Raw genomic sequence first — 124,245 nt, forward strand, 5'->3', positions numbered from 1 at the left:
TGGTCCACGAGATGCATAATACATATATAACTAACTAACGTATGTTAATCCTAATTTATGATCAAGCTACTTATCTTGCAGCACTAATATGATCATTTCGAGGTGCCGCCGATTTCTTTTCATGATCGGCACTAGCTAGAGAGAGAAATTGATTAACCGAGAGTTTGTGAGAAAACAAAGGTGAGAGAGAAAGAGAGAAAACATGAGGGATGCTGTGAGAGGAATGAGGCAGTCAGCTATTAGCGTGGTGAACATGGGACACGCACGGTGTTGGACTGGGTATCTTGTGTTCGGCTGCTGCACTTACGGAGGTTTATGGTTTTTCTAAATAAGACACGAAATGGAAGATATTTATAGAGAGATTTAGGAGACTAGGGTGCCGACGAGTTCGAGTTTGAGTTCGAGTTAGACTCAATCGCAATCATTTAATAATAGAATTTAAAAATATGATCTAGTAGTTTATTCAATGTAGGATTGACAGTGACTGAGACTGCATAGGGGACTTCAATTAGTGATAATTTTTAAATTGAAATAAATTTCTAATAGTCGATCTTTAAATTCTAAAAGGAGTCTAACTCCTTCAATAAATAATAAATGGGATTTAACCTAGTTACTGAGTCTAATTAAAATTCCTAATTAATCTCAATAATTTATCGCTTGTAGACTTATCCAATATGGCCCATTAAATATAATTTAGGTCTAATAAAAATTATCAATATTCCAACCTTAGAATAATTGGGTTAAATTGTTACACATTTAAACCTATTTTGAATTGTATGTAATATAAGCTTTCTCCATATTTCCTTATAAGCATTGCTTTGACCGACTTTCCTCATATTTTTACGCTGATAAACCTCCTTAGAATCATCATAAAATAAGTACTAGAACACAAGCTTTCTCCATAATTATACGTATTAGATTTTGCCATCCCTAATCACATCAATTGATATAATGTATTTTAATTTACTTCTCATATAAGTGATGTCCTGCAGCAAGTCTGGCTAGAAGGAACCAGTCCAATGAGCAAATGGTTGTGTTCAACAGTTAATTTTCAAGAGTTATGGCAAAAGTTCATCAAAAGATTAAAGAAGGAAGAGCTAAATCTGGTTGCTATTATTTTGAGGAAGATATGGGATAGAAGAAATGCTTTTATTTTTACAAATAAGTTTGGTTGTCCAAAGAAAATTATGACAGTAGCAACTACAACTCTAGAAGAATTAATGCATGCTCAGGGTCTGCCAAGTGAAAGGGAGGCTAACTCATAAGTTGCAAGAAATAGTGTCAAGTGGTTTAAACCTGGTTTGGATGTGATGAAGACAAATTGGAATGCAGCAATGGACAATAAAAATAGAAAAGTGAGCATTGTAAGAAATTCTGAAGGAGATCCTATGCTTTCCCTATGTTTGAGATACAATTTTCTTATTATTGATGATGTTGATGAAGCTTATATATTCTCTAAGAAGGGCTATGGAGTTATGCACTGAGATGGGCTTCTCCCGGGTTGTTTTTTAGGTGATGCTAAGACCATCATTCAAGCTACTAATGGAGTTGAAGAGGATTGGATCAAACATGGACAGATTCTTGAAGATAACAGATGTATGCTTCATGGAAATCCTAGTTCGAATGTGAGTTTTGTTCATAGGGAAGCAAATGCAGTAGCTCATAGTTTAGCAAAATTTGTTTTACCATGTGAAAATGAGAGAATTTGGATGGAAGATTGTAAGGGGGGAAAATAAAAAACCCCATATAGGCCCAGCCACCAGGCCTAGCCCACCAAGATTAGAGACAATGGGACATGGGGGTCAGGGGAGTTATGGGGGACAGAGCGCCAAGGGGGTCAAAAGGGTCATCGGAGACAACACGCCAAGGGGGGTCAGAAGGGTCATGGGGGACAATGGCGCATGAGATGTCAGGGAGGGGGTGCACATAGGAAAATGGATTCAGATAAATAGAGGGAAAGGTTCTCCTTCTCCTGGTTGACTTCTTCTTCATCTTCAGTTCTCATTCTTCTTTTTTGTCCTCTCCTTCAACCAGAGAACAGAGAGAGCTCCAGCGAATGCTTTTCTCCAGTAAATTTACATTCAACATCACCATTGTACAGAGAGATATGAGAGACTATGAGAGACTGTAAATAAGAATATTATAGTAGATTTCTCCTCCCCAAATGTCCATAGACGTAGACATTATGCCAAACCATATAAATATGTGTTCATCTATTTATTTCTTTGCACTTATGTTTTCTATTCACCGCCATGGACGTACGCGCATCCGCCTTACAGCGACATCGGAAGACTACCGGGGGCTCCAAACAACACCGAACGAGGCCCAAGTCGTCCCAATGGGCCGATAATGACTCTTTCTCCCCTTCCGGCCTATTAAGCGATTTTTATCGCATTAATAGTGGCGTCGTCTGTGGGATCTGATTTCCTCTCTTCGTCGGAGGTGGGAGAAAGACGATTTTTCGGCACAATGAGTGAGTCACCAAACGGACAAATGACACCCTCCCAGATGAGTATTCTCAATTTCTTTTAATGTTTACATTTATGAAAAATGGGCAGACGGTGAATAGCACACCGACTAGGTCGCCCATCTTCCAAACTCTAAGAGTTTGATTTATGCACAGCTCCTGAGACACTGGACTCAATGTGGGGACACCCAGAGACGGGCACGTCTACTATGCACACATGCACAATAGACCCGCACGTCCCCCCGCACATCCCCACGCATGGCACAAACAGTGCACCTAGTCGCACTGCAACCCGTGGTGGCATAGTTGGAGGTGGTGTCAATGCCGTCTGAGCCGCCCGAGGTGGTTGCCAACCACCCCACTCCCACGGCGTGGTTCCACACGAACCACGCCCGCAGCGCCCCCGATGGTGCCACGGCTCAACCCGGATGCGGCGTCGGCGGCAACCATGATCAATGTAGGCACCGTCTTATTCTTCTAGGCCGGTCTCTGGCCACCCCAGTGGTGTCCCCAACACCAGCTGCTAGCACGCGGTGACCAATGGCCATGCACCCATGCACATGACGAAGAGCTCACGAGCTCCAGCTACGAGCAAGGTTGCCCACCCGATGGTCGCTACGTGAACTGCCGGCTCTCTCTGTCCACAGGGGCGGTTTGCTGCCCACTCCGTGTGTACCTCGGTGTGTACAAGAGGGTGCTACGGCGGCACTGTGCCCACATGTAGGTCATCGGCTCTGGAACATAGCTCGGTACTCGGGAGCATTGCAACATCTCCTCAACCTGGAAACCACTCAACTCACACTATCGCTTGGCCACCGCATGGACACCCAGCTCGGACACAAAGCCCAGACACCATCACCCCTCGAACGCCACAGCTTGGACATCCAACTTGGGGCCACTAGACAGCTCACCAACGACAAGGGACTCAGCAGCTTGCCACCACGGAAACTCTCTTCAGCTCAAGCGGTTCCCCATTACATGAGACGTGAACATCACTACATGGGACTCGGACACCATGTACAGCTCGGGAACTCAGCCACTGAGCCCTCCTCCACGGTCCACCATCGGAGCTCCTCAGCTTGGTAGCTGACCTATGCTGGCCCAAAAGTCACTAGCTCGAATGACAAGGTGAGCATGGATAAACATAGCTCGGGAAACCAACATGCATGGACTCCTCACATGCACGGCTCTAGAAGACTTGGCATGAACGGCTCGGAATTGTCCGCAGCGTGCATGGCTCGGAGACCACCAACTCAGAAGACACAGCTCGGGAAACCAACATTGCATGGACTCCTCACATGCACAACTCGGGAAGACTTGGCATACATGGCTCGGGATTGTCCATAGCATGCATGGCTCAGAGACCACCAACTCGAAAGACACAACTCGGGAAACCAATATGGATGGACTCCTCACATGCACGGCTCAAGAAAACTTGGCATGCATGGCTCGGAATTGTCCGCAGCATGCACGACTCGGAAGACATGGCTCAGAAGACACAGCTCGGGAAACCAACATGCATGGACTCCTCACATCTCAGGAATCCTGAACCGTGCACCTCCTTCAGGTGCCATGCATTGCTCAGTTATGTGGGACTCAACAATTCGTCATTTGAACAACTTGGACAACGCCTCGCCTACACAGGGCTCGGCATAATTCTGTTCAGACCAACGAGAAGACTCGGCATGCTTCCAAAAAAAAAGAGAGAGAACAAAAGAAAAAATGAGAGGCAAAGCGACAGACAGCTGCGGACAATTTTCGGCCAAGCAAGAACTGACTACAGCAACTAGAAACTTCTCGGTATTATCTCACAAGATTCGTGTGAATTTATTTCTACTAACAAAATTACTTCTTATAGTGTGAAAACACCGGCCATGTGGCCCTGCGCTTCTGCGAAGCAATTTGGCACGGACTAGTGCCCCCGTTCAATGAGCCCAATCCTTACACTTGCAAGAAGACGAGTCCATTGCTGCGAGGTAAGGTCCCAAATTTCCGGACTTGGCACCGACCCCCCGTCCAACAAAGCTGAGTCTTTACACTCTCAAGAAAACGGGTCCCTTGACTCGATAAGTCGAGTCCTTATACTCGTAAGAAGGCGAGCCCCTTGATCCGCTGCAGGGTAAGGATCCGAGTCCTAGGATCTAGTCCCAACACCCCGTCCAACAAAGATGAGTACATTCTCAAGAAGACGGGTCTCTTAACTCGAAAAAAGATGAGTCCCTACACTCGCAAGAAGACGGGTCTCTTGACTCGTTGCAGGGTAAGGTCCCAAGTCTCCAGACTTGGCATCGACCCCCCGTCCAACAAAGCCGAGTCCATACACTAGCAAGAAGACGGGTATCTTGACTCGATAAAAGCCAAGTATACTCGCAAGAGGACTGGTCCATTGACTCAAGAAAAGTCAAGTACACTAGCAAGAAGACGGGTCCCTTAACTCGATAAGTAGAGTCCTTACACTCGCAAGAAGGTGGGCCCCTTGATCTGCTACGGGGTAAGGTTCCGAGTCCCAGGATGTGGTCCCAACCCCCCATCCAACAAAGCCAAGTACACTTGCAAGAAGACGGGTCCCTTGACTAGCTGCGGGATAAGGTCTCAAGTCTCCGAACTTGGCACCGACCCCCGTCCAACAAAACCGAGTCCATAAACTAGCAAGAAGACAGATCCCTTGACTAGATAAAAGTCGAGTACACTCGCAAGAAGACAGGCCCATTGACTCGAGAAAAGTAGAGTACACTCGCAAGAAGACAGGCCCATTGACTCAAGAAAAGTCGAGTACACTCGCAAGAAGACAGGTCCCTTGACTCGATAAGTCAAGTACTTACACTCGCAAGAAGGCAGACCCTTTGATCCGCTGCGGGGTAACGTTCCGAGTCCCAATATCTGGTCCCAACCCCCTGTCTAACAAAGCCGAGTACACTCGCAAGAAGACGAGTCCCTTGACTCGTTAAGCTGAGTCCTTACACTTGCAAGAAGACGGGTCCCTTAACTCAAGCCACAACCGCCTTGCACACGTTACGTTTAGGATGAGCCGCCGACTCAACAAGCACCTGAGGTGGACCCAGGGGGTCTACGGGCCCTCTGACGACTTTGCGTGGATTACCTCACACAAACTCCAACACTAAAAACAAAATAAAGGCTTCAAACGAACATACACTATACGAATAAACAACAAACATCCGAGCTACGCGCTCGCCTCATACGCGGTCGAGCCAGCCTCCCGCCTCATCCGAGCTCCGCGCTCGCACCATACGTGGTCGAGCCCATCCCCCGCATTAGTCGAGCTCCATGCTCGTACCAAACGTGGTCCAGCCCAAGTTGTCTACCCACACTCTACGTAATCGAGCTCATATCTGAAACCTGAATTCGAAAATATTCACTATTTGCGCTAGAGGAACAAATGAACGAGGACCGACCTCCAGAATTTACTTCCCTACGTATGAATGGGGACAAATGAACGAGCAGATCAAGTCGACAACATTTTTCCTTTGAAGATTTTCAAGGTCTTCTTTTGGAAACAAATCGCCCTTAAGAATCATGAGGTACTGTAAAAAGGGAAAATAAATAAGCCCATACGGGCCCAGCCATCAGGCCTAGCCCACCAGGATTAGAGACAATGGGAGATGGGGGTCAGGTGAGTCAAGGGGGACAGGGCGCCAAGGGGTCAGAAGGGTCATGGGAGATAGCACGCCAAGGGGGTTTAGAAGGGTCATGGGGGACAGCACGCCAAAGGGGTTAAAAGGTCATGGGGGACAAGGGTGCATGAGATGTCAGGAAGGGGGGCGCATGCAAGAAAAGGGATTCAGATAAATAGAGGGAAAGGTTCTCCTTTTTCGGGTCGGCTTTTTCTTCGTCTTCAGTTCTCCTTCTTCTTCTTCGTCCTCTCCTTCAACCAAAGAACAAAAAGAGCTCCAACGAATACCTTTCTCCAGTAAATTTACATTCAACATCACCATTGTATAGAGAGATATGAGAAACTGTAAACAAGAATATTATAATAGATTTCTCCTTTTCAAAAAATGCCCATGGACGTAGGTATAATGCAGAACCATGTAAATTTATGTGTTCATCTCTTTATTTATTTGCATTTATGTTTTCCACTCACCGTCATGGACGTATGCACCTTCGTCTTACAGCCACATCGGAACACTTTCAGGGCTCCAAACAACACCGAATGAGGCCCAAGTCGCACTAGTAGGCCGGAAATGACTCTCTCCCCTTCCAACATGTTGAGCGATTTTTACCTCATCAACAAAGATGTTCCACAGTCAATTGTGAGTCTAATTTTGATAGATAAAGTTTGTAATGGTTGATAATCAATGAAGTGGTCTATGCTGATTTCAAAAAAAAAAAAAAAACATAAAGAAGAACTACAAATTATGCTACATTAACCGGTGATTGATATTTATAGATTCATGATAAAATAAAGCATTGCTCTAGACTAGATAGAGCATAAAAGGGTACCCATACCCAAAGAGAAGTGTTTTAAAAGCTTTTTTTCTGAAAAAGCAGAATAATGCAAAGCTGGTGTATGCATCACATATCAGCAATCAACAAACAGTTAAGAGAGTATTATAAGGACAAATTAAGGTCCGCTAGTTGTCTGCCTAGGCAGCTGGCTCGAGATAAGCATTTCATTAGCAATCTAAATTGAACTACAAAACATCTGTTCCAGGAAACTGAAAGGGAAGAACAGTTGGCATCAACCAAAACAGCATCGAGGTAGCCTACCAAAATTTTAAGAACACTACAAAAATTACATCAATTGGACCAAAAATATGAGAAGAAAAAAAAAAACAAGCTATTCCATCCACTTGTCCCCTTGGAAGGGCCAAAGAAACACCCTTTCCTCGCAACAAGGAGTTGATTCATCAACAAAGACACTTTCCGGCCAAAACTTGAATGCTCGATGCCTTTCAAAATTAATACCTAAGAGCCTGAGTCTGAAGATTTTGGTTGTCTTCTAATAGACGGTCATATTCAAGAAGTAGATCTGACGCTTGTTTTTGAAGGGCTGCGACATGGCTTTCGGCCATTTCAACCCTCTTATCTTTATTTTGAGATTCTAGCTTCAGCTTTTTCAAATTCTCTGATAGAGTTGCAATTTCTCCTTGCAGCAGCTTTATCTCCTTTGAAGATTTCTCTTCATTTTCTTTGAGCTGCATCTTTTCTTTTTGAAGCCTTTCAACTTCCCCTTTTGAAGCTCCCACACTACTCCTCAACGCACTAAGCTTTTGGAGATAATGGTGTACACGGTCAATTATGAATCCAAGAAAAAGGGTAAAACCTGCAAATTAAGTAAAGGCTTTCAGAAACACAGGTGGGACAGATCTTAAAGGAAACTAAAGAAGACCATATAATTAGCAGCTGCTTCAGATATTACTAGTCTTTCAGCAATCACAATGCATCACATCACCATAAGAGAAGCAATGCTTAATAGTTGAAGGAAAAGTACAATTAACTTAAATGCTCACTGCACTTTGGAAAACTAAGAACAATGTGCTTCAAAACATGATCACACTGAAATTGTTGAGCATACAACACGGGAGAAGCTTGAATTGGAGAATAGCAGAACAGTGGCTTCTAACCACAATTCATTACGTTTAAGAAATTATATTAAAAGATGAAATGAAGCTGGATTATTTCATAGCCCAGCCTAGGGTAAAAGAAAATACTCTGCATCATTCAACCACCAGAGAAGCTTTGATATTTATCCATCCTTTGGTGGGGTGATAGACTACAGCCTGTGTGCTTATACCATTAAACTCTTATCTTTGGTTGTATTGCCATAATGACTCTGTTAACTTGTGATGAATTGCTGTTGGCAGTTTATCTTGGGTTAAGAAACAATTGATGGATAACCTTATAAGTCGCTTTATGAATGCTCAAACTGGTTAACTGAACTGAGCTGGAGTTTGTGATGCAGGACTAGATATATGCTATCCTTGGTGCTATTGAATTTGCTGATAATTTTCTGAGAACGAGATTCATTCAAGCCCTAGCTTCATGTTAAATGTAATAGTATAGATTTGATGTTTTAACTTGTATTTCGACACCGAAATTCCAAATGCAGTTTAGCTTCATGTTTGTTAGGTTTTTGTGTTGGCATAAATTCAGTAGTCAAAATGTGCGATACTGTTTGATAAGCTAGAGGAGATTTGAAGTGATTATCCAAGTGTTTAGCCATATATATAAGAGTTGTTTCGGGGATAAGAATCGAGCACCAGCAAAGAGATAAGAGTTATCTGCATTTCAAACCCAATATAAGCTTGTCAGCAACCCATCATGACAGGACTCTTGCAGTGTTATCTGTTGCACGAATTTAGAGTTTCAAATTGACTCTATGAAGACATGATAAGGCAGGAGATATCCACTTACTCTATATGACCTACAGTTTTTGAGAGGGTTACTGGACCATACGCACGTGTGCCCAGAAGTTAAGAAGCTGAAAAAGTAGAGAAAATCCTCCTCTGTGCCTACGAGTATGCAAAACTTCTTGGACCGAAAAACTAATCTTTATGCTTCTATTGCTTGGTGATATTTCTGAAGAGTGCTCAGCCACTGGAGATTCTAGGGGAAAAATACAAGTTTGAAGATTGTCAGAGGTTTTGGCTAGTACTGTGGTAGGGACAAAACTACCAATTTGTCTTGTCACGTAAAGGATTCATGTTACAAAAGATTTGTAAGAAACTTACTTGTATTGATCTTCAAATAGTGGAATTGGTTTGTTCTGAGAAGGCTACCTGAAGTGGTTTTACATTTAAAAAGTTCTTTAAAGGGTTTTCTTTGGTCACCAAATCTTTGCCTTGTTTTTTATTTGTTTTATTTTGTCACTTACTATGTCATCAACATTGATTTGAGCAACAAGAAAAGCCTCATTGTATCTTCTAATAAACAAAGTTCTAATAGCCTGACCTCTTGAAAAACCATGGTCCACAGGATAGGCAGTGAGTCTATCATACCAAGTTTTAGGAGCTTGCTTTAACCTGTAAAGAGCTTTGTTTAATCTGAACATATGATCAGGATATATGGGATCAATGAACCCCTTAGGTTGTTCAACATAAACTTCCCTTTGTAAATATCCATTAAGGAATTCACTCTTAACATGCATTTGGTACAGCTTGAACTTCAAATGATATTCAATGGCTAAGAGGACTCCTATGGATTCAAGTCTTCCAACAGGTGCAAAGGTTTCATCAAATTCTACTCCTACTTGAGAGGTTCCTATTTGTTCCGGTTGCTTTCTCTTTCAATCATAGAAGAGAACTCCTTCTCCCCTCTATATTTTACCTATGTTTTACATAAAACTCATATCTTATTGAGAAAAATATTGATGAAGAATATTATCAAAATCCCCTGCAACCCATCCTCAACTTCTTTAAGGAAATGATATTTCATCCAAGTCCATGTAAATGTATTTATGTAGACACAACTATGTATGTAAATGCCAAGACATGTATATGCTCTCTCTCTCTCTCTCTCTCTCTCTCTCTATATATATATATATATGTGTGTGTGTGTGTGTGTGTGTGTGAGAAGTGCTATAGTTACAAAAAAATCCCACAAAAGTAAATCCACAAACTAACTTGGCTTGATTTGATAGGTTAGATTATAAAATTATTTTTATTATAAAGTAGATCTAACGTATCATATGAAGTCATGTCAGTTTGTGGGTTTAATTTTGTAGAATCTCTTTGTGGCTGTAGCACTTCTCTCTCACTCTCTCTCTCTCTCTCTCTCTCTCTCTCTATATATATATATATATAGATATGTAAGTGTGTGTCTATGTGTGTTTGTGCATATATATGGGTAAACATAAATTAAAGTCCGAATGAGTTCACAATTCACCATCGAATACTTTATTCTAATGCATTTTTCCATTTGTATACAAATCATTCAAGACAATCTATTCTATTGGCTATGCTTATCAATCACAGATTTTGTGTTGAATTTGGTCAAAGAGTTGAACTAGAAAAACTCAGGTCTTTGTCACTAGCCTTTCTGCTCTGGGTTAATGCAAGTGAAAGGTCTTTGCACAAGAAGGTTACAACAAATGCTCTAAAGGGCTAAATTGTGCCAAATGAGAAGATACATATAATTTATGACCATTCAAATTACGGTCAGTGTTTACAAATTCTTTAAGCAATTGATTCCAGTCACTTATGGGTAATTGATACAAGACACAATCATTGCCTCACTTCCTCATTCTTCATTTCTTGTCTATTCCCATGATACCAAAAGTAAAGATCGTCTTAATATTAACTTTAGTCTAGAGATTTTCTACACATGGAACTGCATAACAAAACTTAAAGCTAATATATTTATGCTTTTTTTTTTTTTTTATAACCAAAGCTAATATGTTTATGCTTTTAAAATACCACAGTAATTGAAAGAACCAGGTGAAAAAGGCCACTTTTTTTGGTCAGGCTCAAGACAAGCCATAATACTAGCAATCAAATGATCTATCAATGAATATTACTAATGATCAGCCTACATATTTTTCCAGGGAAAAACATTCAGGACCTTTGTGATATGTTCGCTAGGAGTAAGACTCTCAGTTTGATGGATTATCACATACTGATCAATTTAAAAGATCTAAAACACAAGTCAAAAATACTCAGACAAATGATTTTTCTTCTACAAGAAAACTCAGCAGTAATAGCGTTGAACATGCTGTCACTGGTCATGGCCTAGGATTCTTTACTTAAATTCTAGATGCATAAATGGTAGATTACTTTCCTGTATCTTTTGCAATTCTGGAGAAAAAACTCTTTTTGTCTTTCGAAGGAAAACTAGTAACTCTGAATGCTTAGTGGGTTTGACTCATCAGGAACCAGTAGTTTGAAACAGCATACACAACTTAAATAAATTTTAATAGGTTGAAATCTAGGCGGTACTACATAGAGGTGAGATGTCCACCATCAGAAGGTTGAAGATGATCGTGCTTATTCAGCTTTCTGCAAAAATGCCACCTCATTCAATTCAAAAAGGCCCCTAGCATCCCTGTTCAGCCACACATATGTGTTCATTCTACAGCATCCGGGACCACATCCTATGGTAAAATTTCATTTCATTTCTCATTGTCTCGGTCCACATCAGGTTTTTTAAAGAGCTAAGCTATTATCTTTTTTCAACCATTTTCTCAAAATAGTTTAAACATCCTACACAATTCCCCTAAATCTTCAGTTCAGAAACAACTGAGAAGCACAATCTGAAAATAAATTTAAATTTCTATGCCTCATTTTATAGGGGACCTGGGTGGAAGGTGGAAGACAGGCGGGCAGTGTACTTCTCTTCATGCTATCAAATCTATTAGTGGGGAACCTCAGTCGTTTTGATTTAAAACCATGTTACTTTGCAAGATTAAATTTTACAAAATGAATAAGAATAATCAAAACTTGAAATCTAAGTGGTGAAATCTTCCCAAAAAAAAAAGAACAAGATATTGACAAGAAAAAGAATGCAAAAGAAGGAAGAGAAGAAGCATACCCATGAGAGAAGCCTCAAGCAAATGCGTCCTCCATAGAACCTGATCCATGGGTGACATGGTACCAAGCTTTGCACCCTTATTCTGGATCTTAACAATGCTCATAAGGCTTGATAGGAAAATCACAGACATAGTACCAGCTATGGTTTTCATTGTAGGAGGACCTTTCCCCATCTTCAGCTGATCCAAAATCTTTATGACAAGATCTCTCAATGGCCCAACTTTGACCAATAGAAGGAATGCCACAGCAGCCTCGGCGAACAAAACCAAGAACAACAACTGAATCATTTCTCTTCTTGAACTGAGATATACAAACCTTGCCGGTACTTTGAAAAGGAGTAGGGTTTTCCCCCAATGCCAATTTACAGAAACCCACTCCAAGAAATGAAGCTTCAAAGATCTCTAGACTTGTCCAGAAATAGAAAGGAAAAAACCGAGGCCCATTTCTGATTTCTATTGCAACAAGAAGAACACCATATCTGATCTTAACAAAAAGTTGAACAGCTAACGCAAAGCCTTAACTTTCCTAAATAGGTTTAGACTTAACAAGGAAATAAATGAAACCCACCATGCAAAACCTGGTTTTATCCCCAAGAAATGAAGATTTAAGGACATGCAAACCTGGTTTTATCCCCAAGAAATGAAGATTTAAGGACACAGATCCGTGAATGCATCCATATGTAGAAAGAAGTTTTTTTGCAGAGACCCAGTAGTTTGGTAATTTGAGTTTGGTGATTAGGTGGGGTGAAATATGCAAATGGGCTTACTTTTTGCAAGAGAAAAAGTTTTAGGGGCGAAAAGAATAGAAAATAGCTGGGCATCAAAGTCATAAAGTACACTTGAAGAGAAAAATTAATAGAGAAGCAATTAGAATGGGAGGCGTAAAAGGGAGGATTCAGTAGTGGAACTGTGGAAGACTGGAACAGTGGAACTGGAAGGCATTAGGATTTAGGCCTTAGGGGCACAGAGCCGTATGTTATCACGTGCATAGCATAGCGGCGAATGATAACTCATGCAAGGTTTTTGAACTTGGGTTGGTACCAGTGGGGCAGATGATTGAAGTCTACTGGTGTCGGAAGAGAGAACTTCCTTTTCAAATTATTTTTCAGACTAGTAATTATATTTGTAATTTTACTGTGTATAAGTCTCAAGGTTGTTTGAATTCAGAATTGTTATCGATTTATTTCATATAATTATTATAATTTTTTTAAATTTTTAAATAAAATATAATAAATAATTCAACTTTTTCAAATATTAAAATAAAAATAATATTAAAAGTTATCTTTAAGTAATATTTTTTTCAACTTTCACTCATATCTCATCTCATCTCAACTCAACTCATTCTTCAAATCCTCCCTTAGAGCACTCTCATTGGATTAGCTAAAAGTTAAATTCAATAAATATTTAACTATTAGAGAGTAAAATATACTCATATTAGATTAGCTAAATTCCAAATATTTAAAATTTAACTACAGTGATTTTTAAAAGTTTTTTCAAATTTGAAGGTTACTGTACATACATCAAATATATATTTTATTAATTATTTCTCTCTCCTTTTTTTTTCATTACATATTTTATCACAATTGATATATTAATTTGAGTTAGTGATATATTAATTTAATAAGAATATGATTATTAATTAATATATAATAGATAGAATAGTAAAATATGATAAAATAAAATAAATTAATAATTAAAAAAATTAAATATTTTTAAAATTATTAGTTATTTATTACTATATAATAAATAAGTATAATTTAATGTAGAGATTTAATGTGAATAACAAAAATCAAATTCATCTTATATTATTTTATTATTATATAATAAAAAAAATAGCTATTCCAATATAGAGATTTATGTTAATAGAATAGCCAAAAGTCAAATTTCTCTTATATTCATAAAAAATGTCCTTTAACTTTGGCTAATCCAATGAGAGTGCTCTTAGTATTATTTTTTCAATTTTGGTATATAGTCACTTTTGTGTGCTCTTTGCGCACTCTACTAATGTGGCGGAACTCAACATTTATTTTATATTAAAAAAAAGTAACGCAACCAATTAAATCAGTAGAGTGCGTAAAAAATACACAAAAATGGTTGTAGATAGAGTTTTTATTATTTTTTATTGTTTCTCTTATATTTATTATTGTAGAAAGAACAATATTTTCACTACGAAGTATTACTTGTTTTTTATTTTACATTTTAAATTATAATTTTTTGCAAATTATATCTTAAGCTATTACATATTTTGATTTATATCATTCATTTAGACACAAGTTGGGAAATATTTAGATATGATTATTAATATGAATGAGAATTTTAAGGTTCATGTTTATCTTAACAGTTAGATGTTAGTTAAAGATATAGATTGAAAAAATAAATAATTTAGGATATAAAATAATGTTTTTTCTAATGAAAGTATAAAATAAAAAGTTAGTGATAAATTATAGATAAAAATCGAAATTTAATCGTAATAAATCATATTTTATTTTAGTTTTTAGAGGATCCGATCCCCCGTGTGGGTATTGTTTGGGCTTGGAACTTGGGCTTTTAAATTCCTAGTGGAGCTCTTGGATGTGTTTTAATTACATTTTTTTAGAAAATGTTAGATATACTTAAATGTTATTTATCACCATTTCAATGGTCGTTCTCTTATTTTTGTATCAAATGATTGAAATATATGTAAAGAATAAAATAAATTTTCCAATCAATCTCGCATTAAAGGACGATGAGTAACACTTCTTAGAAAAATTAGAAAAGTGTGTGAGGATTCAGAACGTGATGAAGTGCACTTGACTATTAATATGAGAATAAGAGTCGGTTTGATTACACAAAATTAAACTGTCTTATCTCATATAATTATTACAATTTTATCAAATTCTCACATAAAATATAATAAACAATTCAATCTTTTTAAATTTTAAAATAAAAATAATATTAAATATTTATATTATAACAATATTTTATTTAATTTTCAACAAAATATTTCATCTCTTCTCACCTAAACTGCGTAATAAAAAGATGTAGAGACGCTTTAAAAATGTAGATGTATGTTCTAGAGTGACATGCATTTCATTACTTGTTTGTCTCTTTTTTTTTTTCTTTTTTTTCTTTTTTTTTTGTGGTGAGTTATATCTTCATTTGCTTCTTAAACTCGTCTCAATTCATCTCAATTTATCATTGTAATTTTTTCAAATTTCAATATAAAATATAATAAATAATTCAACTTGTTCAAATTCTAAAATAATAATAATATTAAAAAATAATATTTTATCATCTCAACTCAACTCAATTCAACATCCAAATACAGCTATATACTCTCTCAAATGTCTCGTGAAACCTTGGCCTTTTTACTTGTGGAAAAAAAAAAAAAAATAGTGCCTCGTCTTTTAGTTTTTACAATTAAAACAAATCAAAATAAACCATAACGTTTCATCATTCATAGAAAAATAGTTCCAATAATGAAATATTGTCTTTCATATTAGAGAAATGATATTCATAATTTTAAGATATATAATTTTCATGTGTTTTTCTTGAAAAATGTAGATAAATTTGATATTTACATGAAAATATTATTTTTTTTAATAGTATATCTCACTTTTTCTTAAAGATAAAACGGAAGACTTATATACTTTAATAATATATCTAACATTAGTACTCTTCATATGAAACATCACTGTTTAATATTTTAAAATTTTGAAAAGTAAAATGATAATATGACAATCAAATATGCTTATTAAAAGTGCATACTCATATATATTTTTTTGTCTTAAGGGTTGAGGATGTTTAAAAGATAATTAAAAAAAAAAACTTATTTATACTAATCTACACATTTGATGGACATATAGTAGTCATCCTGGCATTATCCTTTAGAAAATAAGGGAGGAAAACAACCCGAATGACGAGACTGAGCTTAATTCTTTGGGCTCGGTCAAATTCTTGTATGGGCTGGGCTTTGGGTTGAGGCTTGTTTTATTTTTGTGAGCTAGTTATTCATGTAAACGACATGCCTATGATCTTTAACGAACATACGAATTATTTTTTTTCAAATTTTGATATCTTATTTAAGTTTGTTTTATCACGCATTATAAATGAAAAGACATTTTAAGATGTGTACAACATAGGTCACTGTAAATTACTATTAAAAGATAATGATAAATTAATATATATATATATATATATATATAATGCAAGAAACTTATTTCTTCTTTAGATTTAGATACAATGTTCAATGAATTTCCTATCCTAACAAGAAAAAAAGAGAAATGGATATGAACTTAGAGCCATTCAACTTGTTTAAACTCGACGACGGATTTGACAGGTGAGATTTTTTTTTTTTTTTCATCAACAAATAGGAAAATAAACAAATTGCTTAGAATGTAAAGGGGAAGTGCAATCTAGTTCTTGACCTAGAAGGACCATCTTCGAAGTTCAAACTTGTACTAATATCTAGCAACTTTTATGTGGTTGGAGAGCCTGAATTGATTGGCAACCAACTTGGAGGTATGAACGTATGATAGATGTATAAGTATACAAATGTCAAGTCATTTTCTTCTTCATCATCTTGACTAATATCTAAAATCTAAGTTCATACCTAAATTGCATTGACATACTTATAAAACTCCTAGTTTTACATGTGCTATTTGTTGACTTGACTTGTCTTTTTTGTCTAAACTTGAAGTCACAGCTTGGCTTGCAAAACAATTTAGGATTTAAAAACATTGGAATAAATGGTGTTTGTGTATATTATATCCTTTATAGATTGCCGAATTTAAATAACATTCTCCTACTTATGGAACACTTTTAAAACTTCAAAACTTATGTATTATTAATTGAAAAGTGTTATGGTTCATAAAAGTAAATTTATAAATTGACGTGGTTTCATGTGATACGTTAGATCTACTTTATAATAAAAATAGTTTTACAATATTATATACCGCAGTAAGTTCCATTATTTTATAAATTTATTTTTATACAATCTTTTTATGGCTAAACATTTATCTTATTAATTTATATTTTCGACTATTCAAAGGTTGCAGATCAGTGGCATCTAAGCTTTTACATTGAGATATAGGAATATAAAATATTTGTGATGTGTAAAGATATTTTTATTTTATTGATTGAGAATTGGAAGCCTGTCGGTACGTAAATGTGGATGGGTGGTGCAAAGCCAGTCTCATAAAATTTACGTTTCATTTTGAATCCCATGCAGAAATTCTCACTAAAAAAAAACTGTCGGCAGTTGCATCGATGTGTGTCCGTACTACTAAATAAGATGGAATGTTTTGAAGTTCTGACTGCCTAATTTCTATTTATTTGATGCGTAAATATGCGGAAAATTAAATAAATATACATTTTTATATTAAATAAAATAAAATAATTTTTTTATATATTAAATTAAATAATATATTTTTAACGAATATATTTGGTTTTTATATCAATGCATAGCATAAATAAGTTATAACCATGGAGGTAAGCGCTTAGCAGAATGTTTCCCAGACAAAACAGAGGAGGACCCGTATTTAGACGGAAGAAGACAAACGCTGCTTTACCGTCGCCCTCCAATGGATGCCGAAGTCAGCCGCCTTTAACAGTAACGGCGTTAAGGAAGAAGACCAGCCACCAAAGGATCGCTTTTCTTAGACGAATCATTTAAGGAAACCCGGGTGATTGCCATTGTTTGGTTTCGTTTCTTCCACGGCAGTCTCGAGCTTTGAATTGTATAGTCAATTTCGGAGCCCACTGGACGCAGCAAAAGGTTATCTTAAACGGTAGTGATGGTTGAGACTCCGAGAGAGAGAGAGAGAGAGAGTCGTTTCAAACGAGGAAGAAAGAGCTTTTACAGAGAGAAGATGCAGAGAATGTTCAAACATGACCGGTGACGCCTGTTAACTGGTTGATAAACCTCTCTTCAAAATCCTCTCTTTCTCTTTAGTTTTCTTGCTGGGTCAGTTTTGTTGTCTCTCTCAATAATTGTGGAGGGATTGATCCTAATAGCTAAAACTTCTTGAAGAATTTTGCCTTTCATTCCAAGCTTGGTGGACAGAGCAATGACTGTAAGCTTATACTCTTCTTTTCATCTCTATATTGCTTTCTGCTTGGTTGTTTATTTGAAAGGAAATTTTTGTGTTTTCATGAGGCTCTGATGATATTAGCTCTAAGATTGTATTTTCTTATTTGGTTCCACCTTTGCATGAGTTGTCATCCAATCGAGCATATGCAATTCTTTTTCTATAACGTGATGCTGCTATTGTGTGGAAATGGAACTTGTGAAAAATTATCTTATTTCGTTCTCTTTTGATGAGCAATGCTGCTATTTTTGTATAGTTTTGGTTACGAATCAAGAAGCACTAACAAAATGGGGGGATTCAGTTTATCTGGGTCTGTTTTGCTCATGGTTTTTTGGTTTGTTTGGATGAGTACTTACAGAGATAACCAAACATCAGTGTTTTCTAAATCTGATAACTAAGAATCTCAGCGAAGATATGATGCTGAAAAGTTAAAAATTTTGAATTCTTTGTTAAAAAAAGGAAAAAGAGTTTGAACTCTTGCTTGAATAATGAAGGTGTTTGAATTAAAATAAAAAGATGGGCAGATACAAGTGGCACTTGTATTGGGTAAGTCATGGTAGCTTGGGTAAGTCATGGTCTACAAATCTGGTTTCTTTGGTTGAACCTTGTATTTTCAAAGAAAAAAATTCTTTTCTCCATGGATAATCACATCACACCTAATTGGTTAACTTACTTCTAATGTAGTGAGTATTTGGCTTGTTTTCATGGATCCCAACAAGCTAAACCGAACACCATGGACACCCACAATTCTACAATCAATTGGTCTCTAAAAAGGTTACTAAGGTCTCTCAAAATAGCTGTGTGCACGCACGCACCTGACTGTGCAACCAGCCTTGTGGTTGTAGAGTTTTGCCTCTTAGAAATAGTAGGATCATTTGAAAGATGATATGTGGTTGCGACATGTATGGTTGATCCTTCAGTCAGTATTCTAAAATTAATAGCCATTTTTAATCTATTTAAATATGTGCATGTGCCTGGTTTTAGTTATAGGTAATGGATTAAGCTTAGGCCTAGTTCAACTGATGATGCAATGCTGAAGATGTAGTGAGGATCTTGATCTGCAACTGTGAGAAGTTGAGGTCATAGAGATGTAAAGAGCATTGAAGGATAACTTAATCATAAAGAAACAGCAATAATGTCACTTGTTTCATTGTTTTGCACCTCTGTGATTCTTTTAATATAACATTTGAAAACTTTTAACTCTCCTAGTATTAGCTGGGTGGTAAATTTTCATGTAACATGAAAAAGCTTGTTGTTTGAGGGTCAATCTCCATACTCTAGTGCATGTGCATGTGTGTTTGTGTTCCTGTCCATCATTTGTCTTTTTAATCAATTTGAGAGGCCACAGGGATTGTAATTTGAAGTCCGTCTACATAGCTATTTTATATACCAATGGATGTAAAACATGTTTAAAACTTTTAAACAGCTAGTTGGCATCATGCAATTTGGTTTTGTGTTCTTATAATGTTACAATCTCATTTTCAGGTCTAATGCATGATATTTCAATTTATGATGTTCATCCCCTTTCCATTAAACTGTTGATTTATTATTTATAAAAGAAATAATATCTGCAGTCATATGGTTTGCAACTCCCTTTGAAAAAAGTGAGCAAATCTGAAACCAACATAAAAAAATTATTTTTTTTAATAATGGATTCCACTTTTTTTTAAAGGTAGTGCATGGAACTTGCACATTTTAGGATTATATCTAACATTATTCTATTTATAATTGTCCCTTCTCAATGTTTAATGTGATGGTGTTTACTGCTATGTCAGCAGTCTGGTTGTCATTTTTGCAATCCAGCTTTTACCCCCAAATGTCCAAATGTTATTTAGTTATAAGGACTATTATAGCCACAAAGAGATTACACAAAAATAATCTCACAAACTGAGGTGGTTTCATATGATTCGTTAGATCTATTTTATAATAAAAGTAACTTTACAATCTGACGAACCATATGAAACCACTTCAGTTTGTAGGATTACTTTTATGTAATCTATTTGTAACTAAAGTATTTCTCTTTAGTTATTAAGTGGTCAACAAGACAGCTATTTCTACAAGCAATATTTATAATGCATGACTTGCCTTTTGTAGCCTACAAACATGGTGTTATTTGTTCCAATGTTGTCATAACATAGTGGTAGAAGCTCAATGTTTCTTCTCTTTTTTTGTCATAAAAAACGTAATGGTGGAAGCATGTTTTCAATATGGCAGCAACGCTCACAAGTACCGAAATTTGGCGATTGGGAGAGTGAAGAGAATGTTCCTTACACGGCTTATTTTGAAAAGGCTCGTAAGGGTCGTGGGACCAAGATGATAAATCCGAATGACCCTAAAGATAATCCCGATCTACTCTCTGATCATTCATCTTCAGCTCAACAAGGTCCAACTTCCAGAGCCAGAGCTGAACCTGAACTCGAGGAACCAGTTATAAGACCAGGAACAGGAAGATCAACACCGCATGAACCTCGGAGCAGGGAAGATAGCGACCTCAGGCAGTTCACTGACTCTCCAGCCAGACATGACCATTCGGGAAGTGGAGCTAGCAGTGAGTCATCAGGACATCAACGTCATGGAGGCCGTGGAGTCAGTTCTGGCGAAACCCATAGAAGACCTGCAAGGTTTAGTGGTGATCATCAAGGATCCGAGTATAGTGTTGATCGTTCGCCACTCCGCCAGGCAAGGGTCCCGGCCGCGAGAGATGGCGGTGTCAATTCACACTCTTCAGAAGGAAAGACTTCATATGACAGTAGCCATGGTACTGCTGGAAGAAACCGAGTGAAATCAGAGACTCGAGGTGATGAAACGGTAAATTTTCTTTCCGATCTCATATCCTTTTTTCTGCCAAAGATAAACTTGAAAATGTGCATGCATTTGAGCGTTTTGTATGGTAGATGTAAAAAAGGAATGATACTTTTAACTCTTAAACAAAATACGAGTAATGTTACGTACGGTTGTGAAATGTTCAACGACCGTATAATTATTTTGAAAAAAAATAAGATTCATCATTAAAAAATTAATTTCTTTTTATATAGATTCTGAATTTATTTATTTTTTTTAAAGTAATTATACGATACTTACATATTCACGATTATAACTATAATTTATCTTTGTTAAAACTTTGTTGCTGACTGTTTTGGTACGTTGCTATCTGTTCTGGTAGCCTGAAAAAGGTGCTGCTGTTCCAAAATTTGGTGAGTGGGATGAGAACAACCCGGCATCAGCCTATGGTTTTACTCACATTTTCAATAAGGTGCGGGAGGAGAGGCAGATTGGGATGGGAAGGGTACCGGGGCCTCCTGAGACTCATTACAACAACATGCGGAACCAAGATGCTGATGACAATGCTAAGGTTTGTTATCATTCATCAATTCTGGCCTGTTTTTCATGAATGGCTCATGTTTGAGTGCTTTATTTTTTTTTATAATTTTTAAAATTAGAAAATTTTCGTCAAACTAAAACAAAGGTACAAGAGGAAGGGGTGGATGTCACTAGACGTTTTTCAACTTCAAATTTTTCCTCTAATTGTTACCTAATTGCTACAACTTTTCTAAACTAAAAAAAAAAACACAAAAACAATTAAACTTTTTTAAATCTCAAAATAAAAATTATATTCAAAAAATATATTCAAACTCTCTCTTATTCAACTTTTTCTCTTTTCCTTCTGAAAAACTCGTAAAATATGTTAACTCAAACTATTTCATTACTATTCACAAATTATCTCACTATTATTCATAGATTTCTCATCCCATCTTATCTATGTAACCAAACAAGGCCTAATAGTCTAGACCCTCAAAGAAGTTGGAACCGTGTGTGAGACGATTTGTCATAGTTCAAAACCAGTGATCTCAACCTATTTCAGACCAATCATTGATAGGGCTTACTACTTTTCAACTTTTTATAAAAAGTTAAATTTATCTCAACCTACTTCATACATTCAAATCAATGTTTTAAATTTCGTTCCAGTGATTATTCTAGTTTAAGTATTAAAACGAAATATTTTGATACCGGTGCATTCTGGTGTACCGTTTCAAGATTAATTATCTATTATATATAAAGATTTATATGTATATATAAACTAACAACTAATAGAATAAATACACACATATGTGTGTAAGTGTGTATCATGTATAAGTGTATATATATAGAAGAATTGAAGATTTATAAAATGAATATGCGTTGAAAAAATCACAAACTTGACTTAAGACACAAAAACAGAGAAAAAAATAAAAAAGAATAGAGAAAATATTAAAAATAATGATATTTAAAAAAAAAAAAGAGAATGAGTAAACATATTTAAAGTTACAAAAAAAGTTAAAATATAAATACATTTTATATTCTAGAATTAAATAAATACCATCTAGATTTAAAAAATGCAGTGGAAACATAAGAAAATTACAAAAACAACCAAAATGAAATAGGGCTCAGAATACCAATTCTAGTTGGAATGGCCGAAACGAACCGAAAACGGACAGAAATTTGGAGTGAAACGGAATGATGATGTATAGTGACCAGAAATTACACTGAAATGGAAAATTTTAGGAACAAAATGAAATTTAAATGCATTTTAATAAAATAATAATATTATAAAATATTATTATTTACAGATAAGGGTGTAACCGGTCCGATCCGGTTTTGGATAAAATTTAGGACCGAACCGAACCGGTATTACATTTTTCAAAATCGATTACGCCCCGGTTACCCTCCTAAACCGGTATCTCCGGTTTTACTAGTTTCTGGTCCAGTCTGGTCCGATTTTCTGGTTTTTTTAAAATGTAAAAATATATAATAAAGTGTTACTTCTTGTGATAAAATATTATTAATAATTTAATATATATTTTTCATGTTTAAAGCATATGATCAATTAAATTTTCATCTTTAAGACTAAATTTTTATTTTATAAATTATAATAACATTATTGTATATATAATTATATTAATAACATATAATCAAACAAATTACAAATATTCATATTTAAGATTAACATTTCATGTTATAATTTATAATTTATAATATAAAATTATTTCATATATGATATATAATTATATATATATTATATATAAAAATTTAATATATAATTATATATTATATATAAAACTTATATATATATAATATTTTGTATAATATATAAAATTAATTTATATATATATTTTTTCAATAAGTCTGGTTTGGTCCGGTCTGGTCCCAGAAACTACAGAATCGAAACCGGATCGATTCCGGCCGGTTTTCAAAATATAATAACCAGTTTCAGACTGGACCGGTTCAAAAACTAGATCAACCGGTCTGATTTTTCGGTTTAAATTTATATTCTTATTTACAGATAAATTTAAATTATTTAAAATCACTCAATATCCAAACGCGAGAAAGGAAGTCTATTGATTTGGAACTGATGTTTGGCTTTTCCGGTCTCTTGCTCTCTATATCTTTCAGTGCAGTTGCTTTCCTTGGGGCAGAAAATGATGTCTTTGGAGTTGTGGATAATTACAAAGGTCTGCGGGACCCGTAAATACCCTTGAATGCTCTCTCTCTCTCTCTCTCTCTCTCTCCAAGCTGAGTTACTTCTCCGACAGTGCGATCATTTTCTCTGTGTCCGCTACTTTGTATTAACAATCATGCAATTCTGATGTAAGAACATGCCTTCTTTTATCTTTAGCTGGTCTAAAGTGGTGCACTATTTATGTTCGGTTTTGCTATCATTTTTTAGTAATGTCACATGTAATAATGGAGTAATTAAGCACTGTATAATTATTTTTTTTAAAAAAAATAAAGTTTATTATTAAAAAATTAATTTTTTCATATAAATCTCGTATTTATTCACTTTTTTAAAAATAATTACGCGGCACTTATACATTCGTGACTGCGACTATAATTTCTCAATATCTCTACATTTTCAAAAGAACGGATACATATTCTTTTAAAAATCTATTCATTATATGTTGCATCGACTTTATAGTCGTTGCTTTGATTGCTTTTACCTAAAATATAACCTTAAAATTACTTTAAAATCGCCGATAACCTGCTTTTGAGTTGAAGTTTTGCTAAGCAGGTCATTTCCAGTACCAGGAGCGTGCTGCGTGTGTATGCTTTTTGTTTTTTTTTTTTTGTGAAGTGCCTTTGACCAAAATTAAAAAGGAATCTAAATGAATTGAAATTAAAGGAACTATAAAGTAGGGCCCACATAGTGCTGCATTATAATGGGAGCTTCTCTAAAATGATTTATTTAGAGGATAAATGATTTTTATAATTTTAGGTTAGGCAAATCTTGCGTATAAATTTTAAAAAGTTCAATAAATACATGACTTATGTGATGAAATTATTTTTTTAATAATATATCATATATTTTTTTCAAAGAGAATATGCGCAGTTTGCATACCTAAAAGTGTATTTAGTATTACTTTATATAAAGTTTACCAATTATATTAAATATTAAAATAATTCAAATAAAATATGATATATTTAACTGAATTACTATATATTATTTTTAATTTAGTTATTTTCTTAGTTTTACTAACACGTATTTTCTTGTAACTTATTGTGCACTTTTATTTACACACTACAATAACTCTTTGGTTCTTTTTTCCACTTAGGTGTCGTTTGGATTCGAAAATGAGTTGAGATGAGTTGTGAATAATAGTGAAATGAGTTGTGAATAGTAGTGAGATAAATGAGTTGAAATGAGTTGTGAATAATAGTGAAATGGATTGTGAATAGTAATGAGATTTATGAGTTAAAGTTGATGAGTACTAATAAATAGTAGTTAGATGAGTTAAGATGAGTTGAAATGAGTTGTGAATACAAACCTCTCCTTAAAAAGGATTTTATGAGTTTCCTTAGGGATATGAGATTAGGTTGCTCAATCAAAGTGTTGGAAATTAAAATGCTGATTTTGACACTCTTTTAAAAGTTTTACTTATTGTATATATAATGCATCATCATATGATAACTATAAATAGTATTATTCATTTAATAAATTTAGTTATCCATGTACATGGCGTAAGTTTATTATAAGGCTGTAAGTTGGTCGGTCCAGACCAGAAAAATCGATTGGACCAAACTGGTCAGTTTTAGTCCCATAAATTATGGATTGAGAAAATTCAATTTGGTTCTAAGGTCTATAAATTTTGGACCAGACCGGACCGAACTCCTATATATATTTTTAGAATATTTTTAATAATTTAATATATTATTTTTATATACTAATTATATAAGTTAATGATGTAATTTATTATCATTGACCATATAAAATAATTGCTAATGAGTTAGTTACATAATACACATTAATAATTTACTTAATTTTAACTTAGTATTTTAAATATATATTTTTATTAATTTATTTGAAAGAAAAAAAAGAAAGACAAATTGGGTCGAATTGAAAGGACCGATTGAACCAGACCGGACCAATCGAACCAAACCGGACTAATAGCTATGGATGTTCGGTTCAGAAAAAATGATGTCCATCACACCTCGGACCGGACCGTTTTACATCCTTAGTTTACTATAACACTATTAATTTGTTTTTAAGTAAAGATATTGTTCATGATTTCATCTTAGATCTTTCATTTTCAGTCGCACATTTTAACTATTTTTTTTATTAAGTGACTAACATAAAAAGCTACTTAAACCGTGCCATACTAGCCAATAAGATTATGAATGATAAATCTAGGATTAGTAGTAATATTTCTATTAATTTTTAATTATGTCTCGTTTTACAAAAATAAATTAATAATTATGATTGGATTCCAATGTTTATTTCTTTTTCATTCGTTTTTTATACGGCATAAAATAATAATACAATATCTTATGGGAAATTTTAAATAAAAGCCTTATATCACACACATTTACCTAATTAATATATGATTTGTTATTTTTATCCTTATATCTTAATGCTTAAATATGCATGTGTTTAAATAGAATAATAAAAATGACAAATCACATATTAGTTAAGTAGATGTGTGTAGTGTAAGACTTTCTTATAATATTCATCTGTGAATTGGGCCCTAAGCTGTATTTGAAGTTGGGTTCTTCCATTTATCAGTCTTACACTACATACCTACTAAGAAAAAAAACTACAAAGACGAATTAAAATAGGTGTGTGGTGTTGTCCGTAGAATTTTTATTTGGAATCTTTAACCGAACCACTACTAGATTCCTTTGACGACGTGTTAAGTCCCTATTGGGTTTCTGGGAGCGTTTGATGGTTTCATGTGTTCCGTCCGCACTATATCAATACACAAAAGAGAGCTCGCGCTAGTGGCGTCTACATTTGATAATTGCTCCAAAACCATGTGGTCCCGAATCTAGCGCCAAAATTTTGGCGGTGGTTTTAAAAAAATTCAAAAATTTCACAAGCATTTTAGGGTTCAAAGCTGAAAGTGCCCAAAACTTTGAAATCTCTCTCTCTCTCTCTCTGTGAGATCTGAATCTCTGATAGTGTGGCGCTGAACGGTGAGAGTACCTCCGAAATTTCTCTTCGGACTCTTACAAATCTCAGGTACTTCGAGTCCCAATTTCCTTTTCATTTTCCACCACTTCCCTTCTCTTTCATTTTATAATTTCTACCAGTTGCTCTTCCTCTCTCTCGCTCTCTACAGAATTCTATTTATTTCTCTCTGCCCCAGACAGCTAATTAGATTATATTTGATATACTCATAAACCAATTCCTTCATGAGGTCATCCATTGAGTAAAAATCAGAATCGTCAAATCAGTTTCTTAGTCAATTATTCGTAATTTTCTCGAGATTTTGATTTCTTCTATAGGTTTCCAAGGTTTCTTTGTGAAAACTGCTGATTGCCTTTATGTTCGTGAACCCATTTGAGCAATTATGTAAGCAAACCCGAAGGGGCTTATGGGTAATTTGTAGGCTGATTTGGTGTTTATGTTTCATTCATAAAAAAAGAAATCTTGGTTAGTTTCCGTCTATGCCCAATTGAGTGGTATTATGGTGAGGGAGCAAAGGATTGAGTCGTTTTATGCAAAGCTTCGTGAATCTGTGGCGGCTTCTTCGTACTCTCCTCTGCTCATATTCCCATCCACCTCTGACGTGGATTCACTCTGTGCCCTCAAGATCATTTTCCATGTCCTCGAATCTGATTCCATTCGATACGCATGTTATCCTGTCTCATCGTTTCAGGAAATTCACAATTACGTTGGGCAGAGTTTGTCTTCTTCTGAAGAGCCCGTTTCAATTCTTTTAATAAATTGGGGGTGCCATCGGGATTTAAGGAAAATCCTGAATTTAGGCCCCGAAGCTCATGTATTTGTGGTTGATAGTCACCGACCTATTCATTTGCACAATTTGAGTGATCAGAACGATAGGGTGGTTGTGCTTTATACACGGGACGATGAGCACCAGACTGATTTGGCGTATGATTTTGATGTTTCGGCTCTGGCAAGTGCGAGTGATTTGAATAGCGATGATGAGGCTGATGTGGAATCAGAGAGTGAGGATGAGAACGATAGTGAAAGTGAGGAAGAGGAGGATGAGGGTGGGTCAAGGAAGCGGAGGAAGGTTTCGGAAGAAAATAAGGAAGACCCACTTCATGTGTTCCGTAAACTGAAGAGGGAGTATTATCACATGGGTACTTTCCATGGAAAGCCGTCTGGGTGTTTGATGTATGATTTGTCACATTCTTTGAGGAAGAATACGAATGAGTTGCTTTGGTTGGCTTGTGTTTCATTAACAGATCAATTTGTTCATGAGAGGTTAACTGATGAGAGGTACCAAGCTGGGGTTATGGAGCTTGAACAGCATATCAACAGCTCTGGGAATTTGGAAGCAGTAACTTCGGTGACTCTCAAAGATGGGACAAAAATTCAAGCACCCAATGCGTCTAGAATTGCATATGAAGATGAACCGAGACTAATGCTATTACAGGAGTGGAATTTATTTGATTCAATGTTGTGCTCTTCGTATATTGCGACTAAATTGAAAACATGGAGCGATAATGGAATGAAAAAGCTCAAGCTTCTTCTAGCCCGGATGGGATTTGCTCTTGTGGATTGCCAACAGAAGTTTCAGTACATGAATCTCGAAGTAAAACGAAAGATGAAAGATGAGTTTGGTAGGTTTTTACCTGAGTACGGGCTTACCGATTTCTACTACCGGAGTTTCTTGCGGTTACATAGTTATCGCTCAAGGGTGTCAGCAGCAGATGTGGTGTATGGAGTTACCGCACTGCTTGAATCCTTTGTGAAATCAGATGGCTCTTGTGCTTCCAAGCAGTTTGGCGTAGCTTATGATGCTCTATCCTTGAGCAATATTGATAAGCTGAAAGCTGGAATGCAACATGCAATTAGGATACAGAGGGCAATTCTTAGACAAGGAAGCACATCAATAACTAAGAGTGGTTGTATAAGAAGTGGAAGAAAATTTCGGTGGGTAAAGCTTGAAGATTCGGTGGATACAAAACTGCTGGGCTATCCCCAAGCTTTGACTAAATTTTGTTATTTTCTGATGGATGCTTTGCGAGAGAAGGGAGCAAGGATGAAACCTTTGCTCTGTGCTTGCTTGTCGCAAGAGCCTAACAAGGTATTGATTGTAGGAGTTTGTGGGAAGCCTCGACTTGGCGCAGTTCAAGGAAATGCATTTGGAATTGCATTTAGAAATGCAGCTGAGGAGATCGGAGTGGAATTTTTCCATGAGTTGTTTGAATCTTCATGGATTGTCCTGGATGCAGCTGCAGTCAATTCCTTTATGGTCAGGTTGACTGAAAAACTCTGATGTAGGACTTATCCATGTATGTCTAACAAAAACCCTCAGCTTTTTTAAGCATGCTTTTTTTTTTTCATCATTTTAGTATGTCTGAGATGATCAATAAATTATATGCTATAATTGATCTTGTATGAGTAAATGTGATTGTCCTTTCTGACTCTTGGAAATTGAGTTCTGTTATATCACGATTGTTCTTTTAAACACTGTCTGATTGACATTCTGTTGTTTATACTACCTTTCGTGCACAAATCTCTTCCAGGTAGGCATATGCTGTCATTCGTTACATACGCGTGTCTTAGTTTAGAAACAGTAGTTCCTTCTGCAGGATAATGAATGTCAATTGTCTAAGCCGAATTCTGAATTCTGTTTGTGCATTTTCATCTTTCCTCATTGAGCTGTTGTAAAATGTTACACCTAATAAATAGAATTGGAATGTGTAAAAAATTTGTCATGGAAAGTAAATGAGATGTACATGCATGCACTCAGAGTCCCTCTCAAAAGAAAATGATGGTCATTTCTCGAAGCAGCACTCAGTTCATGGTAGGTCAATATCTATGATTTCATAATGACTATGTTATGATCTTGGTTCCTGGGCGATTTAACTGTTAAGGTCATTTCAAGAAAGAAGATCTACCACCTGGTTTAAGATTTGGATGTCAAAGGGTGAGTGTAGTCGTCTGCACATGACACCCATTTGTTGCTTTTGGAAACATGCAAACATGCTTGATAATGTTAAATGGATAAGAAATGTAATTTATTTTATAGAAAATTCTATATACAATACTCTCATTCCACTATGATGAACCAACATTGTCCTTCAACCTTTAAATGTTTCTCTTAAGATATAAAGGAAGATCTAAGGGTGATACAAGTGCCACATTTTAAATAGTAGGATACAAATAATTATTACATATAGGAAAAGGTATGATAATGTAAGGGCACTGGTTTTAGGAAAAGGTATGATAATGTAGGACAAGTGCCATATAGTAGCTGTGGCAACTGCTGTTGGAAACAACTTTTCTGGTAAGATATATTTTCATTGTTCTCCTTAAAGAATCAAATTTCTTTTTTCGAATTCTAAGTTTGTTGTGAAGATTCTACTGATAACTTAGTAGAATCCTTAAACAACTTTTCATTGTGAAGATTCTAGTTAGTCCAGCGTAAAACTAGCAACACTGTTTCCAAAGCATTGTGCGAGTTTGAGTAAATGGGAAACGATGCATTGTGTACCTCGTGGTGAGGATCTTATTTGTCATGTCTTGAATCATAAGCTGCATTCAAACTTTCATAATCAATTTTGAGTGTCTTTTATGCATATATCCATGTAATGTTATTGTATTAAGCAATACAACTGTGTAAGGAATATCTTCTGTAAAGCATGAGGATTCTAATTACTGTTTAAGTTGTACTGTTATTTATTGAATCCATCTGAGAAAAACAAGTCCACATTTCTGATTAAAACATAAATAACACTCAATACCCTTGTGTCGATTTTCTGGTCAATGAGCTTTTAGATTGTGGTAAAAAGCAAGATCAAATTTCTGTCCCAGGTCCAATGTAACTGCCAACGTCAGTCATGGGCAAAGCTAGTTGCTGTGTTCCCTGTTGTATCCATGAGTTTGAGAAAGAATGAGTAGTCCTAGAATGCAATTTCATTGACATGGCATCCTATAATTGGTTAAGTGGGACTAGAAGTAGAAGTTAAATATAACCTAAAGAGTTAGCTTGGGGAAAAATACTCTAAAGATATATATATATATATATATATTTATATATATATAGAAACTTCACCCTAGATGTTATTCATTTTCATTGTGAAGTAATATGACTTGCCAAAAGAATCCAAAATCCGGTAAATCAAAATTTTGAAACTTTTTTTTGTTTTCTCTGGAAAGCTTTGGATCTATTTGCTCTGGAATTTTAGTGTAATCTAGTTTTTTCTTGCGCTCCTAGTCCTAGGTGAATAGTTATAGTTTTTGCAACGAACTCTTGATCTTCAGGGAGATGCACACAATAGGTAAGAGCATTCCTCATTATTGTTATTTTTTTTGCATTGTTATATCATTTAGGTGCGGTTTGGATAGTAAGTTGAGATGAAAATTAAAAATTAAATAAAATATTATTAGAATATTATTTTTTAATATTATTATTATTTTAAAATTTAAAAAGTTAAATTATTTATTATATTTGATGTAAGAATTTGAAAAAATTATAACAGATAAAATGTGCCTTGTTGTTTCGGTTCTGAACTCAAAACATATAGTGATACATGTTTCACTATACATGCCAATGGTAACGGTGCATGATGGGGGGAGAGAATAAAAGCAAGAGAACAACCGACAAAGCCAATTTGAAAAAAGAAGAAGTGGGGTTTGGGGGGTGAGGCTTATGTGGTGTGTTAAATTCTGCATTAAATTGGCTTTGGCTTTAGAACCTTTCATTTTATATTTAAGTAATGTTAGTTAGATAAATTTTGTATAGGTTTATTTATAAAATATATATATATATATTTCATTAAAAAAGAATAAATATTTTTTTACATTTTTTGAGATGGTGTCTACTTTTTATAAAATAATTTTGTTGGATTTATTTATTTGAAATTTGTACAAATAATTCTTTTATTTATATGGGCCAAAACTATCTTATAAAACTAAAAGAATAATTATTAAAAATTTTCGGAATTGGATATTAGGTACTCTTATTTTATCTTAGGATATTGTATCAATTAAAGTTAATTTTTACACAAACAATTTTAATTACATGTCGTTATAATAAGATGAGAGTTTCACATCATTAGTATCATGAGAATACTTAATAGTTTTTGACAAAAAAAAAAAAAAAAAAAACTAAATATAAAATTGGTTTATATCATGTGTCTTAAATTAAATTGCTTCCTTTTGTAGGTAAATATTCTGTTCTATGTGATATAATTGGGCCATTGGCCATTCCTTTAGAAATTCATTAGCAAACGGTTAATTATGTTGGCAAGTTAAGCGTATTAGAAAAAAAAAAGTTAAAATTATTTTAAAAAACTAAAAAAATATGTTAAGGGATATAAATAAATAATAAAAGGCTTAAAAAATGTATCTTCATCATTTTAGATAAAATATGAAAGTTGAAAGTTGAAAAAAATATTATTAAAATATTATTTTTTAATCTTACTATTATTTTGAGATTTGAAAAAAATTGAATTGTTTATTATATTTTGTGTGTGAATTTGAGAAAATTGTAATAATGAGATGAGATAAAATATTTTCTGAATTCAAATGGAACCATAATCTCTCTTATGATTATTATAAAAAATTTGTAGTCACTTTTACATATTCTTTGTGTACTCTACTTATGTGATTATCTATATCTTTTTTTTAATATAAAATAATTATTTTAGTCAATTATATTAATAAAATGTATAAAAAATATGTAAAATTAATTGTATATAACATAACTCGATTATTATAATTATAAATAAATTTATAAATTAAAGTAAATAATAAGAAATTCTTTTATAGTAAATTATTTTTATTATACGGCGTACTCGCCGTACTGAAATTCTTTTCCGTGAGAAACATGGAGGGGTGTGAAGTCGGTCGGAATAAATTTCGGCGTCACGGCCTACGTACTATAATATTCTGAATTTCCGCCTTTTTTTTATTTATTAAATTTAGAAATGAATCCCCAACACGCGCACATTACCGAACGTGTTAAAAAACACGCTCTACATACGGCTCATGCACGTGACACCTGTCCATTCAACGGTTCTAGGGCCACGTGGAAGCGTCTAGCCCTCACCGCCTCCCTCTTGTCTCACTGGCCGTTCTTCTCCATAGTCCCCCTAACCCTTATATATTGCTGCTCTTCTCGGCTATATTCCCCTTCGTCACAAAATACCCCTTCTCTCCTTCCCTCTCTGAAGAACGCTCGCTCTCTCTCTCTCTCTCTCTCTCTAGATTCTTTTGGGCCGGAATTTGTATCAGAATTTGATCAAGTTTTTCTGCTTCTGAAAGGCACGGTATAAAGGTACCTTTTTTTATTGTGAAGTCGAAATCTTTAGTTTTCGTTTGGATTTTTCGCTTGTTTTGTTTCAATCGATAGATCGCGTAGTCGTTTGGATCGCATTGTTATAGTGATCGGACTTGCCTTGGATTTTTTTTTTCCTGATTTTGTGATATCTGACCTTTCTTGAGGTTAGGGATTTAGGAATTGAATGTTTGCGAGGAAAAATCATTTTTTGGGTATTTAGTTATGGATTGTTGAATCTGATTCCTTCGGAATTTTTGGAAAATTGAATGCTTGTCTATAGAAACGAAAAAGTATTCAGGAAATTTCGAATTTTTAAGTAAGAATTATAGTAATTTTACTGCTATTCTCTTGATATGACTGAAATTGTAAGAGCAAATTCTTGTCTTTTTTCTAAGCGTGATCGGATTTCTGAAATCTTTTCCGATGGTGGAAATAGGAGTAAGAAATTTTCTGTGAAAAAGCTTAAAGGTTAAGTTAAGATGATTTATATATATTTTATTTTGATCGATAAACAAAAATTTTATTGATCATGAAATAGGCAAAAGCCTATACAAGAGGGATGCCTATGCGAGCTAGTTTATTATTTCTGTTTTTTATTTTTAGTGTATTTGTGCCCTCAGAGTTCAGGCCATGCTTGCTTGACAGTAATGGGCTCGATTTGAAATTTCAGTTGTATGAAGTTGATAACCTTTTCATCTATATGAAGGTGGCTGTCTTGTGCTGTGTGCCTGTAAATATATGGTTTAGGTTTGTGGACCCTTAGAAACAGATAGAGCCTTAACAAAATGGAAACTCGGTATTGATCTGTGTTTTCATGAATTAAACATTTAGGCACATATTTTTTAAAGATAAAGAATTTTTGAATTTTTTTTAGAACAGTAGCATGTGTCACAATGATATCATATGCCATAATGCCGAAGTTCTGGGCATGAATATAAATGCTTGATTATGGGAACCTTGGTGCCAACTGTCATCAATGACATTAGGGTTGGTTGCTTGAAAATGTGAAGTTTATAAAGTATGGACACAAGAATGCAGCTATATAAGTGGTATTTATGTATTTATAAAATGAAATGTGTATTTTCTACTGTGTACATTCCAGAAAAATTGATATTATTTGTTTGGCTTATGATCTTCAGGCTTTGGACTTGGGTAGAAAACTCATATTAGCATGAGTTCTCGGGCGGCCAGGGGGGCTCCTGTAAGAGGGTACCGTCGTCGGAAGACGGTACTGGACTTAGACCTCAACACTGCACCACCAAGTGACAATCGGGATCTGGAGGGGACTTCAATCCAGGTGGAGCATAATGGAATTCAAGGGCGGTCTGCGCTACCTGCTATGATTGATGTTGAGGCCATTGATGACGATGTTGTTGAATCCTCCCCGAGGGCTTTTGCTCAGGTATGCTTCTTTTGTTTTATTTAAATCTGCTTATATATGGTTTGACGTTCTTGCAACTCATCGTATCAACTATGTTCTATCATCTATCTAATGTTAGGCCAAAAACAATTCCAGAAGGAATGGTGGAAGGGCTGTTGTGGATGTGGATCAAGGTGAGCAAATTAATGCTGCCGTTTTTCTTTCTGAGTATTTGGTTTCATTTTATTGTCACCCCGTTCCCTGTTTCTGCACAATAAGCTCATTTGTCTATGCTATCTAATAGAAGGATTGAATGTTTAGTACTTATATATCTCTGTGGGGTCTGATGATTTAGCTGAGAAAATCTGTATGTTTCTTCATGCTGATGGGTTGAGTGGTTTAAGGGCTCATTCTCTAGAAGACTGATGTTTTATGCTCCATATCAACAAATGCAATTTTTTGAAGCTTGTTTTAGCCTTGTGACCAGGTTGACGCCTTTCTGACATGGAATAATGTGGAGATAAGGGAGTATAATCTTTAAAACAATTAGGAAGCAAAATTCTCCTCCTGTGTTGCCATTTTCTAGAGTGTAGTTAGTAAAAGAATAATTTAGGAATAATTTAGCTAGAAAGGGTGCCGAGTGTGCAAGGAAAAATGAAGAAGCTATTTTTTGAAAATGAATTAAGTGCAATACAATAATTCCAAATTTAAGGGAACCAAGAAAGTGATTCTTTAGGGGATGCTTGGGGAATGAGATGAGATGAGATGAGAATTTTGTGAATAGTAGTAAGATGGTTTGTGAATATTAGTGAGATGGTTTGAGATAAGTATTTATTGGGTTTTGAGAAAGGAGAGAAAAAAGTTGAATAAAAAATATTATAAAGTTAAAATATTGTTAGAATATAATTTTTTAATATAATTTTTGTTTTGAGATTTGAAAAAGTTAGATTGCTTTTTGTTTTTTGTTTGAAAAGTTTGAAAAAGTTGTAATGATTAGTTTGAAAAAGTTGTAATGATTAGTTTGAAAGTGTGTATATGAATGATGTTAGGGAAGGAAGTGGGATGGGATGGGATGGGAAATGTTTTCAAACATCCCCATAGTTGGATTTAATCAGCATTCTGGAGAAATCAGAGCACTTTAGTACACGAGGAAATGTGGAAATATATCATCTGTTTGTTTGTGGGGGGCATGTGTTGTTTGCTGTTTTGTTTTTCAAACAAATTACGTCTGTTTTATAATTGGTGGGCTTGCTTATTCAAACTGTCTAACTTTATGATCAGCAACGATGAAATTCTGTGGTGTCCTTGTGCTCTTTTGGTGGCAGAAAGCTTTAGTGTTTTTTTTTTTTTATTGGCACCGGGTGTCCAGAACAGTGTCCCAAGAAAAGCTTTATTGTATGAGTTACAGAAAATATAATGGTCATTTGAGTAGCCTGTACATGTTTTGGATTGTCACCAATTCTTCGTTTATGTGTTAGGGCCGTTGTTTTTTTTTCAAGTTTCTACTATATCTATAAAGAACTTTTGATAGCAAATGAGCTGGGCCATGTGCTAGCAATTTGTAGCAGCCAAATGGTCTACTGGCCATTTTCTACTGCCTAATTTGTTTGTTCTTAGCTGAATCTACACATATATTTGGCATTTCAAGCTTTGCTCACATCACTTTCTTTCCCCTCCCCCCTCGTTCACCTGTGGCCATTGCAGAAGAAAGGACTAGGGTTGCCCAGAATAACCGTAACAAGCGAAGAAGAGATCTACCCAACCAAACAATTATTAATTGTGATTTATACATAAATTTGGAAAGCAGCAGTAACTCTACGGTAACAGCAACCCTTCATGCTATATGTAATATCGTTTCATTATTGGTTGTTTATGTGTTTAGGTCAATGGATGGCTTGGTAACTGTTATTATTGATGTCTCCATGTTTACATCCAAGTACTAGTTATTTCCCCTGCATGCTGAGAATTTTATGCTTAAAAGGACATTACACATTCAATTTACTTTTCAAAGGGTGGGGAATAAATGACAAAAATTAAATGTAGCTGAACTTATCACCATGCATATACATGCTTGAGTTAAATTCATGTAGGTATGGCTTTTAGATCCTTGGGACTGGTATTTAATTCAAAGAGGACAAATGGTAAGCATTACGGAAAAGAAATTTGTTATATAAGATTTGATGTGTTCTTTCCGACTCACGTGTTTGGTTCTGTGGGTCTGCATTTTGTTGATGTTTATTTGCTGCATTCTGAACCAATCCCAACCTCTTGTTTTGCGACGCATTGCAGCTGTTGGTTGACATTTTTTAATCTAATTCCCGAGGTGCATCTTGTTCTGTGGATTTGATTGCTTATTAGATTACTGTAATGGAATATGGTAGGTTGGGGGGGGGGGGGGTGGTTGCTATTTTGTTTTTAAACTAGTGAAAGGAGGCATAGGTTAGCAAAGGCCTATGAGAGTTTGTTTTTTGGTTTGCTATTAATTAACTCACCTATGAGAGTTTAACCTGTTTTAGGGGTTGCTGATGCCATTTGGCCCAAAGGCCTTGGGCTAACAAATGATTTCCCAGATGAGACTTGGCTTCATTAATTACAAAGAAGCATGTGCATGTCACCCTTTCATCACACACGTCTGGAATTGTGCCTGCCATTTATCCATCCCATACCACCAGCTATTTTGTGCCATGTCCTGATATGGCTACTTCACCCATTTTGAAATGCTTCTAGTAACACATGACATGTTAGGCTCATGGTATGATCCTCTGTTGCTAGTGGCGACTTTTTGCTAACCCCTTTGCTATGATTATGAACCACCCATTCCTTAAGTTATTTGATGGACTTCCATATTTGCAAAGTTTAATTGTTTCATTAATTCCTAGTTTATTTATTTGTATTTCAAGTTAAATTACTCATATGGTTGTTGAAACTGACGTTATTTTGTTTGGTGTGAAGTCTTGCTCTATATGTATGTTGTGGGGTTGTGGGTTATGCGCACACTCGTGGTCTAAGACTAACTTTAATATTTCCATGGCAGAGAGAGAGTGTGACAAAGCTGCCTTCACCACCAAAGGAGCCCACATTTACCTGTCCAATTTGTATGGGTCCATTAGTTGAAGAAATGTCTACGAGGTGTGGTCACATATTCTGTAAGACATGTATTAAGACTGCAATGCGTACACAGAGTAAATGCCCCACTTGTCGGAAACACATTACAGCCAAAGAACTCATTAGAATCTTTCTTCCTTCAACCAGTTAATGCTCAGGCTTTATATTTGATTACGTAAGTTTTGCTTCATCTCTTTGAATTTATAGCATAGTAAATTATGACATTATGGGAAGTATATATGTGCATATAATACTGAATGTCCCTTAACGATTATCACCCCCCCAAAACCAGAAAAAAAAAAAAAAAAAAGAACATGCAAATGTCTGGAGTGGACACACACACAAAAATATATCTTGTGGATGACAAATTACTTAAAATCCATTTGGTTGGCTGTTTTAGCGCACTGACATATGTCAACTTTTAAACCATAGAAACGGGTAATTTTTAGACCTGATGATATTGTGGAGTATCATCATGTCAAATGTAGCATGTGTGATAATGGTGATGAGGTTGAAACTTAAAATCCATTTGGTTGGTTGTGTTAGCACACTGACATATATATTAAACCATAGAAACGGGTAGTTTTTTGTATCTCTTGTACACATCTTGTGCTATGCCTGTTGTTTTATTCAATAAAATCTTCTATACTTGGAAAAAAACAGGTGCAATATTTATTTGAAGTAGTTCATGTTGCTAAATTATTTGGAGAGTTTTTTTACTATTTGTATGATTTGATCCAAGACCTGATGATATTGTGGAGTATCATGATGTCAAAATCTAGCATGCTTGATAATGGTGATGAGGTTGAAACTTAATCCAAACTATTAATTTTTTTGTTTATTATATATGTTAATTTAGTGAATAAGCTATGAGAATGATAATTTTTTTTTTGTGAAATGAGTTATTTATCGTGGCAAAAGGAAAATTATTTTAGGCCCGGTTTGTATTCGCAACCCATCTCAACTCATCTCAATTCATCTCAACTCATCTCACTACTATTCATTACTATTCATCAACTTTAACTCACAAATCTCACTACTATTTACAACCCGTCTCACTACTATTCATAACCCATCTCAACTCATCTCAACTCATCTTCGAATCCAAACGACGCCTAGTGTATCTAGTTGGCACATGTACGGGAGAGTTCACCATTTTTATTTATTAATCTGTTTGGGACCATAGCATATAGTGACTGAGACTGTAGACAGTGTTGATTGGGAATAAATACTCCGGTCATCTTCAACTACTGACAGGGTTGCTCTTTTGTCAACAGGATCCAAACAAGCTGCTGCTGAGTGAAAGGGGAAATGGAACAATTGTTTCGGCTTGTTGGTACACAATTGTTTATACTCCTAACAATTGTCTGAAAATATGATGCAGTTCAAGCTAATATACCTCATGAAATTGGTGGGTTTTGGTCAAGAGCAAAGCAATATATGTTTGGAGTACGTGTCAAGAACAAAGTTATTTTTACTTTATTGTTGTCCTGAGACACTTTGTGTCTGTTAGTGTAGACGCTGCCTGGCTTAGGTGTTGATGGGGAATTAGTGTTTGGGACTGGACGGTCTATAGGGAAATATTAGGTTAAATGATATGAATACACCGAGGTTGAGAGTAATTTTAATGGTCCTTTCCTCATTGGGTTGTAAGTGAGAAACAACAGTTATTATATATGTTAATGATCAGCAGTGGGAGCTATCCTGTTTCTTTTTCTTTTTCTTGTATTTTGAAAGGTAACCATCTATCGATATGGGTAGAGATGAAGATTATAGCAATGTTTAGTTTGGCATTAGAAGATCATTACTTGAATGCCATCGTCGATCGACACGGTAGAAAAAGATAAATGGCCGGGTAGAGTCATCTTTCTTAACATATTGGAATTAAGATAGATAGACATGTGCTGGCAAAAGAATTTCGATTTGATGATATGTCTATCTAATCAATTTAATGAGACCCTTGAAGATCTCAAATTGAATGCGGATGATAAGATTATTTTATTAAAGTCTTGTTTGAATTTAGAGATGGTTTCATTCTATTTTTTTATTATAATATTTTTAAATTTTCACAAAATATATAATAAATAATTTAATTTTTTTAAATTTTAAAATAATATTTTATTTAATTGTTTTGAAATCATCTCATTTCATTGTTCAAAAAATAGCTCCAAGTCTTATTATTGATACGGTTTCTAGCCAGTTATGAAAGTAGTGCATGGCACAACCATCATGTAGCAGTGCAACTATCATGTAGTGTTGCCACGTGGGACCAGCCCGTTGCTGACGTAATTTTTATTATGAGATCACATGACAAACCTTTGTTGACTGGTCAACTGTCAATGTTTTGAGTGTTGACAGAAGTTTCGGGGACCCGGGTTTCTGTGCAACTGTACAAATAGCTTGCTGGAAAAAAAAAAAAAAAAAAAAAAACCTTCAAAAGCTCAAGAAAGTTTACGAGTCAAACTAGCCCAGTTTGGATGGAAAGTGAAAGTTTTTTATCTTACTTTTATTATTATAATTCTTTTTAAATTTTTATATAAAATATAATAAATTTTTTAATTTTTAAAATAGTAATATTATTAAAAAATAATATTTTATTCAAATTTTAATTTTTATTACAAAGAAACTAAGACGGCACACGTAAAAACGTAAAGCTAATATTTAACATTTGCATTGGTCAAGAAAGGCGTCCAAGGCCTTGTAAAGATAAAAAGAGAATGCATGAAAGTTAAAGCAATAGCCACCAGCGCCGCCTTGACTACTCTCTTTAGGCTAAAAAAAGAGCAAATTAGATCCTTAAGAATCAGATATCAAGGCATAAGAGAAGAAATGTCGGAACGGCATGTCAACACGTTACACGTAATTCGAGGTCGGAAGAGCGGAGGGTCGTTGATATGCATATGGATGTGGTCGATCGATGACTTGAAGCTTAGCCTAAGCTTCTGTCATTCCAATGCAGCATAGGTTCTTTTGGTAACGATGCAATACGGTTTTGATTCTTTTGAAGTTATAAGGGATCTTTTATCACATCTAAAATATTTTTCTTTTTCTTATAAATTAATTCATATGTATGAGAGAGAGAGAGAGAGAGAGAGAGAGAGAGAGAGAGAGAGAGAGAGAGAGTTTTCTTTCTATCTTTTCTTTTTTCGGGTAGGAAGAGAGGTTTATAATATGGGTACTGCTAGGGCAATCGATATTGGGTCCCGACAGTTCTTACCGATCGAGAAGTGCAAGATACATTTTTTTATTTTGTGTTTTTTTAAGTATTTTTTTAAATCACTTTAAACATTTTTTAAAAAAAAAGAAAAAAAATCACAAACTCATTTAAAAACACTTCATTAACAATTAAAAAAAGAAGAAGAGGAGGAATAGGCCGTGACTTTTATCGGGATGCATCCACCCATCATTTTCCTTATAATATAGCCAAAGCCCGTTTATTTCAGTTTTAAACCATTACAGTATAGCAATAGTTACATGAATATTGCATCCCCATAACGTTCGAGCCTTGAGTACTAATTAAGACTTCTTATTTATGTAGTTATATAGTGGTCTTGATTTTACTTAGTACATACTAGGCAGCACAAAGATACGAACTGCATTTGGTTATGGGTGTACTTGGTCATGTTGATACCCACCATCACCTTTGGAATGGTCTCCGTGGTGGCCTCCATTGTTTTTATGATCATGCTTGCAAGGTTTAGAGCCATCATCACCATCTTTAGGGCCACCAGGCTTTGGGATGCCTCCATAACCATGGTATCCTCCATAAGGGCCATACCCATGGAACAAAACATAGTGCGGGTCTCCATACGGCCATGATCTATATAAAAGAGATTCGCCGTGGTTCTGTTGATCAGAGTTGTAGACATGATCACCTTTGTTTGGCTCATCATATTCCCATCCTTCAGTTCCAACTAGAAATGCCACGAGGAAGAGAACGAGAACGAATGCCGATTTGATAGTAGTCGTTTTAGTGCTCTCCATGGTAATATCTATGTTTCAGTCTCTCTGTTTTTTGCGTGGAAGAGAATGGTTTCAAGGCCAACCAAATTTATAGTGAGAGTTTTGAAAACGATGGGATTTTTTGTTACTTGGTTTGGCAACGAAACTAAATGCTCTCTGCATGCATGGGGCGCTTGGATTGTTATTCATGCAATCAGGTGGCCATGGAAAGATATGCACTTTCATATTGCAGGGCCCATAATAAATTTCATGGTTTTGATATTAAGGTTGGTGTGTATACATATATATGATGGCCTCCATTAATAGAAGTTGTAATGAGTAAATTCATAGGGCTTATGACCCCATGCATCCAAGTGGAATGGCGTGTGATCAGGATTAGAGTACTCATGAAAGTTGAGCAGGCGTCCGATATAGAAGGTTATCCACGGCTGAAGTACCCGCCATTTTATGTGAATTCATAATGTAACACGTAATTACCTCAATCAATGGCCCTTTCCTCATTTAGTTGTTAAGTGAGAAACAACAGTTTATATATATGTGTGTGTGTGTGTGTGTTATTGGTCAGCAATGGGAGCTATCCAGTTTCTGTTTCTTTTTCTTGTGTTCCAAAAGATAACATCCATTGATATGGGTAGAAATGAAGATGACCGCAATCTGCAATATGGCACTATTTAAGCATTTAAATGTTGATGTAATTGTATACTTGACATTAGACGATATAACTTGAATGCCATGGACAGAGTAGAAAAGGGAAAATTGCTGGGCAGAGTGTCATTTTCTTAATAAATATATTGAAATGAAGATAAACCTGTTATGTGTCATTTAATGCATGTAGTCTGTCAAAGATTTTCCAGTGGGGTGAATCCTGCATAAACATTCAAGATGAATACTTTAGTGTCTTAGCAACAAGGATTTTACAAAAACAAACTCACAAACTAACGTAACTTGATATAATATATCATATTATAAGTTACTTTTACTATAAAATAAATTTAACAGATTAGATGAAACTACGTCAGTTTAGTTTGTAAGTCTACTTTTGTAAAATCTGCTTATGCCTATAATACTTCTCAACATTTAATTATGTCTCTCTGATCTCTCTCTGTATTGGACCTTTGCTCTTTTACTATTTAGTGAGACACATGGAGAGGATTTCAAATATCTACAAGTCTCATTATTTCAATAATCGTAATGTAACCTAGTGCGAGCAATCTAATTGGAATGAGGCTCTTATTATCGTTATGATCATCTCTAACCAACTCATGTGAAACAGTGCATGATACAAATGGTGCATTGTCTTGCATGGAATAAACAAAAAGCATCAACATCTCAAGAAACGTGGTGCTTGATGCTAGGGGAATAACATTTGTAAGGGTCAAAGGCGCGCGGCCATGGCCTTCTAAAGATAAAAGAAACGCACGAAAGTTAAAGCAGTAGCCACTAGCCAGGCCTTGACTACCTCTCTTTAGGCTAAAAAAAAAGGAGCAAATCGAAGTGCTTAATTGAGCTTTTAAATCCTCAATCATGAGAATTGTATAAGGGCTTAGAGCAGGAAGTCAGACCAGCATGTGAACACGTTATAGCATTTAGTTGGAGATTGGAATTAGAGCGGAATATCGAGGGTCGTTTATATATAATATGAATGTCGTAGATGACTTATTAATGCCCAAGCTTAATATAATTATTCCAATATCACATAAGGGTGGGATGGGTTTAGCCTTAAGGTCTTTCGGTATGGATGCATTACTAGGTTTTGAAGCTCTTCTAGTATTTAGATGATATTTTATTTCTTGAGCAGTCTCATTTGGAGATTGCAATGTAAGTCTAAGCAATTTTATTTTTAAAACTTTTTAAAATTATAAAAATATCTCTCATAAAATGATGTTTTTTCTTATTTAATAAAGAATCAGCATATACAATCTTTAAGTGGAGACTGAAAATAGAATTTTTCTTATTTCTTTTATTTGTTTTTAATGTTCAATGTCGAGCTCGTTAGGATTAGTTTCATGTATATGAGAGAGAGAGAGAGAGAGAGAGCGCAAAAGCGCCTTTATTTTAATTAGTTCTAAACAATTACATAACACAAACCACATCCATGCATGGTACATCCCCCCATAATGCTCGAGCCTTATATATGTAAGGCTTCTTATTTAGATGGTTATATAGCGGTACGTACTCTTGGTTTTACTTAAAAACACATGCTAGACAGCACATAGACATGATGAACTAGATTAGGTTATGGGTCATGTTGGCCGTGATCATCATGGCCCCCGTCACCTTTGGAAAGGTCTCCATGCCCGCCATTTTTTTTTTTTTTTTGATCATGCTTGCATGGTTTAGAGCCATCATCGTCTTTAGGGCCATAAGGCTGTGGGATGCCTCCATAACCAGGGTATCCCGTAAGGACCATACCCAGGAAAGACAACACAGTAGGGGATCCCATTCCATGATTTAAAGAAAGGATATTCGCCATTATAAGTTGAACCATAGGAGGGCTGGTCATGATTAGAGTTGTAAACCTGATCATCGTTGTTTGCCTCATCAGTCAGGCCTCCTTCAGTGCCCACAAGAAATGCCATCAGAAAGAGAACCGAAACGAGTGCCACTTTGGTATTAGTAGGTTTAGCGCTTTCCATGGTAATGATCTAAGTTTCAATCTCTGCTAATTTTGCATGCATGGAAGAGAAATGCTTCAAGGCCACCCTAGCTAATTTATAGTACTGGGAGTTTTGAAAACGATGGCATTTTTTGTTGCTTTGTTTGGCAACGAAATTAAATGGTCTCTGCACATACTAAAATCAGTATGAAAACTAAATATACAGATATACTCTATACCATGCATATATAATATTGCAGGGCCCATAATTAATTAATTTCATGGTAATTTTGATATTAAGGTTGGCATATATATATATATATATGTATATATATATATTGGATCATGGCCTCCAATAGAAAGTAGTAAGTAATTTCTTAGCTAGGGCTTATGATCCCATCTAAGTGGAATCGATTGTGATCAAATAGGATTAGAGTTGTACGTGCAATGGCTTATGATCTCATCTAGTTGCATGCATCATATCATGCGGAGATCATAGAAGGTTATCCATGGTCTCACGGCTGAAATAATAACAGCTGCCAATTTATGTGAATACATAATGTGACACGTACGCATGCAACCTCAATTAATTAATCCTCGGTTCAATCAATCAAGATCAGATCATACACTTGATGTAATTTACTGCCAAATATTTTCCCGTAAAAGAATGGAAAAAATGACCCCGGTGGAATTCTGGGGTCAGCTCATGATCATCCAATGCTTGAATTAAAATACTAGAAATATGAGAATGGATCGAGTACTGATCTTCCTCTAAAAGAGGAAAGAATAGATGGAAGAGATAGCGTACGTGCGTGTATATATAATCATTTTGTAGAGTCCTCTTGAAGGAAATAATTACATTACTGTTGTGTTAGGCCGAGTACGTACCATCTAATTGAAGAAAGAAATTATATCCCTAGATAGCTACGTCGATAACGTCTGTCTATTTTATCTGATTAAAAGATAGATTAAATAGGTTTGATTTGAAGATCATGTTTAATGAGTAGTTCAATTGGTGAAGTTAGCAAACTAAGGGCGATCAAACGACGTCTTAATTATCTGAAGTCCACAGATAATAAAAATATGAGTTTTACTACAAAAGAAATGATTATTCGTGATGAGTTATAGGTGACAAAATTGACTATTTATGATGAAAATAAATTCATTTTAATAAGAAATTGTCATTTTGGTAGAATTTTCATCAAAAACTCTGAATTGATCTCTAGAACCTATTATCATGAGAACTAAACACCATTTCAACGTCTTTGCAATTTCATCTGGGCTCATGATGAAAATCCCATCATAGCTTCGCTCTTAGCCATGTTGATAACCGATCCAAGTCTAACTTATAGGGGTCAAATCAGTAACCTATAATTTAATTCTAAGATAAAGTCGAAAATCAAGCTAAGAGATAAGGCTAAGAAGAGATAAGGAAAGAGACTTAGACTTCTAAAAGGAAAAGGCTTCACAAGGCAAGTTGGAGTCAATCACTCTAAGAAAATAGACTTCTATATAAAGAGAAGATCTCTACAAATCTACAAAGGCTCCCTATGTAAGGATCATGAGGATGTGAATAGTGTAGTGTGGAATGTGTATGCAGCAGCAGAAATTGGCTAAGTGTGGAAATTGAGAAGCTTTTGGTCATGTGGAACTGAACATCAAAACGGTGCGTTGGGGATATTAGGGAAACGGTGTGCAGCAAGTGAAGGAAGGAGGCATTAAGTGAAATGGTGCGCATCAGTTAAGTAATTCATGAAGGCGGGAACGAGAGACAAAAATAACAGATTGAAGGCAACAGTTCTATTGCAATACGGTATCGTTTTGTTCATTTTCTTCAATGTATAAATACAGTGTAATTTATCAGAATAATTCATTCATCATTTTAGCTTAAAAATTGTTCATTTCTTGTAAGGAGGTTTAAGGTTCCTCGAAAACCTTGTTCAACAATCAATAAAGTTGGTTCTTGGTTTCTATCTTTGTTTGGTGTGAGTTGGGTGTTTTTTGGAAGTTGCGTACTGGTATCTTGCAGTGATACCTTACAAATGGTATTAGAGAGGATGATTCTCTCTTGAAGAATTCTTGGACGGCTGAAGGCACATGAGGGGCGATCAGGGCCCAGGGTGAAGGGAAACAACAAGAAGCGGTTCAGAGGCAATTTGATGACTACAACAATGCAATCCATAGTATTGTTGACAGGTTAGAATAATTTTCTGATATGATTAAATTTTTGGTTGAAAGTCAACCAGTCATTGACAATTTCGATGTGCATGGTAGTGGGGAAGAAAGATTGATTTTACCTCGAGGAGTGAGACTAGAATTTTCTCATTTTGATAGCACTGATCCCTCAAGTTGGATCTTTAAAGCAACTAAGTTTTTTTATTACCATCAAACACCTTTGAATCAAAGATTAGTGATAGCAGGGTATCACATGGAAGGAGAGGCTTTGGTTTGGTACCAAGATGCCTTAGATGGGGGAATCTTTAATAGTTAGGATACTTTCATTAAGGTATTGCAAATTAGATTCAAACCCACTACCTATGATGATCATATGGAGGCTTTAACTCGCCTCAAGCAGACCAGTACAGTTACCATTTATAAGGCTCAATTTGAGTATTTGTCTAATAGACTTAAGGGTCTTTCTTAAAGGCATAAGCTGAGTTTTCTTTTTGAGTGGGTTAAGGGATGAAATTCGATTTCTAGTTAGAATGCTTAATCCTGTTAACCTTAATGCAGCATTTGGATTAGTTAAAATCCAAGAAGAATATGTGGTGGCTTCAAGGAAGTCAACTAGAGTTATGGGTAGTAATTTTGATAGGTACTTCTGGATTGCAATTACTTGTGTGTGAGATATATATAGATTTATATTTATATATATAAAGAGGGGGGGGGGGGGGGGGGGGGGGAGAGAGAGAGAGAGAGAGAGAGAGAGAGAGCACATGATTTTTTTTTTTTTAAATTGTTATATAGGCTAAAGCACATTTCTTTCAGTACTCATCCACATTACCCTACTACTTAGCACGAGCTACATAAAAAGATGACTGAACAACCGCAAACAAAACGCTAAATATGCCCATTCGAGGCTAGTTCATTATATTTATTTAGTTTTATATAAAACCCCATAGAAACATGCATGCATGCATGTTTGAAATGCTGGCTAGCTTCCTTTGGTCATCATGGAGATTTGCGGCCTCCAACTCCATTAATAGCAGCTTCAGGAAAGGGCCCATCACCACCTTTACCAGGGCCTCCGAAACCAGGAATCCCTCCGAAAGGGCCGAAGCCAGGACCTCCTTTGAAAGGGCTGAAACCAGGACCGCCTTTGAAAGGACCGAAGCCGCCATGGAATCCCATCCCAGGAAAGCCACCGAAACCAGGACCGCCTTTGAAAGGACCGAAGCCTCCAGGAAATCTAAAGAAATTCTGGGGGTTGTAGACTTCATCGTCATGATCTTTCTTTGGCACATTCCTTGATCCTTCAGTACTACCTATAGCACTGAGAAATGCTATAAGAAAGATCAAAACGAGAAAGAACGATGCCTTAGTAGTTGTCTTCTCCATAGCAATCTTTATATTTTTGTCTCGATTATGCTAGCTGTAGTACTGTGTCAATGCGCGAGTGACGATAATTGTTCCAACGCCACCCTAATTTATAGTGCAACTCGTGAAAACGAGGGCAGTGTCACTTTTACTTAGTTTGGAAATGAAATTAAATGCATTAGTCCATTAAAATATATCATGAAACTAATTATATTTTAGATGGGCCATGATTTCTTTATATGTTTTGCTTTTAGGTTGTTCTGAATCCTCTAATAGGCACAAATGGGAATAATATTAAGTGATTTCGTTGAAAATATTGACTCCATGGATTAATTAATTAATGAATCTGGTTGTGATGAATTTAATATATAACTTAATTGCTATGATGATCAGATGGCCGGTTAGAAAAGCTTAATTCGGTGCATGCAAATACAAACTCAATTTACAGAATCGAACCATTTTGTCGAGCCTGCATGGATATTTATACATATCATGTATATATACATGTATTCTTAATTTATGAAAATTGTCAACTCAACGCTTTTGAAATTAAATGGAATTAACACAATTCAAACGATATATCGCTTATAGGGACTAATGATATATTTCATTTCTAAATATTATCATTCAAATGATAAATTATTGTCTGAAAAGTATTTACAATTAGAGATATAATAACCTTATATTAATATTCTGTTAATAATTATCATTAATATATATATATGTATATTATAAGAAGCACTAGATTGTGTATTAAAAGTTGAGCGGATATAGTAATCTGGAAAATAAATGCAGATTTTATACTTGCAGAACACTATCTTTAAGGTGATAGTCGTCTCCGTCACTCAAAAGAATTTGCTACTAGATTATAATTGTAATTCACTTCCAAGATATAACAAAATCATCAACTGTAGATAAGAATTATAAAATTTTTTCTTTAGAATTTCTCTACAAAATTGTATATGAGATTGAAAATATAAAAGAATAGAATGCTGAAATTTATGGATTTCATTATCTATTTATAGAGAATAAAATGATACATTGTAAAAGATTACAACACGTACTTCTACTTGCGATTTTTCAACTGGCAGCTATTAGTTTGAAGGGTATAGTATTTCAATTAAAGACGAAGGGGCGTCTTGGTCAAGTGGTTAGGCACCTTCCTTGGGGAAGTGAAGTCACGCGTTTGAGTCTCTGCAAAAGCACTTTCCTTGTGAATTAATTATGAATTATTGCGCACATATTCAAGTGCCTATTTCGCCCATGTGCCTTGCCCAAGCATTGAGCCTCTGTGCCCACACGCAAGCCTTGATCCGCCCAAATATTGGGCCTTTTCGAACGGGCTTTGTGGACGAGCCTTGGGCTTAAGCCCTCGGGCAGGACCTTGTGTCCACTGGTTCGGTTTGGGCTGTGCGCCCCTTGCTAAGGCTATCCCATATTTTGTTAAAATTAAATCATAAAAGATGTAGCTATATATGGAATTTTGAACACTTAGCCCACGTTAAAAAAATGCACGTAATATAACAAGAAGTGCAATGTTCTTTAGAATCTTCTAATTACGTTAATAGGAGTTTGTAACAGGTCCAAGTGGATATCACGTACTTGTCCCAATGCTTTGTTTTCTCTCCATGCAGTGAGTCTACTTTTGGGCAAGACCCTCTTTTTCTTCTTTTTTACCAAGATTGATAATTGGCAAGCGAGGAGAGAGAGAGAGAGAGAGAGAGAGAGAGAGAGAGAGAGAGATGAGAGGTGTAACATTTATTTCAGTACTCATAGATGACATTACTAATTAGCACAAGTCATACACACACAGATATAGATCGAATGACTGAACATCGATCCCCAAAGTACAGCCCATTCCAAGGCTCATTATTTATTTACTTTGATCATGACCACAACATGCATTATATTATCATGCATATATATATATGAGACCATAGAAACATGCATGCATATATGCGCGCATGCATGGTATAGCTCCATTATTAACTAACGGGTTATGGAGATTTGCCTCCAGCTCCAATATCAGCTTTAGGAACATCCCCATCACCTTTTCCTCCGAAACCGGGAATTATACCCCCTAAAGGACCCAAACCAGGAATTCCAAAACCAGGAAGGCCAAAACCAGGAAATCCTTTGGAGGGTCCACCACCAACACCAGGAAGGCCACCACCTGCAAAACCTGGGATCAATCCCCAAAATGGCCAATGAAGAAGGCCTAAGCCCCAACCCCAAAAGAACTGGGGTTTGTAGACCTGATCATCAGCATCTTTCTTTGGCTTCACATGATGATCTGCATGATGATCATAAATATTTCTTCCTCCTTCAGTACTACCATTCAGAAATGCCATAAGGAAGATCAGAACGAGAAAGAGAGATGCCTTAGTAGTTTTCTCCATACAAATCTCTATCTGTCTATATAATTAGCTGTAGTACTGTTTTGCGTAGAGATAATTATTTCAAGGCAGGCTGCTCCCAATTTATAGTGCAACTCGTGAAAACGATGGCACCATTTGTTACTAATTTGGCTTGGAAATGGGAACGAAATTAAATATAATTGGTGTATGCATGCACTTGGTAACTTCGTTTTAATATAAAAGAATTAAATGTGTCAGACTGTGGATTAGATCATAACTGTAACTATAAGTGGAATGATCGAATAGATTGGACTGTGTAATTAAGTAGAGAGGTTGGAGCAGGTGGAGTTAAAAGTTTAGCTAGCTAGCTAGCTATGGAGTCTTATATATTGGCTGAAAAACCTGCAGGTCATTGCACGCGTGTGTGTGTATCATAACCTATTTTTCCAAGCTTCTGCAATATAACATGAACTGTGACTTGCAATGAATGTTAGGCAGATGATCATAAATTTAACGGTTGGTATAGTACCAAAATCTTTGATAAATCGCGATCGAAGGCAAGAAATTCTATTGTGATAAACAGTGCATATGCTAGCTTGGAAAAAATGAAAAGAAAAATGGATCCCATCCATATTCAAGCTGCATGCTGATCAAAACAAGCTATATATTAATTATACCAATCTTAATTCTCATGCGTTTCCTCAAAAAGTACTATACTAAGCGTGTTGAAATTAACAACCTAACCACTTACATATGATGATTTATTGAGATAATTAAAGGGTAATATTTATTATGCATGCATGCATGCATGGTTGTTTGTTTAAAAGTTTTTATTTTTCCAAATGGCAATAGATGATCAAATCATTAAATTTATTGGTGGCTTCAGGAGCCCCATGGATTCAATGTATCAACATGACATTTGCTTTGAAAATGGAATGTTCAGATTGTTTGCAAGTTAAAATCTTTAGCCTTAAAGGAAAATTTGAGCAGCTGAAGCTAGGAGGTTTGTCTTAATTTCATGGCAGGTAGAGAATCCATCGAGTTTACTTACACATTTACTTACAAGACTCATTTTGTTAGTTTTGTTTTTAAATTCAAATTCTGAATTTCAAATTTCATAATTTCTAGCATATCAATAACTGACATATGGAGAAGTAAATTTTTTGTAAGTTTTTCTTAAGTATAAATAGCATTTTTCTATATATATAATTGTTTTATGTGTGCATGCGCATTTTTTATTTACATAAAAATACAAGATTTTCGGAGCAGGCGGGTACATTCCTCATGTTTTAGTCTTTTAGAAGTCAGGGATGCTTGAAGAATGAGATGAGATAAGAATTATATAAATAGTAATAAAATAATTTGTGAATAGTAGTAAAATAGTTTGAGTTAATTATTTATTGACCAGTTTTGGAAAAGGAGAGAGAAAAAGTTGAATAAGAAATATTATAAAGTTAAAATATTGTTAGAAAATAATTTTAATATTATTTTTGTTTTGAGATTTGAAAAAGTTGAATTATTTTTTATTTTTTGTTTGAAAATTTGGAAAAATTGTAATGATTAGTTTGAAAATGTTTATGTTTGAATAATGTTTAGAGATGAGATGTGATAAGATGATATATATTTCCAAACATCCCTAGAAGTCATTGAGTTTGAGGAAGCAAAAATTCTAATCCCTCTACCGTTTTGGAATTGTAATTGAGCTCACTTTAAATTTATGGACATAGATATCGAAAATAGTAAATATTATAGAACTCACTTAATACATTTATTGCTCTCATTTGAGGGAGGTTTTTTCGATAGGCGTGAGTGAAAGTGAAAAAAGTAATTGAGCTTCCTGAACTTTCGCAATGCGACAGTACTGATTGCGTTTGGGCAATGAAATATTTTAAGATATTCTGTAAATAATAATAAAAAAATAATGATAAAATACTGAATAATAGTGAATAGTAATAAAAATAAATAAAAATAAAAATAAAATAATAAATAATAGTGAAATATTCTGAGCCTCAAGTTCCCACAATCAGCTAGCGTGTTGAACAAGTATATCCCTCTAAAACCGCATGTTGATTTTAGCTTCGAGTTTCTGAATGCCATATTTTTATTATGAGAGCTAACTGCCTATCTTGTTCTCAAGTACATGGTTTTGATTCAAAGCAAGCAACGTAAATCAACTTGGGTAATGCAAAACATTATAATTAGATACGTCTGAGTTGTAGGTCGAGTGAGTGTTTGAAATCCATATTATGCAAAGGAGACATTGAAGGGTGATATAAAATCAATCTATTTCCAACATCATATGATCATATCCATATTGCAAAGGATGTTTCTGCGTCGACAAATTAAGGAGAGGTTGCATTGATCAGTCAGAGCCATTGGCACAATGGTCTAAAACTAAGCCGAAAACGGAGGTTAATAGTATCCATATCAAGATTTGCAAATATCAGAAACAAACAAGATACATTTGAGCTTATAAATTAAAAAAGAAAAAAAGAAAATATCAACATAGAATATAACAATTGATTCATAGAGTTTGAGGGTGTATAGGAAATTAATCAAAGGTTCATCTTCCTATTGCTCAATCTAACCAACAATTTGGAGCCGACCACGGCAATCAGTAAGCATTATAAAATGAGTTCAAAAACTAGCTCCTAACAATTTGCAGCAAAATCCCTTCGGAGCAGAAAAATCAACAAGATTTATGTGAAAAAACATCATGATAATCTCAATAAATGTAAAAACTGACCAAACTTTATATCATCTCGCAGGTTTCTTTCTCCACTCGGTGCGTCCTCGATTTATTTCAAGCCCATCACCTGACAATCTCAATAAATGTAAAAACTGACGTGAATCTTCAATGTTTTCTTTTACAACAGCAGAGCCATTGGTTCCATGAAGCTCGGAAACTGCTTTAGCATCCTCGACTGGTTCCATAGTTGTAAGTGAATCGACTATGTCATCATGTTGGCACTCCCGCCTGTAATCCAAGGTAATAGTTTGCAACTCATGGCTATCGATGACCTCTTGCGGCATACTCTGTCACAGAAAGAAACGCATGATAAAGTCAAGTCCATCAAAAGAACATGTTCAGATTCTTTAATCTTCCTACTCGGGAGTATCATATGACCATCCTTGATTCAAAGCACAAACTCATGGTTATCCTTAATTCAAATCATAAACTCATGGGTACTGAAGGCTTTTGAAGTGATTCAAAGCATCATCACATTTAGTTTACAAAATAGATTAGAAATGGACCACAGCAATTCAAAAGAAAAAAAGGAAGTACTGGGTAACTTCTACTAACCTCTAAAACCCATCCAATGTAGGTGACATTATTAACATGCTGGTTCATGTCCAGATCAGCTCTTCTGGGCTGCAAAAAGATCGAAAGTGTACTCAGATCTAGGACTCATAGTTCATAGAATTTAGATGAGCATGATCTTACCACAAGTCCCACTTTGGAAGACTGAGCAGGATCCTCCAGTTTTGGTATTTTTCTCAAGCTACTACTGTTCTCCTCTGGAATTGCCAATCTACAAATGCCAAAACAAGACCGATTTAATATGCACACACACATTCTTTCTGCTGTAGTAGATAAAGTAACAAAAGTAAGCACCACTTCTGTGCAATACCACTGACTTGAAGAATTTATTTTTTGATCAGTAAACAAAAGAGCCCAAGTACACGGGACACATGCAAGAGCGTCACCAATGCATGGTAATCTAGTGATACAAGAAAGTCATGAAAGTTCATGCCATTAAAATCAATTATAACCAGCTCAAGGAGTAAAGTATTCAAAAAGAAAGTTCCAAGTTCATTCATTGACCGCTCACGATCTTCAAAACTTCTTTTGTTCCTCTCCCTCCAAAAACACCCCTTAGGCATAATGGGACCATCTACCAAATTGTTGCAATCTGTGGGTGGGCTACTCTGAAGGCCTCTCCAAGATGCTAGAAGATTGATCGCCATTTTCTGCATTACCCAAGCAAGTCGCACTCTAATAAAGAAGTCATTTTATAGGGATGTAGCAATCTCACAGTGAAGTAGTAGATGATCAATGGACTATTGAGGCACAATAGTGTTTTCCTTGGAGTAGAGGTGTTTCAAAGCTTACCTCTTTCAATCCATGCATTAACTCAGCATATTCTCCTTCGTAATGCATGGGATATAGAAACATAAGCATGTGCTTGCATGTGAAAAGTCGAGTCCATTATGACAAGTGTCTACATATCCAAAACAATTGACTGGATCTTTTCTGATCACTTGATAATTTATGTGACTGGGACAATTTACTTCACTGTGAGATAGTAAGTGGATTGTGTAGTGACCTACTTCAGTCAGGTTGGAATGACTTGGGGGTCATGCCTAGAAGAGTAGTGGAGCTTTTCTATGCTTGGAGAAGGCTAGATGGCAGCCCACAAATTGCAGCAGTGCGGAAGATGGCCCCTATATGCCTTATTTGGTGCATATGGACTGAAAGAAATGATAGAATCTTCAAGGACAGCAGATGGACGACAGATGAGCTCATGAATGTCTCATTCACAATCTTCTCTTATGGACCATACCTATAAACTTTAATGGTCCTAGTCTACATGATTTTAAGAATCTTTTTCTTCTACTAGCTACTAGGCGTCTCTCAAGTGTACCACCATGGTACTTGGGTTGAGCCACTGTGCCATTATTAATAAAAACTTCTAACTTGATGACGATGTTTGCAAAAGATCCCACACAGATATCTGCATGGGACAACCAACCTGATGGTTCAGGAATAAGACCAGATGATAAATATCTTGTCAAAGACATACGCTCAACTCAACCAGAAAGCTACTGCATTCCTCAGCAGACAAATAAAAAAAATGTGATTAAATTAAGGACAACACTTAAATCACATATCCTAGTATCAATGTTACTTTTCCAATCTGTTACTTAGAACTCAAGCATCATTAAAATGTTTATCATTGTAATGACAAATTTGAATTCCCAAAAAATTGCCTTTCCAGCACTGTATGGTAATATATAATGATACATTTGAAAATTTAATTCTTCAATTTACTGTTAATGATTTAGTCATTTTTTTTTATATCAGTGGAGACTAGTCCGTTTATATTAACTACAACCTAATCTCATACTTAGAGGACTCCTTTTGGGTGGGTCAGGAGTTAACATATTTGGCCTCTTCCACCTCTCCTCTGTCCTCTTAAAAAACTAGGCCCAAACAAATCTTTCTATGATTTAATGCATTTCCAGCTGCTTCTGCTATAATTTCAACATGCTCTCTTGCGGGTTGGCTAAGAAAGTTTCCACATCGAGATTTACTGCCTTGTACATAACAGAAGAACAGTATATTTATAGATACCCAGTATATATGCAACTATCTATTCCTCTGCTGCTCAGCACATAAATTAGTTATTTTTAATTTCAATATATTTATTTTGATTTTTTTACTTATCAGTATATAAATATACATATATGTATGTATACATTGATTAATTTTTTCTGGGTATGTATGATGTTGTCAGCTACTTTAAACTGGCCTTGTCTAATCACACATATGACAGAAGCAAGCAAAAGTGTTTCAACAATCAGACAATAGAATATTCCAAGCAAATCCACGCCAAGTTGTAGACATCAATAATGGAAGAGCAAATATTCCATGCACATTTTGCATTTTATGAACAGTAATAAATTATATACTTTTCCGCTGAATAGCTACTATGCCCCTCCATTTTGCCCACTCATGCATTTAATTTTTTTTTAAATTTTTTCTTTTACTTACTGATTAAGGAAGTAACTATTAGTGTATTAGTATTTTTTTATATTTTTTAAAAAAATTTAGAAATGTTAAAAAAATATGAATAAGAAAAATGAAAAAAAATTAAAGAAGTGAATTTTGCCTAGGGGGCACGCCCAGCAGTCACTGCTGGGCGGCACCCTAGCAACACTCCTTTTCCGCTATATATTGGGCCTACAGCAAACAAAAAATCCCTACCTGAGTTCACGAGGACAGTAAACTAAATACTCTTCCCGGACGTCATCACTAACTTTCTGAAGTCGTCTGGTTTCTTGGTTCATCATAACCCACTTGCTGAAACATGAGGTTAACATGACAAACTATGAGAATGCATCTCAAATTAAATAGACAAAGTTAGACATGACGTCAAGTACTGCTAAAAAGTTAAGTTCTTGAGTTTAACTGAAAGCAAATATTCAATAACTTCTGCAAAGGTAATCTATAAATCCAAATAAGATTGATCAACTGATTAACAAAATATTTAGACAATACAAAAAGGAGGAAAAAATAAAGATGGATAACTAATACCAGAATGCCCAACTAACAAGATAAATTGAAAAGAAAATGGAGCACCAGAAGGAACAAAAGAAAAGGGTTAAGAAATTTTCCGGCAAGAAGTGCCAGAAATGGAAAAATGACAGGAGGACGTGTGTGTGTGTGTGAGAGAGAGAGAGAGAGAGAGAGAGAGAGAGAGGATAGAATTTATAGACTAATTGATAGATAAGTTTTGTCAAGGTTCAAAACAACCCTGCAGTATTTCCAATAATCCTCAAGGAAGTGACTCAGGACTTGCATGTCAGAGAAAGGAAGTTTGGATGAAATCTGGTTAATTTTAGTGATGCATATAAGAAAAAAAAAATTCCCCATAATATAAAAAAAGATGCTCTCATTCTATATTGTCACAATATTCATTAACCTTGTAATTCTAGCTTGCAAATGAAAGACGGTAAAACATAAAGAGCAGCGTAACATGCACCTTGTGGCTCTACCAATTACTCGACCAGTAGCATAATCCTTGACTATCCAATCACGTCTGGTTCCAATTCTTCCATCCCCTTGGCACCATGTTTCAATTTCAACTACATCACTCCTATCACATAGACCCATATATTAAAACAAAACTTACTTATCATGTAATAATTCCAGTATCAAAATAAGAAGAAGAAGAAGAAGAAGACGAGGAAAGCTCACCAAGCTGGGTATTTATATATTTCAATGTGCATGCGAGCTGTCACCCATATGAGATTCAATTTCCGCATTGTGGGGGTCGTCGCAAAACCATCGGTCGAATATCCTACACTCTGAGCATGATTGCAACCGACCTCCTGCATCACAAATTTCGAAGGAAATAATTATATTGGTATTTTTCGAGAGAAGCCGGTCATCCTTCATTTAGGTGAAAGGCATCTCTCCACTGTGCCAAGATGAACGACTAATTGCAAAATTGAATCCTTTTTTCTGAAATGGAAACCACAGCTTCATTTGATAGCGCATCAGAGGGAGAAAGAGAGAAAGGGAGAGAGAGAACTTCCTATTTATGGATTGTTGTGAACACAGAGCCAAGTACCCAACTAGCACACAACCCAACGGGGAAATTAAAAGCAGATTAAAATGTTCAAGCATCAATAGTCTCAGTGGGGAGCGAAGTCGAGAAAGTCAACAACAAAGCAAGCAGCATACCGAGTTGAATCCATGCAAGATATCCAGTTGCTAGACCTCAGAAATTTGCCCCAAAAAAACACAATGGACTCGACACTCAATTGCTAACAGAAATGGTGATACGGGAGAGATTTAAAACAATACACAATTGCAAAAAAATAAAAATTCAAAATTTGCCAGTGTCACCCGTAGAAGAAAAACTTTTACAATTCGGATTTTCACAGATGCAAATAAGAGAAAGGTGCAAAATCAACAATACCCAGTTGATAAAATCCCATAAAAAAAACTACCTATAAAAAAAAATCCATAAAAAAAACTACATACGATCTTCAAAATACAAAACTACCACCCGACGGGAATGTGACTGACAACATCAGCAACAAACCCCAAAAATTTAATTTCCCATAAACCACTAAAAAGTTGAAATCAAATGAAACCCAATTGAATGAAATATGTTTTTTTTTTTTTTTTTCTAACCTGCAAGAGATTTGCAATGGTTTCAACAGTAGCAGTCTTGTTGATCCCGACCTCATAGCATCTCACTATGAACTTCTCCTTATAGGACAACCCGTCCTCCGTCAAGCTCCCCAGCCTCAACCGGTCCGCCAGGCTACCCGACCCCGGCACCCGAACCATCCCTACATCCGACCCGACGACCCCGCTTCCACTTCCTACTCCACCCCGGTCCGACAAGACAGCCAGGACCCGAGATTTATACAGATGCCGGCAGGAAACGACGGGGTTTCTCAGGGGAGTGAAAGTAGGCCCGGCCACAGGCCGGCCCAGGAAGCTGCATTGGGCCAGGGCTTGAATTTGATCATTGAGGAGATTGCAAGAGACCTTCAACATCTTCTCTCCCTCTCTCTCTCACTTCCAAAACAAACCAGTTCGTCGGTGTTTTATGTGTAATTTTTACAGCTTTAATTGTTGGAAAGGTTCTGGGGACTCCAGTTTGACCCAGGAAGAGAAGTCGAACATACCATTACAGCATGAGAGAAGGGAACTAGATCTAATTGGATCGGAAGAGATAAAGGAGGCGAGCGGGGGAGTGCGTTGCTATGGAGTTGACCGTATAGGTTAGCGAATGAGAGCAAAGTGGAGACGAAAGCGACTTTATACAGAGCACGTGGTGCCCCCGCTGATTTTAATCGCCGCCTCCTCCACTCGCAACTTGCATTTATTTATAGTTTTAAGCTTTTCTTTGTTAAAAAAAAAAAATATATATATATATATATTTATCACAACTCCCCCACCTAATTAATGGACTTCAAATTTTTAATCGTCCCCACCAATTAAAACAAAAAGAGTTCTATTAAATTAAAAAAAAATTAATATGCCTATATATAAAATATTAGATTTGTAAATTTTATTTAATGAGATTTTTTCATGAATTAAATATTTAACAAACAAGTAATACTATATATAATTTTAAAATGTGTAAATCTTATGTATTTCTTTTATAAAAAAATAAGTTAATCATTAAAAATTAATTTTTTTAAAAAAGAATATGAAAGACTTGTACACTCTAGAATTACATATATTATTTTTCTTATCTTATCAAATATATCAAAAGTCATAAGTTATGTAAGTGTCGCAAAATTTTTTTTTAAAAAAAAATATATATTTTATTGAAAATTTAATTTTTTATGTGTTCTCCAAATTTATTTAATTTTTTCAAAATATAAATAAATAAGATATTTACACATTTTATAACTAAAAATATCACTCTCTTGTTAAAACAACCTCTCACGTGTGCTGGACAAGGGAAGAGAAAAGTGAACCCATCGCCGACCAGCTTCCCCACCGGGCCACCCGTATTGGGCCAGTGATTATCATAACTCAATTCCTTGATCTCTCATTCCCACAACTTTCGAGGTGGCTAACGTGGTAGGTACGTAGGTAGATATATAAGGCGGCTGTCTAATTTTCTGTGCTATTTTTATATTCATGTTCTGAGCCTTTCTGGTTGCAAGCGCATATATCGATGCTGATATATATTTTTTTATTAAAAAAAATAAAAAAAAAGTTTAATAGAAGAAGGAAATTTTTTATCTTACAAAAATCATTTTTATATTAATTCATACCGTTTCATTAAACAGATATTTTATATGTCAATATCGGTATACGATTTAGTGAGCAAATTCGCTAAATGCTTCTGTTAATACTTCTTTTGAGTTTGTTAGAAATTCTTGTTAATACTTCTGTTGCGATCTTTAGATGTTTTGTTGAGATAGGATTTCACAAAATCTTTTCCTTCCGTTTGAGGAAGATTGACAGTTTTTTTTTTTCCACCATCCATTATCTCAAATGTATAACTGCCTTGCAAAAGAAATCTTCCAATATGTTACTTTCGACGACTACATAGAAAGCACTAAGCAGGGCGAAAGTTTGTGTTTTTTTTTTCGTTACTAAAATCTAGACTTCTCTCAACAAATAGAAAATCCTCCAGCTGTTGGTTGTTGGGTAGTTTTCTATAATCTAGGAGGCACATGTGAGATATGTTTTTAGAGGACCAAGTCACCAACGTTCAAGAGGAGATCTGATGCACCGGTTCAATACTGCGAAGGGCTTGAATCTCCTTAAAAAGAGTAAGATTTTCGTGCCTCAGTCTAAGTTGGTTTCGTTTGAATTTTTCAATTCATTGTAATTTTTTATTTTATTACTGTGTATTTTACTAACAATTTTGTTTTTCTCAGCAAGATAAACATAACATAGATTAAAACTAAGTGGTTACAAAAATCCAAGAGTAAGTGGGGGTGGGAGTCCCTAACAATCATTCCAAAGCAAGCAAAAGCAACACCAACACTAAAATAAAAACAAAGAGAGAGGAAAAAAAAACTGGATTATTAAGTCAAAAGATTGATTTAATATAGCCTGATAGAAATGGGCAGTTTATGAACACTGATAAAAATATATAATTAAACTTAACAAACAAGTATTTGTATAATTAATATATCAATGAGGATTCTTCTGCCAATAATGTCTCTTTTTCTTTATCGAGAAGTTCAAAGAAAGAAATTTATGCAATTTGTAAAGCAATTAGGAAGTAGCTAGGGTGTAACTAGGGGTGTAAATTGGTCTGATTCAATCTGGTCCAGTTTGGGGTGATGGACCCATTATTTTCTCTGGATTGGACCGAATATCCATAGAGACTGGACCGGATTGGTAGTTATCGATCTGGTTTGATAGTCTGGCCAAATTATTTTTTATTTTTTGCCTTTTTTTAAATAAATTAAAAAAATTATTTAAATTATTAAATTAAAATTAAGTGAATTATTAATGTGAATTATGTAGCTAACTCATTAAAAAATTATTTTATATGGTCAATGATAATAAATTAGATAAAAATCACATCATTAACTTATATAATTACTATATAAAAATAATATATTATATTATTAAAAATATTTTTTAAATATATATAAGATTTTGGTCCGGTCTAGTCTAAAATTTATAGATCACTAGATCGAGTTTTTTCAATCCACAGTTTATAAAACTGAGACTGACTTGTCTGAAATTCGGTCTAATCCGAACCGAATGGACCGAACTCTTACACCCCTAAATTTAAATAATAACTTTGATTTCTCTGAATGAGTAAGTTGTGCATGCCGTATAATTTACTTCAAAAGAGGGAACTAACTGATCCTAAGAAACCTTGACCATATTCAAAAAATAAAAAACTGACATTGGCACATATATTTAGAACCATATTAAAAAACTAAAAAACTGACATTGGCACAGATATTTAGAGTAATATTAAAAAAATAGAAATGCTAAGGAATCCGTTTTGGGCTCTATTTATTTTGCCTATTTTGCATATTATTTTTTAATATTTTTAAAAAAATAAAAAAAAATCACGATATTATTAAATAATATTTTCTTAATCACTAAGTTAAAAAAAAAAAATTAGGCAAAATAAACGGGAGCCCAAAACGGGCTCCTTATCATTTTTCTTGAAAAAATATTAAAATATAAACAAAATTATATAGATCTCATATTTATTTTTTATTTTTTTTAAAAGAAAGGCGCAAATCTTACACATAACTATACGACCGAATGTGATGTAGATGATGGACCATTCTGTGAAAGTACATAGTTGGATAGGCGGTAGAGGAAGCTAGTGTTTAATTAAAGACAATTCATGACTATGGAGAGAAATGTAAGATATCTAAATAAAAATTGGAAAAAAAAGGTTTACAATAACATGATGTATTTTGGTCATGTAATATGTTTTTTTTTTTTTTTTTTTAATCTCTCTTACAACCTAACATTTCGTATTGCGAATATTACAATTTTAATTTTCACCTATATATAAAGTAGTTGCTCTCACTTAGGCTCCGTTTGGATATATAAATAATTTCATCTCATCTCATTTTATTTCATCATTATAATTTTTTTAAATTTTTACATAAATATAATAAATAATTTAATTTTTTCAAATTTTAAAATAATAATAATATTAAAAATAATATTTTAACAATATTTTATTTAATTTTTAATTTTTATATAAAATTATCTCATTTCGTATTAGTATTTAAATTGACCTTATTTGTTCACTCTGCACCCCTAAAAAAAAGTTTCAATTTGTATTGGCCCAAACTATTTATACTTTTAAGTTTCGCACTCATATATGTATTGTTTTTATATTATTTTTTAATTTTATTTTTTATATTTCCATGATGACGTTTTACTATTTTAGCCTATTAATTTTATATTATTATTAGATTCCTAAACACGTGTCACCTCGCAAAATCGTCATTAATTTAATTTATAAACGGAATATAGAGTCATAGATAGTAAGTAGGAGTGATAAAATAAAATTAAAAAGATAAACTACATGTAAATTAAACCACCTAAGAGCTAGCATTCGATATTTTCAATGATTTAGCCAAAGTTTTAGATAAGTTTGACTAATATACTACTTTTTAATTTTTGATTAATTATTCAAAACTTGAACTACAAATTGTATAAGCCATCTCAATTTTTCTAATAATAAAATAATAATATTTTTTAAATTTTTTATCTATTTCTTTTTTAAATGCTTATTATTTTTATTTTCATAATTTTCAACAATCTACATATTAAAATACATAAAATTTATCTTATAGATTAACTTCATTTTCAAATAAAAAATATTAAAATATATTGAAAATATATTACAAAGGAGTGAGAAATAATATAAAATTCATTTGGCTAAGTTACTTAGCTCATGATCAAATTTACATACCAATGTGATCTAATCCAACGTGGGAAAAGTTCGAGTATGCCTAAGTTAATAAAGATGCTCAGAGTAGTCTAGCCATTGTCAAGTTTAAAATTTGATTAAAAGTTGAGGTTTTGGCTAAAACCAAAACTATTGGAGAGGTTAATCCATATTGAATTATCTATCTAAAAGTCAAAATAATAATATAATAATAGACATTTTAATAATAGTTTTTTTTATATTTTTCAAATACACTCTATATATTAATTAATAATTTAATTTTTACTTAAAATTATTATTTTCCAACTATTTTTTTCCTCAACCTAATTATGCAACAGTAGCCATTGAAATATTTTTAGAGTAAAATATTATTTTAGAGATAAATAGTGACTGACCAAATTTAAAGAAATGGATGGATTTAATGTAGCTCAAAAATGGAGCCTTAGAGTTTTGACTACTCCATTGCAGACCACTTTTGAACTATTTAGCCAAAATTTGGTTAGGCACTGGTATTTGGCTAGTGCCTAGCTCTAAGACAACCAAGCTCCATGCATTAATGTAACACCCGAGCCTAGCGCCAAGTTTATTTATTTATTTTTTTCTACCTATATTTTCGGATTAAGTATATGAAAAAGTCAAGGGAAATTTTTTGAATATTATTTTATGGCGGTTATAATTTTTTAAAACAAGTTGATTTTTTTTCCTTTGAGTTTGAGTCGGGACCTATAATTCACGGAAAAGGCCCACACCCGTTTGTGTTAAACCATGAAAAACCAACTATCAGTAGTTTATGATCACTTTTCCCCACCCTGCACGACTCTACCCCCATGCACGTGCACGTCTCTTTTCCGTTTTCATCTGGTCCTCAATCTCATACATAAGTACGCATTATACGCCTCCTTGCAGAGTTGCCTCCTTCAAGTTCTAGGGTTACACCAGCCCCTGCTTGCCTCCTTCAAGTTCTAGGGTTACACCAGTCCCTGCTTTAACTTCAGCAAGCCGCAGCACCTCCTCCCAGTCATCACAAGAGAACCTAGACTAGCCATCATTTTTTTTTTCTTGCCATACGCAGATCTGCCTTACACCACCACTAGCCACCGAGACTGCCTCCCAAAACGACCTGGCCGTGAATCAGTAACTCACCACGCATGCCCAACGGTTTTAGCCACAACGTCGTAGTCGCCTCCATGTCCAGGCATCACCAAACTCACACACACAACCCAGTTTTCCCACCCCTGATATTTTAGTTTTCTTCCATAACCACCAAGTCCCACAAGCAACAGGTTGCCCCGCACCCCCTTTCTTTCTTGTCTCTCCTTTGCATTTCCTCTTGTTTTTCAATCACGTGTACACACATACGTTTATACCTCCTGCATGTAGAAACTCTCGAAATAGGACTGCCGTCAGCACCTTCACATCCAAACGCTAGCCTTGGGCTGCCTAGCCGTGACCACCAAGCTTCCGTTCAACTCCAGGCTGCATCCTCGCCACCACGGAAGCCCAACGAGTCACCCACCGCACGAAACCAAACCACCCAACTTAGGCCATGTGAAACCCCTGTTTTTGTTTCCCGAAACAGAGCACCGACCCCCTCATTCTCCCCCACCGTAAGCAACGCAAACCCACCATCTAGTCAGTCACGGCCCCAACTTGCTCAGCCGTTTGGTACCACCTTTGTTTCTGCATCATTGAGTGGCAGTAGTTACAGAACAGCCTTATGCCACCGTCGCCCAGCCATGGAAAATCACCAAAGGTAACGCTATGTTCTGCTGCTTTGAAAACAGGGTACTCCCACAATTGGAAACCACCACCACCACATCTCGGGAGAGCCACCGCACGCCGCCAACCCCTTCGCTCCTTACCCCTCCACGTGTGCCTCAGTTTCCCTTGGGTAAGCCCCTGCCGCCGCATGCTTGGTGTAATTCCCGTGTATTTTGTTCATCTGGATTTTGTTCCTATCAGTTATATACGTACATAACCTATATACTATATATATGGAAAGTGTTAACCTAATAGTTGAGTGTTAATACCAGTTTACCCTTAGTACCGTTAGTGTATTTCCCATATATATGTTTTCGGATCAGAGGTCTTTGTGGATTATGTTTAAATGAGTTTTGTTTTAAGTCTAATAAAATATTATTTTGTATAGATAATATTTTAATAGTATTGTTAACTAAAAGAAGTAAACCTATTTTTAAGAGAGAGGTCTTTCGCGTTGTATTTTATAAGATTTTTGAAGTAGTCAGAGTATTCTACTAATTTATAATACGTTGTTGACATGTTAGATATTTTAAATATTATTTTTTATTGAGTCTCGTAATTATCTTAATATTTGTTCGATTAAATTTCTTATCTCGGTACGAATTCGATTAAGTGGATATTGATGGTTTTAGAAAATGATGGTATTTTAGGAATTATGAGAATTTTAGGTTTTGAAGATTTAAAATAAGTTCTTTTAGCATGTTAAGTTTAAATATCAAAATACGTTGTTGATTGGAAATTTGCGGGAATTACGTGATTTTTATAGGTGACGATTAATATTTGTTCGCATTGTTGCAGAATTTTTTAAAAGACTAAGGAGTCCAGGTAAGCGGGGTTCTTATGCTAGACCTTACACGAATTATGGAGACTGAGATTGACTTTCTGAAAACTTTGTATATTTTTGTAATGAAATGAGAACTTGAGAAAAACTAACCTCGGTCGCTTATTTGCATTACTCATGAAACCTGTATGAAAAAAAGAAAATACTTGCTGACATGCATTGTGTAGACATGAGCTAAATTTTATCATGTAGTCTCTGAAATCTTAAAAAGAGCGATATTGAGAATCTGAAAAATTGTGCATTTATTTAGAAATATGCTCTGACTTTTATTTTCAGTATGTGAGAATGATCTGATTATGTTTTGGTACTCTGTTTTATTTTGATATGGCATCTGAAAACCTTTGGCATGATGTACTGATTTTGTATCTGACTCTGTCTCTGCTCTGCTCTGCTCTGTTATGTTCTGCTCTGTTTGGGTTGGTATCAACTTCTCTGTCTCTGAGTGCACCCACTTTGAAAACAAAGTGATTTTTATTGTGGTCTTTTCTGTGTGCACACTCGGAGCTCTGAGAGTAATAAGGGAAATATTTCACCTTTGTCTCTGCCCGGTTTGGCCCTCAGGGTTAGCACAACCCTACCACGGGGGTAAAACATGGTCTCTGCTATGTGAGATGCTCTGTTTGGATGTGATGATGATGCTCAGGTTATGTTATGCCAAAGTACTCTGGGTTTTACTTGTCTTAAAACCATCGCTCTGTTACTTTTAAAAACATGTTTCGTCCTACATAATAACTCTGTAAATTTTTTTTTTTTTGCATATTGTACTTTGTAAATGCTCATATTTGCACGCTAACATATGTTCTCTACTTACTGAGTTGTTGATAACTCACCCTCTTTATCTTCACAATATTTTCAGATGATTTTAGATTTTTCAACTGAGGATTAAGACTATGAAGTATTGGGTGAGATGACTTAAGAATAGTGGATTAAGAACCGAAAGTTTACGATGAGTATTGGTGATTTTTGTTAAATATAATGTTGAAATGTGAGTTTAAGTGACATGTAGAGAAGTTGATATTTTTGGGGTTACTGTATTGAAGATTTGATATATGAGTTTGTGTAGTTAATTAAATTTGAAGTGTTTACGTTTTGATTTAGAGTTTTTGAAAGTATATTAGCAGTGTTGGAGTTGATTATCAGGTAACATGAGTTAACTCTCCGTACTCTCAGGGACGGGGTGTTACAATTAAGCCACCCAATGTTGTAGCATTGTGAAAAGAAAAGTTATATTCGTCTTTCACACATTACACATAATTTTTTTAATTTTTTTTATCTCACCAAATGTGTAGTGTATATATGGATGATAAATAGAAAAATTCAATTATTTTAAGAAAAAAAATAATAATAATAAGTGTAGTGTATGGTATAAGGATGATGATCAGTAACAAAGCTCTTATGACAATAGACAAAATGTACTCTCCGTATAAACAGAAAGGGTAAATAGAATACAATTAAGTCGGTGCATGGTTTAATTTACATGTTGTACTGTAATTTAGGTGTCTTGGTTTGGTTTTTGTTACGTTTAATTGGTTTCTTAGGGTTATTCATCATCCTACCATGAATTGATTAATTGGATACGCTACAAGATCATGCCAGCTTGGAATTAGAAGAATCAAGAGTCCTTGATCTCCATGATGTGAATTCTGCTATAAATTAATCTATTTGTAAGTTTGTTATTATTGACACACTAAATACTTGATCAATATTAATGTATCATGTGCAGGAATATATGTTGTATCAACTAATTATTTAAAAAAATATCTATATTGTAGTTTTTTTTATTATAAATATAATACATCAAATAGTAAGAAATATATATTATATAACAAGCTTGTAATAAATATTAATATAACTTTATTTTTATATATTCCATTACTGCTAATTCCCATCTCTCCCGCCTAAAGAAAAAATTAAAAGGAAAGAAAAGAAAAGAAAAGAAAAGAAAAGAAAACTCCACACAGCCATAAATTGTAGTGGAGACCACAGATAATATAACTTACCACTGTCAACCACGTACTCCTTGTTCTGAATGGATTGTTCGGAGCTCATCCATGGAGACATTTACTCTCTTAAGTATAAACACAAGAAGTCAGGAACAAGGCCAAAATGCATGTCGGTTTCAACCAAATATCACGTTCAATAATCTCCAGCATGCAAAACTAATTTGTGAGGACAGAAACCTACCTTCATCATCATCTGGTACATGAATCATGTCCTAGCTATATCAACTTCATCATCTTTTAAAAAAAAAAAAAAATTGAAAACGCGACTAGTTAATCACATTCATAAAAGTGGGATAAGTTGGCACCAAAGACATGTAGGTGATGTACATATATGAGAGGTAGGCATTATTAATCTTAGATCAGAAAGGCACAGAAATGGATAATATTGCAGAAGAACAACAGAGGGAAGTGGAGACAAAAGGAGAGGCAGATCAAGAAGCTGGCGGATTAGCTTTGCAAGCTGAAGGTCGGCAGCCTCGCCAACATGATGACATCTTCTCCGACGATACAATTACTACTACTACTACTTCTGCTGCTGCTGGCCGTAGTGGTTTTTCCTCAGAGCATTATGGTGGAACTGAGAGTACTCATGTCGTTGAAGGAGGTAATTATTAGAACAAAAACAAATACTCTTTTTTAGAAAGAAGTACGTACGCTACTTGACTTCTCCAAAGATAATCTGCATTTGAGTTAATACTCTAATGAAGAAAACATCAAGAAAATGGAAACTCGTGAAAAGTTTTATACAAGTCTTCTATGTTTTCGTGATCTTTTCATTTCTGGCCGGTATAATGGTAATAAAAAATACACAAGCTAATTTCCAAACATAGATGCAAGCGTGAAATGCAAAAAGTGAAAAGGTGCTTCTTTTTCTTAATTTTCTAGTGTTGTTTGGTTTTTGTTTTTTAACAATTTCAAGACTTTCACGTGTTTCTCTTCTCTTTTACCTTTTTTCTTTCATGTGTTTATTGGGTTTGTATTGTGTCTAAGTTATGAGTATTAAATTTGTTAGAAATACTAGATCAAAGTACACAGCGAAAGCGATATTACCTCATCGTAAATATTTAGGATCTAGTGCGGTTGTTCCACAGATTCTTCGTCATCGTCGTTGTTCATTCACAATCTCCCATATCGATGATGGAGTGTGCTACGTGGCAATACCAGAGCAACACCCACATATTCCACAGCCTAAATGCCGAAATTAGAGAGAATCATTTGAAAGAGAGATTTCATGTTTTTTATGCAAGTATACTCCAAAGGGGAGAGGGGCTATGTAAATAGCCCCTCTAAGTGTAACCCCCGGCTGGCCCTTAATGGCCAGTTATTAAGTCTCATGAAGTGGTTTAAGAACCACTTCATAACCACCAAGAGATTGATTTGTAATTAATCTCCTATATGATATAAATTTGCGCGAAAATTAAGTTAGAAATTAATAATTAGACATTGAGGTGCAAGAGATGATTAGGAAGCTTAGCGAATTTTCGATCTTGCGACGTGTATTAATTATTTTTGTTCTGACTTAGATTAACGCGGCAAATTTCTTAAATGTGTATGCAATTAGATGCGCATAGTTTAGTAACTTTGAGATAACTATGAAAAAAGCCTAGAGATTATTTATACGACTTAATCGGCGCATTAATCTCCTCCATGAGCAATAGTTGGAAACAAATAAAGATTATTTTGAGAGTCAGATAGTCTTAGACCTTCATTATTATAAAACCTCTAAAATGTCTAGAATAAAATTGGAAGTGCGCGTGGGACGCATGCACTACAATTTTTATAGAAGTTGATGGGATCAACTATCATATAGAGCTAAATCACTAGTTTGCCTTTAAGAATCTTGTGGGTAATAGAAGAAATTGCGCGTTATTTTTTGTAACGCAAAGATTAATTGCTCCTATATTTTGAGGTTGAGTATTATAATCTTAAAGCAAATTAGATTACTCACAGATAAGAACATACTCTCTAAAACTTGCTAGTATGTCTGGCGAGTAAGGATATTAAAATCTGAGTGTGCAAGCGTGTTGAGGACATTCTTGATTGGCACATTCATTTTTTTTAAAAGATTTTATCAGTGCACCTTTATGTGGTATTAGCATTGGTAATCTTGCTCAAGTTTTATTTCTCTTTAGAGAGAACAGATAGGTTCTTACAGATATATAAACTTTGGAGCACCCCTTGAGAGTTATACCAAGCACCTTGGAGGTTTGCATGGCAACTGTGGCAAAAGTCTGAATAATTAGGTATGACTTATCTAAACCTAAACTAAAAATTTTGCTCGTGGTGGCACTGATGCAAGATAGGTTTTAGGTTAAGATAATTTCTCGCAAAGTTTTTTCTTTTTCTGTCCTATAGTGGATTGAAGAATATGAAAAATATTAAGTAAGCGAGAAATGAAGAAATATTGCTAGTTAGCGACTAAAACGTCACACACTGCATTTTTTGCTCAAAGTGATATTTTTAGTGCTTTTAATACGATAATAAAGAAGTCTATACCTAATTTGATTTAAGACTTATAGAGTGGTGTTAGTGAAAATTTCTAGAGGTTTAGAAGTTGGATGGTCACTCATTGACTCAGTGATATTATTTCTCGAGTGGGGAAATGATATATTAAAATATGCCATGAAGGCATAGGATGATGGGTGTGAAGCTTGAGAAATTGAAGATTTTTTCGCTAATGAGATCCCTCTCCTTGGTTTAGAAGAGTCAAAGAGAAAAGGCAATATGAGCATTTTCTATGTGAAAGTTCCTATACATGCACACTAAGGACTTAGATAATAAAAATATTGTTTCATCATATAAATGCGATCCAAAATTTGTTTTTAGGAAAATATATTTTTCAGTTAAAATATTTTCAAAATCGCAATCGTATGAGTTATATGATGAGAACAATTATCTCGCAGTTTATTGACTTGCTGAGAATGGTGTTATGGCGCAAAGCAGTTGTTACATCACACTTGGGTTGATGTAATATGGGGTTGCGGCCGTAATTCTTATTTGTCGTCCTTAGATCGAGTTCATTCGCTTTTGAGAAAGGCTGAGTGATTATTTTGTGCAAATGTGAATTCTATTAAAAATCGAGAGGATCTAAGCTTGATCATTTTTTGGTTGAGTCAAGTAAATTACTCGTATTTTCGGCGAGGGTGGGGAATTGTGGATTTTTTGTAACACTTATTTTTTGGAAAGAACGTTTTCATCACGTTTCATTCCACATTACCTTAACCAAAATATTTTCAAAATTCTTTTTATATAAGATCGCCGAAAATAGTGGGAGTATACTTTTGAGTTAAGGTGTACCATTAGTGATAGTGACTCCCAAAAGTTATAGAATATAAGGATCCTCTTAAATAGCGTGGTAGCTTTATATCAATATTCTCTCGTCGTTTAGAGACTAGAAGAAAATATTTATAATATGGCTCCGCTAAAGGTATTGAATTCACATAGTAGGAATCACAACATAGAATCTTAGATTCGCTTCACTTATATGATCCAACTTGGGGTTGTTGATCTAATTGACAAAGGTAAAGTGGAGTTGATAGAGGTATAGATCCATCTCTTGGCACTAATTGAGTTACATTTAGATAGCCATTGATCACATATTCATTGAAACTTTTCTTGAAGGTGTTAAATAGCTGATTCTCATAGGAGAATTAGATGGTTAGCTTTTGTGATGTTTAGACATGAAGTACTTTGAGCGCCTGATTATTGCTAGTACTATTTTGGTACATAAAGCGAATAAATGTTGCTGGTACTGTTTACATGCGACCTAAACAAACCATCTATTCAAAGATACCCAATGTACCTAGTCGTTTTTTTTATTAAACGACTTATTGAATAAAATTGGGTTCTTTGAATGCTGTTGACAATATTAGAAAAGTGTCATCATAAGAGATATTGCGAACTGGTTATCTTAGATAATTAATTGTCGCCTAAAAAGAGGTTTTCCATACTACGAGGTGATGGACATGGGTTTGTGAAAAGTAGCTCAGGCTTCATGTCTTGTGAGACTGTTTATAAGAAAAACAGTTTCTATGAGCTCTTGTTCAAAATCTATAGACAATTAATGAGATGGAAAATACTAAAGAATCTAGTTTTGCCTATATTGTTTGATGTTTCCATTATGGTTTGCTCATGGGAGTTAGAGGTTAAGTTTTTGTTAGAGGGTAAATATGACTTACTTTGTTAAGTGAGTTTGTGATGCGATTGTCATTAAAAGTAATTATTAGACTATTATGATTGTCTTTGGGGGCAATGGCCCTAATCGCTTTACCCTTAATGAAAATAAATTATGGTTATCTCACATGCTTTTGTGAAACCTTGAAGTCACAAATTAAGTTTGCTGAATAACATTTGTGGTCACCTTATAGATTCTTAAAAATCGCAGTTAGACTTGCTGACTAGAATCTACGGCTTATATTGTGAGTCTGACCTAAATGAGATTCGCGATGAGTCATCGCTGACTTCTTGATTGTGCAAAGGACTTTTACATGTAAAAGTTGAGTCTCTTGGTAGGAGCATGTTTTGGAAAGTTACTGTACATTAGAATGCACATGGAGAGAAATGGTCATTAAACACCACTTGAGAGTTGTGGTTTAATAATTTGTTGTTGACCATGTGATTTCTCTGTACCTCACAGTATTGCTCGTCATGCACATGATATTAATATGTTCTATGATCATGTGGCGCGATTGGAAGCATTCTTTGGTATGCACACATTCACCATAAATTTAGGAGTTATGGTGAAAAATGTATATTGACAGGCTTAGATCGGCTCACTCACACGAGCGATCGCCTTTGGCGCTACAAAGAGGTAGCGAGCAAAGATGAGACAATGCGTTACTCGGTACTTGTCCAGAGAGGGATAAGTTGGAAGACACAAAATATATGTTGCCTTAGTGGGAGCTAAGATGAGGTCTAAGGATCGTGCATGGTTACCCACATACCATGTAGCCTGTGGTTTAGCCAGATGCGAGATCCTCTTTGGCGCTTTGGATAGCGAGCAAATGGAGGGACTCGGGTTAGGCGCTGAGATAGCGACTAGACTAAAATCTGTACGGTGAATTGAGAATAGATATACGCTCTTTCTTTGGAAAGAGAACTCCACCGTAGCATGTATTTCATACTACATGTGCTTTTGCGACCAATAGTAGAGGTGAGTGAATGGTTCCCTGCTTCCTCACCGTGTGAGTCCTGTAGGTTATAATTGATGACCTTAATTTATTTATGCCTTTAGGAGACCTTTGACTATGTCACAAGGTTGATGTTTTAGTGTCTGCTACTTTGGCATGTTATCTATGGCCATGAATGATGCGGTCTAAAGAGGCATTGCTGGGAAAGCGACTAAACTAAAACTAAATGACATGAGCGCGAAGGGAAGACTATTTGGTAACACATCGATAATGGTGTGTACTCATTGCCGGCAAGTTATGTTGCTTCCTGGGAGTTGCAATATAGCTGTGAATACATCATGTTTTATGGAGATTGAGCATTGCTCTGAGTCATTTGGACTCGAGAGGGATTAGGGATGCTTAGTTTGATGTGACCAAATGAGTCGGGGCATAACGAGACACTTTTTTTTAAGGATGTTGCTATGCTGGTCTTCTCTAGGAGAGATTTGGTATAGTGCTCCCATTTTTCTTTTACAGATGTGCTCGATGGTTGCACGGCCTATTTGTCAGTATGAACAAAATTGAGAACATATTGAGGGATGCAGACCTGGGGTCTTGCCCACTATGTGTGAGTGGGAGATGTAAGAAAGGGGCACCCATAGTGGGCACCCCTTGTTTACAAAATTATATGAGTTAACTTGAACACTACCCATTTAATTAAACGAGTCAAACTTTAAAATTCTAACATAATCCAAATAAATAATGAGTAATACAACACGATCTGCTCAACCGGTTTAATAATTAAGTTTTATTATATTAACTTCGACACGAACCATTTAAGCTATTAATTCAACCATTTTCACATAAATTGGTTGAATTAACACATATTTATTTTTAACACAATTAATATAATAATTTTATATATAATATAAGGAAAAATATATAAATCATTTACAATTACAACTAGATTTGTGATAAAATATTTTATTATCAATATCCAAACTACATAAGGAAATTAGTATTTTTTATAAAATAAAATTACATATTAACCAGAAAATTTAATAGTTTGATATATCAAGTAACTAAATACTAATATTAATATTACATCCCAACAATAAAAAAAGGTATATATAACTAAACATTTATAAAATTTGAAAATAGAATCTATTCGTATTATATGGGTTGATTGTAAATTTTGTGTGTAATGCCCGGTTCCTGGAGGTTCAGAGAGTTAGCTCTTAATACTAATATCAACTTTAATAACACAACTATAAAATCCAGAAAACTCCATAAAATGTTAATCCATTTACTCAAATAAAATATTTATGTTCTTTCATAAGGACAATACATAAATTCTTAATAAAATAAATTGAAACTCTCCAAAAGACTTGATAATATTCTTAACTCATCAAATCAAAATAACTAAAAATAACCAAATTACTAACTAAGACTCTCAAATAAATACTTGTACTCTCGGGTACTTATTCTTCTGTGAACATCAAACCTCTTTAATACTGCCTACTCTTGCTCTCCAGTAGAACAATCAAGATTATCTAAAAAATGTTTAGAAATAAGGGGTGAGTAATCAACAACTCAGTAAGCAGAGAATATATACCAGTGTGTAAACATGAGCATTTGTAGATATCAGAATGCAGAACAAAACATTTTCATTTTCGGAGTGCGGAAGCAAAACATGTTATCAAAATATCAGAGCGAAGATTTAGAAATAATTTCATTCAAAAATATCATTTGGCATAGCATAAATGATCATCATCATCATCAGAACATCATATCAGAACAGAAGCCATGTATAACCCCTGTTGTAGGGTTGTGCAATCTGCGGATAACCAAGCAGATCATAAATCACTCTGTTACCAAGGTGTGCACTCAAAACATAGACCACTACTATAACCTGTGGCAGGGCCGTATCCACTATTATAACCTGTGGTTGGGTTGTATCCACTATTATTACCCGTGGTTGGGCCGTATCCACTATTGTAACCCATGGTTGGGCCGTATCCACTATTATTACCCATGATTGGGCCGTATCTACTATTATAACCCGTGGCATGGCCGTAATTGAACAGAGTGGAAACAGAATCAAATTTAGAATCAAAGAGTCATGCCAAAGGTTTTCAGAAATCATCTTATCCAAACAGAGCACTGAACAAAATCATATCATCTTCACAATCAAAGCAGATCCAAAGCATATTTACATAATTATGCATAAATTTTCATATTCGCTCTCTTTTCAAAGTTCAGAAGCAGAATGTCAAAAATAAGCTCATGTCTACACCAATCATGATGGAAAATAATTTCTTCTTAAACAAAATCTTATGAATAATGCAGAACAAATAACTGAGATAGTTCAAATTTCTTTTCATAACCAAATATATATATTTTTCAAAAAGTCAACCTCAGCTCATTTTATTTTAATGCAAAGTCTAGTATAGGAACTCCGCTTACCTGGATTTCTTAGCTTTTTAGAAATTTCCTCAAATGCCGAATAATTATTAATTGTCATCTATAAAAGTCACGTAATTCTCGTAAATTTTCAATCAACCACGTATTTCGATATTTAAACTTAAAATGCTAAAAGAACCTATTTTTAAAACCTCAAAACCTAAAATTCTCATAATACCTAAAATACCATCATTTTCTAAGACTATCAATATCCACTTAATCGAATTCGTACTGAAGAAGAAAATTTATCGAATAAGTATTATGATAATTATAGAACACAATAAAAATTAAAAATCAAAATATCTAAAATGCCAACAATATTTTATAAATAAAAAGAATACATTGGTTACTAAAATTCCTCTCTTAAAAAAAAATTCCTCTCTTAAAAAAAAAATAATAGGTTTACTTTCTTTAATTAACGATATTATTAAAATACAAATTTAATATTTATTGAAACTTAAAGCAAAAACCCATTTAAATATAAACAAAAAAAAAACTCCTCACCCGAAAACATTAGATTAAAACTACATTCCATATATATAAATATATATATATATATATATATATATAAACACCTTAAGAAGAAAACTAGTGATACACATATTAATAATAGAAGTGCAGCGGCGGCAGGGACTCACCGAGAGAGTATCGTGCGACGGCTCAGTGTGCGATGGGAGGTGGTGAAGTCGGCGGAGCACTGGAAGTGAGAGAGAGTGAGAGAGAGAAACACAGTGAAGGTATGAGTGAGAGACAGAGAGAGTATGGCGTACGGAAGGGAAGAGAACTCACCGTGGGACAGCGAGAAGGCGTTCGACTGGTCGGGAGCTACATGCGGTTGCTTCCGTCGTGTAACATGGTTGAAAAATCGAGGGGCACAGGGAGAGGAAGAGGCTGGCGGAGGAGCTCAGTGGAACGGCTTGAGCAAGGACTGCCCTGTTTTTCGGACCCAAAGCAAAGGAGTTTCGGATCACTTTGCAGATGATTGTTCTCGGCACTTTGATGGTGGTGTAGCGATGTACGGCGGAGGAGCTGGACTTCCAGTGATGGTCAAGTGGAGGTGACGCACGGCGGGGTGGAGTTGCGATCCATGGAGATGCAATGCATGCACGATTGCGTCGGTTTTTGCATGGGGGGCAGCGTGAATTCTGGTTGGTGCACAGTGGAGATGAGTTGGTTGATCAAAGGCTTATAAGGGGGTGCACTGGTGGCGACAGTATGGACGACGGAGGGCTGGCTTACGTGGGGTGACTCTCGGTACGAGAGTGCATGAAACCGAGGGAATGGAGGCTGGGGCTTGCGAGTCTAAGGTGGGGCGGCAGCAAGTGTTTGGGTAGTTTCAAATAGCATAGGAATAAATATGAGTGTCTATATATATATATGAGGTGAAACCCTAGAGATAAGAGAGACGTGTGTACGGATGAAAGGCTGAGTTGTGTGTGTGCATGGAGTGGATGAGAGGAAGACTTAAGGGTGAAAAAGAAATATAGACGGAAAGAAAAAAAAAATAAAACATGCGAGAAAAAATTAATGTGTGAAGAAAAAATAAATAAATAAACTAAAACAAAATAAATAAATAAATAAAAATTGAGCTTGATTGGAGCCGAGTGTTTTATTGTGAGTTAACTTGCAATTAATCCGTTTATTATTAATCATGTCTTATCAAGTTAGTCCATTTCGACCAAAACCCATTTATATATATCAAACCCAACCTCACTTATTTTTCTAATATGGCAGATTTATACGCTTGTAATTTCGGCCGTCCGTAAAGTTTCATGCATGAGTGGTACTCACTACTCATCCAAATAAAATAAAACAAATTATATTAAAAAGAATAATATTAGTATGTCGCTCATTTTATCCTCTCATTTTGATCATTCATATATTTAATATTTTTTTTTAATTTTTTTCCTTGCTGATTAAGGAAGTAATTATTAGTGTATCGGTATTTTTTTTATTTTTTAAAGATGTTTAAAAAATGTTTGAAATAAAAAGCAAAAAAAAAAAAAGGTATAATTTGCATTAGGGGCACACCAAGAGAGCATAGTAGCACTGCAAGATTTTTGTAAAATAGTAGATCCTAATAAAAAATAGTTTTTTTATACTTTTTTTTTTAATGTGATCCACTTTTTTACAAAGAATTGTGCGGTGCTCGTCTATTACAAAGAATTGTCCTAGTTAATCGATCAATTAACTATGAGAATATTGAACGCTGACTTGATCTGGCGGAGGTGGAGAAAGAAAAAGCAAGCAACATTCTTCCCATAATTTGCATATAATAAATTCAATAATCTCCAAAAAAAAATAGTCATGATCTGGATGATGATCTGCTGGATGCATGGTTTCAGGTCAATTAATCTCGTATGAATATTATGAAGTGAAAAATGAAGGTGTTGATTTTCTTGATCCCAAGACCAGTCCTGGACATGTTATATTGGACGTTGCAACAAAAAGGTTTGGCTTTCAAACTACTGGTGGCGAGCTGGTTGAGCAAACTGCAGCATTCACTAGTCCTGATACTCCCATCAATATTATTGGGACATCTGAACCAGCAGCTGGGAGATATCAGCAGTTTGAGTACTTCACAAAAGAAAGCCATGATCAAGTACTGCAGCAGAAAGAAACGTATTTTGAAACTGTTTACGAGAATCCAGAGATAAGTGAGCTCTACTGCCCTAAATGTAAAGTTCACATTCACATAGTCCTTATACCCAATAGATCAGATGATGAATTGAGGTGCCCAACCTGCTCCGAATTTCTCAGGCCCATAGGTACATGATTTACATTCCCAGTTTACATGTTACATGCATAATAGCTATATTTTGCAGTAGTTTGAGCATTAATATGTATTTCTTTCATACCACCAGCTTGAACCTTTCCTGTTTGAGACTCAAGAATATATATACACGTATATATACCAGACTAGTAGTAGAGTTTGATTCAGAAAATCTATGTGTTGGACGCAGACTTTATCAGTAATATTCTGTCTGTTGTCTGATCTATAGCTTGCAAAATTACAAGTTGTGAAATTCATCATATGAGTTCAGATTTCTGGCAAAGAATATAAATTTCATAACCTTGATCTGACGATTTAGTTGTTTACTGCATGGTTTCAGGTGAATTTTCTTCTGAATCTTCTGAGTTGAAAAATGAAAGTGGTGGAGTAGATGTCACAGAAGAAGAAAGAATTGAAATTCAATTAACCAGTGGTGAAATAAACATTGAAGATGAAGATAAAACTAAGAACATGATAAGCAGTACACCTGTTGTTGATCCTCCACCTTCCAAGAACTTGCTCCTGGAGAAAATTGCAACTGATACTTCCATCACTGTAATAACTGAAAAAGAAGAGAGAGGCGGCTTTAACTTGACAAAAGAAAGAGAAGTACTGGAAGAGACAGATCTTAATCCTGAAACTCATGGAGACAAGAAGCCGAAGATATTTGAGTTCTGCCCAAAATGTAGAGTCTGCATCGACAAGATCCTTATTCGCTGTAGAGATAATGAATTGAGGTGCCCATCGTGCTTCGGATTTCTCAAACCTATAGGTACATTTGCATTCTTATTTGCTACTTACTGTATTGCAGTAGTACTTTGATAAAATCAATCTTATGGCCGTATGCTACTTCCATAATTATTTGCAGGCACGAAACCTTGTTACTGTGTTTGGAAACTATATATTCATGAATGTCATTTATTCTCTTCTCTGTTAATTGTTGGCCGATCTATCAATATTGTACTCATATGAACAGGCCGTGGCTGGTTCTTTCAAAAGCCTGTACCTGCTGTCGACCCAGGTACTATGTATGCTCTTTCTAACTTTTTTGGCAATCCTTTGCTATTTCTATATATGAAGTTCTCAGGAGTTTTATTAAGACTGATGAATTTGATAAAAATTTGGAAGCTATGAAAAGCAGTTTTTGGTTTTGAAATCAGATAGAAAGTGATTGCAAACACTGATTTTAGCTTCTAACAGATCTGGTCTCCCTAGCTAACATGGTACAGACGATCTTATGAAATAAAGGCGTGGTGCCCGAAACTTTATGAGGTGCATTTGTAACTTATTTGGAAGCTATGAAAAGCAGTTTTTGGTTTTGAAATCAGATAGAAAGTGATTGCAAACACTGATTTTAGCTTCTAACAGATCTGGTCTCCCTAGCTAACATGGTACAGACGATCTTATGAAATAAAGGCGTGGTGCCCGAAACTTTATGAGGTGCATTTGTAACTTATTAATGAAACAAACAATGCAGCTAGCTTACACAAGTGATTGTCCTAAAATTTCAACAAGCAAAAATTTCAACAAGCATATAACAGTTCATACTTCATAAAATCACAGTAAATCTTAGAGTTCAACCTTTCAATACAAGAAAAGTACTTTACTGATTTCTTCAGCCTGTGGGAGATCAATCACGTATACGCATTTGTAATACACAAATGTGCTCAAACACACCTTTTCTAGCAGTAGTGAAAGTTTCATTTCTTGTTTGATTGTGAAACAACAACAGCTAGATCAAGCTGGCATGCAGCTCTCCAAAATGCAGTAAATGATTCTTTTTTGTTTTCACGCTTAGCTCTATTTTTCATATGGTGTCTCCAATGCATTATTATGCAGGAAATAAAAAACCCATTGAACCAGAACCAGAGGATATTGTTCATCCACTTAAACCACAGAAACTCATGACTCGACCAAGGAATCTTGATCAACAACATGGTGCCATAAAGTTGGAGATCCTAAAAAGTATCGTTTATGGTGGTTTGATAGAATCAATCACAAGCTTATCGGTTGTGTCATCTGCAGCCAGTGCAGCTGCTGCCACATGTAAGTGTTCATATTTTTTGCTTTTTAGTCTTCTTTTACAATGGTGCAGAAACTCCATGTATGAAATAATAGCAACTATCTCCTGTAGTACATTTCCAGCACGAGCATTTGGTACATAGTTGATTATACTAGCTAGTATTACTAGGCCATGTATGTAACCATCATAACCGCTAATATCTTTCTTTAGCAGAGTTGGTTATCTTTTGTAGTTCAAAACTTTGTTGAATCATTATTATTTTTAAATTTTATACAATAATTATCAAGCTGGTAATTTCTTTGCAAGTAAGATGAAATTCCAAGTACAAATATATTTATGTCGTATTGCAGTGAACATTGTAGCCTTGGCATTGGCAAACCTGATTGGGGGACTTTTCGTCATTGGTCATAATGTGAGTTCTTTTCTTATTTCTTATTTTTATTTTTTTCCAAAATTACATTGCATGGTGTGTAAATACGTATCTATTCATGCAAAATCCTTTTTTCACCATATATTTGTTTCATGAACATGTTTTTTCTTAGTACTTCAACAAAGGTATGCCATGAAATGTTATGGAAGTTATTTCTGTTTAATTAACTTTAAGTTCATTGATTTGGAACTTGCCTTACAGCTTCTGGAACTGAAGAATGATCAATCTAGAGTGACCTCGGATGAAACAGATGATGAACAAGAAGCTGTGGGTCGGTACCAAGAAGTACTGGGCCAAAAAATGAATTTCATCCTCCATGCCTCAGTTGCGGTATTATCATTCCTTGTTTTTGGGTTGGTGCCTCCAGTGGTGTATGGCTTCTCATTTTACAAGAGTGACGAGAGGTCCTTCAAGATGGCAGCAGTCGCAGCAGCTTCTCTTGCATGCATCACTGTACTTGCCAATGCCAAGGCTTACGTCCAAAGGCCACCAAACTGGTACATATATGTTACAACTGTGCTGCACTACGTTGTACTTGGGGTCGGAGCCGCCGGCATTTCTTACTTAGCAGGTTTCCTCCTCAACAAACTCATTCAGAAGCTTGGTTGGTTTGAGTAAAGTACAGCAGCTATGATCTCTTGGTCCCCCTTCGTGTATATGTTCATCAATGTGCTATCTACCTCTTTGTTTTTGTACCCATTTTTCCTTTTTCTTTACCTTTCCGTATCAGTAACAACACAGTGAATAGTGTGTGATATGAAAGCCTTTTTAAGACTGAAATGTAGAAGCCCTCTAAAGAGAGGGACTTCTTCAAAATATTGGCGTATGCCGCTATCTGCGGCGAGCACACGGTATTCTTTAGTAAAAGGCGAAAGAATAGTTCGCTCTGTGCTCACCGCGCGGCTGCGTGATTTAGAACAAAAGTTCACTTTCCTTTTTATGGTTGTTCTCTTGTTCTGACTCTGCTGCTTCTTTCCAGTGTGGGATTTGCAAGCACAATATTGCTACAGGCAGTCGGCAGTTGCAAACGGCGCACAGTGATAACAGCACTTAAGCCCACGTGCAACACAGTCATGCCTAAGATAAGTCGCACGCGTGACTAGATTTAGTTGAGCTTATCGAGTGGTAAGTCAACTACTTCAAGGGAATTAACTCACTGAGATTTTTTTTTTTTTTTTCCCTCGGCAAGTAAGTATTTTATAGATAAACTAACGGATACAAGATACAAGTTCAAAGTTCAGTAGGGTGGGAGTCCCATATAGTCTTCTCAAAGCCAATACACATTACAACACAAAAGTAAGAAAAATAAAGGAGGTGATCGGAGCAAAAAATTTGACTCCCACCTAATTTTCACAAGGGGAGACCGTTTGAAGAAGATTTTTTAATAGTCTGATAAACAGACTATTAACCTGCAGCTATAAGCCACAGTACAAAGGGGTGTGCTGCAACATGTTGGTCTAGATTGGCTGGAAGGAATCTTCACATCTACTTTCACTTGATCTTCGTTTAGGGAAAGCGAGAACATAGTGTAGCAACCAAAAATTGAGGCGAATCTCCAGCGAGGGGCCACCACTGGCTGTGGCGGCGCGTGCAGTATTGATTTTTTTTTTAAGCAAAACCAATCCCATTACACAACTAAATATTGGTATATTAGCCTTTAGGTATGCCCCTACTCTTTAATTGATTTTTTTTATCAATCACTTGATTAAATAGCAATTACCTGAAATGTATCACGTAGCAAATGCAACTAGAATAATAAAATCTAAGATAAAAAAGAGTATTAAGTATAATTTGAGCACAAAGTGAGGCTCGGGAGATGCGGCCATTTTCTAACGTGTTTCCAATCATTTGCCAATTTCCTCCCTCAGGAAATATCTTTATATTTTTTTAATATAGGTACCGGGTGTCCGGAAATAACGTCCTAACTAATCTCGAGATACACGGGTTTTCGAGAAAGAGTTTTTTGCAAATGCACATCGGATAATATAAGAGAAAAATCTCTCAATCCTATGACCCTAGAGATTGTTTGCACCTAACAGAATTTAAACCTTAGACCTAGAGGGAACATACCCCAAGCCTGCCTAAAACCTTTACCACTTAAGCCAACCCGAGTCTTCCGGTATGCAGGATTTGTCCAGATCTTGTATCCGTTGTGCTTGTGAGCTGGGAATAAAAGTAATGTTGCAGAGATGCAATTCCAATACAAACTTAAATGATTGGACAGTTCATCGGCACTACGAATTGTCCTATTTGCATTAATCAGCCATATTTCCTTGAAGTTGCTAGCGATAATTGCAAACCTGGAGGTAAATCTCCATAAAAAGGACAAACAAATGTAAAACGAAACATGGGACTAGTAACATGGCTGAAATTTTTATTCACCTCAAATAGGTCTATGCACGGTCACAACAAATGAGTTACGGTATATATACCAAAGTGGAAGATCAAATGGGCATCAATTTAACCGCTTAAAAAACTAAGATTTTGTTGACCCATTTTCGGGTATCACACTAGTCAATAATGAATTAAAACATCCATCTCGGAGAAGAATGAACAGCACTTTGCCGGGGTCTGTTGGGTGGCTCTAAGTTGTTCTGCTGCTCAAAGTTGTTCCGCTTCTTCATGATTGATGATACAGTTGGGCTGAAGTAGTCGTTACTCCTTTGAGAAGTTGCTGCTTGTGAATAGATCTTCCTTCCGTGGATGAAGCTCCTGTGCTTCTCTAGCAGTGCCCTACGGGCCACCGAGTTCCTTTGGACAATCCCTGATCTATTGTAATTTACACAACTCTGGCTCCGTCCCACTTGCTGAAACTTTCCCTCTCTAGGAATCGTATAATTTCGACTCTCAGCAGTTTCTGCAGAGTACATAGTCTCTCCCTCACTGCTATACCCATTCTGCATTTCCGAGACTTCTATTGGAGATGAGCTGGACTGAACCTCACTTTGTGCCCCATTTACAGAACCTGTTGAGGAAATCTCGGCATCAGCACCAGGACTCATGACTTCGTTATCCTTGATATGGTCTTCTCTTAATAAACTATGTGGAGGAAGTTGCTTGATATAATTCTCATCAGAGCAAACGGGCGGTTGTTTGGTTGGCGGAGGCAGTAATCCTGCTCTGGCATCCTTTGGAGGGAAATTAATATCCAAAAGTTGGATTTGTGCACTTTCCTTCTTCCTAAGAGGAACTGAAGTTAACTTTGGCGATTCATAAATTTCTGGAGTTGGAATTCCCTGCACATGGATTGCATGCATATCATTTTTCAGGGTTTCCCCTTCAACATTGTTTGCTGTAGCGGATCGGATTGGCGCAGGCTGATCCCTGGCTTTTGAGAATGTATTTGACGAAGATGGGGTTCCATCACAATCAGCTTCTGTTGACTTAAAAACTTGACGCAGTGTGAATGAAGCACAAGAATGCTCACTCTTCTGGCTTGCAGACATCAATCGAATGATTGGCAACTTTGGTTTGTTAAGTTCATCAAGACTGCCTTCCCAATGCTGGTTTAACCAATCACAGACAATGGGAATTGGGATGCCAAATTGCATAGGAAGATCTTTCTTCCAAGATGACGTGGATGATGACGAAGTTGAAGAGGACTTGACATTTGGAGATGTGGCTAGTTTCATAGGATCACAGATCATGAATGCAAGATTGCCTTGTACATCGAATCCAGCAGACCCAGGACTCCATATTACTCCATCCGTAGACAGTTTTATGAGATTGTCAGTGGCAATCACCACCTTCCCTTCACCAACTGTTAATTCCCTTTTCTCTGTGTAGCCCAAGAGGTAAACTACACTTCCAAGATCCAGGTTTGGTTTAGAACAGGTTTTCAAGTAGTGAGGCTGCTGCCCCTGGGCATTTGAGTCTCCATCCATAGCATCTAAACCCACGATTGTCAGATCTAAAACTGAGCTGGTAATAAAAAACCTGAAACCAGCCAACGGACATGAGAAAATGCATTGGAGGAAAAAAAATAATGCAAAGTCTAGGATAATTCATGATGCAATCGGGAGGAAAAGGAGGAAAGTCCCCAAAGTATATTAAAGGCCAACCAAGGTAACAATTACTAACTAAAAATTAAAGTTAACAACATAATATACAAACAAATATGTATATATATAGATATATTAGAACCCCATCCCCAAACATTAGGCCTTGACTTCTCAAATCAACTGAATAAACCTCCAAGGACTACCCATCGATGTTCTAGAGTTCCTTTCATGTATTGACTCGACAACATACCTTACCACAGCACTGCTAGATCATAAATATAGATCTCATATTAGTAAAAGGTATGAAAAAAAAAAAGAAAGATCATAGTTACGTGTTTCACAGAATGTCTGTCCGGCCATGTAAAAAAATTATCTAATTTGGACAAATAAGTGATTAATAATCAACACATGTCTGACCCTCATTAACAAGTCAGTCACTCTTGCATTACACATATTTCAATAGAGTTTGAGAAATCCACAAGAAGAAAATTAATCTAATGTCATTTTTTCATAAGTAATTTAGTGTCAAAATTGATGCGATGAATAGGCCAATCGGGGAATAAGACCAGTGAATCAGCTTAGTGTCTCTGCCTTGTTTATCTAATCTTTTTCAAAGAAGGAAGCATTATCCTTATTTATGAGCAATTGACAAGTATTATCCTACCAATGAAAAAGTAAATACCATAAATGGCTGACTTATATAAAAATTAAAAATAAAGGAAAGAGAAAACCCTAGTTTCTACGTTGGTCAAATTCATAAGTCCCTAAATAAATAAATTGTAATGACCACTGACAGACATCGCAAGTATAATAGCAGAACATTATTAACAAGCACCCATTCCTTCAAGTACACCATGGTATTTATCACTCATGGACATGGTCTATTGGAGGCTGAAGCCTTAGAGGGATTGTTGAAATCAAGGTTTTCAGATTAATATCAAGGTCTAAGCAGAATCCAATTTAATCAACCCAGGAATGGCTTCTTTATCTGGTACCATCAATAGTTTCAAAGACCCTACGACGAATAAGTCAAAAACTAGATTTGCTTATCTCTATCCCAAGAAAGAAGTAAAATTAATCTTCGATTTGAGCAGACAGCATGGGACAATGCAGTTCCATTTATTTCCATCAGAAGGATGGTGAGAGAGTTTCAGAAAGAGGTAGTGGCACTGGTGATGATGTAATGTAGCAGTAGGGCCAGGAAGTGGACAGTAGAATGAAGGTGGTGCCAAGGAAAGCTTGTAACCGTAAAGTCAATTCCCCAATAAACAAGTAACCTTATGTATACACATATTTACGTAGGTGTGAATCACATCAAGTACTAATATCTTTGAAAGCATACCACTGCAATCTCCAAGTCAAAAAAGGCGTGAAGGCTACACTGACCCACTAAGATGTAGGTAACTAATGCCATTAGCACAATAGACTTTTCTCTGGCACAAACCCTGAGACATGTCTACTGAAAAATAAGACTGTTATACATAAGCTTAGATAACAATGAAAATTATGCTTTCTGCCTTACCGCATCGCATATGAATCCAAATACTTTATTTGATCTAAACTTCCATAAAAGTTAGTGAGCCCTTTGTATTATTTTCTTTAAGACTACCCGCTAATATATGGAGCACACCCAATGCATCCAAAATTGGAATGGAATGAGAGATCTTGTTATGCAAACAGTCACACAGGTAATCTATGCACATGCCAGCTTGAGTGTAAAAGATGCAAGTTGATGGGTTCATTCTAGCTATGTAAATATTGATGTATGTGTTTATGGCCATGAAGACATGCTTGCATATAATATCCACGGATACAACATACAAGCACCCTACACAAGTACCTAAGTCCATGTAATAGCACTCAAGCAATCTAGAAATCCATCTCATTTCTCTTCACATAAACCCATCCTGTACTTACAATTTATCTCTTCTTTTATTGATTTAGATTTTTGTTCCATTATTCTTTCACAACTTACTTACCTTTCAATTTTCTATTAGCATATGACAAGCTGAGGTTCAGGAATCTGGTTTCATAGTTCACAAGATGACAGAGATAGTGCCGTAACAGAGATTCTATGAAAATAAAGCTGGTAGTTCAGCTACAACATCACACTCCTGATTCATGATTGTCTTTTCTACAAGTTTGACCATTATTTCAACAGCCATCTCATTTAAAAAACATCACACGGATATAAACACTCAATCAACTAACAAACAACTAACCTGTGCAAAAATAAACGAGCTATCAACAACTTTGCTCACTTGATGGTAAGTATTCCAAACTATTCCTCAAACCCAAAACAGTAAATCCCCTGATTCAACTACAGTTTAAAAGAAAACCCAAGAAACGAAACAAAACAAACTCAGAAAATGCTACATTTTCTCAGCAACAGAACAGAATCCAAAAACCCAATACCTATGAGGAACAAGAATCGCGGCGACACTGTTCTGAAGCCGGATCTCGGAACTCTCGGCAGCTGCCACCGACGGAATATTAGCGTGGGTGGTCAGCAGCAGATTGCGGTGGATCAAGAACCCTGTACCGGTTCCGGAGATTCCGGCCATGGCGGAGACTTTGTTAGAGAAAATGGCGGCTCTCATTCTCTCGGACTTGCCCACGCCTTTGCAGAAACACCAAGACTCACTAAGAACGCCCATTTTGGGATGGTTGTGAAGAGCGCGCTCCCCTTAGAATGGTGGATCTAGCAGGCGAGGCATTGCAGGGAGTAACAAAAAAGGGTTTGCTGAGTTCAGAGATAGAGAGACGAGATGGTCGTGAACTGAGTAAAGGGTGTTGGGTACGTGTTCGAGCTGGAATTTTAGTAGAAAAAGCAGCAGAGAGAAATTGCTGTCCGAGAGAGAGAGAGAGGGGAAGTGTCGGGAGTAAAGAAAAGAAGGTTTGATGGACAAGTTTCTGGAATTTCTTTTTCATTTTATATATTCTGTTCGGGATAAAGTCCCAAGTTTCCAAGAGTCCATGTTGAATAATTTAAGGAGAAACCGAAAAAGCTTTAAATCCGATAATCACTTCTCTAATAATATTTTTAAAAAACAAATTTATAAACTTATATAATATAATAAATTAAAATTAAAATAATTTTATAACATGACAGACCACGTCAGATTATATAAGTTTATAAATTTATTTTTATAGATTAAACATTTATCTTAACTTAAACATAAAAAAAATATACAATTTGTTATTGTTTGCTGCTGTTAATGATAATTTTATTAACGTGATTAAAAAAATATATAAAAAATACGTGATTGCAATAAATATTTAAATAAAAAAAAAAGTCAAGTGGTTCAGCCCTTGTTTTAAATAGGGGTGTAAATTTAAACCGGAAAACCGAACCGGACCGAACCGGACTGGTTGGTCCGGTTTTGAACCGGTCCGATCCGGAACCGGTTCCTATATTATGAAAACCAGCCGGAACCGGTCCGGTTTCTATTCCGTAGTTTCCGGAACCGGACCGGACCGAACCGGACCAGTTGAAAAAAATACATATATAAAAATTAATTTTATATATCATATAAAATATTTATATATATAAGTTTTATATATAATATATATTACATATTAAATTTTTATATATAATATATAATTATATATCATATATGAAATAATTTCATATTATAATTTATAAATTATAATATAAAATGTTAATCTTAAATATGAACATTTATAATTTTTTTGATCATATGTTATTAATATAATTATATATAAGATAATTTTATTATAATTTATAAAATAAAAATTTAATCTTAAAGATGAAAATTTAATTGATCATATGCTTTAAACGTAATATATATATATATATTAAATTATTAATAACATTTTATTATAAGAAATAATAATTTATTATATATTTTTTACATTTTAAAAAAATCGAAAAACTGAACCGGACCGGACCGAAAATTGGTAAAACCGGATGTACCGGTTTAGGAGCGTAGACGGGACGTAATCAGTTTTGAAAAATGAAAAATCGGTACATACCGGTTCGGTTCTAGATTTTGTCCAAAACCGAACCGGACCGATTACACCCTTACTTGTTTATACGGTCTTTGAATGCTATGCGGAGAAAACGTGTGAAACAATAATTGCATTAAAATATTTGATTGACAGAATTTAATATAAATAATTACAACCTTAACAATATTGTTTCCTACTAAAATTATATAATTTCTCTTCAAAGTCAAATAATACTTATTTTTCCTTTTCATTTTTGCTTTTCTTTTCAATCTTTTTTTTTCTCTTTGCTCTACGTCTCACAGCAATAACGTTCTTTCTTTTTATACTTTTTTTCCTTAGTATCATTACCTTTTTCCCTTTACGGTGGCGTGAGCACAGCTGCTATTGAAGTATACATTTTCATATGAAAAAGATGTTTAATACTGTTAATTATGTAATCACCACGTAATTATTTAAAAAAATAAATAAAATATAAAATTCACATAAAAAAAATTAACTTTTTAATAATAAACTCTTTTTTTTTTTAAAACGATTATACAATATTTACACAATTTACGATTATATGTAAAATTACTCTTTTCATATAAAAAAATCTCTCGTTTTCTTCCCCTAATACCAAGAAAATCTTCCTCAATAACGATTATACATTCCTAATCTGTCAGTTATCTTGTTTTAACAACAGTTGCTTCAGCCAAAAAGGCACGTTGCCTGATGACACAAGACCCACGTCTTCAAAATGGAGATCATAGATTCGAGCCTCCTCTCTCAATGTATCAAAAAAAAAAAAAGAAAAAAAAACAAACAGTTGCTTCGAGGAATAAGAAATATCGAGTTTAAAATTTAAGTTTTCCTAAATGGTACAAGAAAATAGAAATAAAGGGGGCCAAACAATTCAAAACTTTACAAACAGAAATTTTCAATCCCTATAAAAAAAAAATAAAAAATTTCCAGACCAACTTTTTGGTTTGAAAATGGCAAGTCGCCAGCCATGCGGAATGAACAAATCCAAGCATCTTTGGAATCAGTCAGAACCGACATCGACCCCTCTTGGCTTCAGATATTTCTTGGCCTCAATGATGTCCTACAAAAGAATAAACGTTACAATTAAAGCTCTGTAAAGCTTGATAACAAGGATGATCTTGATTCATGGAGCGGCAAAACAAAACCCAACCAAAATCTGCCCTCTCATATATAGTGATTCGGTACCATGAACATGAAGTATGCTGTAGTATTTACTTGATGAGAAATAATATTCTAAGGCCTCTACATTACACACCATCCAGATTAACCATTAAAATATAAGCAATATACCATTAAAATTAAAAAGTGAGGCGTTACATGGCAAACGCAGGTCACCACATGATTTAAACCTCAATACTACAAACGAACAAAACAAAATCATAAATCTTTCCGCATACTTGCAGTAGATAAAATAAATACCGTAGTACTAACGGTAAATGCAACTTTACCTCCCAAATTCTGCATTACAATGTATCAGGTTTCTAGAGATTTTGCTATGATATATAATCAACAATTCACTGTATCTTCAGAACAACTCTTTCACCCTTGTCTCCCCCAAGTCATTCTATAATAGTTTTGTCCAATGTAATGTTCACTTCAAAAACTTAGGCCTCGTTTGGTTTCACAAATGGTCTCAATCCATCTCATCTCATCTCACTTCATCTCAAATCATCTCAACATACAAACACCATTCAAATACAAATACTTTGCAATTTCAAATTTTCAAATTTTCAACTTTTTCATCTAATCATTACCTAATCATTACAACTTTCTCAAACTTCCAAACAAAACACAAAAAACAATTACTTTTTCAAATCCAAAAAAAAAAAATAACATTAAAAAATTATATTCTAACAATATTTGAACTTTATAATATTTTTATTCAACTTTTTCCCTCTTCATTCCCAAAACCCCATAAAACATCTTAACTCAAACTATTTCACTACTATTCACAAACTATCTCACTACTATTTACAAATTTCTCATCTCATTTATGTAACCAAATGAGGCCTTAATTATTAAAAAGTAAGAGGGTCTTTTGTAGTTAAGGTGAAAACAAAAGGGGTCATAAACAAAAACAGACAGACAGATAAAGCAACAAAGAACAACCTCACCAAATTGCACTGTATATGCCATGGAGATTTACTCAAGTTTATAAGGAAAATAAAACTACCTGCTGCAAAAGCACTGCTTCTTGAGGACAAGTTGGAAATTGCATTAGACCAACTCCAACCATCAACAGGCCATAGCATCCTAGGCACACTACAAAATAGATTGGTAGCTGGGAAGTTGGAAACAGGGCACACTAAGCATCATCTACAACAACAAATATATATATATATATATATGTGAAATGGATTAATAAAGAAAAATAAACTTTTGGAAGTAACTCACTAACAAAGCATGGCTTCTTGGAACCACAGATATCTGCAAGAGGCCACCCCATAATGCAAAGATGGCCACCAATAATGTCATAATCTTGACAATATGCTTCATTGGTCTATGATAAAGTGGAGCGGATGCCTGTAAACAACACGAGAATATTATCAGAGTAGAAAGAGCTTGTAGCCTGAACAGCCCTATAGATGGTTAAGAGCAGATATTTTCTGATAGGAGCAGGAGGTGTTCCTGTCTAAAAACCTGAAATCTACTACATCATTCCTTCACTGGAATAAGGGCCAGTGAGAAGCATGCATTTCCTTCTTTCGCTCTATGCAGTAATACCTAAACTAAAATACTATTGGCTATTCGCTGGGTGTGAGGCATTCCATCATACATGCCCGGCTAATTGCAGCATCACTGTCCAAGAATATTACCCATGTCTAGAAGAATAGTCACTCTTCCTACCTATTTATCATTGAAATCCTTTTTCTTCTCCCTCCCCAAGCAACATTAAAGTATAGCAGGAAACCCCCCCCCCCCCCCCCCCCCCCCCCCCCCCCCCTCTCTAGACTCCTGTTCGTTCTACTATCTGATCGAAGGCCTGGCTAGGGAACCATTTTAACCCCAAGGACCCTTTTGATGCTACCTATCACACAAAGAGCACCTGAGCATCCATATGGATTGAAGATAGGAGATTCTTCGTCAATATATTTCATTATAAATCATGCAATTGTGCAGTCAAAAGCCTAATAATTCACTAAATCAATTAGCTAAAACGTAGCCAATGCCAATCTATCCAGATTAACCAAACTCCAAGACAAGCTACATACCAACTATACATTTTTCGGCTCTACCCAACCCTTCTTTCAGACAGCTTTCCCCTTTGTATACCCCCAATAAAATTCGGTTGCACCCCTAGCACTTTCAATATAATGCGGTACCTTTACTTATAAAAAAACAAATATTCTTGTCTATCAGACCACAGAGTATGAGCAATCATTTCAAGAAAGGACTTAACATGAACCATGCTAATCAATACAAGTGCATATGAAAATCTATTTACATTGAGCCTAAAGCAAAGCAAGAGAATTACTGCTGCTAATATTTTCTATTTAAACAATTCTTAAAAAAATATAGCCATTGGAGTCAACATTTTCAATCAAAGAAAGCAACAGCTCAAGTATAATTTTTCAGTTGACAAAGCATTTAATGGGAGAAAACAGACTGGCATCTACATGTAAATATTTTGATAGGAACGGAAAGTGATTTGGCATAAAGGCCAGTGATATGCTGCCATCAGACGGGATAAATCATAGAGTTATTGCATGGTTCCAGTGTAATGTAATAATGAAATGGAACTCAAAGCCCTTGCGCAATGTCCCAACATCATCTGGCAGTTTCAAGTAGAATTACCAATACCTCCAATCTTAAGTTGCTTTATCAAAGCAATTGATAAGCTAAAGAATATAGCAATAATCCAAACATAGAAAGCCACATAAAGTTTTTTTTTTTTTTTTCAATTTTTATATCATGAATTTTCAATAAATTAAGTTAACCAGTGGAAACCGTGGAAGGATCCTAACCCCATTTAACACAGATTTTATTTTTCCTAACCGAATTGGCATGTATTTCTGGGAACAGAAAGTAATTTGGCATAAAGGCCAATGATATGCTGCCACCAGACGGGATAAATCATAGAGTTATTGCATAGTTCCAATGTAATGTAATAGTAAAATGGAACTCAAAGCCCTTGCGCAATGTCCCAACATCATCTGGCAGTTCCAAGTGTAATTACCCAATCCTCCAATCTTAAGCTGCTTAATCAATGCAATCGATAAGTTAAAGGATATGGCAATAATCCAAACAAAGAGGTCATCATAAAGTTCTTACTTTTTGGCAGTTTTTACATCATAAATTTTTGACAGATTAAGCTAACCCATGCAAAAAAAATGTGGAAGGATCCTAACCCCATTTAACAAAGATTTATTAAAAAAGTCCCTAACCAAATTGTCGGGTATTTATTTTTTCATCAACTTCCAGATTTTCTTGACAACCCTTCAAACACCCATATTTCGTGACAATTCATAACGCCGAATAAAACACTCATCTCATGGTTTTCAAAACGAAAAATTTATACCTAAATTTGAGACTCGATATAAAAGGAAAATAAAATGGAAAAAAAAAACAGAGAGAACTAAAATCAACTCGAGGGAATCGGTATCTTATGCAGAGATCCAGTGAAGCTGTTCGTGAGAAGGAGATTCAATCGCGTTTACATCCATAACAAACAAATAAATAGCATACTACCGGTGTAAAAATCCCATTAAACAATAGGAGTAAAGGGGTTTATTAACCTGTTAGGTGCGTTCGAGCTTGAAGATCTATGGAGGTAAAGGTTGGGACTTTAGGGTTTCGGTGGTAAGGGGCTCGATGTGGAAGTGTTCGAAAGTTAAGAAGACAGTTCGGGACTTGGGGAGTTTAATCTACAGAAGCTCAAAACGGCACAGCTTTGGCAAGCCTTAAGGAGCTAAACGACGTCACTTGTTTTAGGAGGGGGAAACGACACAGTTTAGTCTTATAAAAAGGGGCTGGGTCAATTTATGTAAACGCACCGTTTGGAATTATAAAAACGGTGCAGTTTTATCTTATCTTCAAAAGTCAATTACAGGGGACTTTTATGTACTTTCAATTTTGAAGCAGGATTGGGAAGTAATTTTTCATATACCTGGAGAGACATTTGGGAGGCTAAGAAGTGGTTGAGTAAGGGTTGTAGATGGGGGATTGGGAATGGGGAAATTGCACATCTGTAGATTGAGAAATGGATTCCAAGGCACAAGGCTTTAGAGCAGGAGGGTTTTGAGGTTTCTGCGGCAAACAGAAATGATGCAGTGGCTAGTTTGATTGATGAGTCAACTGGATGGTGGGATATGAACAAGATTAGATCTCTCTTCAATCCAAATGTGATCACAGATTTGTTTAAAATTGTACTTTGTCCAGGAGCAGTAGCAGATCGATGGATATGGGAACATGAGCGAGATGAAAGATTTTTTGTGAAGACCTGTTATCAGTTTATTGCAGAATAGATGAGGCATAATCCTGCAGAGTCTTCTAATATGAGAGGTCAACAAGGTCTCGGAAGGCATTATGGAAAATGGCAGTGCCTAACAAGATTAGAATATTTGCTTGGCGTGCATGCAAAGATGGACTCCATACTAAAGAGAATCTGATGAAGAAGCAAGTTGTTTCTGAGGTGCATTGTGGTTTTTGTTCTCACCCCCTAGAAGACCTTAACCATGTAGTGATCAGCTGCAAGTATCTTCATGAGTTATGGAACCAATTGCTGCCCAGCTTGGTTATTAAAGCAGACAGAAAGGTGTTTGATCTAGCTATGCAGATTAGTAAGGGGAAAGATAAAGACATGTTGGCCCGATTTTTTTCACTACCTTGGAGATTATGGTATAGGAGGAACAAGATGGAATTTGATAAGATTGTGATAAATCCAAAACAGGTTGTTGGTTTTGTTTTGAATATTATGAAGAATTACAAAGAGATTAAAGGACTATGTCCAGTTCAGCTAAAGCAACATCTCAAATGGAAGCCACCCCATATGGATGTTCTCAAGCTAAATACAGATGGGGCCATGTTTGCTGATCTAAAGAGAGCAGGTGTTGGTTTCCTTCTTAGAGATGATAAAGGAGAGTTGATCATGGCAGCTAGCAGGGCAGAGTATGATGTTGAAAATCCGAAGCTATTGAGTTATTGGCTGTGTTCCGAGCCATTCAATTTTGTGCTAGTAGGGATATCTCCAACTTGATAGTTGAATTTGATTCTTTGTTAGTTGTTGAATCTTTACAGAAAGACTATGTTTGATTCAGCTCTAGGGGCGTTATTTACAGAAGTGAAAAGACTTAAGAATTGTTTTATTTCTTACTCTTTTACTCATGTATATAGGGAGGGTAATATAGCAGCTCACAAACTTGCTAGGAATGCTTGGAATGTTGAGGATTGTGAGATTTGGAAAGATTGTATTCCAAACTTTCTTTCTCAAACCATAGGATTTGCTAAATGTCTGAAATCTTTATCATTAATTAAGTTCTTATTATATATATAAAAAAAAAAGTATCACACCAGGATGGATTTTCCCATTCATTCTGGAGCATTTTCTCATTAGAGACAGTTATCTTTCTATGCAGAAATTGGGGACCTTGAATCCCCCAATACGTATGAATGTTTAAGGTATTTTCATCACTGTGTTGTGTCATCTTCTTCACTGTGATTGCATTATTTCCATACAATTTATTCATCACTGTGGAATCCTAACATAACCATACCTTTCTCTGTACTTTCTGCTCTATCCAACAAGACCGTAGCTCAGTACAATATGCCACAATACTATAACACCAAGTCGTCTATCAGTGTTTAGCAATGATGGAGAGAGAGAGAGAGAGAGATAGAGGGAGGCAGATTGGGGGAAAGAGAGATACGGGTGACTTTTATCGATTTATAAAAGTGGTCATATTGCTAGCGCTTGAATGCACAATAAACCTAATTATTGGGTGTATTCTACTCAAATGGGTGGCAAAATTTTCTTATCATCGATCTGCTTCAGCAATTGAAAAAGCTAAAATAATAAAAAAATAAACACCTATAGATAAAGAGGCAAAAATCTACAATTTACACCAGAAAATTTACAAAGCAATATCTCAAAGAACTCATCCACAAGTTTTCCTCGTCATTAGCAAGCCCATATCAAAAACATCATCCACAAGAAATCAATCACAGGAGACTGGGGACATTACCGTGGGTTGCCTGAAGTAGGAACCGATTGCGAGGGGCAGGGGCAGTTCTAGGAGCTTCGAATGGGTAAAGAGACGGCCGCATGGTGGGAGAAGAGACAGAGACTCAGAGAGGAGAGACGGTTTTGAAAGCAGTTGAATTTGGGTAAATTGAGGTTGCGAAGACCGCGGGGTTGTTAAGAAACCCTAATTGCTCTAAACGGCCTCGTTTTTTCCTTTAAAAACAATGCGGTTTTACTTGTAATTTCGGTTTTATTGATTAAACAATGTTGTTTTATCCCTGAATTTGGGCTAGGTTGGGCTTTCGCCGGAGGTTTTGGACTTCTAGGCGAGTGTGAGATATGTTGTGAAATGTATTTTATAAGCATGAGTAATGATAGATACAATTGTAAAGTGTACAAATATCTTGCAGTTCTTTTGAAAAAATATTTATAAAAAAATATTTTGAAAAATAATAGAATTCATTATCAAAAAAATTGCGCGGTATTTGCGCACTTTATGCTGTAAATATCATTTCTTTTATTTTTAATATCTAATCACATATTATATTAGAGTATTATATGTTTTTTTACAGTAAAAACACATCCCCTTTTCATTAATGAATAGCCAAATTAGATAATACAAACCCAAAAATACAATTTAGTACAAACCCCTTATTTACACACTTAGTACTATATGATAAAGCATCCGTTACAAGCACACGTGCAATTTGATAATAGTCCCTCTTAATATAGCATCAAAACATATATGATTTGCTTAATTTCCTTCATAATATATCCAAACCGTATGAAATTCTCCTTATGCTTATTAACTACATCAACTACGAGCTTAGCATCTCTTTCAAATATAACTTGGTCAAAGGCCATATAACAACAAAAGACACAAGCACTTAATGCAACTCTAGCTTCAGCTAAAGTGGAGTCAACACAACATACCACAGGTTCTCTCAAAACTGTCAAGACCTCCCCATGTAAATCCTTGACTACAACCTCAATACCTATTTGAGAGTGAACTTTGTCAACTGCAATATTCTAATTAGCCTTAACCCATGGCCTCTTAGATGGTATCCACCCTTATTGAGCAGCTTGTCTGACTCTACCTTGGGATATCCTTTCGATCTTAGCATTTTGAAACTCCTACAACTGCTCCTTAGCTTGACAAACAAGGACGGTAGGGTGTACGAAAGACTGCTTATATATCACAGCATTCCTCCTAAGCCAAATCTTCCTTTGAATAATTGTCATTTCAACAAATTCATGTTGCTCCAAGGTATCTGTGTTTCATTTCATCCACAATATTATAACACCAAGTTGTCTACAAGTGTTCAGCAACGTTGGAGAGAGAGAGAGAGAGAGAGATAGAGAGAGAGATGGAGGGAAATTGGGGGAAAGGGAGATCCGAGTGACTTCTATCGATTTATAAGAGAGGCCATACTGTCGGCGTTGGGATGCATAGTAAACCTAATTATTGGATGTATACCACTCAAATGGGTAGCAATATTTTCTTATCATTGACCTGCTTGCAAATGAAAGAGCCAAAACAGTAAAAATAACACGAGAAGAGACTGAGACTGAGAAAGGAGAGACGGGTCTGAGAGCAGTTGACTTTGGGTAAATTGAGGTCGCGAAGACCAAGGGTTGTTTTGAAACCCTAACTGCTTTAAACGACCTCATTTTTTCCTTTAAAAATGACGTGGTTTTACTTGTAATTTTGATTTATTGATTAAACGACTCTGTTTTATCCCTGAATTTGGGCTAGGTTGGGCTTCCGCTGGAGGTTTTGGACTTCTATGCAGGTGTGAGATATGTTTTGAAATGTATTTTATAGGTTATTGTAATGTCAAATACAATTGTGGAGTGCACAAGCATATCGCAATTCTTTTAAAAAAATACCTATAAAAAAAATTCTTTTGAAAAGTAAAGGGATTCACTATCAAAAAAATTACGCGGTGTTTGCGCACTCTATGCTGTAAATATTATTTCTTTTAATGTTAATATCTAATCACATATTATACTAGAGTATTATATATTTTTTACAGTAAAAACACATCCCCTTTCATTAATGAATAACCAAATTAGACAATACAAACCCAAGAATACAATTTAGTACAAATCTCTTATCTACACACTTAGTACTACATGATAAAGCATCTGTTGCAAGCACATGTATAATTTGATTATAATCCCTCTTAACACAACATCAAAACCATATATGATTTGCTTAATTTCCTCCACAATATGCCTAAACCGTATGAAATTCTCCTGATGGTTATTCACTACATCAACCATGAGCTTAGTATCTCTTTCAAATATAACTTGGTCAAAGCCCATATCACAACAGAAGAAACAAGCACTCAATGCAACTCTTCCTCCAGCTGAAGTGGAGTCAGCACAACATACCACAAGTTCTCTCAAAACTGCAAGACCTCCCCATGTAAATCCTTGAGTACAACCCCAATACTTATTTGAGAGTGAACTTTGTCAACTGCAACATTCTAATTAGCCTTAACCTATGGCCTCTTAGGTGGCATCCACTCTTGTTGTGCAGCTTGTCTGACTCTACCTTAGGATACCCTTCCGATCTTAGCATTTTGAAACTCCTACAATTGCTCCGTAGCTTGACAAACAAGGACTGTGGGGTGTAGGAAAGACTGCTCATATATCACAACATTCCTCCTAAGCCAAATCTTCCTTAGAATAATTGTCATGTTAGCAAATTCATGTTGCTCCAAGGTATCTGTGTTTCATTTCAGCCACAATACTATAATACCAAGTCGTCTACAAGTGTTCAACAACATTGAAGAGAGAGAGAGATAGAGGGCGGCAGATTAGGGGAAAGGGAGATACGCGTGACCTCTATCGATTATGAGAGTGGCCATACTGTCAGCACCGGGATGCACAGTAAACCTAATTATTGGGAGTATACTACTCAAATGGGTGGCAAAAGTTTCTTATCATCGATCTGCTTCAGCAAATGAAAGAGCTAAAATAGTAAAAAAAAAAAAAAAAACACCTATAGATAAATAGGTAGAAATTTACAATTTACACCAAAAACTTTACAAAGCAATATCTCAAAGAACTCATTCACAAGTTTTCCTCGTCATTAGCAAGTCTATATCAAAAATATCATCCACAAGAAATCAATCATAGGGGATTGGGGCCATTATCGTGGGTTGACTGAAGTGGGAACAAACTGCTAGGGGTAGGGGCAGTTCTAGGAGCTGCGAACGGGTAAAGGGACGGTTGCACGACAGGAAAAGAGACTAAGACTGAGAGAGGAGAGACAGGTCTGAGAGGGGGGGTTGTTTAGAAACCATAATTGCTCTAAACAACCTCATTTTTTCCTCTAAAAATAATGTAGTTTTACTTGTAATTGCGAAGCCATTGTATCCCTGAAGATGGGCTGGGTTTGGCTTCTGCTGGAGGTTTTAGACTTCTACGTGGGTGTGAGATATGTTGTGAAATGTATTTTATAGATATATGTAGTGCTATATACAATCGTGCAGTGCATAAGTAACTCGCAATCCTTTTAAAAAATAGTGAGATTTACTATTGAGAAATTAGTTTTTTATATGAGTCTCATATTTACTCACTTTTTTCAAAAAAATTGTGCGGCGTTTGCGCACTTCACACTGCAAATATCATTTTTTTTTTATTTTACAGTTCTGCTATATACAACCGGGGATGCGTAACTGTAGGGTAACCGGCTGATGTGGCAACTGCCACGTCATCATTTGATAGGATTAAAAAAAGAAGATAGGATTAAAAAAGAAAGAAGAAGAAGTAGAAGAAAAAGGGAAGAAAATTAAGAAGACGAATTAAACTGTAGAAAATGTAGAAGAGTATATCTTAATGGGAGAATAGAGATTTGAGAAGAGACAAGCCCATTTCGAAACCATCTAACCAGCATTTTGACTGGAATTGGAGCATTCGACTGGAGTGTTTCGTCTGGACCATTTCGACTGGAAAATTAGAGGTAAAACACGAGGTGCCATCTGTAGACCATCAGATATTTATGATTGGTAACAAATATGGCATCTCACAAATATTTTTTGATCAGTAATAAAACAACATATCAGAAATATTATAGCTAATTTCTAGGTTGGAAAATTTTTGAGAATGAATACGTAAAGGCATTTCCAACAAGATACACTGAAACAAAATTTCTGAGCTCTACCGTGTATCCAACAACTCTCATTAGGTAGTCATTTTCATAGATAGTGGTTTCTGATATCATTAGGTGGGCTTTCTTTTTGTTTTTTCATGCTTCTATAAGTCTTTTGGTCTTTCTTGGACAAATGGGTGGAAGGAACAATACAAAAACTTCCATTTCCTTTGTTTTGCATCCATGCGAGAACATAGTTCTAATTATTTCATTATGAGTTTTATTTTTTTATTTTTTCAAAAATTTCATCGTATTGAACAATTGAGAAGCTTGAGTTATGCTTTATCATTAACCTCAAGGTTCAATTCATCGGGTATGAAAAAATTGATCAGGGAAGGGGAAGGAAAGAGTAGATGAAAGAGAAAGGAGAACTGAGAAGGGGACACATGAATGGGAGATGCTAGGATGAAACTGTGTGTTTTGATATTTAATGAAATATACCGTTTTATTAAAGATGAATAACCCATATTTGAAGAGACAAGAAAATTGTGAGTTTTGATTCCTTTGTATGATATGCACCGTTTTATTAATCTGAGGTGGCGGCTACCCCCCAATTACCCCAGCTGATTGATTGTACACAACATTTTTCTTATTTTTAATATCTAATCACATGTTATTATATTAGAATATTATATATATATATATATTTTTACAGTAAAAACGCATCCCCTTTCATCAATGAATAACCGAATCAGACAATAAAACTCATGAATGCAATTTAGTACAAACCCCTTATCTACACACTTAGTACTACATGATGAAGCATCATCTGCAAGCACATGTGCAATTTGACTATAGTCCCTCTTAAAATAGTATTAAAACCACATATGATTTGCTTAATTTTCTCCACAATATGCCCAAACCGTGTGAAATTCTCCCGATGCTTATTAATTATATCAACCACGAGCTTAGCATCTCTTTCAAATATAACTTGGTCAAAGCCCATATCATAATAGAAGACACAAGCACTCAATGCAACTTTAGCTTCAGCTGAAGTGGAGTCAACACAACATACCACAGGTTCTCTCAAAACTGCGAAGACCTCCCCATGTAAATCCCTAACTACAACCCCAATATCTATATGAGAGTGAACTTTGTCAACTGCAACATTCTAATTAGCCTTAACCCATGGCCTCTGAGGTGGTATCCACCCTTGTTGTTCTACCATGGGATACCCTTTCGATCTTAGCATTTTAAAACTTATGCAATTGCTCCTTTGCTTGACAAACAAGGACTGTATGGTTGAGGAAAGACTGCTCATTTATCACAGCATTCCTCTTAAGCTAAATCTTCCTTAGAATAATTGTCATTTCAGCAAATTCATGTTGCTCTAAGGTATCTTTGTTCCATAAGTGACAAAAAGTTCAAACCCCAACCACTCATTTTCTGTATTTTATGACAACCAAGACTCCAAACATCTCCAACTGCAACACAATTCCAAAGGGGATGAACCACATCTTCAGAAAACAAGTCACAGATGGGACACAGATTAGATTCAATCACCATCTTTCTCACTAAATTTGCTCTTGTTGGTAAACCATTGTGACATGCTTTCCAAATAAAGACCTTGACTACCTTTGGAACAGGCAGATTCCATAGTTGTTTCCAAACATGTCCTAAGTTGATTTGTTTGAAGGTTCACTTGTACTCTTGTCGATCAACATATTTTGCAAGTGATAAGCACTTTTCACAAAGAAAATTCGAGACTGAGTATATTGCCATATCTACGTATCTTCACTACGAATCATACCAAGAGGGATCTGTAATTTAATGTCAGCATCACTAGCAGTAAAATTACCTTTCATATTAGAATGCCACCTCAAATTATCAGCATTAATCAAGTCATGAACTTTTGCTGACATAAGCATATTGGTAGGAGAAGTTTGAACTTTAAAAGTCTAAGGTTTAGGAATCCATCTATCATTCCATATAGAAACTAACTTCCCATTACCAATTCTCTAGATCATATCTTCTTGTAATAAATTCTTAGCACCCTGAATTGACCTCAAAGCATATAAAGGTTAACATCCCAATCTAGACTTTAGAAAATCTTCATTTCTATAATATTTTTTCTGCATCACGATTGCTACAAGAGAAGTAGGATTCTGAAATAATCTCTACCCTTATTTAGCAAGAAGGGTCTTATTAAACATTTTAGGTCCCTAAAACTCAATCCACCATTCTCTTTTGTCTTACTCATAATTGACCAATTGATCCAGTAGATTTTATTATCCTGCTGCTTATGACCCCAACAAAAATTCTGTATCATCTTAGTTATGCCTTGTAGTATACTTTTTGTGAGTTGAAATGTTGACATACAATATGTGCGGATGGCCTGTACTACTGTCTTTATAAGCATCTCCTTACTTGTGATAAAAACTTAAGTTTCAATTACTAACCCTTGTTAGACTCTGTTCAAGATGTAATTAAAGGATCTAATTTTACACCTCCTCATCATGGCAGGACGTCCCAAGTATTTCTCATAACATCTAATAGTTGGCACACCAATAACATTACTCAATTGGTTTTGTACCTCTGCTCTGGTATTCTTGCTAAAGAATAGTACTGTCTTGTCTCCATCCAACTTCTAATTTATTAACTTATTATACTAAATTTATTTTTATATTTGATTATATATGATAATAATGCTAGATGTTTATGTACATTAAATTATTAATCTATTTATATTATAGACTTTTTATAAAAACATATTAATTAAATTAAAAATGAATGGAAGATGACATAACTTTTGTTTAGGATGGACATAACAAGTTAAGAAATGTTTTGTTTTTTTTAATACAAGTTAAGGAATGTTTGATTTAAGAAAATTTAAAAATTTCATTTCATTTTATTTCTCATTCTCTTCGAACAAAAAAGGAAAAGAGGAAAAGAGTGAGGAAAACATCGAGAATTTAATACAGGCTACAGAAAATCCCCGATTCTTTCAGATAACCTCTGAGACCAATCCGTTTGAAGTAGATTTACAATAATCAGAGAGACAGAGGCCATGGGCGCCACCGGCGGCGACGTGGAGGCCGGCTTCGCGAAGCTCCAGGGGGAAGACTTCGAGTACTACATGCAGACCTATTCCATCATCCTCGGCCGCAACTCCAAGAAGTCCACGGTCGATGTCGACCTCTCTAGCCTCGGCGGGGGCATGAACATCTCTCGCCACCATGCCCGCATTTTCTACGACTTCGCCCGCCGCCGCTTTGCCCTCGAGGTTCTCGGTAAGAACGGCTGCTTCGTCGAGGGCGTTCTCCACCTCCCAGGAAACCCTCCCGTAAAGCTCGACTCCCAGGACCTCCTCCAGATCGGAGACAAAGAGTTCTACTTCCTCTTGCCCATTCGGAGCATCCTCGGTGGGCCTCTCGGCCCCAGGCATTTTGTGGGCGCGGCGGCAGGGGCCGGGGCCTCCGCGGCGCATTACGGGAATTTTCATCTGGCGGGTCCCACGGCGGCATCTGCGGTAAAGAAAGGGAGAGGTAGGGAGTTTTACGAGGAGGAGTACGATGACGAAGATGAGATTGGTGGCAGTGGTGGGAGTGGGAAGAAGTTGAGGAGAGAAGCATTTGAGGGGTACGGGTTCGGCGCGGGAGGTTTGGGTGGTAAGACCGGCTTGGCCGGAGTATTGGGTTAGTTTTTCATACGTTATTTTTATTTTTGGGGAGGTTAATTGGTGTGGGCTTCATTTCCCTTTCTACTTGGATATCTTTTTGTTTAGGTGGTATTTGCTTTGTACTTTTTGAAAGGACGTGCCTCTGATAGATTATGAATCAATTTGATTTCTTAATAAAAGATTTATTTTCATTATATTCTCATCTTCGTGGGCGTAGGAAAGCTCTTAGCTAAAGCTTAGCCCGGGTGACTGTTAATGTTATGGTTGGTGGTGCCTTTCTAGCATTGTGATGTGCATTATGAGAGGTGTGTTGTTGATACGATTTGGTGTATCTTTGATATGCTTTGTCTGCACATACATTGTAGGGGTTTGGTCAGAAATGCCTGTGGTTGTTATTTAAATTCTCGTGCCTGTTGTTTTCCACTTGTAAGTAGCCTTCTTGGTTTACTTGTCACAAAAAAAGAGAGAGAAACCTTATTGGTTTTTTAAAATCCAGCATTTTTTCTGAAGAGAAAAGATATTTTCTAGATGATAACTTGTGTTTTGTTGATTTGTATCTTGCGTCAATGTTTCTAGTTTCTCAGCCAAGTGCTGAGATTAGCTCAAGCTGGGATGAATTATGGTTTCATGGACCAAGTTGAGGCTCAAAGTTAGGCACATTACAATTAAATTGATCTGCAGAGTTTCTCTCACACAATAACATGCAGCGTGAGGTGTTTAGGGTAGTCATCAACTCATTTTGTCTGTCACTTTTGTCACCTTTAAATGGCTCCTTAATTTCTTGCTAGGAATGGGCATTGGATTTCAAAATTCCATCCAACATGAGCATCTTGCCGTCCTTGCATACTTGAAAGCACCAACTAACTCAATAGCCTCATGTCTATAATTAAAGAAAGAAGAAAATTAGCACATCATGCGTGATTCATAGTGACCTCAAAATGCCAGACAGCAATGAAAAACGTTGGACCTGATTCAAATTGTAAATAATTGTAGCTGTCGTGGGTGCGAAAATTTTCTAACGATTTGAAGAATTGGATAAGTTTTTGTTTCTTGCTCAAAGTGAAAAATAGTTGGAACAATATGTGGGCTGGGCTTTACAATACTGAGTTTCTTACTCTTTTGAGGATTGAAATAAGAATGTTAAATTCAACAGGGAGGCTGCCATTCAGAGGATCTTAATGTGGACATCACTACCCTGGGTGGTGGCATGAATATCTCTCACCACCCACCCACATTTGTTATGACTTCTCTGCTTTTGCCATGGCCCATTGAGGTCCTCGGTCAGTATAGTTACCTTGTTGGTGTTCTGCACATTCTTGGGAACCTTCTTGTTAAGCTCATCCTCCAAGACTTCCTTCCTGATTGGCGATTGGGATTTCTACTTCCTATTTCTCATTTTGACCACTCCTGGTGGGAAAATAATATGTGGGCATTCAGCCAAGGTTGTGCTTTATTCTATTTATGATTTGTGGGGCTCATGGGGGTGGAGAGTTATAGAATGTATCATGAGGGGTTATGTGGATTCGGATGAGATTGGTAATGGCAGGAGCGGTTGGGATACATTAGTTTTTTTGATACACTAGTTTTTGTTGGATTGTACATGGTTTTCTCACTGATGAAGACTAAGGCCTCGTTTGGTTACAAAGATGAGATGAGATGAGATGAAAGTCGAATAAAATACTGTTAGAATATAATTTTTTAATATAATTTTTGTTTTGGGATTCAAAAAAGTTGAATTGTTTATTGTATTTTGTATGGGAGTTTGGGAAAGTTGTAATGACTAGATGAGATGAAATGATTTGTGTAACCAAACGAGGCCGTAGGCCTGGTTTGGTTTCACAAACCTTTGAAACCATCTTATCCCATTTCATCTAATCTCAATATTCAAACACCATTCAAACACAAACATTTTTCAATTTCAAATTTTCAAATTTTCATCTAATCATTACAATTACTACTAACAGATATATTTTTTTTGATAAATAATTACTATTCACAGATTTCTCATCTCATTTCATCTCGTTTGTGTAATCATACGAGGCCTGAAGACTTATTGTTACTGGCATATATGGTTGCTTATTAAGACGTGACATTTCTATTGTTAGCTATGTGGATTATGCTTGCAATATAATTGGACTTACTTTGATGGGTGTGTTTAATCACCGCGATGTGGCCATTGGAATGTTGTTAGTTAAGTTTTATATTGAAATTTCTGGTTCAAGATTTGGTTCTGTTACCAATTGTGTGCTGTTACTATGATTTTGTGAATGTTTGCATTTTTCCTTCACAGAGATACAAGGATATCATTGATATTGTGTTTGCTTGCTTTTAGTATCTATGTGATACATCCTTGGATTTGTATGTCTTTGTTCTCTTGATTAGGGAGGAGTTCAACTTTCCCCTGAATGCTTTTTTCAGAATTTGTGGTATTTATTACCAGCCTCCATTTGTGCTAGTTAAAGTACATGATAAATCTTGGCATGCTCCACAAGGTTGAATTGTTTATTGCTTCATGTTGTTAGTGGACTATTTAGAATCTGCTACTTCTATAGGCTTTGCCTTTTTATGTTCATAAATTGGTAAAAGGTGCCTTCCTGTTTTCTCCACTTGGGCATCTACATGTTTTAGCTGCTTTTTAATTTGTGCTTGTTGGAGGATATGCTTTTGTTAGATTATGGACCAACTTTATATTTTGGAAATGATTAGGACAAAGGTCAGCAGTATAGTGGCTGAACTTCAGATTAAAGTCAACTCTCAAGTTTAAAGCTCAATAGAAACATTAGACCTTGATGGTATCATTGATGAGAGCTTTCTAGGTATGTGTGATATTTCCCTGACTTATATGTAAGCGAAATACTCCTTTTTCTTTTATTTCCTTTCTTTTTTCATCTTCATTGAAGAAGACATACTTCCTTTGCTACTATAATGTGGGTAAATTACCTGAAACTGGTGTGTTCAGTTCCACTTTAATCTATTTCATGGTGTCCGATTTTGTTGTTTTTTTATATAGGCAAAAATAACTTTATTAATGAGAATGAAATAGGCATTGCCCAAGTACACAAGAGACTATACAAAAGGAAGGGGTTCAGCGTAAAAATAACTTTGTTGGTTTTATTTATTTTTTATGGTAAATAACATACAAGCCCAATGTATTTCTAAACAACAACTATACCTTTCATCCAGTTTCTATGGGAGAAGGAAGGGGTTCAGTGGGATCTTTTTTTTTGATAAGTTTCAGTGGGATCTTAATAGGATAGTTGCTAGGATTGTAGTATCTTTATATTTAGAACTGCTGGCATCCTTCCGTTATATGCTTGCTTGTTGCTCTATCTTAGTTGCTTCTACTTTTTCTGCAAATTGAATTGCTTTTTCCCCTCCTTTGAACCCATATCCGGTCTGACATCTATTTCTTTTTGTTGGTATCTCGACTGATAATGGCTTATTAAGAAAAATCGATTTACTGACTGATTGACTGATAATGATTGCTTATTAAATGTTGGACTTTAAAGATGCTATGGTATTTTTCTGCACATTGTGTCGTAATATTTTTCTCTGGGAAAAAAAACTGAACAGAAAAATATTTTTTTTTCTGAAAATGCCTAGTTGGGTGCTTTCTTCGTATACTTCCTGTGTACTTGGGTTGCTTCCCTTTGCACTTTTTAATAAAACTGACTTGCTTAAAAAGATATATATGTTTCAAAATAATGGCTTCTTCTTTTTCCCTGTAATTGGGGCACTGCTCTGGTGTATTCTGAGCATCGGGCTCTCTTCACCCAGAATTTCCACAATTTTGTTTCTTCGGTGATAACTAAAAAAGTCATATGAAGTGTGGTACTGAACATTCAATTCTGCCTTATTATTTTTATCATTATTTGGCAAATTGATATAAGAGATCACCTTAGATAATATTTTTTTTTTGATAAGTAAATCACCTTAGATAATATATTTTTCAATCTTTGTATCTGACTGTGTATTCATTTGTCATTGGGTTGACTAATGTATTCATTCATATGTATCAAGTTATGCCAAGTCATTGCCTGGTATTTCTTACAAGTTTATTTATGAATTACAATTTTAAAAAGAAAATGTGCCATGTGAAATGAATTTCGGGTATTTAAGCACTTGAAGGCAATGGGAAGGGATAGAGGTCTCTTCAGTGTGATGAGGGATGAAAGCAGGTCATTATCTATACCAGTGACCAGGTTGGATATGAAATAGAGAGCAAGGGTTCTACTTAGTATGAGTAAGACCTAGCCTGGAGCTAAATAGATAACCATAAATGTTTAATATTAATATTTCTATAGTTGCTAGCTAGGTGATTAAAGATAGCTATGTTAGATCTACTGCCCATCTGAGAAAGGAACTATTAATAGGGCTGATGCAATGCAGTGTAATAATGGAATTGGTGGGCATTATCTACCAATTCGTGGCTGGAGTTTGAAGAGCCTAGCTGTCACCACATGATTGCCTAGGCCATCCGCATTTAGCCTTGTCTACAAGACACATGTGAGGTGATTGTTGGTATTGACCCATACTTACAATTTTTTTATAAGTAAAATAAGTTTTATTACAACAAGTAAAAGGCGTATCCCAAGTACTCAGGAAGTATACATTAAATTTCTTTTGATAGTTCATATATTGTAACACTTTTATTTTTATCAGTATATATAGTGGCACATTATGCATGCTTGACACTGTCTAATGATCACAAACTCATGATCGGGGTTTACTAAAAGTTAATTTTACATTGTTTCTTATTTTTTTAGATGTTAGTCTTATTTATCAGCTGGGGTTCTGTTGTTGGACGAGAAGGATCAGTTCTTGATGTCTAATCAACCATAACTTGAGCCTTTTTTTGTTTTTGCCTTTTCAACCTCTCCTAAACTCCCTTGTCCTCATGCTGATTTTTCTGGCTGGGACTTCTAGCTGTTCATTTTCAGTTAAAAGTACATGAAACAGTCAGACAATTAACATTTTTATCTTATAACCTGAGAAGTATTAACAAATTTATTATTTTAGAATAAGATAAGGGTATTGACTACATTGTTTCAAATTTTTTATGCAAGTAGACTTTTTTGTATTCACTATTTCACTTGAAAACAGATGCTTTAATGGTCCTCTTTTCTTTTCTTTTCTTCTCTTTTTCTTTGACTTATAAATTCCAAATGTGGTATTGTTTCCTATTCCTCCAGAGAAGAAAGTAGATGGAAGATCAAGGGTTGACCGAGAAGCTGATAATCATCAACTTCTGCAGTTGGAAGAGAAGGATGTGGTATCATCAGTAGCTACTGCACTCTCAGATATTTGTGGTCCTGGCGAATGGATGCCTATGGAGAAACTTCACGCAGTGGTTAGTTTTCCCCAACTGTTCTCTATTAATACTGTTACTTGCTTGTGCAAGGTCATTACTCAGTGCTGATCTTGCATAAGCGACTTCTTGGGAGTTTGGCTTGGATACAGATATATACTTAGGCCTAGTTTGGTTACACAAACCAAACCATCTCATCTCATATAATCATTACAACTTTTTCAAACTCTCACACAAAATATAATAAACAATTTAACATTTTCAAATCTCAAAACAAAAATAATATTCTACCAATATTTTATTCAATTTTTAACTTTTATCTTATCTCATTTCATCTGTGTAACCAAATGAAGCCTTAAACAACTTCTGAATGAAGGGCCAGAGACATTTATATTTTGTATCTTGGTTCTGCTTATACCTTGGTTCTGAGGACAACTCAAGTTCGACTTGAGGTTTGTTCATCTAATAAATGAACCAAGCTTGAACAAAAAACGTAGGCTTGTGTATGAAAATACGCAAGACTTCAGTAAGGAAATCTATTTTTAAGAAAGTGGTAAATTAATCAAGTAATTCTTAAGCAATCCCGAACTCGTTTGAAAAATAAATGAACCAATCCTTAACATGTAACACAGTAATAAGTTTGAGCTCGGCTAATATTTAAATAAAAACTAATAGAGTTTGAACATTCAATACATGGTTCAATCCAGCTCGATAACAGCCCCAGTCGGTTATGTTATAGACTAATTTTACATGCTTCTGGCTATAAGGCTTCACCAGATCCCTTATAAAAGTTGGTCATGGATGTTGTGGTGAGTGGCCCCCTACTGAGGCGCTTGCAGCATAACAAGGTTCTGGTTTTAAGTTGACAAAATTTCTTATCCGATGTTCGTCTCTAGGGTTCATTTGAAAATCGAACCCCTCTCTATACCATCTTTTAAGATGCCATGCCTTGATTTCCATATTGGGAAGGCTTTGGCATGGAAAATAGCACTCTCTTAAATTCTTGGATGCAACTTTAGTAAGTTATTCTGGAGAAATGTTTCCTGAGTGGTTATCAAAATTTTTAGTAGTATGTGATTTGTGTTTTTGGTGAGTTCTGAGGTTTGAGTGTTTCATTTCCAAAAATGGACACAGCAAACAAATTTTGTGCACTTGAAACCCATGTGTTACATCTTTTGATTAGTGCTGCCTATCGACTTCCGTTTCAAGATGCAACACCTTTGCAAACTATTTTCCTTTGTCTTTCCATGCGTGCAGCTCTCACATCACGAGTAATTCCTGCAAGGTTCAGATTTTGTGACTTCATTTAACTTGTCTAAAATGTGGATTTACTTATTATTATATTGGACTAGTGTTATAGGTCTGGCTGCCAAATCTGAGTTGTTGGGCACCACCTTACAATACATTTTATTGAGGCCAAAACAAATTTGAAACATGGGCATCTGCCAATCGGATGATTTTGTAAGGTGGATTGAATCGAATGCTTTAGCAGATGCCTGGTTTCTCAAGTATTTTGCGACATTAAACTTGGATATTAACATTCCATCCAAGAGTGCCAAGGTTATTGTTACGACACTGGTTTCTAGCAAGTTTTGATTCTTATGAGAAAAAATTGATGGTGGTGACTTTTTTATGGTAACCTGCTGTGTTGTTCTGTTTAGTGTTTTGCTAATGTACCCTTATCTTTTTTGGGCTGGCCTTGAATAGATCGTCTTTATTGCATTTATAGCGAACATTTGTAGCATTGGAGAGTTTGAATCTGCACACATACACGACTGGTTTTATTTGGAGTAATCCTTACCTTATCATTCTATTCTTGTTCAGTTGGTGGATAAGTATGCTAATGTCTGGCATCATAGTCGAGTAAGGAGATATCTCACATCCGAGGATTGGCCTGGTCCTGAATCCAAGGGGAAACCTTGGTACGGCTTGCTTATGTTGTTAAGGAAATATCCCGAACACTTTGTCATCAACACTCGGTCCAAGGGTCGGATTACATTGGAGTTTGTCTCTCTTGTCTCTCTGCTTTCATGAGATAAGGAGGCATCTAAAGGCGCTTCCCTGATGCTGATAACTTATTGTGAAGTTCAATGGAAAAGTGAGAAAAATGGCAAATCCTCGACGTTGTTGCTATTGTTGTGAAATATGGTCAGGCACGGGTAGTTAGTCAGCTTTAGATAGGTGCCAGTTGCACACATGTAAATGACAAGCATAAATATGAATTATTTTGCTGTTGATTGAAGCTTTTGATTTCTTGACATGTAATTTCTGTGCCCGATGCATTGGTGAACGACAACTGCTAATTATCTTCAAGGACGATTAGTTAGAAGCCCTACCAAGTTGTTCACCTCAAGTTTCTAAATCAGTTGTCACTTGTCATAATTCATGGACTGCCATTGAGGGTTGCTCATATACTGCTCCTCCGGACAATTCGTTGGGCATCAGAAGAAGGGCATGATCATTTTCCAATTTGAATATTAAGTTTACCAGATAAGGATTTCTTACAATTCTAAATTCTTCTACATTTCTGAGAGAATTTGACAGAAAATTAGACACATCATTAGATCTTACTATAATTGCACCAAACGCACAACATTTTCACTAATTTGCACTTTCCCAAGAATGGATGAAACTAGAATTTATTACATGGAGACTAGGAGATTTAACTCTTTTTTCTGGAACACCGTAGATATGCGAAGTCTATGTGAACATAAACAATATTAAAAAAAAAAAAAAAATTAAAATATATAATATTATATTATTATTTTGATTTTGAGATGAATAGCCTAATGTAAATTGATATCTCCAATGACTTCGGCTTTAGTCAAAATCTTAACTTTCAGTCAAATTTTAGACTTGACAATAGTTAGATCATTGCCAATGCTCTTACTGAGATAAACAAAACAACTTTTGTCAAAATTGTTTACTCTAGTCATTCCATCGGCTGGACACCAAAAATATTTTTGTTAACCGATTCAGGAATTTGAGGTAGACGACTAAAGTTATACTCAAGATTCCTCTTTGCTTAGTTTGCCAAGTGCCCTCTGTGAATAGAGCTCCTGTTCCAGGGCTTGTTTTGCTGCAATGGCTTCCTCGTCAAGCACTTGGATGGGAGACCACTCCGGTCATTTCAACTAGCCACCCTTCTGTGAATTCTCTCTATTCCCTTCACTGTAACTTTTCAAGAGAGGATTTAGTCTGTATGTTGCAAAATCTGCAGTTATACCCGCAACAGAAAAGATGATAGAGTAACGGACAGCAGCAATTTGACCACCTAATGTCCCAAAGAAAAAACCAGTATAAATATATAATTTTAAGTAGAACAAGGGAGATTCAAGGCTAAAAAATGGCAGTAAAGGGTAACAGACTAGAAGTAGCAGCCTCTTATTTCTCTAAGTGCACCTAGTTTGATAGACCTGCACAACACCATTCTTTATAGCGTCCACCTTTTCCCTCCTTCCCATCCCCTCCAAGAGCATTGGTAAGTATTAAGTAAATAGATATGCACTCTTTAGCAATGTTTTACAGGACAACCAACTGGATGAAGTCCACAATTCCAAAGATTATGTTCTTGCTTGGTTTAAGATTCCTCAAAATTAGAAGATTTTGTGTTCCATGTCCACAAATACTTGAAGTTTGTATTCAGGCTCACCCATCTTGACTAGTTTTATACTTCATACAGAAAATACCAAATAGAATTCCAGGCTAGAAATTTTTATATTTGGAAAGTGAATTAGAGCACCTACCTAAGCAGCCAGCATGGCTGCAGATTATTGTTCCAAGAGTACTTTTGACAACGAGCATATGCATACATATTATTTACAACACGCAAGCTTTTTTGGGGAAGGGGGGGAGAGAGAGAGAGTCATTGAATTTAACCTTGAAGAAGCCCAAGCAGAGCACCAGTACCAAAACCTGCAATTGCGGAGTTCAAAAGATCATCAGGTCCTGTTTTCCGAGCCTCTCTCATTAATTCACGTGCTCCTGTCAAAACAAATAAAACACTAAATTTAGACAACATCATCTCCAAAGACTACGCCATCCTTCAACATTTTTCCAATGTCATCGAACAGAATAGCCCTTTTCACAGCCAAAGCCAATGTCTCTGGTCGCCTTGCATTTTCTTGAGATGTAATAAGTCATGGAAACATGTGGAGTACTGGGATAAATGCATGCATCCAAGGATAACATTCTTTGGAGTTCTATCCTATATGGCATGATCCTGGACATTTGGCATTTGAACAGTCTAAGCATCCAAGTGATGCAGTTCGTTTTTGAAGGGGGTTTTCTTTTTCTTGCAATAGTTGCATACTTCATTTTTTAAAAAATTATTAATAGAATCTAAGCAAAGCCTGACTACACGGGGATCCAATATGTCTATATCAAAATAAAAAACCTCACATTAAAAAACAAAAAATGAGTAAATAAAGCAATAATCCAGAATCATCACAACACTTCAACGTTCCACAAGACTCAGACTGAAACTGAACATAACCAAAAATCAAAAAATAAATAACTTACCGCAATAGCAACCGGTGACAATGGCGAGATTGGTGGCATAGGTAGCAGAAGTCTTTGCGAGACCGTCAACTTCCCTATGCCTCGAAATTAAGCTAGCTCCTCCACCAGCAATCCCTGCCCAAAAATTCAATAACTTATAAATTCCCATAACGCTGAATCAGATTATCGATACCAAACTGCACCCAATACGAAAGATTGGTTTAGAAATGATGGGCTTCTCTTGTTGTCGTCGAAAAAGTAAAAGATAACTAAAAGATTGAGAATTTTCTTCTTGTTTCTATGCTGTGTTCAGATTTCTACGCAATTAAACAACTGTGAATAACAAGAAATGGAACCTGCTAGGAGAGTAGGTATGAACACGCGCTCCTTCCAGCTATCAGAGTAGGAAGTCGAAGTTGAAGACGAAGACGATGATTGAACCTCTCCTTCTGGGGTTTTTGACTCCTCTGAGGCCATTTTCCCCTCACTCTCTTTGTTTAGGTCAATCGATGCTTTACTGAATGATTATGTTGAAAGTAAGCGATGGTTTTGTAAATAAAATCGGTTGACATATCGGTGCTACTACTGATCCAAAGGCAAAGGCTGCATAGCGGTGATCGTACAATCGTACTGTTACAGAAATAGACGTAGCGGTGCTGCTAATGGGTTCAGAGTTATTCCGGATTGGGTTTGCCGGGAAGGGTAGGGTACGCAATGGTACAGTATTCTTTAATTTATACCATTTATTTTGCTATTTGATTTGCTCATAATAGGTTGCCATGTCGTTTATTAAAAGAATAAAAAAATTTAAAACACAGACTTAGAAGTATAGAAATGATATCTCGTTTAGTTATACAAATCATCTTATTTCATCTGATCATTATAATTTTTTAAATAAAATATAATAAATAATTTAATTTTTTTTAAAATAAGATTAAAAACTAATATTTTATTCAATTTTTATTTTATCTCATTTGTGTAACTAAACGAAGATTAAATTTAAAATTTATCTTTTTTTTAAATCTACTTTATTTTAAATATATATTTTTTAATTTTCTTAATAAACCACATGGCAATATGGTGCCATGTAAAGACGCATAGTAGCATTTTAAAACAAGAAAAATTCTATTTATCATCCCTATACACCACACATCATATTTTTTTTTAATTTCATTCTCTTATCAAATGTGCGGTATATAGATGATGAGCAGAATAATTTAATAAGTTTAAGAAGAATAAAATAAAATAAAAATTTTAAAAATTTTAAAAAATAAAAAAAATGTGGTGTGTGGGTGTGATAAGTAGCAAAACTCTTAAAACAAAGTGACAACTATAATTTTAAAACAAATTGTAATTAATTTATATAATACCAAAGGGTTCAACGTTAGCTTAAGATGCTATCATTGCTTGTAAAATAATAATAATAATAATAATAATAATAATAAAGGATGGTTTGTTTGGGTAATGAGATGAAATGAAAATTTTGTAAATTGTAGTCAAGAATTTGTGAATAGTAGTAAAATAGTTTGAGTTAAGATGTTTTATTGAGTTTTGAGAAAGAATAGATGAAAAGTTGAATAAAAACATTATAAATTTAAAAAAATTATTTGAATATAATATTATAAAGTTATAAAGTTGTATTTTTTTGTATTTTATTTAGAAGTTTGGAAAAATTGTAATAATTAGTTAATGATTAGATGAAAATGTTGATAACATAAAATTCAAAAAATATTTTATATTTAAATGATGATTGGCAATAAAATTGTAAAAAAATCTAAAATGAGACATCTTATCTCATTTAATTTCACAAACAATCCCAAAAAACTAGAACGCTTAAGAAGGTGAATGAATATCGAACTATAAGTCTATCAAGTTATTACTTTTATTAATTGTTATACCACTTTTTCCTTCGGACAATGCTAGATGTACACTCTAAATATGAAACCAGGACAAATATATTTTTGTCCTTTTCTTTTAAATATTTTTTAAATATCCTTAATCATTAAAAAGAATAAAAAATATTAATTTACTAACAATTATTTCCTTAATCATTAAAAAAAATAAAATGCACGAGTGGACATATTTAAGAGTCATACTACAAATTTTCTTTTCCTTCACTTAACCGTCCGGTAATATCCTTGCTTTCGAAATGAGTGTGACGCAACCGAATCAAGTAACGTGCAGATAGAAAAATTGCGCAATCTAACATGGAAAATATTCTAGCCAAAAAAGAATTACACAAAAGTAATCACACAAACTGACGTGACTTGATGTGATTCGTCAAATTATAAAGTTACTTTTATTGTCAAGTAGATCTAACAGATAAGATGAAATCATGTTAATTTGTAAAATTATTTTTGTGTAATTCTTTTGTGGATGTAGCAGTACTCATCTAACATTGTTGAAAATTATCATACTATCCCTAATTAAACTATTGACGTAAAATATACATTAATGGTGCATTCATGTGACAAAACCTAAACTAGAAAATTACATGAATAAGATATGAGGAAAAAGTACAACATGTTAATCTTGGCTTGACATACGCTCGAAAAATGCTTGAGCTATTATCATACAAAGTTGGCTTGGCTTCACTTAACATCCCACTCTATATGCGCTCGAGCGAACTTCTTATAAAGAGATTACTTGATTGTTCTAGTGATACTTGAGCAAAATTTAATAGTCAAATCACTCAATGCGTGAGCAACATTTGCTTGACCAAAAAATTACGTGTCCGGCAAATTAAGTTTGATTTGGACTCATTGCCTTAAACTAACACTACCTATATATACATTATTATACACAACATTTAGGGTTAAGCAAAATGTGTTGCTGATTTTTCATGACATTCTTGAGAGAAACTCTAACCATTCAAGCCACAATCTCTCTTGATAAACAAACTTCCGTCACTTCAAGTTTGTTGAGTCTATTGGTGCGGACATGTTCATTGGCTAGAAGGATTTTTAGAACTACTATGGTTGTAGAGATCGAGTTAGTGCTTCAGGAGAAACTATAGAAAAGATAGAGGTTAAGAGTTGCAAAAATACAGAAATTGAGTGGATCACATGTGGTGTTGCAAGCCAAATTTAATTACTTTAAAGGTCTTCCAAGTGTTTCTAAATTGGTTGCAACACATTTTTTTCATTTCCAAATAGTTATAGAAAAGAGAGAACACGTTTCCAGGTGGCTGAAGGTGGGGAATTGGCTGCCAAGTGATGATGAAGTGGTAGCTCAAAGGGAAGAGGTGAATGCAAGGGTGTTGCCGAGTGGTGGTGGTTTGATGCCATCGGTTTTGTGTTATTTTTCATGGGAAAAAAAAAATTTGGTTAGTTACCCTTACGGACATGTGTGGAGATTTATCTAGAATTCTAATATGATCTAAGAATGATGCAACTAAATAATAAAGCAAGTAAATTTTATATCAAAATGGCTAAAAATATTAAGAATGAAATTAAGCTCAAAACATGGTTTAAAAATCACTAATTATGGATAAGTTGATTAATGTCCTTAACTCAAGTTAGAAGCTTCGTTATGGACAATTGGGAGTCCTAAGGGGCATGGCGTACTACTTGGACTTGAGGAAAATCAATGGTATGATGTATGTGGGCTTCAAATAGAAGTGCGAAAATGCAAGACAAGGCTTTGAGCTTTGTTGGGCTTGAAAAGGCCATGAGTGGGAGTGGCATGGTTTATGGGTTTTGGGTGTGGGTTGGTGGGAGGCATCGGTTCCACAAAGATGGGTCTTGAAAGACTTGCCTTAACATAAATGGGCCATCGGTTAAAGCTAATACCAAGTTAGGCCCAAAAAGCCTTATGCCTTCCTCACAATTAGGCCAACTCTTTCTATGGCTATCTTGCAAAGACTTAAACGCTTATAAGACTTGGTTTAAGGCTTCTAAGTCTTAGCCTAAAACATTCTAAAGGTTTAAGGGCCTTAAGTGCAGTACTAATAGGCTTTCTTACTAACCACCCATATTTAACCCTTAAGCTTAACCTCTAATGACGCTAAGTGCCATAATTTAATGGGTAAAACAAATCTAACTAACTCCCTTATGGGGAAAAATAATAAATCTTATGCTAAAAAAACATAAAGCCGAAAAGCTCATTCCAAGAGAGATTAAGGGTTAATCCTATAAGGTAATTAGGCGAGGTGTTACATTTTAGCTGTCATACTTTGTGCTCTTGTCCCTTAGCCTTAAAACCAATAGGTGGATCCATATAGATCTTTTCGTTCAGTTCTCAGTTGAGAATACAATTTTCACATCCATTTGGAAAAGTTCAAACTCTCAATGTGCAACTAGCTAGAATAAGATGAGTGGAAACAAATCTCACAATAGGAGATAATGTTTCTTCATAATCTATATCTTATCTTTGGGTATATCCTTTTGCCACGAGATAAGCATTGTACTTGTCAATTGATTCATTTGCCAAGTGCTTAATTTTTTTTTTTTTTAAAAAAAAAAACTCATTTGTTCCAATAGATTTGATCCTAAGTGGAAGATCAACTAACTCCCGAACTTGGTTCTTTTTCATAGAACTCATTTTACCTCTTATAGCAGCCAACCATTTATTTGAATTATATGAATTTAGTGCTTCCTCATAAGAGGTAGTCTCATCAAGGTCGCACAAAAAAACATGAAAGATTTCCCTTCATTTTAATAACGACGACAAGGCAAGTTAGCTTGCATCATCATTGATAAAACTATTTTCAACAAGGCACAACTCCTCATTTTCACTACACCATTTTCTTATAGTGTGCTAGGAATTAGTAATTGTCAACATATTCCATTTTCCTCACATAGTCTCTGAAATATTTTAGACAAGTATTCAAACCCCCAATCAGCCCCTATAAATTTTGAATTCATTTCTTTATGATTCTCAACCTTAACTATCAAGCGCTTGAAGCAGTCTAATGCCTCAAAGTGATAGAAGATTAAATAGACATAACTGAAATGTGACTAGTCACATATAAAAATGAGAAAAAAAGAGGCGTCATAACATGCCTTCACATTCATAGGTTTACAAGTATCATAACAGACTAGTCTAATAGATAAGATGCCCTAGAAGCCTTTCCAAAAAGCTACTTATAGACTTTACAAGCTAAATAGGACTTACACACAAGTAGACTTACATTAGCAAGAAACCCCAATAAGTCTTTTCTAGCTAGTCTAGCCATTCTATCTTTTCCTATGTGGCCTAGTCTAGCATGATATTTTAATGTATTAGAAACATCATCATCATTTGAAGTCATAAAAGAAAGTGGGGAGTTATCTTATTTAAATCCAACATAAAGGAACCATTTGAAAGAAAACTATGTTCATACAAAGTCTTATCCAAAAAAAGGTCCAGGTGAGATCTATTTAAGTGAAAAGTAAAACCAAGTTTTAATATATAAATAACTAAAAATAGATTACATTGAACATTAGGTGCATATAGCAGATCATGCAGAAGTAACAAGTACCCTAGACGCATCTTGAGTTGGTAGGTGACAACTTTAAGCACTTTTTCTAGAGTTTTGTTATCCAATATGACGTATTGTTTGCCAGTTGGTACTCTTCTACAATCTATTAACCCAACTCAATCTCAAGCTACATGTTTGGTTGCTCGTGTCTACAATCCATCAAGAATTGAGTGAGTAATAAAAATATATGAACAAATATCCTAATAATATTTTGAAGGAGAGAAAAATAACTCATAAAATACTCAATATACGAGGAATAGTAACCCCCAAATATATAGATTTACTATAGCTTGTAAGGAAAAAAAATACATTTGTCTCTTCTAATGTAGACAATTTAGTGGGATTGTCAGTTAATTCTTGGTTTGTATTTACATTTGCCTACACTAATGCTACTGCTCTTATAACAAGCATATTAAACTATTTGTATATAATATAATAATATTATATATAAGATTAAGAGAGATGCTACTTTTACATACGAGGGCTCTCGAAAGTTCTTTTTCCTTTTTACATAATGATTAAAAAAGTATTTTTAACGATATTGGGAGTATTTTTTTTCTTTTTTAAAAAATATTTAAACGTGGTAAAAAATTCATGAAAAAAGCAAAAAAAAAAAAAAAAAAAAAAAAGCACTGTCGGTAGTAAAGTTTTGAATACCATTTTGTACCGGTCAGAATGATCAGAATTTTCCTTGCTGGAACAGTAACTAGCATGATGAAGGTAGGTATTTAGTACCGGGTCAAATTCTGGCTATTTCAGTGTGTTTTGGTCAATTCCAACCGATTTTCAGTGTATCGGCCGAAATTAAGATTTCGGTCTGAAATGTTGAAAGGAAACATTTACCATGGAATTTTTGTAATTACAGTGAAGCTTATGGCATTTTCGTCGATTTGCTACATCACTCTCATGGAGAATTGAAAATGAAGACCCATTTCTTATTTTTGTGTCACTTCAAGTTTCTCTTAATTTCGCCCAACCCATTTCGTATTTTCTACAAAACCAAACCCATAGCGCCGTGGCTAACAGTGCGACATGCCGACACCACCTCCGGTCCTCCACACTATTGCAGACAAGCTTGTAGTCAGTTTGAGCCTTGTGCTTCTCCATGTGACGGCAGACTCGTAAGCTGTAACTCCTGCTCTGTTTCTCAAAGCACATCGTCGATCTTCATCATTGCAAGTCGACGCATTAAAATAAAAGCTGGGTAAAGTTTAGATCAAGGTCCTCTCCATTAGTACAAAAACCACGGATCCTTTTCTATTAGTGTAGACTAATGTACATGAGTGACCACTAATTTAGATCAATGTCCACATAATCATGTTTATTTGAAAAGATTATATGCCAAGCTTATATATAAATTGAGAAACCCATGTATGCATCTTTTGTTAAGTTTAAGTTTAATTATCAATTGTTCATGTATTTGCTGCCATATTCGATGCAATTGTTCATGTATTTTTCATAATATATCAAACACTTGCATACGACATAAAAACCTAGAAATATATAGGTTAGCTACTTATATTTGGTTGAATAATGCTACAACGTAAGCTTTGGAAAGTGCTGCTCGAGTTCTTGATCAAAGATATACAAATATTTGATTTAATGCTACAACATAAGCTTGGAAAAGTAATGCTCGAATTCAAGCTTAAAAAATATGTGATTTTAGGTTGGCAAATAGGATAAGTGTAAATTATCATGTTATGCCAATATGGGCTACATGAAAGCTTAGGGAATAGCTTTAGATTGATAATTATTGAGTTTATGATTTATATTGTTGTTATTTTGGAATCTAGTTTTTCTTACATATAATTAATTTATCTATATATAGACTATTTCGAAACAATATACCAAAATGATATTGATCTTGAAATATTTCAGTACCTCGACCAAAACAGTCACTAGAACAGTATTCGAATCTTTGATCGGGGAACTCCATGTGGGAACCTAAGCTGTAGAGCTATTGTGCAAAAATGATATTTATTTTGAGGTGATTATTTTTTTCGAAGTGATAATCCCGTGAATCATTTTGCCAATCTTGTTTGTTTTCACAAATCCTCTCAACTCATCTCATCTCATCTCATTTAATCATTATAATTTTTTCAAATGTCTATACAAAATAAAATAAACAATTCAATTTTTTAAAATTTCAAAATAAAAATAATATTAAAAAATATATTTTAATAATATTTTATTTTATTTTTAACTTTAATCTCAACTCATTTCATTTCATCTCATCTGCGAAAACAAACGAAGGCTAAGCCTAGAACATTGCCCTAAGAATGATAATGAAAAGAAATAGATGACTAGAATTCATTATGCAAGTGCAATTAGAAGTCTGATGTATGCTATGTTGCATGGCCTGACATTTGTTTTGTAGTTGAATTGGTTTGTCTTTATCAAAGTAACCTAGGACCTATTAAGGCCAAGTAGCTAAATGAGTTTTTTGATACCATTGTGGGACAACAAACCTCATTTTTTGCTCTCAAGGTAGAGACATGAGATTAAAAGATTATAGTGATGCTAATTGGACTAGTGATAAATATGAGCATAATCTACTATGAGTTTTGCATTTATACTTAGTGGGGGAGATATCTTTTAGTGTAGCAAGAAACAATCATGCATTACTTTGTCCATGATAGAGTAAAAGTACATTGTTTGTTCAGTAGTTGTATAAGAGTCTGTTTGGTTAGGAATTTTTTTTAGTGCTCAGAAGTTACGACTCTTGCAAATGAAGCTGTTAAGATATACAATTATAATATGATAGTTTGTCATATGCCAATGATCCCAAATACCATGCTAGAACTAAACATATTGATATTTAATATTAATACATTTGGAATGTTGTTGCATAAGATGAGATAAATCCTATAATATATCTCTACTAGTAAGATGGTAGATGATCCTCTTATTAAATGTTTTCCAAATTTATGTTAGGAATTTGATTCTTCATCATAATCGATATATGTTGTATTAAGGATACCTTAAACTTTAGTTTACATTTGATATTATTAGTATATATTGTATTGGCGAGATTGTTGTGTTAATCTCATATTATAAGGTAATTGATACTAAGTGAAAATCACATATTATAAAGATGTCACCGGACAAAGATCAATCCACTCATATGGACGATTAGCGCAATTGAATAATAAGCATGATGAGAAAAATTGATTACTTTGGTACTTGGAAAGCGAGTAAGTAAACATCTTGATGCTTTGAGAGCATTCAAGATAAATTTAAAGAATTTCGCCTTAGCTTGACTAAGATGAGACTTACAAGAGTCGTACATGAAATATTTGCAAAACTTTATGAAGCCTGATTAAAGTGAGATGTGAGATCTTAGGCAGACATTGGATGAATAATTGTGCTAAAAAACTCAAGTTAGGGTGCCTTTATGGCAATTAGACTAAAGATACCTACGACGTTTGAATGTTACAAACATAATTGAGTGGAAGTTCTGCCATAACATACATTTCATAATGTATATGCCATAGACGACCATATGAGGGAGTGATTGGATGAGCCCTGCTCCATCATTATGTGAGCTCTAATGCATCAATAGATGATCTATTCCTATGTCCTTGAACTTAAAACTATGTCATGAGATGAAAACTTGATGTTGTTACTTTAGCAGATTTTCTTAAGGCTATGAATGATAGAGTCTCGTTACGTATATGCTCATGACTCGATATAATCATGAACATATTATATAACGTGAGGTCAAGAGTTTCTTTGAGTTATAAACTTGTGAGGGATTAAGGACCATTGAACTAGTGAGATTAAATAGTCTGGGGCATAAATTAGATGTTATGAGCGATGTACTATGTTAGTAAGATGGTTACTTAATATAACACTTCTACCATTTAAATTTTATAATAATCTTTTGGAAAAAAATGTTTGACTTGATTTTCTATACGAGAGATAATTGATCAAGAGATCTGAAGAAGATTGTTAATGCAACACTGCCCTTATAATAAGATTTTAAGAATTAGTTTAAGAAAATGATACGGAAAAAATGGATTTTTTAAAACTTTTTCTTTTCTTTCCCAATTTTCCTTGGGATATAAAAGATTCTATAGTTAAAAATTCAACATACTTTATAAATGTAAAATAAAGTATGCAGCATAATTCATTAAATTAAAATATAAAGTCATTTTACGAAATATGATTTCATATGCTACATAAAATGTGCTTATCCTTCTGACACATTTCCCTTGGACTATGTATGTGTTGACACTTCGTCCCTATTTCACTCATTAGAGGAGGCATACATAAAAATAAAATGAGTCGAATACTCAGTAAATATTACTTCATATTGTAAAAATATACTAACATAAATTTTCATTTATGCATATATAATTCCTCTACATACTTTATATGAAAAATTTTCTTCCTTTGAAAATATTACAAGAGTTTTTCTTTAAAAATATTTTCATTCCTCATAAAATATTTCTCATACCTTGTATTACCATTCATAAAGAAACTAAACCATTTCATAATATCAAATTAACTAATATCACTTTCTATTGGTCGGTACACACTGTTATGTCCTGTGTGTTAGGGTTAGTGGTCTTTCAATTCCCTCATGTTCCTTAATTGTTCATTCCTCTTCCTTCTTTCTCCTCCTAAGCACCGCACGAAATCATCCCTTTATTACTTGTAGTCATTGAGCCATTTTTCTCTCTTATCCACTCTTTCATCACTTAGATCTCGTCAAGTTCATCGATGAATAGCTTAATTACACATTGATCCAAAAAGATTTGCTTGTTTGAAAATTTCAAATCATATCTTGAATTTTTAAGTTGTTTAATTAATGGAAACTAGATCACTCCTTTTATTTGGCATGAACACCTATATGTTCCTCTTTGTTTGAAATTGTTGCTGTTGGAAACCCATGGGAGGATAAGTAAAATATTAAAGGGCCAAAATTGGTCATTTGCATGAACAGTATCAGCAACATTTGCATGAACAGTATCAGCAACAAATGTGCTGCCATCCAACAAATTCCACACACAGAAGGTATTCCCAAAAACTCCTATGATGGTGGACTTGGCGTCATAATGTTTCTTAATTCGATAGGTCTAAAGTGTAAATATAATAAAAAAGTAAAAAAAAAAAAAATAAATTGGTATAGAGTAATTGTACTATGCTCTTAAGTTATCCAACTCACTTTGTCCCATTAACGCGAGATCATATTGTGATACTACATAGCTTATTAAAAAAATTAAAAATATGAACATAAAATGGTAGAAAGAATTTAAAATTTTACCCTTATTCTTTTTGTATTTTCGGGTGCTATATATTGTTTTGAGTATATATTTTGAACTTTTTTCAATTGGACAAAATGAGCAGTATAAATGTACAGAATAGACGTAGGGCATGTATATTTATATATTTTTTCAGGTAAAGCACCTACGTACAACTCCACTCTTTTGAGGTCAAGTTTGCCTCAGTCCAAGTCAATAGTGCTCCAAATTTTAAATTCCAACCGGTACTGAAAGTGAAGGCACCTCAAGTCAATGAAGTCGTTGTGGAAACTGACGCCCCCAATCCAAATTTATAAATGTGGAAATTAAGTCATTGCTCGGTCCCTGCAATGCGTAAGTAATGGGTCTAACTAGCCAAGACTCCAAGTCAATGTGGAAAATACACATCCTAATTTTAAACTTCAGCCAATGAACATGCAGTACTCTCAACTCCGATAACCCATTTTTCCAATCAGTCAATGTCAATGTCAAAGTCTTCTCTATACGCGTTCTCCTGTTAATGTGCCATTAATGTTTTGCGCCAATTCAGAACAAACTCAAGGCTAATTGATGTAAGGTTGTGTTTGGATGTTAAAGTGAGTTGAGATGATAAAATATTATTAGAATATTATTTTTTAATATTATTATTATTTTGAGATTTGAAAAAGTTGAATTGTTTATTATATTTTATATTTAAATTTAAAAAAATTGTAATGATGAGTTGAGATAAATTGAGGAACCAAGTAAGAACGAACTCAAGGCTAATATCAGCCTCTCACTAAAAAAAAAAAAATTAATGTGCAGTACATAATCTCTTATATTGAGTATATGTGATCAGTTTGTTTGTCATTCTTACAAAAAAGAAATCTAGCAAAGTAAAGGCACAGTACTATTTTTCAATTGTAAAATCACCATGTGAAACATTTAACTAGTGTACGGTGAGAATTTAAACTCAGAATCTTAACTCTGATATTATATAAAATTATTATTTATTTTAAAAACTTCAAGACATCTACTATAATACCATATGAAATCACCACTTATCTAGAAG

The 124,245-nt window shown here is 35.1% G+C and overlaps 11 protein-coding genes and 1 non-coding gene across 17 annotated transcripts; 5 read left to right on the forward strand and 7 right to left on the reverse strand.

Annotated features, from left to right (window-relative positions):
- Positions 1-7,063: 7,063 nt before the first annotated feature.
- Positions 7,064-12,940, reverse strand: LOC121265571. The gene is made up of 3 exons (XM_041169247.1): positions 12,573-12,940; positions 11,954-12,529; positions 7,064-7,751 (listed from the first exon to the last, which is right to left on the reverse strand). Exons 2-3 carry the CDS (start codon positions 12,237-12,239, stop codon positions 7,387-7,389), a joined length of 651 nt encoding a protein of 216 aa, XP_041025181.1. The 5' UTR covers positions 12,240-12,529; positions 12,573-12,940; the 3' UTR covers positions 7,064-7,386.
- A 4,479-nt stretch (positions 12,941-17,419) lies between these two features.
- Positions 17,420-23,671, forward strand: LOC121265554 (RPM1-interacting protein 4-like). 3 transcript variants are annotated; one of them, XM_041169235.1, is made up of 5 exons: positions 17,420-17,843; positions 17,930-18,004; positions 20,234-20,827; positions 21,183-21,371; positions 23,450-23,671. In XM_041169235.1, exons 2-5 carry the CDS (start codon positions 17,999-18,001, stop codon positions 23,477-23,479), a joined length of 819 nt encoding a protein of 272 aa, XP_041025169.1. In that variant the 5' UTR covers positions 17,420-17,843; positions 17,930-17,998; the 3' UTR covers positions 23,480-23,671. The 3 variants fall into 3 exon arrangements, with proteins under 3 accessions (XP_041025169.1, XP_041025160.1, XP_041025153.1); XM_041169226.1 differs by having other exon boundaries at positions 17,420-18,004; XM_041169219.1 differs by lacking the exons at positions 17,420-17,843; positions 17,930-18,004 and adding an exon at positions 19,159-19,623 and having other exon boundaries at positions 20,126-20,827.
- Positions 23,672-26,386: 2,715 nt separating this feature from the next.
- Positions 26,387-28,932, forward strand: LOC121241374 (cell division control protein 45 homolog). Its single transcript, XM_041139122.1, has one exon. The coding sequence runs from the start codon at positions 26,959-26,961 to the stop codon at positions 28,738-28,740; it is 1,782 nt and encodes a 593-aa protein (XP_040995056.1). The 5' UTR covers positions 26,387-26,958; the 3' UTR covers positions 28,741-28,932.
- Positions 28,933-32,581: 3,649 nt separating this feature from the next.
- On the forward strand, positions 32,582-38,930 carry LOC121267374 (E3 ubiquitin-protein ligase RNF4). 2 transcript variants are annotated; one of them, XM_041171253.1, is made up of 5 exons: positions 32,582-32,748; positions 33,891-34,153; positions 34,251-34,305; positions 35,816-35,931; positions 38,494-38,930. In XM_041171253.1, exons 2-5 carry the CDS (start codon positions 33,923-33,925, stop codon positions 38,593-38,595), a joined length of 504 nt encoding a protein of 167 aa, XP_041027187.1. In that variant the 5' UTR covers positions 32,582-32,748; positions 33,891-33,922; the 3' UTR covers positions 38,596-38,930. The 2 variants fall into 2 exon arrangements, with proteins under 2 accessions (XP_041027187.1, XP_041027182.1); XM_041171248.1 differs by lacking the exon at positions 38,494-38,930 and adding an exon at positions 37,146-37,391.
- A 7,809-nt stretch (positions 38,931-46,739) lies between these two features.
- On the reverse strand, positions 46,740-49,775 carry LOC121248572 (elastin-like). Of its 2 annotated transcripts, none has more exons than XM_041147069.1 (2): positions 49,402-49,775; positions 46,740-47,038 (listed from the first exon to the last, which is right to left on the reverse strand). In XM_041147069.1, the coding sequence occupies exons 1-2, from the start codon at positions 49,709-49,711 to the stop codon at positions 46,947-46,949; spliced, it is 402 nt and encodes a 133-aa protein (XP_041003003.1). In that variant the 5' UTR covers positions 49,712-49,775; the 3' UTR covers positions 46,740-46,946. The 2 variants fall into 2 exon arrangements, with proteins under 2 accessions (XP_041003003.1, XP_041003012.1); XM_041147078.1 differs by lacking the exon at positions 49,402-49,775 and adding an exon at positions 47,105-47,390 and having other exon boundaries at positions 46,740-47,062.
- A 2,394-nt stretch (positions 49,776-52,169) lies between these two features.
- On the reverse strand, positions 52,170-58,284 carry LOC121238690 (oleoyl-acyl carrier protein thioesterase 1, chloroplastic-like). Its single transcript, XM_041135674.1, has 7 exons — positions 57,597-58,284; positions 56,652-56,785; positions 56,437-56,550; positions 55,659-55,754; positions 53,115-53,202; positions 52,974-53,042; positions 52,170-52,705 (listed from the first exon to the last, which is right to left on the reverse strand). Exons 1-7 carry the CDS (start codon positions 57,966-57,968, stop codon positions 52,427-52,429), a joined length of 1,152 nt encoding a protein of 383 aa, XP_040991608.1. The 5' UTR covers positions 57,969-58,284; the 3' UTR covers positions 52,170-52,426.
- Positions 58,285-67,182: 8,898 nt separating this feature from the next.
- Positions 67,183-80,662, forward strand: LOC121240925 (membrane protein of ER body 2-like). Its single transcript, XM_041138445.1, has 7 exons — positions 67,183-67,531; positions 76,844-77,266; positions 77,612-78,043; positions 78,248-78,292; positions 79,111-79,317; positions 79,645-79,706; positions 79,926-80,662. Exons 1-7 carry the CDS (start codon positions 67,303-67,305, stop codon positions 80,340-80,342), a joined length of 1,815 nt encoding a protein of 604 aa, XP_040994379.1. The 5' UTR covers positions 67,183-67,302; the 3' UTR covers positions 80,343-80,662.
- LOC121243666 lies at positions 80,511-80,629 on the reverse strand. Its single transcript, XR_005936220.1, has one exon. It is a non-coding gene; the product is annotated as a U5 spliceosomal RNA (small nuclear RNA).
- Positions 80,663-82,074: 1,412 nt separating the features above from the next.
- On the reverse strand, positions 82,075-86,638 carry LOC121235061. The gene is made up of 2 exons (XM_041131280.1): positions 86,141-86,638; positions 82,075-83,660 (listed from the first exon to the last, which is right to left on the reverse strand). The coding sequence occupies exons 1-2, from the start codon at positions 86,380-86,382 to the stop codon at positions 82,250-82,252; spliced, it is 1,653 nt and encodes a 550-aa protein (XP_040987214.1). The 5' UTR covers positions 86,383-86,638; the 3' UTR covers positions 82,075-82,249.
- A 1,879-nt stretch (positions 86,639-88,517) lies between these two features.
- LOC121239176 (dolichol-phosphate mannose synthase subunit 3-like) lies at positions 88,518-92,614 on the reverse strand. Its single transcript, XM_041136334.1, has 4 exons — positions 92,455-92,614; positions 90,113-90,241; positions 89,892-89,999; positions 88,518-88,778 (listed from the first exon to the last, which is right to left on the reverse strand). Exons 2-4 carry the CDS (start codon positions 90,212-90,214, stop codon positions 88,719-88,721), a joined length of 270 nt encoding a protein of 89 aa, XP_040992268.1. The 5' UTR covers positions 90,215-90,241; positions 92,455-92,614; the 3' UTR covers positions 88,518-88,718.
- Positions 92,615-101,902: 9,288 nt separating this feature from the next.
- LOC121242516 (FHA domain-containing protein FHA2-like) lies at positions 101,903-110,231 on the forward strand. Of its 2 annotated transcripts, none has more exons than XM_041140381.1 (3): positions 101,903-102,695; positions 107,872-108,029; positions 109,812-110,231. In XM_041140381.1, the coding sequence occupies exons 1-3, from the start codon at positions 102,068-102,070 to the stop codon at positions 110,019-110,021; spliced, it is 996 nt and encodes a 331-aa protein (XP_040996315.1). In that variant the 5' UTR covers positions 101,903-102,067; the 3' UTR covers positions 110,022-110,231. The 2 variants fall into 2 exon arrangements, with proteins under 2 accessions (XP_040996315.1, XP_040996321.1); XM_041140387.1 differs by having other exon boundaries at positions 101,905-102,668.
- Positions 110,232-110,922: 691 nt separating this feature from the next.
- On the reverse strand, positions 110,923-113,176 carry LOC121242549. The gene is given in 4 exon segments (XM_041140428.1): positions 110,923-111,261; positions 111,867-111,971; positions 112,509-112,622; positions 112,844-113,176. Coding segments are annotated over 4 exon segments (606 nt in total). The 5' UTR covers positions 112,965-113,176; the 3' UTR covers positions 110,923-110,995.
- Between the last annotated feature and the right edge of the window lie 11,069 nt (positions 113,177-124,245).

The sequence above is a fragment of the Juglans microcarpa x Juglans regia genome, chromosome 1D (genome assembly GCF_004785595.1).
Source record: "Juglans microcarpa x Juglans regia isolate MS1-56 chromosome 1D, Jm3101_v1.0, whole genome shotgun sequence".
Classification (NCBI taxonomy): Eukaryota; Viridiplantae; Streptophyta; class Magnoliopsida; order Fagales; family Juglandaceae; genus Juglans; species Juglans microcarpa x Juglans regia.

Bases quoted from the DNA above. Each gene is read 5' to 3' on its own strand.
- LOC121267374 (XM_041171248.1), top strand. From the start codon at position 33,923: ATGAGTTCTCGGGCGGCCAGGGGGGCTCCTGTAAGAGGGTACCGTCGT. The intron at 34,154-34,250 runs GTATGCTTCTTT...ATCTAATGTTAG, and splicing joins CCCCGAGGGCTTTTGCTCAG to GCCAAAAACAATTCCAGAAG. The intron at 35,932-37,145 runs GTAACAGCAACC...TTTCCATGGCAG, and splicing joins AAAGCAGCAGTAACTCTACG to AGAGAGAGTGTGACAAAGCT.
- LOC121239176 (XM_041136334.1), bottom strand. From the start codon at position 90,214: ATGAAGCATATTGTCAAGATTATGACATTATTGGTGGCCATCTTTGCA. The intron at 90,000-90,112 runs GTGAGTTACTTC...CCAACTTCCCAG, and splicing joins CAAGAAGCCATGCTTTGTTA to CTACCAATCTATTTTGTAGT. The intron at 88,779-89,891 runs GTAGTTTTATTT...ATTCTTTTGTAG, and splicing joins AAGCAGTGCTTTTGCAGCAG to GACATCATTGAGGCCAAGAA.
- LOC121265571 (XM_041169247.1), bottom strand. From the start codon at position 12,239: ATGATTCAGTTGTTGTTCTTGGTTTTGTTCGCCGAGGCTGCTGTGGCA. The intron at 7,752-11,953 runs GTATGCTTCTTC...CTTAATTTGCAG, and splicing joins GCTTGAGGCTTCTCTCATGG to GTTTTACCCTTTTTCTTGGA.
- LOC121238690 (XM_041135674.1), bottom strand. From the start codon at position 57,968: ATGTTGAAGGTCTCTTGCAATCTCCTCAATGATCAAATTCAAGCCCTG. The intron at 55,755-56,436 runs GTGCATGTTACG...CTCATGTTTCAG, and splicing joins GTAATTGGTAGAGCCACAAG to CAAGTGGGTTATGATGAACC. The intron at 53,043-53,114 runs GTAAGATCATGC...ATCTTTTTGCAG, and splicing joins CTTCCAAAGTGGGACTTGTG to CCCAGAAGAGCTGATCTGGA.
- LOC121240925 (XM_041138445.1), top strand. From the start codon at position 67,303: ATGGATAATATTGCAGAAGAACAACAGAGGGAAGTGGAGACAAAAGGA. The intron at 78,044-78,247 runs GTACATTTGCAT...TCATATGAACAG, and splicing joins CGGATTTCTCAAACCTATAG to GCCGTGGCTGGTTCTTTCAA. The intron at 79,318-79,644 runs GTAAGTGTTCAT...GTCGTATTGCAG, and splicing joins CAGTGCAGCTGCTGCCACAT to TGAACATTGTAGCCTTGGCA.
- LOC121235061 (XM_041131280.1), bottom strand. From the start codon at position 86,382: ATGGGCGTTCTTAGTGAGTCTTGGTGTTTCTGCAAAGGCGTGGGCAAG. The intron at 83,661-86,140 runs GTATTGGGTTTT...GGCTGGTTTCAG, and splicing joins GCGATTCTTGTTCCTCATAG to GTTTTTTATTACCAGCTCAG.
- LOC121265554 (XM_041169219.1), top strand. From the start codon at position 20,171: ATGTTTCTTCTCTTTTTTTGTCATAAAAAACGTAATGGTGGAAGCATG. The intron at 20,828-21,182 runs GTAAATTTTCTT...CTGTTCTGGTAG, and splicing joins AGACTCGAGGTGATGAAACG to CCTGAAAAAGGTGCTGCTGT. The intron at 21,372-23,449 runs GTTTGTTATCAT...TATATCTTTCAG, and splicing joins ATGCTGATGACAATGCTAAG to TGCAGTTGCTTTCCTTGGGG.
- LOC121241374 (XM_041139122.1), top strand. From the start codon at position 26,959: ATGGTGAGGGAGCAAAGGATTGAGTCGTTTTATGCAAAGCTTCGTGAA.
- LOC121242516 (XM_041140381.1), top strand. From the start codon at position 102,068: ATGGGCGCCACCGGCGGCGACGTGGAGGCCGGCTTCGCGAAGCTCCAG. The intron at 102,696-107,871 runs GTTAGTTTTTCA...CTATTCCTCCAG, and splicing joins CGGCTTGGCCGGAGTATTGG to AGAAGAAAGTAGATGGAAGA. The intron at 108,030-109,811 runs GTTAGTTTTCCC...ATTCTTGTTCAG, and splicing joins TGGAGAAACTTCACGCAGTG to TTGGTGGATAAGTATGCTAA.
- LOC121248572 (XM_041147069.1), bottom strand. From the start codon at position 49,711: ATGGAGAAAACTACTAAGGCATCTCTCTTTCTCGTTCTGATCTTCCTT. The intron at 47,039-49,401 runs GTCCTTTAGGGG...GCCCTTTCGGAG, and splicing joins TTTTGGAATTCCTGGTTTGG to GGATTCCTGGTTTCGGAGGC.